Below are 121,896 nucleotides of genomic sequence, written 5' to 3'. Positions count from 1 at the left end.
GGTCGGAGGTTCGATCCTCACCTCAAGTGTGGCTTTTGTGTTTTTCTAAACATTTATATTTCTTACAAAAGTGGTATAGAGCATTATTTATCGGTATTTGATGCTATTTCGGTACAAAATAAAATTTCAGGGGTCTTAAACATTTTCTTCAAAGTTTACAAAAATAAACATTTTATAATATAATATATTAAGGTTAGCGGTAAAATCGTAATATATTATTTGCGGCTTGCGGGTTATATTTAACTTAAAATTTCAAGATTTATTGCGGTGATTTACTAGTGCGGAACTTTAAATTATAAATAATGTGTAATTGTTACGTGTAGTTTTCATGTTGTGGTTTGTGTTAGGGTTTGGGATTCTATTGATTATATTGATTTGGGTTACGTATTCAAATACTACCAACGGAAAGATGGCGGCAGCTAGGCGGATCCAGTTGTTGCAAATGAAACATCATACAGCGTGTCGTAGTATTGACGTATTGGATGCGTTGGCTCGGAATCCTGAATTGTCTCCAGAACAAGAAAGTGATTTCATAGTGCGGTTTCAAGACTTAGAAAAGGTTTATGAGACATTTACGGAAATGTTTTATGAACTTCAGCTCTCTGCTGCGGATATAGAGAGCTTTGATTTGGAAAGTCATCTTCAGGAGTATGACGCGTATAACAAAAAATACTATTTTATTAAACAACGGCATTTAGGGTTGACAAATTTAAACGCTTCAGCTAATGCGGATAATAGCTGTAGCAGCGGTAACAATAATGACAATCCTAAGAGCGCGCGGAATAGGGCAGTTCTCCCTAAAGTGAAACTTCCTACCTTTGCGGGACAGGTGGAAGAGTTTGTTCCTTTTATGGAATTATTCCAGTCGTTGGTGGGCAATGATGCCACCTTATCGGATACTGAGAAGATGTATTATTTAGCGGGGTCGCTTTTAGGCGAACCAAAGACTTTGACTCAGCATCTATCAGTCACAGGAGATAATTTTTCGGTCGCGATTGATTTATTGAATGCGCGGTATAACAACAAAAGGTTGTTAGCGGATCGTTTGTTGCACAACTTATTGAGTGCACCTCATGTAACCTCTAAGGGGGTAACTGGTTTAAAAATGTTTTTGAACACATTAATTGAAAACACAAAAGCGTTGGAAAAGATGGAATTTCCGGTGGATTCGTGGTGTTATTTGCTCTTCTACATCAATTTCCAAAAGTTAGACGGTAACTTGAAGAAACATTTTGAAGACAAGCACGCCGACAAAGAATTACCCACTTTCGCGGACCTCATAAAGTTTTTGGAAACTGAAATACGGATTTTGGAATCCAGTGTGGAACCACAGGCCAGTGCGTCGGCGGGAAGGCGTATTGGTGGTGGACAGAGCCAGGCGGTAAAGGCTCATGCGGCATTTCAAGGTGCAGGTTCGGCGTCGACGTGTCGGTTATGCGGAAAAAGCGGACACTTTATTGCGAAGTGTGAGAAATTCCTGGAGATGAAGCCTGCAGCTAGGAAGCGTCAGGTCGTTTCACTTAGATTGTGCTTCAAGTGTTTGAACGGTCACAACATTGATAAATGCACTTATAACAAGAATTGTTACAAGTGTAATTCGGCTAAACACCATTATTTATTGCATTTTGATATTCCGGCAAGTAGTTCAGATCGTGAACAACGTTTGACGTCAAACGTGGCTACAAATGGGAAGTCTCACAATTCTGCCTCGTCCTTTCCAAGTGTTCCTGTTGTCAGTGCACCCTTAACCAGCGGCAATCCAGAAGGTGCGGTTCCTGGAGTCTCTGGATTGATGGCATCACAGGCAAAGAAACCAAAGGTGTTACTTGCGACGGCAATAATAAGAGTTCTGGATAGCAGTGGACGCTACCAGGAGGCGCGGGCCTTACTGGACGGAGGGAGCGAGAGCACATTCATATCGGAGTCTTGTGTGCAGAGGTTAGGCTTAGAGCGGTTTAAGCCTGATGACTCAATCACAGGACTGGGCTGTACTCCTATAACCGGTTGTAGGGGAGCAGTTAATCTGACCATGACACCTAGGCTGACGGATCAGCCAGTGCTGGTGACCACGGCTAATGTCTTAAATAAAATCAGTTATAACCTGCCTGGATATTCGTTGCCGGCTCAGTTGGCGGATAATTATCGGGGACTGGATCTTGCGGATGAACAGTTCTTTGTGAGTCGAGAGATTGATATTTTATTAGGTGAGGATTTACTTTGCGACATTGTACTCAGCGGACGCATCAAAATCCATGATCACATTCCACGGGTGACAAAAACGGTGTTCGGACACGTTTTGTCAGGTCCTGTTAATATTGGAGTTTCCCTTCGAGTTCCTTGTGCGTCTCAGGCCTTTTTCTGTAGCACAAGCACAGATCGGATCTTAGAACGGTTCTGGGAGGTTGAAGACATCCCGTTTAAGGCGGAAAACCCTAAAGATCTTGAATGCGAGACCATTTTTAGAGATACCCATTCACGGACTGAAGAGGGTAGATACTCAGCACGGTTGCCTTTTATATCGGACGCCCTTGAACTCGGTAACACTGTACCCATAGCTATGAAGCGGTTTTTAGCTATGGAGAGGCGGCTTCTCGCAAAAGGCAACGAGGTTTTCAGGGAGAAGTACACGGAGTTTATGCGGGAGTACGCCGAAACAGGACACATGTCACTGTGTGAAGGGGAACCAAACGACTACGCCAGTGGTAGTTACATTATACCTCATCATGGAATTTTTAAAAAGGATTGTGATAAGATTCGCGTAGTTTTTGACGCTAGTTGCGCATCTACTAATGGTGTTGCGCTAAATGATTGTTTGCATGCGGGTCCAAAACTACAGCGGGATATCGCGGAAATTATATGTAGGTTTAGGCTACATCGTTACGTGTTTACAACGGACATCAGGATGATGTTTAGACAGATTTTGATTGCTGAGGAGGATCGGCGTTTCCAGCTCATTTTCTGGCGGGAGTCCCCAGACTTACCTTTGCGTGTGTATCGGCTAAATACCGTAACATACGGAATGAAGTCAAGCCCATACCTTGCGATTCGGACGCTAAGGCAGTTGGCAGATGACGAAGAGATGCAGTTTCCTGCTGCGGCACAACTTCTGCGGTCTTCGGTGTATATGGATGACATTTTAGGTGGAGCCGATTCCATAGAAGACGCAAGCAAGTTGAAGCAGGAACTGACGGATTTACTACGCTCTGGCGGTTTTGAGCTTAGTAAATGGACGTCAAGCAGTAAGGAAGTCTTACAGGACATAGCAGAGGAGCATTTAGAAAAACCTCGCAAAATATTTGACAATGCGGATGGGCCTAGTTTCTATAAAATCCTAGGCGTTCAATGGGATTCTAGCAGTGACTGTTTCTCATATCGTACGAAGCTGGATGACACTAGCGGATGTACTAAACGGTCAATCTTGTCAACTTTAGCTAGGGCATTTGATCCTTTGGGGTGGATCTGCCCAGTAATCTTTCAGGGCAAGGTCCTCATGCAGCAACTCTGGCTGAAAAATATGTCATGGGATGCGAAAGCTCCTGATGACGTAGTTGCGGAATGGCAAGGCATTTTAAAAGATATGCCTCTTATTTCAAATCTGCGGTTGGAACGCTTTGTCTTATTAGACGTCAAATCGTGTTCTCTGCATGGTTTCTCAGATGCATCAGAACTTGGGTATGGTGCAGCGGTTTATCTGAGAACTGTGGGGCACGACGGAAGGGTCAAGGTTAGTTTGATGATGGCAAAATCACGAGTCTCGCCGGTGAAATCAAAACTAACTATTCCGAAACTTGAATTAAGCGGTGCGGCGTTGCTAGTCAGACTATTGAAATACGTTGTTGCTGCAATCAGTGATGACCTGACGATAGACGGAATCTTCGGATGGTGTGACAGCACTATCGTTCTCTCGTGGTTGAAGACATCGCCACATTTGTTGCAGACTTTTGAGGGCAATCGAGTTTCTCAGATTATAAATTGCGGTTTAAACATAGCCTGGAGACACTTACCTTCAGAAATGAACCCTGCTGATGTCGCGAGTCGCGGTTGTCGCGCGTCAGTGCTATTGGAGCATCCTTTATGGTGGGGACCTCCTTGGTTGTCAGGTGATGCGGAGACCTGGCCCAGGAATATAATGGACAAGGCGGAAGATCCGTTACCTGGATTGCGGAAAGTGAAGGTAAATGTTCAGGCTCTGGTCGGGATTGTTGACAAGGATAATATTTTTACGCGGTTTAGTTGTTTAAATATGCTATTGACGGTCGTAGCATATTGTTTCCGGTTTGTCAACAATGCCAGGCCTTTGTCCGAGAAACTTAAGGGGGTATTATCAGTCCCAGAGCGACGGTTCGCTTTGCAGCGGTTAATCAAATTGGTTCAGCAGGAGGAGTTTGCGGACGATATCCACTGCTTAGACCAGAATAAACAATGTTCCAAGCGGCTACGTCGGCTTTTGCCGTTTATTGCGGATGACGGTTTATTGCGCGTTGGAGGTCGTTTGGAGCATTCAAGTTTGTCTTTTCCACGAAAGCATCCGGTGATTTTACCAAAATCACATGCTCTAACGGTTTTGATCGTGGATCATTTTCATGTGACCTATTGCCACGCGGGGGCAACGGTTTTGATGTCGGTATTACAGCGGCAATTTTGGATTCTTTCTGCGGGACAAGTGATTCGTACACGAATTTTCAAGTGTATGAAATGTTTTAAGACCAAAGCCAGACCAACAGCGCCGATTATGTCAGCGCTGCCATGGGATCGAGTTAATGCGACTGGTGTGTTTCACACAGTGCAAACTGATTTTGCTGGTCCATTCAGCATTAAGCAGTCTCGTTTGCGGAACGCAAAAATTCTGAAGGCGTATCTTTGCGTATTTATCTGTTCTGCATCCAAAGGGGTTCATTTGGAGTGTGTCACTGACCTTTCGACAGAAGGGTTTCTTGCGGCTTTGACACGGTTCACATCTCGACGCGGAATGCCGAGTGTGATACGTTCAGATTGCGGAACCAATTATACAGGTGCCAACAGATACTTGGATGATGTGCGGAAATATTTGGCTTCTGAGGAAGCACAACAAGGGCTTAGCGACGGCGCGGCCAAACAGTCTATAACGTGGCGGTTTAATTCGCCAGCGGCGCCACATTTCGGTGGTCTTTTTGAGGCGACCGTAAAGTCGGCTAAGACACTATTGCGGCGCGTCATAGGTGAACAGGTTTTAACGTTTGACGAATTGGTAACGGTATTTACCAGGGTGGAGGCAGTCCTTAATTGTCGTCCTCTATGTCCATTGACCCAAGATCCTAATGAATTGGAGGTTTTGACGCCTGCTCATTTACTTATTGGAAGACCTTTGCTTTCGGTTCCGGAGTACAATTTCGAGGACATTCCGAACTCACGGTTGAATCGGTTTAACTTAATACAAGCTATGTCTCAACGGTTGTGGAGAAAATGGAGTGAACAATACCTCCATTCTCTTCAAATGCGTAGAAAATGGACATCTCCAACTGATCCGCCTCAGCTGGGTGATCTTGTCCTGATAAAGGAGGAGAATTTACCTCCTCTAAAATGGAAGTTAGGAAGGATAGAAGAACTGCTACCCGGCAAAGACGGTGTTGTTAGGGTAGTACGTCTCAAAACTTCTACAGGTAGCCTCACGCGGCCTGTTGTTAAAATTTGTAGGCTTCCTTTGGACGACTAAGCGGAGTTAGCGGTACCAAATTGTTTTAATTTAGTGTTTTATTTTCTTTGTTTATTGTTGATAAAGGCTTTAGCCTTTCTCGGGCGGGGGAATGTTTAGTTTTTAATACCATAAGTAGTTTCGGAACGCATCCTAAATTGTTTACATTTATCATGTCTCGCTCTCACATCATTTTATCATATATATTTATCTCGTATGGGGAAATTACGGGCATGCGCAAAAGGCGTTATCTTTAGAACAAGATTTAAACAATATGACATGAAAGAAGAAAAAGAATATGTCAGAAGATGAAGAAAGAAAATTGACGTTCACGGCGGTGGTGAACTGCGGAAAGAAATCTTGTGAAATTACGTTACGGCGAGCGGAAAAGCCGTGGATTTCTAAACCAATAGATATAACAATAAGCGGCCAAAGGCCTACACGTCAAAGCGCGGGTGAGTGTAGGGCTTTATTTTATCTATTTTTTCTTTTAAGTTCTCTTCATTTTTGTTTTGCACCCCGAAACGGTGAAAGTCTTCCTAAGGTGCCGATTTCCGGACAGAACCAGCGCCCTTTTGTCCAAAGAACCCAAACTCACGCCAATCGGGTGGCGGGGAGGTTCTCTGGTACACTAGTACACTCAGGAATCTCCAATTTGTCGTACACTCCATTACGAAGGATACATCAAAAGTACAGGTACAAAGCATTCCAGCTAGATATTGCCACTAGACGTAGGGTTACCATGTATTTTGGGAATTGGTAACAATGTTTCGTTACCTAGAAATAGGTGGTCTCGTACCCAGAAGTTTGACAATATCACATAGCCGCCACCCGCTGTCTCATCGCATTTTTCACAATAGTTGAATCCTCAGAACTACTGACTGTTTCGGTTGGAGGTGCGTTGCCGGCCTTTAAGATGGGTGTACGCTCTTACTATACTTACTTAACTTCTTAGAACAAACGGTACCTATAACATGAACATGCGCCATTTAAGGGCGGTGGCCGTGTGTAAATGCCATAACTATAAAAACTTATTGTGTGGGCTGAACCACGGTGATTTAAATAGGTTGTACATGTACATTCAATACCTACGCGGTTTTGTATGCATACGCTAAAAAAATATATTATTATGCTTATGTTTGGTCTAGTTTGCAGTACCTGGTTGAAAGTTAGTTATATCATGGCATGGGTTTGAAACGTTTGATTCTTAGTCAAAGGTAAATATATTTACAATTATCCTACGTACTATGAATTCCTTGTCTTAGAGTCGCCATCAAAAATATCGCAACGGCTAAGGTCGTCACAGATATCCGAACATGCCTCTGTAGACCACTAGTCATATCGAATTTGGCACAATAAATGATTTCTGTAATATTTGATATAAGAAACCAATATTTTATAGATTTTGGGTGTTAAAAGTGTATGATGACTACGTATTTAAAAATTTGTGTGATTTTTTACTGGTAAAAGATGTGTTATAAAAATACCCGAATGAAAGGTGACTGACTGGTAAGAGTGATGAGGTACCGCTTTATACCAAGCTAAGTGGTCTAATTTCGTGGTCAGCTTGGAAGCGACGTACGATTTTGTAACTGTCGCTGTTGAGACTGCTGGACCCTGGGGTATTAAAGCGTTAAGGCTATTTAGGGAGTTGGGCAAACGTTTGCGGGATAAGGGTAGTAGTGATCCCCGCTCTGGGTCTTGGCTGGTCCAACAAGTTTCCATCGCTATACAGCGTGGGAATGTGGCCAGCGTAATGGGAACTTTCGGGCCAGGCTCGGTGCAGAGACGGGATGGAAATAGTTTGTAGTTATTTTAGTTTTTGTGTGTTGACGAAGCGGCAGATATTGTGGTTTGTTTTATTAATAATGTAGAATAAATATCGGACGACGCTTCGGCGGATTACATCTGTGTTTTGACGAAGCATGTGGCGGATCAGGTTTGTACTTATTTTGGTTATGAATAAATGATCTTTTTCATTTTTTGATGGAGTGACTAATTTTGGACCATCCAGTTAGCCAAGTAGTAGTACTTCTCTAGGCGAGATTTAAGACACCAGCGCGCTAACCAACCTTTGTCACTGAACACGGCCACACTCTCCTGCCAGCTTTGCGGTCGCGACTGCCGCTCTCGCATTGGGCTCACTAGCCATTTACGGAAGTGCCACAATCTAATGGAAGCTGCTTAACCCATCATATTATTGATGTTAGAGGCCATTGATGATGAGTATTTCTGATTGAGTCTTCTGAGAGCAGATACCGAATATATGTACTTACTTGGTAATATTCGTTGTAGGAGATAGGTAAATTTATGTTTCCTCATTGTATTTAATAAAATAAACCTGTTTAAAATGGTCAATACGAGTAATACCTGCCTATCTCCTTCTAGATTACTGAGGACTATGCAAAAAAGTTTCTAACGACGATGTCATGTTCATGTGCGAATAGTTTTAAATAAATAAATAAATAGATTTGTAAGATCACATGGCAAACCAAGAACAAGTGCAAGTTATGGAATGAGCTACCTCGATGAGGTGTGTTCCTTGCGCTATAACATGGGGTTCTTCAAGAAGCAGGTTATAGGTTTCGCAACATTCGGCAACGCATAGGTGGATTTCCTCATATTGATTATCACCATGGATGGCGAAGACTGCTTTCCATCAGGTGGCTCGTTTGCTGCCTATAATCATTAAAAACAGTGCGTGGGCGCGTCAAATTATTAGAAAAACAAACATAAACTCATTTTGCACTCGATCTAAATATAAAACACACACATTCCAACCAACCATTCCACCATTCAAAACCATTCTGGGCATTCTGTTCTGTCACTGACTGAGTGAATGAATGAATGGAATGAGTGAGTCGTGTTGAGACAGAATGTTACGCGCTGAGTGAGCGGCATTTCACGCAAAGTAACAATGACTGAGTGTTACGCGCTGTCAGTTGGAAGTCGCATTATAATATTCACTTAAAAAAGATCAATATGTCACGAAAACCCAGACGTCTGGTAACCCTAACCGGAGACAGCAGGCTGAGAATGTTGAAGCACATGTGACAAAAGGACATGTAATACAAGGGGATACCGGGAACATCTTACGTTTTATATAGACGTTTGAGGAGCTTCTCAATATATTGAAAGACCTAATTTAATACAGCTGGAAGTAGATGCGAGAATTATCGTTGTTATTAGGATGTAACAGAATGTGTTTTAGTGAATATTTTATTTTAAAGTAGTAGTAGTAGTAGTAGTAGTAGTATCTCTTCCAGCTAACCTTAGAATAACTGTAAAGTAATGTATGTACCTAGGTGTAGTCATAAAGTAAAAGAGTGCTTTTTAATAAGGTAGCTGTAACACATCAAATGACAAGTTAAGGCTGGCGTCTACTTATGGAAGCAGTTTCATAGTAAACTAGCTTTTGCCCGCGGCTTCGCTCGCGTTAGAAAGAGACAAAAAATAGCCTATGTCACTCTCCATCCCTTCAACTATCTCCACTTAAAAAATCACGATCATTCGTCGCTCCGTTTTGCCGTGAAAGACAGACAAACAAACAGACACACACACTTTCCTATTTATAATATTAGTATGGATGTAGAAGGCGAATTATTGAGATACTTATTTTTAAATTAAAGGAAAATGGAAGAATTCACACTCCCGGCAGGACTCAAACTTGCGACCTCTGGCCTTTCCGGGGCCCCTTTTCCCTTTAATTTAAAATATGTAATATCGCTCGCAGATGTTTCTACATGATAAAAAATAAATTTATTGAGATACTATTCGATTGAAAATAGAATTCGCCTTTTTTAACAAGATATTTGTAAAACAGCTTAGCGCATTTAAGTACCAATTGTTAGAATATCAACATTATCTATAGAAATCGTACAAATGAGACACTAACATTGAGAACTCATTCACCTGCCCAAACACCTGGGGTACGACCTAACCAACCATGTAAATCCACCCTATTTGTCACCAAGAATGATAAACTACTACTTTACAAACCAAAGTTTTAAATCCCTCCATTTTACCTTATTGTGAACTTTATGCCAATGGAATAAATAGCCTATTTTGTGAATTGTTAAGTTGGATTTTCACAAACCTACCAACTTTTGTAACACATCGTAAATGTGATTTTAAACTCTTTATCAATGGAATAAGGTACTGTGTGTGTAAAGTTGTGGGTTCGGAAATAAGGCCCATGTTCAGTTTATTAAGTGCTAAAGTGACACGATTTCCGATTGAATCATAGATTAAATATAAAAAGATCATACCATCCCATACATTAAAATGCGACCGCCTAAAAACGCGCATACACTAAACCACACATAGATGACGCCACAAAAAAAATGTCTTGTAGCTTTCGATTATACTTGTAGATGGCGTTAAGTGTTACTTTTGGGTGTCCTGCCGTTTCGCCAAAAAACGTTTCGTCAAATTTCATTTCCCAATAATCACATCGCAATAGTTTCATTTCCCAAAGTATTGTTTGGCAAAGGTATGTTTCGCAATTAATTTGTTTGGTCAAATTATCATTTGGCACAATTTTACTTAGTCAAATTTTATTTAGACAAAACTTTATTTCGCAAACGTTTTTAATGGCAAAACTTATATCCCAAAAACATGTTTGGTCAAAATGTCACATCGCAAATTTCGAAAATATTTAGGCATTTGCATTTTCATTTCTACGGGATTAATTTAATTTACCGAAGATTTTTTTGCCTTTAACTTAAAATTGTCAAATGATAATTTCAGTTTTATTCCCAAGGCTTCAGTTGGACTAGAAAAGTTTGCTCAACTTTATTTTTGTCAAATTAATTAACTGGACAAAATTATTTTGTTAACTATTTTTTTGTCAAAAAATGTTTCTATAAATTACACCATGCAAAACCACGTTTGACAATAAATATTACAAGGCATAAATGTAATGTAATAATTTTATTAGTATTGTAACAGAAAACTCGTGTGCGACAGGTTCAGTTTAGGTGCGACGACGAGCGAAGCGAGGAGGAGCGTGTTAGGTTGACAGTGAGCAAACCGAAAATGGCTTTTTAAAGTAATTAAAAATTAATAGAACATAATGGTTTTGAAAACATAAGGTTTCTTTTTAATAAAATGTATCCGCCGTATCCGGCCATGTAAATGAAAATGTCATCCTTGACATTTGCAGCAGGAGGAAAAAAAGTACGACATACACATTATTTCACACAAATTTTGGACACAAAGTATAAAATCAACAAACAAATTTCTAGTGCGCCATTTAATTACAATATATTGGGAAATGGAAATTTTGCCTAACAATACCTTTGACTAAATAATATTTGGTAAAATGAAATTTGACCAAGTAAATATTTTGGGAAACAAATACTTGCCAAAAAAAGTTTTGCTAAATGTCAATTTGCGATAAGTTGTTTTGCCAAACGTTTATTTGGGAAATGATAATTTGGGAATAATAGTTTGGGATGTGAAACTTTGGGAAACGTTTTTTGGCGAATCGTCAGTAAACCGTTACTTTTGATATAGATTTATGGCTCGAAAGTGACACTTAACGCCAATCTACAAGTAATCGATGGTAACAAGGCATTTTTTTGTGACGCCATTTATGTGTGGTGTAGTGTATGCGCGTTCTTAGGCGGTCGCATTTTATTGTATGGGATAATACGATCTTCTTATATTTAATCTATGATTGAATTATTGCTAGTGGGTAGTTTACAGATGTCCGTTTTATTGTGAAAATGTTTGAAGTGGCTGTTTGACAAATGAAGCCACCGTAAAATACAAGGTGGGCTACACGCAGCTATTATTTTGAAGCGTAGTACTTCATTTGACTTAACACGGCTGACTGTTGCAGATATCCCGACAATTCGATGTTTTAACCTGAATCATCAGATATTTTTTTTCTTGTTTTAGTTTTAAGTTTAGTTATAATTATTATGGGTGCCCTGAAAATCAGTGCCGTGTCTCTTAGATACAGTCTACGCTGAGCGGCATCCTATTTTGGTATAACAGTAGGTACCTAATGATTCACTTGCATATCTATGTCTTTCATTCTTTCTTACTAGATGTAGGTATTGAAAATTAGCATACATATTTTCAGTTCTCCTAATTATTAATTTGTTCTTGGAGTATATTTTCTCCTACCTATGAGCATGGATTATTTATAATTATAGGATTTACATACTTTATACTAAGAATCGTACCTGGATTTTTTAGCGCCACCTATTAAATATTATCGTAACTACACTGATGATGCCTACAATTTTTTTTTAAATGTGTATTTGACGTGATATCATGATTTTAAAACAAAAAAAAATTTTATTGTTCTTGTAAAACATAAAAACACGCAAAAATATTTGGGGAAAATATGATTTTGACTACTTCCAGGCTGCGAACAGCGCCATCTAGTTTTAAACCTAAAAGGCCCATACGTTTAAGGGGTACGCTTTTTTGTATGGGCTTTGTCAGTCCAGTATTAATCGTTCTTGCTAAGAGTTATAAAAACTTCAGTTTTAATACTTTTGAATACATTAACAGCGTTTGATAGATAACATTATGTTATTGCTTACCCATCATCCCATCAAGCAGAACTCAAACGACAGAATAATAATTATGAACTTAGACACTCCGTGAAATATTACCCTACAGATCCCTTTCACATCACAGTTTCAAAAAGACTTAACAGTCTACGATCTGTTTTGCTTATACCACTTTATAGAATCAAAAACATTCCTTACTAACACAGATTTAAAACGGCTTAAGTATCGATGAATGTTTTGGTTTATAGGATTTTTTAAAGATGAATGTTGTTTATAACGCAAAGTGTGATGGATGTGCTCTTATCGGGACACTGCAGCCGATCTGTTCAAGAAAGGTTTGTACGCGACGGTAGTATTGAACTGGTTGAATTTGGTCTGCGATGGTCCGAAGTACTACCAGTTGTGTATCATTCAAAGCTCGATTTTTTTCTACAGACCACTCTCAAAAACGCAATCATAAAAATATTTAACAAAACTTTATTCAATCAGTCTTATCTTATCTTAAATCTGCGGGGGCCCTTCCGGATACACTTCGACCCATCGGGATCTTTTGTGCAACTACCCCCTTCGATCCTAAGATCCTTCAGCTATTCAGGAGCTTTTCGACCATCTCTACGTATCGGATGATGAGGCTCATTGGTAGCTCTCTGAAGTCCTTTGGTGCTAGGTAGCCTCCGCATAAATTGGTTACATTCAAAGAACTGCTTACTGTTTATGAACTTCAAAAGCACCTTGAAATATGGAGCTGCATATTCAGGGGATCACGGGACCCTTCCTCGATCGGAGCAGTTTTATTTGCGAACTAGGCTAATCTCCGTCGGCAGCCTCTGGAATTGATTACTTGGTTCGGGGTGCATTTTGTGACAGGTTGCTGACATTTTTTAGGGGAGCGCGTTAAAAATAGCTATCATATTTAGGGGGTAAAGTTGCAAGAGATTTTTGATACATTAAAGTACAGGCACCGATCTGTACCTTGTCGCTTTTAATCGTTTGACAATTTCGTATGACATTTCAAACAAGACGTTAAGCGCTGGTAGCCTAGCGATAAGTACGTGCGACTTTCGGTCCGAAGGTCGCGGGTTCGAACCCCGGCTCGCACCAATGAGTTTTTCGGAATGTATGTGCGAAATGTCATTTGATATTTGCCAGTCGCTTTTCGGTGAAGGAATCGTGAGGAAACCGGACTAATGCCAATAAGGTCTAGTTTACCCTTCGGGTTGGAAGGTCAGATGGCAGTCGCTTTCGTAAAAACTAGTGCCTACGCCAAATCTTGGGATTAGTTGTCAAAGCGGACCCCGGGCTCCCATGAGCCGTGGCAAATTCCGGGATAACACAAGGATGATGATGATGATTTCAAACAAGACGTTAATACGACAAGGTATTATAGAAATCGTCACTTATTTATGCCGGTGACTGTACATAGATCGATTAAAAAAAAAATGTTACTAAACCCTTATTCCACAGAAGTTTAGCATAGGTTACCATAGGTATCTATACACCCTGTTTTTATTGAATTCCGCTAACTTTAAGGGAAGGTTCTTTAGATCAAATACGATTAATTTTTCTAACAAACTAGCGTCTTAACTCTTACGGTTATCGAGTTATTAAAAAAATAAAGATAATTACTGAACACCTGTGTGACAGCCTTTACCAATTCCCAATGTTATTTGTTTTGACATGTGCCGTCAATCACTTGACACTAACTTGAATGTTATTCTGAAGGGTCACACTTATAAATTAATTTATTATGTATGAAAAAAGATGATTTTTTTTTGCGAATTTAACTAAAAGTCATATACAGAGTGTTCCCTGATAATGAACCTAGCTACGTGTCGAATTTAACGGAAAACAAAAAAAAACACGGTGTATAGATAGTGTTCAAGTCATTAGACTTTTATATTGACCGCTATCATCATCCTCCATGCGTTATCCCGGCATTTGCCGCGGCTCATGGGAGCCTAGGGTCCGCTTTGACAACTAGTAGTAGTAGTAGTAGTAATCACTTTATTGTGTACAACAGATTCACATACAGTTTACAGGAACAGAGGTACAAAGGCGAACTTATCCCTATAAGGGATCTCTTCCAGCTAACCTTAGATTAGATGAGAGGAACATTAAAGTAGGCAAGATAGACAAACTTACAGAAGTACAATAAAGGTCAGAAATAAACCAAAATAATGTCCACAAGTAAATAAACTACATAAATACTAAATAATATTATGAAATAAACTACATATACGAATACACAAATAAAATACGATATATAAATATATATATATACATAAATATGAATATCGCAAGAAATATGTACTTCTCAAATAGGAGTAGGTTCAGAAGGAATACACATAACCAGATCACGCTTGGTTGGAAAGCCAAAGCTTCTTCAAATTAGCAACTAATCCCAAGATTTGGCGTAGGCACTAGTTTTTACGAAAGCGACTGCCATCTGACCTTCCAACCCGAAGGGTAACTAGGCCTTATTGGAATTAGTCCGGTTTCCTCACGATGTTTTCCTTCACCGAAAAGCGACTGGCAAATATCAAATGACATTTCGTATATAAGTTCAGAAAAACTCATTGGTACGAGCCGGGTTCGAACCCGCGACCTCCGGATCGAAAGTCGCACGCTCTTACCGCTAGGCCACCAGCGCTTCATAATATTTGATTTCATGATTTATATTGGCCGCTATATCCCGGTCAATATAAGTTGTTGAAGTATTCAGAATCATCCTGAATTTGATTGTTTTATAATACGTAGCGGCAAAGGAGAAATCAGTTTCTGTAATACATCTTGCTCGTATCGGCATATTATTATAAATATTATAAAGCAATTACGGCACACGATAAGAAATACACCAGTGTCAAACTTGTGGCAAGGTTTATAAATTGTGACTTTCATAATGACGCCCAAATTGGACAAATATTACTTAACATTTCATGAGAACACGAGGCAAATCACGCGCCTTCGTAAAGGAAACGATATGTATTCTACCACAGATTATTAATAAGTGACTAACGTAACAGATCCTTCACTTGCCCGCAAAATGACAAATACCTACGCTTTATTTAACTAATACTAAAAACACTGAATATTGTCTTCGGTTACCGCGATAGTTACTCATGAAATAAAACTATGGACACTAAACACTAAAAACACTGATTTAAACTTTCACGATTATTACAGGATCGCCACGATTTATTACGTTTACGGAGGATTTTAGGATCTCATCCACATGGAATCCTGTCATTAATAAGTGTAAGCCGAAAATAATATCGACAGTCGTTAAATCAAATATCGTCAGTGTTGTATGTCGACAGAGTAACATCCCTAGTGCGCAAACAGTTCAAGTTGATAATCAAAACCAAGTGCGGGTAGTTCGAAAAACTCGCGCGGCTGTCAGAAGGTGTTGATGTCATTTCAAGCCAGTCTTCTCCGAGACCACGGGGACAACGCCGTCCTTGAAACGTTGGAGGTCAGTTTAATATGTAGTTATACGCGATTAAGTCCCGATTTTAAAAATAATACTAAAAAGTTACTACGTAAAGCTCAGACTACACAGGCGGACGCGTGGCGCCCCTCTGCCACTTGTTCATTCAAATGAACGGCTAGCGTGTAGGTACTTAACGCGAGACCGCAAGCGAGTGACGAAGGCTTGATTCTACTAACTTTAATAGGTTGACCTGATTAGTTTATTAACTTAAATATACCTGTTAACGTTGCTGTAGTGTAGCTAAAGTTTTTATGTGTTGCTTTAAATACAAAATAGATCATGAAGGCACGGAGTAACTTGCACCATAAAACGCGACTCGAGTCTGCTTTGTTGCTAGAATGACACATACACCGTGGAGATAATCAGGTGCCGCAGCGGAATGGTATTTCTTCGACGCGAAACGAAAAACGAAAACGAAACGCCACGAAAGATAGTCTGGCTCTGTCACGCCAATGCGCACGAGCGATGGTATCTACGAGCGTTTCGTTTCGTAAGCGTTTCGTGAGCGTTTGTGCCATTCGGCTACGTACCCTGGACGTATTTATTTTGCAATATTTTCTTTTATAATTTATAAGTCACAAGTCGTCTGAGAATTGTAACCAGTGCCATAACAGGTCATGGAGTATTTAACAGGTGCTACGGACAGTCCCCTGAGCCGAGGGTGCATGGAGACGGAGGGAACAGCTACACACGTGGTGCTGGAGTGCAGCGGGATGGCTCCATACAGGGCAAAATATCTCGGATCTCCGAGAGACCTCCCCTAGGTCCTACTCAACATCAAGGGTCTGGTAGGATTTCTCGAGTTGAGATGGCAGGACTAGCCAACCCCTCCCCATATCACGCAAAATAGGCGCAAGACGTCGAGTTGCGGAAAATCACCCGTTCTACTAAACAATACAAGTCACAAGTACCAAACCGTCATGCAATCGATGTTATGTTTTCGATGGAGATACATTAGCTTTGTTTAATATCACTACATAGTATAAAACAAAGTCGCTTTCTCTGTCCCTATGTCCCTATGTATGCTTAAATCTTTAAAACTACGCAACGGATTTTGATGCGGTTTTTTTAAATAGATAGAGTGATTCTAGTCTAGAGGAAGGTTTACATATAGGTAAACGTGCGAAGCCGGGGCGGGTCGCTATAATTATATATATTATATGAGACTTAAAATACCTGTTGTTGTCCCGAATGTGCAAAGCACGAGCGATAATAATATTTTTTTAACAAGTACATTAATAATCTTACGGATACAGATTTGATCGCAAGTCTCAACACTCTCTCACTCAGTTTATTTATTTAACTAGTGTTGAGGCTTAAACTCACAATTTTGAAATGAAACTTTGAAGCATCGTTCAAGTGTTGTTGTTCTATAGGGGTTGAGTCTTTACCGGCTACACTCAAATTTGAAGTCATTTTCACTGAAGAAGTTGTTGTGCCATGGTACAAATTATGTCGCTAAAATTGATGGTTGTTCTTGCGCACGGTGTATAATGCTAAAAGTTTTATGCAGATGAGCACAAAGGAAGTAGAATGCTTAATGTTATGGTTTTAATTAAGAATCTCGTTGCGCTGTCTAAATATGTGCATTTTCTTTGTTTTTGCTACCTATATAAAAGAGATACACAATAATATAGGAAAATATACATCAGGTCTGTCTCTGTGTGTGTGTGTGTACGCGATAAACTCAAAAACTACTGAACGGACTTTCATGCGGTTTTCACCTATGAATAGAGTGATTCTTAAGGAAAGTTTAAATATAATTTATTTTTACATTTTGTTTAAATTGGTTGAAATATGACGATATTTGCTAACCCAGTCGGACAAAATATCGACATATAATATACATATAAAAACTTACAACCTGAACACAGTAGTTTTGCTTTTATTGTATTCGTAATGAATAGTACCTAATGTATTGTAATACCCCGAGACCCCCTTAATTAGTTCCTTTCTTAATAACACTACCTAAGTCCAAATTGTTACCCCTAATTAAAACAATACACTATTAAAAATACTGTGATCGTCTAGTAAGTTTAGGACCCCGTAGTTGTATGTAATAATCCAGATTCTTTTTACCTCTAGGAGCTTGTTATTAGGGATAAATTTAAATTGCTATTTTATAAAATAAGGCAGTAATATATTCACTTGAAATTTAATAAGCAGAGTGAATGACATTTGTGAAAGAATTTAGTGTGTTATCCTTAAGAATGTGTGGGATAGGTAAAATTGTGTAAGATATATAAATACAGGAAATGTATTAAAAATATACACAAGACATTATTTAAAATGGGGTTAATTGCTCCCGACCCACGAGTTCCTTATACATAGGAATAATAGGTGTATATAAGAAGCCTATTATAACGACCTCGCTCGAGCATATGGACAAATCAGGTTGCCGGTTCAATTTATGTTTGATCAAACATTGAACAATTGGGTTCCTTAGAACAAAAGTAAACTGATGAAGAGTGTCATTGCACTAGTCAAAAATGTACTACCATAGTAGCAGATATCAAATAATTAGACAAAGGACCCTTTAATCCCAGTGTAATTTTATATGTTTTGGGATGTTTCTGCAACATAATCCTCTTCCGTCAGGATGAGAGCTGCTCTAAACCTATTCCTGGTCTATCTAGGAAACAGAATATCTATTTTGATATCCATTAATGGGCCTATTCATTGACCTTCTTTTGATACTAAGACAAATTCTTTATTGCTATGCTCACAGTTAATTAACATTCCTTTTAATACCCCCTAATTTCCTTTTAGTTTCAGTGAAGATTAAGTTTCCATAAACATTAAAACAGGATGTTATCTTTGCTTACCCTTAATAAACAATATTCTTCTTTTGATTGATAAGTTTTAAACGAAGGGATCCTCTCATATTACCCATACGATTCTGGCTAAATATTTGTATATAAAATGAATATGTATTCAATATATAATAAAAATTATTATCTTATAGATAGTAATTCTATCTACTAACTTTCCTATTTAACACAACATAAATTTTACGCTAAACATTTATAATCAATCACAAATATTTAAATAAGAGTTATTAATAAAGTACCATAATCAATTTAACACACAATTAAATAATTAAATTTTATCACTTACTTGCACTCCTTCACTATACTTTACCAATATAAACTCAAACTCCTTCTCACTCTAATTATTTCTATTTAAATGCTTCAATCAGGATCACACTAACAGACTTCCTCTTACCAACGTCGTACAACTAACACTGATCCCCTCTCCCATTTTGCTCTGCCTTTTATATCCTATTCGCGCATGCGTTTCGTATCTTTCGTCCAAAGTTCCGCTTTCTCCTATTCCTCTCAATATATCAATATTCAATAGTTAGGGACGCCAATTTTAATATTTTCGTCAAGGCTGACCGCTTTCCTCGATAACAACGCTTACGGCAATAGTTTAAAGAATGTTTGATTTTGTAAGTTACGCTAACTTTAATTAATATTTTTATCACGATTTACTGCTTTCCTCGATAATAACGCTTTTGGCAACAGTTTTAGGAATGTTGATCTTTGTAAATTATGTTCGTTTGAATTCCGGGAATAATTATTATTTTTTCATACTATTAGACGTTTACTTCTAATATAAGTTATTAAAATTGTTTACTATAATTATACCTAAGTAAGGGTGTTTTAATAAATATCTCCTATGATTTGAACCGAGGACTGTGTGGTCCGTTACAGTATTGTATAATATTGGTGATTGTTCCACCCCAACTTTCACATTTCACAATATTGAACTACTTATATTTCACCCTGTAGGGAATAGGAAAACATTTAATCAAACATACACTGAAACGCAATGAAAAAGAGAAACCTTATTCTGAAAATATATCCAAACTGACCCGATTTTACGAGTTTCTAGTACACTTATTGTTCTATTTCTATACTGCAATCATACGCCCAATTTCACTCGTAATCCAAATGGGGGGGTATTTCATATGATTATCTGATGCAGTGAGTGAGCAAGACAGCACTATTCACACATATATCTGTCTCAAGCGTATCAGACTACACACACAATCGCTTACGTTTCGATGCTAGTTCTCCCTATTGCCACATCTCGGACACTGGCGATCAAATATATATGAAAGAGGCGTGGTCCTAGCACACATTCTAAGCTCGTGTAGGTGAACGCGTACTATGCTTGTATGAGTGAAATATGACAGATCGACTGTTCGCGTTTTTGACAGGCGATAACTGTGAGGTAACCGAGAGGGGGTGGGCGGCACTTTCAGCGGGGAGCGGGAGTGGCCATACTGTATGATAGTACTCTTTATTATACTGTGGTTTGGGGCTAAGTTGATCTATGTAAGGTGTCCCCAATATTTATTTTATAAATAGTAGTTCGGCTAAGCAGACATATTTATCCCTCTTAGTTACGCTCGAAGTTTGCGGCATTTCGCCGATCATGCTTTATGTAGCGGAGTGGAAAAGCTTTCCTTCCCCACCCCTCTTATCTCTCTTTCCCCACTATTCGATTTTAAACCATATCTTTCACATATGAAGGTTGTATGTTTGTATAAAAGTAGGGGTGAAGATGGGAGTTTTTGTAAGTTAGAATAGGCAATGGCTGAGCGATGCTCGCGTTAAGAGATACGTCACGTATGGCCTACTATCGCGGTGGTACTAATGTAACTCACACGTGGTGTGGTATCGGGTTTCAATTGTTTAATTGGCTTTAGGGTATTATGGGTTTGGATTGATAAGAGACTAGTTTGAAATAAAGACTTTCGATATAAAGTTATGTTATATAGTAGTAAACATACAAAGTATATTCGTAATTCCACTGCACGTGCCAGGGCAGGGGGAGGGGCATGACCCTCATGACACCCCCCCCCCCCAGAGCCTAGGTTGGCCCATACAAATGACATACATTGACCACGTGACCCAACCCCCCTGGGTACGAAGCTGGATCCGCCCTCGCTTTTATCCTATTTCAGATAGTCGCAGTAAAAGATGTTTCAGAAAGTCGCAGTCGCAGTCGCAGTAAATTAACTATTTTTCTCAAACATGCAATGAAATATTGTCTTTACGTTCCTTAAAATGGGCTGGGAAGTATCGCTTTTTGGGCGCAACAACTCGAGAGGACTGTAAAGGGATTTCATATTAGTTTTTAGGCCTAGGCCTGCAAAGTCACTTTTTTTTATAAAATATTGTCCTTTAGAGCATTTTTTTTTATTTCATTGTATGTTTGAGAAAAGCACTATACATGCCTCGGCGCGAAAACGGATTCCCGGCCTCGTATCCCTATCCGGCCTCGCTCGCACGCTCGCTCGGCCGTATATACCCACTTGGCCGGAATTCCTCATTTTCCCGGCCTCTGATGTAATGTACTATTACATGACAAATACTAACGTTTCCGAGAAATAGGCTCCTTCCTTCCTAGTCAAATCAGCTTCTTTTTAAGAACTGTCAAAACGAATTTGAACTTGCTAAATATGGAATTTATATGAAATCGAATTGAGTGACGTCACAGTCAACTCAGTTACTTTATAATTATATTTCTACCTGACTTATTAAATAGAAATTGGATTTTGAAAATTACCTTTGTCCATGTTTTTCTTATAATTATCTGATGCTTTATTTCGTACATGGTATAAAATATTTTATTTTAACTACAGTCAAGTTATATTACGATGGAAAACTATTATTCACTAGACTTGTGGTCTATTCACAACAGTGACAATTGTCGCCCGACAGTTACCTACACTTCGCCGTTCATTGCCTGTTCAACAAGGAAATATTGACGCTGAGTAACAATGTTACTTATCAACACAGAAATAGGCACAGAATTGTCAGTGTCAAGTGTCAATATATTATCACTGTGGCGAAATAGCTCACTGTATTTACATACATACATACAATCACGCCTATTTCCCATAAAGGGGTAGGCAGAGCACATGAAACTGCTAAAGTTACAGTGCCACTCTCGGCAAATAAGGGGTTGAAAGCACAAGGAAAGAAGGGGTCACTGTATTTAATTTGTCTAGAATGGTTCGGTCACTGAGAATGGGAAACGATCGGGCTGTCAAGATTGCGTTCTTGGGTCGACCGGCTGGCGGCCGTCCGGCGGGTCGACCCAGGTATCGCTGGGAGGACAGTGTGGTGGCGGATCTGCGTCGGCTTCAAGTCAGTGACTGGCAAGAGGCTGCGCAGGATTGGGACAGGTGGCGATCTCTCGTTTCGGAGGCCAAGATTCACTTTGGATGACTGAGCCAAAATAGTTAGTTTTATATTTTTTACAGGTCTCTGGTTGTATAATGCACTATAGTAGTTTTATATATAAAAAGGTAAGTGAATATTATTATTCTGAGTTTCAATACACAGCTATCAGTGTAGGTACATTCTCGTCGAGTAGGTAAGTATTATTCTTACAAACACCTGTGATGAACATAATAATGTCTTGAAGTATTTTGTGCTTTCCATTCTAGGCATTAAGATTTGTTGTTACAGTTGTTTTTATAGACAAAAAAGTACCTACAGTCAACAACACAGTTGTGAATACAGACAAAGTGCCAAAAATAAGTATACACACCTTTATGTACAGTCAATAAATTTCTGTATATATATTTTTGGCACGTTTTCTGAATTCACAGCTGTGTTGTTGACTGTACCTACGAAAATCATACGACTACGAGAAATTCTTTCTTGTTCGAGTAGTAAGTTCCGTTTTCTCTTTTGTGACAGATAGTGTTTCTGACTTTTTTTATTTGTGAGCGTGCACGGGAAAACGTCCTACTTTGTGGATTGCTATAAAGCCGCTTTGTCAGTTTATTCATATAAAGGTACAAGTAAATCTCGCCTTAATGGTAACCGACAAAGTGGGACGTTTTACTAAACATACCCATATTTGATATTTATTATAGCCTGCCCGAGCCAAGACAGAGATACGATATCATTATTATTATTCAGAGCCTGTGTCCCACTTCTGGGCAAAGGCCTCCCCCCTCTTTTTCCAATCTTCTCTGTCTAGTGCTATTTCTGGCCATCCAATCAAAAATGAGTCCAGGTTATCCCGCCATCGCCGGTGTGGTCTGCCGGATCCCCGGTTTGACTCGTGGGTGGATATCATTATAGACGTCAAAATATTATTATTAACCTTTTCGCTGACAGTGCTTCGCCTGTCGACATAGAGTCACTGAAAATAATTAGGTACTATCAGCTGCAGAAGTGCATGAAGATATTGTGAATGAGTTCATTGATAAATTCGTCATGCACTTTTGCAGCTGATAGTACCTATAATATCTTATACTTTTAAACGAGCAATTCTTGTATATTTATTTATTTATTTATTTATTTATATATATATTTATTTACACTGACGATCTCGGAAACCGCTCTAACGATTTCGCAGAAATTTGTTATGTGGGGGTTTTTGGGGGTGAAAAATCGGTCTAACTTATCCTTAGGTCCCGGAAAACGCGAATTTTCGAGTTTTCATGCGTTTTTCTTCGCGCGCCATCTCGTGTGCAGTAGTTGTACTGTTAAGACAGAATTCTTTCGGTCGATGTAAGTACTATTTATTGCAAACACTAGATGGCGACACAGGTCAAGGCTAAAACGAATAGAAAATACACTATTTGAGTTTTTGTGGCGAAATGCGCGCCATCTCGTGTGGAGTAGTTGTGTTGTTAAGGCTGAGAATTCTTTCGCTCGATGTAGGTAATATTCATTTTTGAACTAGATGGCGACACATGTCAAGGATACGACAGAACCGAGCGAAGCTCGGTTGCCCAGATATTTATGTTTAATATGTATTATCGCAGTGAATATTTCGCCTGTCGAACGTTAGCATTGCCGAGAGCTATACACATCAGGTAAGTTCCGCATCTGTAATCAATCGTGAAAATATAAGTGAGAGCACAGAACTTAATTTAGATAGAAGAAACAAATTCATATATTTGTATAGGGGCCGAGCGTGTCAAATTTTGTACTGAAGTTGATTCTTGCCTGTAATTTTAAATATGTCTCAGGCTCTTGATTGTTCATAATTTTTGTGTTGTTGCAATTGAATTTCACGTAACGAGGCATTTTTTATGTTTTGGTTGACTTCAACTTACAAAAATTGACGCCCGAAAGCTGCAAGCTGCGAGTAAAGACTGCGAGTGGATTTCACTGAGTTCATTTGACACGCTAAGTAGATACGTTTGCTTGATCTATGGTATATATGACATCTGTGAGTGAGAGAGTTTCATTTTGTACCATCCAAGAACTTATAGTACGGCCCAAACGACAGATGGTTATACTGCGATGTTCGAATGCATCCGCGTCTTGTATTGGGGACCGTGTGCACGTAGATAATTGATCGTTCTGTTCGATGTGCCTCAGTCTATAGACTGAACATAAGTAAGAATAAGAGATGCAAATACTTTGGGTTTTTACCTATTTCAAATAAAAATACAAAATAGTTTTACAAAAAGATATTTGAAATACAAAATAGGTATTTTCAAAATACCTTTATTCTAATAAAATACTTTTTTGACGTAAGGTAAAACTTTTATTTTTAAGATGTGTTTAAAACACAGAATCACCAGACCCAGAAACCTGGCTCCTTCCTGGCTCTATAAAATTAACACGATAAAAAGTGAAACCAAAATGGACTGTTTGATGTCTCCATGTCTTTTACCTAATGTTATAAAAATCGAATGAAAGAGTTACATCGCATGTATGAAATATAAAAAAAAAATCCTACTTTATTAATTAGGTATACGAATCGATATGGATTTCCCCCGATTTTTCGATGTTCACGGTCAGGGTGCTTTGGGATCTTGTAAAAATCACTTACTATTTATTGAACCTTAATTATTATAGGAACCACTATGTTGGCAGCACTGAAAATAAGTGTGTTTTTGTAAAACATCAAATTAAGCACTTCCGAACGTGTTGTCCCGGTCACCTACATAACTTAGGCAGACAAAGAAAAAATAGAATACGCGCTCGGTACAATCTATCTTACGTCAAAAAGTGACAAAAAGCATTTTGTATTTTGAAGTGGTAGAAAATACAAAATACTTGCACTAAAAAGTATTTCAAATAAAATACAAAATAGTTTTCGATAAAGGTATTTAAAATACCAAATGCAAAATAGGTATTTTGTATTTCTATTTGAAATGCTTTTATTTCAAATGGTTAACATCTCTGATAGAAATAATAATTTAACGTGAGAATTTCAGCACACATTTTGTTTTGTCACGTCGAGTTTAAAACAACTTTCCAGTATTTAGGTCAAACCTTTTAATTTTCCTACGCAACATACTAAAGTTCACAGTTTTCCGCTAAACAACCACCAGGAGGTCACCATGAAGGACTAAAGCCTTTCAGTTTAGATTGAAGGAAAGGGATAGCGCTAGAGCAGTTATTTATGCGCGACGATAGACGCTAGATGTGGCCGCCTTTAGATACTTTCTTCCACATTTATTCGTCATAAATATATTATAGGTACATTAGGTACTTACTAGAACTTCTTTTTGATATGTAGGTCTGTACGGTTGCTATGATATACCCAAAGTAATCTAAAGCTTTTCTTTCTGAAGATGACTCGACGCTATCACATATTACACGAAAATATTAGAACAATATTTTCGCCTCACCTCGACGAAAAAAGGCGGCTTGATAAAATATTTGTGAGCACTTCTGACGCTTGGATACCTTTATAATGGTGAATATAGGAGTGGGTAGACAATGACAAGTTGAAAGACATATTTGAAGTAAATATGTATTCACAGTACAGTCAAGTGCAAAAATACGTATCGAAATAATCGTCTCATAAATATGGTACTACGCTCTTATTACACCGGACTAAGATGCTATAGGACATATTTTTGAGTAAGATGTGTACACCCATATTTTTACACTTGACTGTACTAAGGCAAAGGCAACTTTCTCGCAATTTCATTGCTATTACTGCGCACTTTTTTATGCGATGGGAGGCAAACGAGCAAATAGGTCGTTTAATGGTAAGCAATATCTGCCGCCGCCGACATCCGAATCACTGGAAGGGTTGGAGGTGTATTGCCGGCCTTTAAGATGGGTGTAAGTTGGATTTGGCCATCTGTCACTGCAATGTCATATTTTCGTTTTCTTTCAACCCCTTATACGTAATTGCTAAGAATGGGACAGAAACTTGAGTTGTTTCATGTACTCTGTCTACCCTTTATGAGATAAAGACGTGACTGTATGTATGTTGATTTTGTGACTGTATGTAAGATGTGTGTTGATTTGACATGAATGTGAAAGTCAATGTAGCAAGTTTAGTCTACTATAAAAAAAAAACAAAAACATTTATTCAGGAAGTAGGCCACAGGGGCACTTTTACATGTAAACATTACATTATTGTAATGTTTACATGTAATCCATCCATGCATCATGCATCCGTATTACTTATGTAATACAGATTCAACAAAATTTAAAAGCTACTTGAAATTGAAAATTAAACACGGTGAAAAAAAAATACAAACTGGTACAAAAAATTAAAACAACTAAAATGATTTAAGAGTTGTAAAAGACTCTAGATGAAGATATGTTAATTGATAATGATAATACTTAATTGACTTAATCTATTTTCTTTTATTCAAGAGCCAGAAAGAAAATAAACAAACAAGGACCGAACAAAGTGCCTCAATGTATTCTTACTCAAAATTAAAATCACAAGTAGATATAGTATAGTATAGCCCCTATTAGCTGAAACAGGCCGGTCTTCACAAACAGCACCCGTTTACGAGTATGGCGCGTATCTCAGCCATCGCCTCTCTCAACCTTCACTCGGGAAAGTGGCGACCCGACCAACGACACTACCGTAAGCAAAGTAAATAATAATACCTAATTATAAGTCGTGGGGGCTCCCGTAGGAAGCCTGTTAACCGATGCCCATACACACTGTTGTTCTACCTGTAATGTTATTTATAAAGACAAGCAAACTTCACCCTTTAAGTTCTTTTTCCGACTTAATCTAGTCAGGCTCGTTCCTAAATTGCCTTCGACCTTGAAACAATTACAACTATAGTCAACATTTACTGGAATTCAGCAGACAGCCCATTTAAGACTGTTATTCTCGTGAATAAAACAAACGAGGGAAAAAAGTTTCCGGACTCTCAACTAAATAGGTACTGAATGTTGGTGCACACTGTATACCTTGCAGAATTAGTACATTACGATACAAGTGCGGAAAAAAGGAAGTCCGAAACGAGTGGCGATAAATGGCCGAAGGGAGTGTTTAAAATCGACACGAGTAAAGATACGGTTTATAAAATTGCTGCTCCTTTCGAGTAAGTAATTAATTTTGTCTTCCAACTTTTAGATATATTTTTGACACTTCCAAAAAGGAACACTTCAGGAAGGCAATTAAAAACGTGTCCCCTACGGTAACTTTAGACCCAGGGGTCCAAAGAAAAAGTTATGCAATATAAAGCGTGACGAGCAAAATGCACCGTGATTGTTGATAGAGGTTTCATGACTTTTATTAAAAAAAAGTTTCATAATACATACATACATACATAAATACATACATACATTTATACAATCATGCCTATGTCCCATGAAGGGGTAGGCAGAGCACATGAAACTACTCAAGTTTCAGTGCCACTCTTGGCAAATAAAGGGGTTGACATAAAACGAAACAGTGACGCAATAGTTTAATCATAGCTATGAAACAGTGTGTGTGGGCAAATACAGATTGATAAGTTGTGAAATTTTACGAACAACGGTATGACGAAATACATAATTATATGGCCCCACGTTGGGCGCCAGTATCACAATTAGGGTCTGAACTATTAACTAGGAGAGAGAAATTAGTAGTCCAAATTCGTGAAAAATAATAATAATTTCGGGAACGGAGACGAAGTTCGGAAACGGAAAATTTAATGATTACATTTTGAGCTAGTTTAGGTCGTAGGTTCTAGGTTACATAAATTCTCACAAAATCCTGTCTACACTGCGTTTAGGTACTCTCGCCCGATCATGGCGTTGTAACGGTATTGCATCAGAATTTATTTCCACCCTCACACGACTGACTGTCTTATTCGATTAATACTTCTAAGATATAAGGAAGATTTCATTGTAATTTAGCTTGCTCTGACTCAGGTTTGGCCAGCACAAAACTTAAAAATGTGTTGCTACATAACCCTTCTTGTGCTACTCTCTAAAACCACGCACTTAGCTCGCCTTTAAGTAATTCTGTACCTACAGGAGCTCTAGAATAGTACATTACGATACAAGTGCGTAAAAAAGGAAATTCGAAACGACGTTTTTCAGTACAGATGGCCATTCGAAGTTTCGACCTGGCATATAATGAACCACTTCTCACACTAGTGCGTAATAAAAACACCATCTGTACTGAAAATACATTCTTCTTCAGAGTTCCAAGTATTTAAGCATTGCCGACTTGAAGAAAACACTCTTTTTTTTACTACAAAATTAAATTATCGTCCTTGGGTAAACGATCCACGAGTTTTATCAACTATTATATATTCTGTGGTTTTATGTTGATAAAACTCGTGGATGGTTTGAAGTGAGCGAACGAGAAAATTCTTGAAACTCTTCATTTCCTAATCAATTTAAACGCACTACTACTAAACCTCTACTACGGCTTGTTATATTTACCGAAAGACTATTTCTGTATTGAAAATCTGACATGGTTTTCGTATGTCATCTTGTCATCATGAACTAGCTTATAGTGTATATACAGTGTATTGTAGTCTTAATTGCCATACGATAAATAAATAAATTCGTTAATAAAAAATAAAACAAAAATAAAAAGTAAAATAAAAAGCCTGTTTATTCCGAAACAAATCGTAAAAAATAAAAAAAAATTAGCTTTTGCCCGCGGCTTCGCTCGCGTTAAATTCGAAAATAGTGGAGTGCTCCATACAAACTTCCACCCCCCATTCGAGGGAAGTGGGAGTAATATTAGTAAAGTAAAAATACTTGAAAAATTATGGTATTAGGAAAGTACTTAAAAAACTAATTTGATTTGGACCCCTTTCGGGTAAAGGCTTGATTCATGAATAAGTAAATGAAACTTAGTGAAGGCAACAATCGCTTGCGCTATTAAGACAACACGCTTTGCGTTTCATTCGCTACGGAGACTACGCGAACTGATAAAATTTTGTCAACAATTAGGCCGGCAACAGACAGTCTTAAATTACATAATCTTAAAAAATCAGGTAAAGATTTTTATGTCTGATGACAATAACTAATAGTTATTGTTAGCTATATGTGTTAGCATTTTGTCATCAGACAGTACCCGTTTTCATAAATTTTGCTGCCTCATTCCTAGGGTCTCGTGTCAAAACAAGATGAAAACCGTTACAAATCCTAAAGCAGCATCGACCAAGTTCCATTACAGGATCGCGTGGATTTTTCCCGCGTCCGGAGTTCCGGAGCTCCGGAAATTGCCGTCAGCTCCGGAACAACATCCGGAACGTAATCGCCGACGACACTGACCTCATTCATGTTTTAATAATGCATTAGTTGATTGAATTGTTGACTTGCATAAAATAGATTATGTTTATGTAAAGTGTGTTGTTAGGTTTTGTGTAGTCGTGTAACTTTTGGGTAACACGTGTAACAGCTGGTGATCGATTCTAATTTTAACATTTTGATTGCTTGAAAGTGGTTTTGATATAATCATGATAATCGTGTTTAGTGCATAGGTATTATAAGTATAATGCGATCATATTTCAATCAATCAATCAATCAATCAATTATTTATTCGTGATAACTACAAAATACACAAGTAAGAAAACAGAAACAGCAAATAAAAGAAATTAAACATATAAGTTACCACGAAATGGTCCCGACTCAGCATAAAATGCTAACCCAAGGGTCAGCGCTGGTCTTCCGTCGGGACCATTTTGTTGGTCACGAACGCAGCTGTACGACGCGGACCCGTGACAGAGTGAACGCAGCGCAATGTTTATAACTAAACGCAGCGGCGAGCGCCATCTTGTCTGTCGCTAAGACGTCATGCGTCATGTTACTGTTATATTTCATTGTTTTAAGTACATTGTAATACTCATTCTACGACTCATTTGACGACCGGTCTGGCCTAGCCGATAGTGACTGCCTGCTAAGCCGCGGTCCCGGGTTCAAATCCCGGTAAGGGCATGCATTTATTAGTGTGATGAGCACAGATATTTGTTCCTGAGTCATGGATGTTTTCTGTGTATATGTGTATTTGTATATTATATATTATCGTTGTCTGAGTACCCACAATACAAGCCTTCTTGAGCTTACTGCGGGGCTCAATCAATCTGTGTAAAAAATGTCCAATATTTTTTTTTACTCTTACTTACATCGAAGATAGCGATTGTGCTACTATTAAGTTACAGGTCAGAGTAAGTACATGAAACTGCAGTTTGTTTCAGTATTGAAAATTGAGGGATTGAAAGAACATAATTGAAGTACCTGTTGCAGTGCCAGGTCGCCCACACTACAATGGAACTACGACACAAATGGGGGAAAGGGTGGTGAAATTATTAACCATCACCTCACTGCTACCTACGTGATAATATCGATACCTTTGGGTTCAATTGGCGTAAAGGACAAAATGCAGGTTTTCAGGAGAAGCAAAAAACAACTTTTTTTTTAGAAAAATGTTTATATCTTTTTTGTTTTTTGACCTATATTTGTGACGTATATAGAAAAATATGTAGATTTTTAGTATCCTTAACCTAGTGTAGCACCTGTAGTGATAAACTAAACGGTTTAGAAGTTAGATGGTTGTAAAGGACATGTCAAAATGCTATGAACGTCCTTTACACCCACGATTTTTTTGAACAATTAGAGTTGATAGGGTCGTAAATGACGGTCTTAGATGATTTTTATACAAATTCGGGGCGTAAATGTAACCGTAATGGTACAAATGGCATCTGTTTTTAGCTTAGTTTACAATTGAGAAACTTGAAAAATGTATCAAAACGTAGTTAATATGGCATAGAATAGCCACAATAGTGTTACAGTGTATATTTATCTAAATATTTAGCAAACACAAAGAACAAGACTATTTTATATCCAGTTTTGCAATAAAGAAACAACATTTGCTTAAAAACTATCTAATATTTTGGAAAGTTATTATTTTAGTACTCGCCGCTGTCTCAATAAGTTACGCATTCAGTATTTAATTCTAGCAGGGAAACGCTTTCGTAGTTTAAGTAAATATAAAAATACTAATGGTAATCACGTAAACTTTAATCAGCAACTGTGAACAGTAGACTATATTAATACGACATACGACAGTAATTTTAAGTCTAAAGTAGAAATAAGTTCTAAGAATAACTAAGAGTTAAGTACCTATTTATAAACGCGTATACAAACTGTGACCAACTAATAAATAATAGTAACTGTAGTCAAGACTACCTACCATGTTGATTCATATTTTTCATAATTTTAAAACAGAAGATTGTTATTTAGTCTTTAACCTGTTAAATAAGAATAATCTTAATTATGAGTTCAATCCTAGAAATATTATAGTCAATGCTTTAAGTACCTGGGTACATAGCTAAGTCACCAAACGCTAACGCTCATTCGCTAGCGAAACGCACCTGTTATTGTCGCACTAAATGTTAGTATAGTCTACTGTTAAAGTTTACTGCCGGCGTAGCTGAATGGCAATCGTCGACGCCAGACGCCGACAAAAATGCAGTCTGGTGCAATATGCAAGAGCGATAAAGATATATAGCTACAAAATAGATCGTGAGCGTTAGTGCATTTGAGTACGTACCCTGATTACCATAGTGTTTTTTTTTAATTACCTACATCTCGTCGCAGTATAATAATACTACGAAAGCGTTTCCCCGCTAGAATTAAAGGCTGAATGCGTAACCTACTGACTATACAGACAGCGGCGAATATTAAAAAAATAATTTTGAGTTTGTTGCCAAAGTATTAGATAGTTTATAAGCAAATAAATTAAAAATTAAATTAAAATTCATTTATTTCAAGTAACGAGGACTCATACAATACATAATAATTTCATTACACATTTACACTATTTAAATATAATTACAAAATAAATAACACTATATACTAATATTCGAGTGTTATTAGTTAATTTTAAATTAAGCGTTTTTGAATAAAGTTTCTTCTATTCTATTGTATTCTATTCTATTCTATATTCTAGAGACTAACGTACTACTTTTATTGATTGCTATGCTTAACATGCTATGCTATTTATTATGCGTAAATATTGTTTATTTATTACAAAACTGGATATAAAATAGTCTTGTTCTTTTTTGTTGCTAAGATAGCTTAGATAAATAATACACTGCATTAAACTAATGTAGCTATTCTATGCCATATATAACGTACTTACGTTTTGACACATTTTTCCAGTTTTTAATTGTAAACTTAGCACAACATTTGTACCATTTCGGTTACAATTACGCCCCGGTTTTGTATAAAAATCATCTAAGACCGTCATTTACGACCCTATCAAATCATGGGTGTAAAGGACGTTAATAGCATTTTGACGTGTCCTTTACAACCATCTATCTTCTAAATCGTTTAGTTTATCACTACGGTTGCTACACTAGGTTAAAGATACTCGTAATCTGCATATTTTTCTTATACACGTCACAAATATAGGTCAAAAAAACAAAAAAAGTGGTTTATCTTTCTCTTGGAAACCTGCATTATGTGTCCTTTACGACAATTGAACCCAAAGATATCGATTACAGTTGCGGATAAAATATTTTTAGTGCTGGTCGTAAAGGACGAAGAACAAAAAAACTTGTCCTTTACGCCCAACTTTACCACACTACTATAGAAAGTGATCCTTAAAAAGTAAGGGCTTAAAGGACAACAATATATATCAAGGTGACTTACGACTATATTTTTATTTGTAGATTTCCTTTACGACACAAATAATAATTTATAATTAATGACTTGATATTTACGCCCCTTCAGAAAAGCTATTTTTGCAAGTCCATAGTAGAAAATCTTGGTCGTAAAGGCAACTTTTTAAGAGATATCGAAATTTTAACTCTTGAAATCGAAGATCGATAGCTCTTGAAATCGAAGATCGATAGCTCTTGAAATTCTGAACAAAACTGTATATATAACTCATTTTCGCCAAAATGTCCTTTACGCCAATTGAACCCAGAGGTATCGATATCATTGTCTAATACTTATAAGTACATGCGATTTTTTTTTTATTCTCTTTATTCATTTTTATTCTTATTTTATTATTATTTGTTTGTCATACCATATCTCGGGACTATGGGGTCCCGGACTTTTGGGAGGCATGTGTGGGGCCGAAGCCAACAGCACAGAGGCCCTTTTAGACACTTTAATCTAAAGGCAAGGGATACACGTGGCGGATACCATCCCCAAGCGCACAATATGATACATCCGGAGATGGTCCCCGCCAGGTGTAAAGACTATTTCAGTGCAGCACTTTTGTGCTGCGATGGAAACTAAGGTCATAGGCTATTGATGTGCAAGTTGGATGGACTGGATAATGGTCTATGGGGGGAGACTATCGGACACCTGCCATGACAACTAGTCTCAGGATTGTAAAAGACAGGCGGTGACTCGCCAACTCATTGAGTGGGCCCTGCAAAACGGCCGCACGCACGGTGCGACAACAGAGCAACACTTGAAGAGTGGCTGAAAGGTTGTCGAGAGGTGAGACTGCGGTAGCCAGATCCCGGTGATCCGTTCAGCAGGCCGCCGGCGTTATGACATTTTACACTTCCAACCTGGAGCATAGGTCCCGCTCTTGCGAATCCACTCTGGCCGACCGGTTAAGGCAAGCGCAGAGGCGAGGGCTAGATGGAAGTGCCCTCTGGACTGGAATAGGGGTCCGCGGTGTCGCCACTCACCGTCAGCTCGCCACAAGCTGCCCCCGCGGGGTTATTATTATTATTATTTTCTTAAGCCGCTGTTATCTGGTCAAATCACGCATGTAGCTGACTTCCACGATACACGCTTAGCCTAGTGTGGGGGTCGTCGATTAATTGCATACTGTATTTTAAACAAATTCTCTTGGTTAATAAAATATTTTAAATTTTTAATTTTAATTTTAAAAAATATTTTACATAATATCGATTGATATTAAGCTATTAACCGAATAACAAACTACTGATAACATGGCTTTCCTTTTCCTTATTTAGCTAGTTCCTTTATCCCCCTGAATGCACCCTATTGCCCGTTGTCGGATCAAGATGCCTACCCCTACAATCGCTTACCCTTCGTAAGCGTATCGTAGCTAGCTATCCCTATCGCTCTTCTGTAGTGGCGCGACAGAGACAGACTGCGTATCTATCGCCACGTTGCGTCAACGATTGTCACTTCGGCTAAACTCGCTAGCGACTTTATGTGACATAATTATGGGGGTCGGAAGGTTCGGGAATGCGTAAATCACATCACTAGGACTGGGATAAGCCGGTATTATGTTTACGATGGGAATTTACATGGAAACTTTATGTTTTCAGCTGTCAAAGTAGCAAAAGATTTGTCTATAGACTAGAACGCGTAGCAAACTTGGCAAGAGTGTGTAGAGTGTAGTACACTTGACCAGCATTTTTTTTTTTATTTTCACTATTTTATTTTTTTACAAACACGTCTTTTCTTGGGAGCATATTTAACCATTCGCATATTTTCCCATTCTTTATATTCACCAATATCCTATTTTCCTGTTAGCTTTTCTTTTCTCGCATATTTTCCTATTCTGTTTATTCACCGCTAGCTTATTCTCCTGTTAGATTTTTTAAACACTTGCATATTTTCCCATTATCTAACGATTTCCGGAAAATGTAGTACACACTCCTTGGCCAGCTTACGTTCTGTAGCGAACGAAAGACGACTGTCACTGTCACACCAATGAGAATGAGTTATAGAGAGACAAAGCGTTTCGTTGCCGTAGCGAACGCGATTCGCACCTTTGCTAAGCCGACTTCAAATCGATGTTTTTTATTTCAAGCCTAAAATTAAATCGTATAAAGTGCGCTCGACTCTTTTGAAAGTTTAGGGCAAGTCTTTGGACTTGTCCTTTTATGTCTGACTGTCTGTCCTGAAAAATGCAAGCAAATTCTACTCATTTCCTAGCATCTTAGGAATATTTGTTCGAAGAATTGTGAATAAAAAAACAACAAGTCTGCAACTTGTCTTGCTAAAAAAATAAGTACAGTATTTTTGATTTCATTTTTAAATCAAAAAAATCGATAAGCAAGGGCGGGTTCACCGTCTCACACGTCTCATATCCATTTCAATCTTGCCGCTTCATTACTAAGCATGCTAGGAATATCCCAAAAATTGCCATTGTCCGTTACAAATGTATCACTTTGAAATGCAAATCTTGATATAGGTATCGTTCTAAAATGAATGCGAACACGCTTTTCGCGATACGTTCCGAATGATAAAATGCTACAATTGAATTTGTGAAAATCTAAATGAAAATGTAATTTACACGATATGGATACGAAATTGGAATGCGAATTTTACGAATTGGAATAATAATTGAGCAATTTTCGGTTCACACGTGAGAAATATAATGTTTTAAAGTAAATAAAGGTGGGTGTATACGGAATGAAATAGGAGATTAAAATATATTTTTTTTTTGTTTTTATTTACCCCAGATTTACACAGATTTACCAGATTTACAGAAAGAGACAAAAAGTAGCCTATGTCACTCTCCATATCTCTTCAACTGTATCTTTTTTTGGACTCTGTCGTATATCATATACTGGCAACATAGTCCTTGAACAGAAAAGTGCTACTGTGCTCCCTCCTAACAGGGAAGACAGGTATCCTTTCCGAATGGGTGATGTTAATAATTATTTGTAAATTGCTTAATGTTTCGTTGCGAAACGTTATTCGTCCTTGTTTGACCAAGTGAAACATTTGACAAATGATCAGTCTAGCAAACGTTTAGATGGATTATAATAATCTGCTTTTCAATAATTCTCCCAAATGAAAAGTTGGCATACAAAAAGTTGCTAAACGTTAGTTGTCAAAATGAAGCTTCGGCCAAACGTTGTTTGGCAAATTAAATTCGGCCAAACATATTTCGGCGAAAAGGCAGCACACCTCGGCTGAGAAACTGCGTGTTGCACAAAGAGCTACGGAGCGGTTACAATACAATACAATACAATACTCTTTATTGCACACCTTGATAAAATACAACAATACAAAACAAGGAAGAAACACGAACAAAGGTAAACAACAGGCGGTCTTATCGCTAAAGAGCGATTTCTTCCAGACAACCTTAAGGTAGCGGAAATTGATAAATTTATATAATGTCAGTAGGTGTCAGCAAATTCGAAGAAATAAACTTATCGCACAATATAGGCAAAAAAAAATTAAATATTATACATAAACATACATATATAAAAATAAATAACTAAATGCATAAATATATAAATAAAATATATATAAATAAATACACATATAACAGTACCAGGTTATTTAGAAGGAGTAGTCTCTTGAAAGAGTTAGAGCGGTTAATGCTCGGAATCACGCTCATGCAGCAAAAAAGGAACGAGTGGATCAGGCAGGTCACAAAACTTAAAGACATGGTGGAGCAAATTGGACACAGAAAGTGGAGATGGGCTGGGAACATTACCAGGCCCCGTAGCCGAATGGCATTTCTCCGGCGCCAAACGAAAGCGATACGCCGCTGGCTCTGTCGCGCCAATACGCAAGCGCGATAGAGATAGATATCTACTAGCGCTTCGTTTCGTGAGCGTTTCGTGAGCGATTGTGCCATTCGGCTAGCCGCCCTGGCCCCGTAGCCGAATGGCATTTCTCCGACGCCAAACGAAAGCGATACGCCGCTGGCTCTGTCGCGCCAATACGCAAGCGCGATAGAGATAGACATCTACTAGCGCTTCGTTTCGTGAGCGTTTCGTGAGCGATTGTGCCATTCGGCTAGCCACCCTGGATGGACCATAGTCGCTGGGCGAGACGAACTATGGTGTGGAAGCCCGCTAACACCCGCGGTCGTGGCAAGCCACCCCTTAGATGGAGAGATGACAATCTGCCAACTAGCTGGCGATAACTGGATGCGGATGGCAATGAACCGACAAGCGTGGAGGAATGGAGAAGAGGCCTATGTCCGAAGACGGGCGCTTTAAAGGCTAGATTGATAGATAGAATTCGTGTATAAGTACTCACCCTAAAGTGACTTTGCGCAGAATACTAAAATAGTCCAATGTCAAAGTGATTAAAGTAGCGTTATTTGCACGACCCGCTTGTAAAGCTTTAATTTTGTTATAATTTAATAACAGATATGTAGTTTCGCTTTCTACACAGTTCACCTATTAAACAATATTTTCTCATAGGTGTGATTCATGTTAGATTTTTTTTTTAATTTATGCTTGTCGTTTTTTTTCTAGTGATAGAAAAATCATGATAGACGAAATAAACACTAAGTTTTCTACAGAATAAAATGGTTGTGGAATGAAGCGCATGTTAACAATGATTTTAGGGAACTAAATATAATGACATCGAGTTTAAAAATCTTTATAAGGACTGTATCGTTAAGTATAAGGACAAAACAAACCTCGTCTAAACGTTGACATGTGCATAATTTTGTATTATTATGTTCTGAGAGTATGATCTGAAGGTATTGGTAAGCACTATTTAATATAAGAAGGTCTGATATTTTTTTTTATTTTAGGGACTTTATGGTACTTTCATTAAGGTCTAGCAAATACATTTGGGACAACCCCTATCTGCGTTAATTTGAGAATATTTCAATGACTCTTTGTACGATTTCAACAAACAAAGGTTAATATGCTGCTAAAATATATTCTTTAAGAGTCCTCTTCGTGGTTTTTCAATTGGGTACTTGCAGAATGAATGCGGTGAATTTATATAATTAAAAAAAACGCATTTTTAGGCCATAGGCCAAAGTCTAATTGATATTCGTGGTGTTTGAACAGTGCCTAAACCAGATCGATATAAACAGTGTATGATAGTCAAATTCGACATCAAAGTCGGAGTTAGAGTAAGCACCATGCCACATTCTCGAAATGACCGCCATACACAGATCCTGAACTTTATATTTTTAAAATAACAGTGGCTAGACTATGTCCAGATATTCTGCTTTGTGGATCATGTGTCGTTGAGGTTCGCACCGTACAATTTTTTTTTCACAATCGTATCGTCTATTACGCACTTTGTGAATTTTCTAGTAGCATTTATCCGGAATCGTAATTGGTACTCGGGAGGCTTAAGTCAATACTGTCTAAACCATATGCTTTACGTCGAGTTTCTAGGACAAAATGTGTACCTTATTATGTGCCTTATTAAGCCCATGTCTTGTTATAAGAAAAAAAAATAGCAAATAAATACGGCTACTCAAAGTTGTCTTCATACTTAACGATACAGTCTTTATTCAAATTGTATTAAGGGCTAAAATAACTGCACCATGCTTTAAAACACTTTGACCCATAAAAATCAAAATTATACGTTACTTTGACATTTAAATGAACAATTACACGCATACCATCTTTAATTAATTTAGGGACTTCCTACATATTATTTAATTTTATTCCTAAAATCAAATAGGCACTCAATAAAATGGAATAAAGCCGCACCAACACTGAACTTTTTGCTCCCCTGATAGATTTACTGGCGGATTAAGACCATTAGTGCTGATTGCCGGCTTAAAGCTGTCTGCGCTCTGTGAGCCGATGCAGTACAACTACGAGTATATAGATATTGTAGATATATTATATTTTATTAGCAAAGCGTTTATATGTGCCATTTTCAATTAAATCTTATAATCGGCTGTCTATTTTTAACCCCCGCCGCAAAAACGACGGGGTGTTATCCGTGTTATAAGTTTGACGTGTCTGTCTGTTTGTCTGTCTGTCTGTCTGTGTGTGTGTCTGTCTGTGGCATCGTAGCTCCCGAACGGATGAACCGATTTAGATTTAGTTTTGTTTTGTCTGAAAGCTGAGTTAGTCGGGAGTGTTCTTAGCCATGTTTCATGAAAATCGGTCTACTATGTCGCGGTCGGGGGTTTTTTCAAAATTTCAATATGGTCAGGTTATTTTAAATACTATTACGCCGTGGCTTGCGTGGGCGACGGTCGCGCGATGGTCGCGCGACGGCGATGCGACGCATACGAAATCAAACCTTATCGATATGAAAGTATGAGACGCGACGGCGACGCGACGGTCGCGCGACCGTCGCCCACGCAAGACACGGCGTTAGCCTACTTTGAACTTGATAGGTTCAGTAGTTTTTGAGAAAAATACGAAAAACTACGGAACCCTACACTGAGCGTGGCCCGACACGCTCTTGGCCGGTTTTTTTTTAAAGTCTATTTTATATTATTAATTACTGTCCAATTAACCGATAAGAAAACCGGCCAAGAGCGTGTCGGGCCACTCTCAGTGTAGGGTTCCGTAGTTTTCTGTATTTTTCTCAAAAACTACTGAACCTATCAAGTTCAAAACAATTTTTGTAGAAAGTATTTATAAAGTTCTACTTTTGTGATTTTTTTATATTTTTTAAACATATGGTTCAAAAGTTAGAGGGGGGGGGGACGCACTTTTTTTTCCTTTAGGAGCGATTATTTCCGAAAATATTAATATTATCAAAGAACGATCCTAGTAAACCCGTATTCATTTTTAAATACCTATCCAACAATATATCACACGTTGGGGTCGGAATGAAAAAAAATATCAGCCCCCACTTTACATGTAGGGTACCCTAATAAAACATTTTTTCCATTTGTTATTTTTGCACTTTGTTGGCGTGATTGATATACATATTGGTACCCAGCCTTCTAGTGCTAACGGTTACTGAGATTATCCGCGGACGGACGGACGGACGGACGGACGGACGGACGGACGGACGGACGGACGGACGGACGGACGGACGGACGGACGGACGGACGGACAGACAGACAGACATGGCGAAACTATAAGGGTTCCTAGTTTACTACGGAACCCTAAAAATATTTCCATATTTTAGTACGACTTAAAAACCGCAAAACAGCATGTTTAAAGTATGCTTTCACTTAATCAGGCAAAAACAACATTAGCCATGTTAATCTATAATTGTCTGTACATTACGTCAATCGAATTGAACACAATATTTTCTGACATTTAAGAATGAGGCATAAAGTTCATTATGCCAGTGATTGACTCGACATAAAGTTAAGTTAAATTCTATGACGTCACTACATGGCTGACAGTGTTTTCGGTGGCCAAAGTTAAAAAAAATATTACACACATTTTTAATCGAAAATACGTAGTCATCAATACACTTTTAATACCCAAAATCTATAGACATTGGTTTCTTATGTCAAAGACAACAGAAAACAATTATTTATTGTGCTAAATTCGATATGAGTCTATTAGCCTATTGTTGGCGATCGTCTATAAGGCGGTAATAATAGCTTCAGTATGAAATCGATGTCGCGTCGCATCGCATCCATATAGCTCATCGACGTCACCCACTAAGACACTTCCATAGTGATCGAAGGTTTGATTTCGTCGCGTCGCGTCGCATCGCGTGCCCGTCCACGCAAGCTACGGCGTAACGCTGTGTCTTGCGTGGGCGACGGTCGCGCGACCGCACGCAAGACACGGCGTTACGTCGCGTGACCGTCGCCGTCGCGTCTCATACTTCCATATCGATAAGGTTTTATTTCGTATGCGTCGCATCGCCGTCGTGAGACCATAGCGCGACCGTCGTCCACGCAAGCCACGGCGTAAGCGTTTGTGCATTTGGCTACGTACCCGAGCCAAATCTCTCTGTGACATAAATTCATAGTTTACTGCACTTTAGCAAGTCCTAGTAACCCCGACAGCACCGATTATTCTGCACGTTACCTCGCAGCCACTTGGCATTCATGAATCATGATGCATACGCTCAAATCTGGCTACGGCTGTAATGTCTACGGATATTTACTATGGTTATACTAGTTACTTAGATGTATTTAGACGCAAGTCCAGGATGGATTGTATCCCATTATCTCCTTTGCCGTGAAAAAAAAAAACCTATAAATTGAAGCTAAGTTTAATTGTGGTGTGGGCCCGGCTGGCAACCTGTTACCGCAATATCACAATTTAGTCTTCTTTCTTAACACTGACTTGAGGCCTACTGGATGTGTGCGAATTTATCCATGCCTTCCCTCAATTCTCAACCGCCTTAGGGTGGCGTTATAGTAAACATTTATCCGTATGAATACAGGCACTGGAGTCTTAATTTATTTATTTAGGTATTTCGCATATTGGCGCAATTGGGAGCGAGATGGCTCCGGCAAGGCCAGAGGCCGCAGGGTCGAGTCCTGCCGGAGGTGTGAATCTTTCTATTCAGCGGGATAAATCTCGACTGGGTTGTAACTAATCCATTTTTTTTTTCATTATAACACTATGATGTTGAGTTCTACATGTATCCACTGTACATGCCTACATACCTACCATATAAAACCGGTGGACACTCTATTTTATAATGCAAACATTGTAAAACATGGAAAAAATTGACAAGTTACATTTGTCCCCCAGTCGAGATTTGCCCCGCTGTACCTTATAACATTTTATTCCCCATTGATTGGAGTAACCCATCTGCAATGCATCACCAGTAGAGCGTTGCACCGGGATCAAACCTTAACCCTTCCCCTCTTAACCCAATTCAAAAGTCAAGCCTTAAGAGGATAGTAGACCGCTTCTCCATACGAACTCAGTGCCCATTTTCCTTCCTGCAGGCTTACTATGAATCTGAAATTGATATATTTGCTAGAGTATGTATGTATGTAACTTTATTTATATATTTAAACTTTAGTATACACTAAACTATACCCACAAATGAATGGTTTTCGTTCAAATTACGCTCACTAGTGCGAAAAGTGGTTCATTTCCTGACACTTCGGAGGGCCATCTGTACTGAAAAACGTCGTACGATACACCTACGAAATGAAAATTCGTAACTCGTGTCACACTTGTATCGTAAATGTACTATTATGACACTTCAATAACTAAAATACTAAATTGCACGAGCATGTGCGATAAAATAAACCTACAGAGGAAAATGGTATTCACGTTTGTGTGGCGCAATGCTCTCCCCTTTGATCTTAAGCCGCGCGCGCCGAGCCGTGATATCACCCCGTACATATTGTTGCGACGTGACAGAGAGAGCATCCTGTGAATTTTGAGGGTGCTATTTTGGAAATGGTTGGGGATCTTTTTCTCTCCGGGGATGGAATTGTGAAGGGTAAAAGGGTTTCCGATAAAAATAAATTAAGATAAAATAAAAAATACAAGGAGGATTATTGTAAAAAAAAATGTATTTATTTCGTATTTTAATATATTATTAATTCATACTTTAATGCATTTAACGCATAATGTAAAATTGATTCGTATTTGAAAAACATTTAACGCATTTTCTAATGTATTCAGTGAATACGATGTATTATATAACCATTTAATTGAACTACCTATTGTTATTATTTTTATTGATATTTGACACAATGAAATGTAATGTAACCACTGACATGTAATTTACTTTTACCAATAAAAAATATGAATTATGAATAATTATGATTATTCTAATGGAACAATCGGACTAAAATAGTACATTACGATACAAGTGCGAAAAAGAGAAAGTTCAAACTGTCATACAGTTTGGCGAAAATACTACAATTAGAAATAATACTGTGTAACCTTTTTTGAGTAAATATATAAAAAAAAAATGAGTGGCGATAAATTAACACGACCGAAGATTCAATTGTTTTAAGTCGTCACGGTCACACGTTACGAATTTCCTTTCCGCGCGTGTATCGTACGACGTTTTCCAGTGCAAATGGCCCTCCGTCGCGCACAAGAGCGCAAAAAAAGTCTAAAAATAAGTAAATTCTCAGACTGCAGTATCCATGCAATAATTATAAATGGTAAAATATGGGGGTACTTCCCTAAAATGGGGGGGGGGGGGGGGGGGATTTAACGTGGGGGGAGCCGCTGGTACAAGATAGTTACTTTGATAGTTTAAAAATATCATCTTACCATCTAGTCTAGTGTATAGTTTTAATACTAGTGTCTACTTGCACAAAGTTGGTGCCAACGAGCACCCGAGCTAACGACACTTTGCTAGTTCTATCAAATAACCAGCTCACTCTAACTTAGTTCATTAACAATACTACTATAACAACAGGGAACTTCAAATTGGTATACTGTAGTATGTTGCAGCTAGTTTGTCAAATTAGCCATTTCATTAGACACCTAGCTGTAGAATTAAATGGCTGAACGATATCCTACAAAATCAGAAGGTTGAACATGGTGTGTGTAGAGTGTGTATATATGTCGCAGCAACTTGATTATATTTGTTAGCATAAATCGTGCCAATTCGTGAAATGATAGAACTTAATTAAAGGAGAGCTAGGCAAGGTATTGGCTTATGGTTTGATCAGAAAGCTGATGATGGTCATGTAGTTGGGCCATTTTTTTCAAAATCTTTTTTGTAACATAGGTATTTTTCACGCAGTTCATATTACTTAAAATCGCGAGGACTTTCGATCCTGATAGGAGAAAAAAAAATGTCCCAAGATCTCCATACATTTTTCAAACTTTCTTTGCCGCCATACAAAATGTGTGGAAAAATGGTAACGGAATGGGATAAAACCTTGGGACACTTTTTTTCTCCTATTAAGATTGAAAGAGCTCGTGATTCAGGAAACCACATAAAAAAATTCAAATCAAAAAATGGGGTGGACAACTTCGAAAAAAAATGGCACCGTTATTTAAATTTCTAAATTGGAAATTGATGAATTACATATTATTATGCTCGAACACGAAATTGTTTCTGTACCTACTTTCAGTTTCCCTGAACCAGCAGCAGGGCTAGACTGAGATCCTGCCGCGACTTAGATCATACGTCTTTTTCTAATTGTATTAATACCATAAGGATGAATAGTCGCAGCGACATAATCCCGTGCCAATCATGTGCTAGCCGTGTCAAGTTGAAGTCGGTTTTTATACATTCTCTTAACACCATTCTTTCATAGACGTATAGTCTGTCCGACGGTTTAAGAGCTAAAAGGCATAAAACTTGTTACAATGGCATACAATGGTTAACAATAGATGACTAATTAGCTTATCTTTATGGCTTTTGGCTCTTACACCGCCGGACGAACTATACGTAGATCACTGTCCGTTTTCTATTACTTCTTCGCATATTTTTAGCAATGATAACCCAAAAATAATATAGTTATTTGTTATACAAGGGGGCAAAGTTGTATTTTAACGCCGAGTGTGGAATTGAAAAACGAGCAAGTGAAAGGATTCTATAGTCGAACCACGAGCGAAGCGAGTGGTTCGAGAATAGAATCCTGAACTTGCGAGTTTTTTAACACACGAGAAGTAAAATATACATTTGCACCCGAGTGTAACACAAAACTTTTCCCCTCACTATAGCGAAGAAACTACAACGCAAAAAATGCGTTTATCACTACTTCCAGTAGTTCCACAGGTGGTAAATCATCTTTATTACTAGATTCACCTATATTTATCAATTTTAAAGCAGTTAATTTGACTTTATTCAAGGTCAAATTACTTTACCCACTAGTGGATAAAGTGCGTTTTTACCCGCTGGTATTAAAGGACAAAACACGTGTTTCCGAGCTAGTGAGGGGAAAAATAATAAATACCTTCATCCCAAAACAAGACTTTATTTACTTACCTTCAATAACCGAGGAACCAGTTCACCAGTTTTTTAGGTCAATACTAAAATTCCGTGAGAGTTTATCAATATGTGCTTGCTTTGATGTTTGATACTCTGTCTCATTTTTTCGAGCAAACAGTAATCAATGGAGTAGATCTGAAAATCCTCCCTCTACCACAGAATAAATAATAGTACTTACGTAAAACACAGATGGATGGACTGTGTGAAGAAATTAGTATGGAAATGACGGCTGACGGGATACCCCCATTTGCCAGAACTTCATTTGCCATAATTTTATTTGCCACCATATTCAACAATCATAATATTGTTTCTCATAACATCTTATGCCATAATCATTGTTTACTATATTAATCAAGTGCCAGAAACTTTGTTTCCCATAAAGTCAGTTTCCATAATGTCATTTGTCAGAATCATCGAAATCAGTAATTACCACATTCCTTACCATCATTTGTCATCCAAATTAGCGACCAGAAAAGTCAATTTCCATAATATGATTTGGCAGAATCATCAAATATGAATCATAAATTCGTAATTATCACAGAGACGACACTACTAGAAGCACTAGAGAATGAAACTGCTATCAGAAAGTAGGTTAGGTTAGGTTAGAACTGTGACCCCCTGGAAAATAAAACTGCTATCAGAAAGTAGGTTAGGTTAGAACTGTGACCCCCTGGAAAATAAAACTGCTATCAGAAAGTAGGTTAGGTTAGGTTAGAGCTGTGACCCCCTGGAAAATGAAACTGCTTGAAAAGTAGGTTAGGTTAGGTTAGAACTGTGACCCCCTGGAAAATGAAACTGCTATCAGAAAGTAGGTTAGGTTAGGTTAGAACTGTGACCCCCTGGAAAATAAAACTGCTATCAGAAAGTAGGTTAGGTTAGGTTAGAACTGTGACCCCTGGAAAATGAAACTGCTTGAAAAGTAGGTTAGGTTAGGTTAGAACTGTGACCCCCTGGAAAATGAAACTGCTATCAGAAAGTAGGTTAGGTTAGGTTAGAACTGTGACCCCCTGGAAAATGAAACTGCTATCAGAAATTAGGTTAGGTAATAATATGGGCAACAATTAATATGGCAATAATTGCTTATGGCGTTTGAATATTATATTAAACCATAATTATTATTGCACTTAATAATATGGCTAACAAATAGTATGGCATTGTATGATTATGGAAGGTAATGTTCGGATAAACAACCAATATGTCATACAATTTTTATGGTAAACAAATCATTCGGGCAAATGAAATTCAGGCAAATTAGATTCGGGCATATGAATATTATGTTAAATGACTGTCGGGCAAACAATAGACAACCGACGGCTGACACCTGGGACACTGGCGATCAAATATATGAAAGAGGCGCGTTCCTAGCACAGTCTAAGCTCGTGTAGGTGAACGCGTAGGTATCATGCTTGTATGAGTGAAATATGACAGGTTGACTGTTCGCATTTTTACAGGCGGTAACTGTGAGGTAACCGAGAGGGAGTGGGTTGCACTTTCAGCGGGGAGCGGGAGTGGCCATACTGTACCTATACTGTGCTGATAGGGAGGAATGGAGGAAGGCGATCTGCTGCACCGACCACAAGTAATGAGTGATGATGATGAAGACTTACATACAAAAAGAACACTTCCTACAAAATCGAAGTCTGACTACTGTCTCGTCCGCTCCAGCTTAAAATATAATATAATATATTATTATGCAATTGCTGGTTTTAGCAATTAACCGTTTTTAGGCGCTGTTCACTTCTTCCATACAAAAAATGTCATACTCGCTATCGAGTAACGTATTTTAAAAGTTCAGGGTACCAGGGACGGCTCACTCCGCGATCCTATCACCACGCTACAAGTACATGCCGGGGGCCGTGAGTTCGCGGCCCATTCAGTGGTGACTGTCGTGTATTCATATGTCTCAAATAGCGCATAGCGCGCATAGAGCATGACTGCTAGAATATGAGCCGGCTATGTGTCATGGCGAAAGCAAAAATAATTAATTAAAACATTTAAAACAGTTATCATATTTAAAGTGTTTCATTTCAAGATTAATACATATTATTGGCGACGAAGAAAAAACAAAATCATGGCCTTGATAGGCAATATTGAAAATTATCGCCATGGTGGCGATTTTGTGGCGTATATAGAAAGGATGGAGCAGTTCTTCATTGTGAACAATATCAAGGACGAAGATAAAAAAGTGGCATTATTAATCACATTAATAGGACCAGAATGTTATGGCGTACTAAAAAACTTATTGTCTCCGGCGATTCCGAAAGACAAAACATACAAACAATTGACAGATACTCTCAAAGAGCACTATGTGGAAAAGAGGAGCATTGTAGCTTGGAGATATGACTTTTACCTCTCCCGGCAGAAAGACGACCAGTCTATCAGCGATTTTGTCGTGGAGATTAAAAGGTTAGCGGCGAAATGTGATTTCAAAACGTTTTTGGATGATGCATTAAGAGACAAATTAGTATGTGGATTGAAAAATGAAAATATAATCAGTAAACTGCTAGCAGAGGACAATTTGACTCTAGAAAGGGCAGTTAAGTTGGCTACTGCGTTTGAGAGTGCTGCGAAAGATACTAAGAATATTCAGCCAGGCGCGGAAAACATACAATTAATAAACCAAAGGAAGAAAGTATTCAATAATCACAAGGCGCCAACCGTCCCCACTCGAGCGGGATACAGTTCATATAACAACACCCAAAAGCTAGAATGCAGATGCTGTGGGGGTGCGCATACAACAGATAGGTGTTACAAAAAAGAATGTGTTTGCTTTGTATGCAAGAAACAAGGGCACTTAGCTCACAAGTGTCGTTATAGAAATATAAGAAATGTCGATCAAGGACCTGGGGAAAACAAGCAGGAGCCGGAGCAAGATGTGGTACTGGGCAGCATCGCAAATGTATCAGAAGAGGACTGCGCAGAACTCCCTTTGTGACTAGGTAACAGGAAATTGAAGATGCAGATTGATACGGGAGCTTGCAAGTCTGTGATTCATCTCCAAGACTATAAAACATATTTCTCTGGGTACAAATTAAGAAAATGTTTAGTTAAGTTAAAGGCTGTGTCAGGAAATCCCTTGTCCATACTTGGAGCTGTTAAAATAGAACCCAGAAATATAAAAAGTGATCTGTATCTCATAGTCATTGACTGTAATACTTATTTTCAACCTTTAGTGGGTAGGAATTGGTTGAAAATATTATTCCCAAATTGGCAAAAGAAATTTAAGTACAAGGTAGGTTGTATACAAGAGGGGAAGTCTCAAGGAAAAAAAAGTGAGTTGGTTGAAAGTGTTAAAAACAAATATAAATGTGTGTTTGATAAAGATAGATCCTCTCAAATTGTCAACATGCAGGCTACTTTGAAGCTTAAAGAGGGGGCAACTCCTATTTTCCATAAGGCTTACTCTATTCCTTATGCTAAGAAGAAGGAAGTAGAAAGCGAGATACTAAATTTGGAAAAAGCAGGTATTATTAAGAGAGTAACTCATAGTAACTGGGCTAGCCCTATCGTTGTAGTTCAAAAGAATGATAAAAAAAATAGAGTGTGTGTGGACTATAAAGTTACTTTAAATAAGATGTTAGACATAGATCACTACCCTTTGCCTCTTCCAGAAGATATATTTGCAGAGCTAGCTGGAGCCAAGGTATTTTGTGTCCTGGACCTGAGTGGTGCTTACCAACAATTATTATTAGATGAAAAATCTCAAGAATATATGACTATTAATACGCATTTAGGACTGTTTAGGCCCACTCGCTTGCAATTTGGAGTATCATCAGGTCCGTCCATTTTTCAATGTGTTATGGACAAAATGTTACAGGGAGTAAATAATGTTAAAACTTATATTGATGATTTGATCATAACAGGTACTAACTTAGAAGATTGTCTGTGAAGAATTTAGAAAAGGTGCTGGAAAAACTAAAACAATATAATGTCAAGGTAAATTTGGATAAATGCCAATTTTTTTGTAGCGAAATAAAGTTTTTAGGGCATTTAGTGTGTAAAGAGGGAATAAAACCATTGCCTGAAAAAGTAGAGGCTATTACAAAGGCACCAGAGCCTACATCCATTACACAATTACAGGCATATTTAGGGTTATTAAATTACTATGGGAAATTTTTGCCTCGACTTTCAGATAAACTGGCACCACTACATGCATTATTAAGAAAAAATGTACCCTTTAAATGGACAAAAGAATGTCATGAGTCTTTTGTAACAAGTAAAAAGTTAATCACAGATAGTAATTTACTAGTGCATTATGACTGTAATAAAGAGCTATTTGTCACAACAGATGCAAGTCAATACGGCTTGGGAGCAGTTTTAAGTCATGAAATAAATAGTGAACCTATATGTTTTGCATCGGCTACCTTAAATGAGGCTCAAAGAAATTATTCCCAAGTTGAAAAAGAGGCTTTGGGAATAATCTTTGCAGTTCAAAAATTTCATAAATTTTTGTATGGTAGAAAATTTGTGCTCGTGACAGACCATCAGCCCTTAAAATTTATATTTGATCCTTTAAAAAAAATTCCAATTACAGCTAATGCTAGGTTGCAAAGATGGGCTTTAATATTATCAGGGTATCAGTATGAAATAAATTATAGAAAGGGTACACTATTAGGAAACGCTGATGCTCTATCACGATTACCATTGCCAGAAAAAGCAAATGTAGCAGACTGCATAAATTACTTTAATTTTAAAGATGATGTTCCATTGAACTTTCAGGAAATAGCAAAGTATACACAAAAGGATGTAGCATTAAGTAAGGTGTATGAATATGTGTTATCTGGATGGCCCAACTCAATGACTGATGAGTTCATGAAGCCATATTTTAATAAAAGGGCAGAATTAGGCACTGAACAGAAATGTGTACTATGGGGAAATAGAGTTATTATTCCTACGAAGTTAAGTGATAAAGTATTAGGACTATTTCACGAATCTCACCAGGGAATTGTTCAATCAAAAATGTTAATGCGAAGTTATTGCTGGTGGCCTAATATGAATGAAGATGTTGAAAAAATTGTTGCTAATTGTGAGGTATGTCAATCATCAAGAAATTTTACAAATGTAAGTACACCAGTCAGTTGGAAGAAATGTGAAAATGTCTTTGAAAGAGTGCATGTAGATTTTTTTATGAAAGATTCTGTAACTTATTTGTTAGTAGTGGATTCTACTTCCAAGTGGCTGGATGTGCACATAATGAATAATGGTACTTCAGCCTCACAGGTGATAGAAAAACTGTGTAAAACATTTGCTATAATTGGTATTCCTGTATACCTTGTCAGTGACAATGGGCCACCCTTTTCCTCGGACCAATTTATTACATTTCTAAAAAATAATGGGTGTGTGCCATTAAAGAGCCCCCCATACCATCCTGAATCGAATGGAATGGCAGAAAGGACTGTTCAGACAGCCAAACAAGCATTAAATAAGTTATTAGTTGAACAGGAATCTAGACCTTCAAGAGAACTTTTGTTACAAAATTTTTTATTTACATATAGAAATAGTCCAAATTCTACTGGCATGTCTCCAAATGAAATTGTTTTCAAACATAAACCAAGAACACGTTTTGAATTAATAAAACCTTCAAATGCCTTGTCTAAAAAAGTTTTAAAAGATAATAAACTGGATAACGTTTTAGTATTTAAGGAAGGACAAAAAGTGTGGTCAAAAAATTTAAAAGAGGGAAAAGGATGGACCAAAGCCACTATTGTTAAAATTTTAAGCCCAGTTAGGTATGTAATTGATTGTAATGGCATACAAAAATATTTCCATGTGTCTGATTTAAGACCATGTGTAGAACTGCCTCAGATTCCAGCTGAAAATAGGTCCAGTGCATCAGCAGAGGTCACACATCCTGTTATAATAACACCTCCAATTCCAACAGAAATAGAAAGAAATGACAGAGATGAGGATAGTCTGGTTCAGGAAACGGGGGAAAATGAAGGGATTAGTTTAGAAGATATGAGACCTTTAGCTGAATCATCAGATAGAGTGGAAGTAACTGCACAACCACAATTGTATGAAAGCATCCCTGAAACGCAATCATCGCAAGAGACTGGCTTGGATCTGAGACGGTCTACGAGAATCAGGAGAGCTCCTGAAAAATTAGATTTGTAAGATAGAGTAAGTGCATTCATTTTAAAAAGGGGACGAATGTCGTGTATTCATATGTCTCAAATAGCGCATAGCGCGCATAGAGCATGACTGCTAGAATATGAGCCGGCTATGTGTCATGGCGAAAGCAAAAATAATTAATTAAAACATTTAAAACAGTTATCATATTTAAAGTGTATCATTTCAGTGGTGGCGCAAAGATTAATACATATTAGTGATGGTAGATGCTCTGTATTCGTTCAGAAATAAGAAAGTGTTACTTTGTATGTTTTCCCTGCTCCGATTTCCATGTTTCAACGGTTTTGTGTAAATAAGAAGTTGACTCTCAAGAGTTGTGTTGACCTACCTTTATTAATATTTTGTGTTTCGTGACGAGCGCGGTAGTAAATCGTTCAAAAATATTACAATATACAATAGTTATTTGTTATACAAGGGGGCAAAGTTGTATTTTAACGCCGAGTGTGGAATTGAAAAACGAGCAAGTGAAAGGATTCTATAGTTGAACCACGAGTGAAGCGAGTGGTTCGAGAATAGAATCCTGAACTTGCGAGTTTTTTAACACACGAGAAGTAAAATACATTTGCACCCGAGTGTAACACAAAACTTTTCCCCTCACTATAGCGAGGAAACTACAACGTAAAAAATGCGTTTATCACTGCTTTCAGTCGTTCCACAGGTGGTAAATCATCTTTATTACTAGATTCACCTACTTTTATCAATTTTAAAGCAGTTAATTTGACTTTATTCAAGGTCAAATTATTTTACCCACTAGTGGATAAAATGCGCTTTTACCCGCTAGTATTAAAGGACAAAACACGTGTTTCCGAGCTAGTGAGGGGAAAAATAAATAAAGGTACTAATACAAAGAAATGACTGAGTACTGAAAAATGACTAACAACTGTGACTGAGGAAAAATTACAACGTGCAAAAACTACCCACATACAAGAAATATTAATGAACCATAAATAATATAGATTTTTAAGGCTGGCTCACACACTGTTAATAAAGCTAGTTATACAATATTTGTTTTACAAGGGGGCAAAGTAGTTGTTTAACCGCACGTGCCAAAATTGATACCCGAGCAAGCGAAAGATTCCGATATTGAACCGCGAGCGTAGCGAGTGGTTCAAAAAGTGGAATCTTGAGCGTTGCGAGGGTCAAGTTAAAATTTGTATGAAATTACTTTGCACTCTTGTGGATAAAATGCAATTTTGCTATCTGTTTTCGAATAACAAGGTAAGCCTTTACCCGTTAGTGTGGTGAAAAATAAATTACATCTACTATGTTAAAAAAACAATGAATACGCTGTAAAGTGTTCGAACCGTCCGGATGAAATCTAAATTCATTATACTCGATATAATCCGTTTCCATAGTTTTATTTGAAATCTTGTAAAGCTAGGTATTTATCCCAGACTTAATTTATTTATTACTTGCATTTAGTAGCAGATTTGAAGAGACTTACCGAGTCTTAAAAAAACTCTGCAAGTTCCTTGCAGCCTCATTCAAGCCTTTTATGAACCAAATAGTAGTTTTTCTTTTGTTTTAGTATTTTTTCAGTACAGATGGTGTTTTTTTACGCACTAGTGCGAAAAGTGGTTCATTATATGATAGGTCGAAAGTTCGGTAGGTCATCTGTACTGAAAAACGTCGTACGATACATGTGCGAAAAGGAAATTCGTAACTCGTGTCGATTTAAAACACTCACTTCGGTCGTGTTTTAATTTATCGCCACTCGTTTCGAACTCCCTTTTTTTCGCACTTGTATCGTAATGTACTATTTCAAACAAAATTAAATTCGTCCTAAATAAATTAATTTTGCAACAGTGCTCAAATATGATAAATATTTTGGTTTTATAAGTTCCGGCTACAAATAAAATATCGATTATTAAAGTATCGACAATTTTCCTTATGTTTTGTATTTTTTTGTGTTGCTGTTGATGCCCCAAATCAATAAAATCAAATAAAAATTTTGAAAAAAAAAACCCGACATAGTGGACCGATATTCATGAAACATGGCTAAGAACGACTAATTCAGCTTTCAAACAAAAAAAAACTAAAAATAAATCAGTTCATCTGTTCGGGAGCTACGATACCACAGACACAGACAGACAAACCAACAGATAGACTCGTCAAAATTATAACACCCCGTCGTTTTTGCGTCGGGGGTTAATAAAATAACATTCATAGACGAACTGACACAATATTAAAAGCATGAAGAATGTTTTACTAAAATTCATACGCAGAAGTTGTTATGTAAAACAGTGTGCTCGTTACGTTCTGAAGTTTGGCTTCATTCGCTAGCTTCCAGACTTATAAGGTCGTGTACACACTAACTTAGTTGGCTTTAGTTTCAACTTAGCGAAGTTATAAGCATTTCATGGTTGCAGTTTTGAATGATGAATTTATATAGCACTTTTCATCGTATGTGAAGGAAAGGTTATTCGTAATTTTGTTTTACTAATTAACCGCCGCCTCAAATCTCTTAAAAGAAGGTGGTTCTCTATTCGTCTGTATGTTTTTTTTTTTTAGTGTTTGTTCCTCGATATCTCCGTCGTTACTGGACCGATTTTGAAAATTTTTTTTTTGATTGAATGTATATGCATACAGATTGGTCCCATTTTTCTCAGAACTAAGTTCTGATGATAGAATCCTGGAGAAATCGAGGGAACTCCTCAAATCTGAAAGGTATCATACATATGGTGATTTTTGTGTTTTTAAAGGAACAGTATGCATTTAGGTACGGAACAGTGACATTTGGTGCAGTGGAACTGCTGATGATGGTCAGAACCGAACTCCTTAAATCTGAACGGCACGCTTATAGTGACTTTGTACAAGCTTAATACAACCACAACATCAAAGTAAAAATAAAAGTGAAGAAATAACAAAGTTTCCCGTAAGTATTTTTAAAACAAAAATAAAGGGCCTTTAGTAAAACTTTTTTGCTCGAAGAAAACTTAAAAGGTTTGAACCAACTTTTTTCTAAGTTATAAAAAATGTATCTGAAGCCCAAAAAGCTTAGCTTGAGTTCAAAATACTTAGTAAAAATAAAGAAAATATTTTCCTTCTATACAGATCAAATAACAGGCAGAGGAAAAACCAACATCTGTTGAGTTAAAAATACATTCAACGAGTTACGATATGAGCATTTCATTTGCTCTCTCTCGCTGCAAGTAACTTCGGAACTCACAGCATGAAATGAGATTTTACAAGTTACCTCCACCGGTGTGAGTTTCCTAGGCACGTAGAAGCAAATGCAAACACGATTACGATAATATCGTTATCGTAGCTATCTATCTCTATCGCTCTTCCGTATTGGCGCGACAGAGCCAGACTGCGTTCCGATCGGCGTCTAGCGTCAATGGTTCTCATTTCGGCTAAGCCGGCTGATACTCGTATCCTGTAAGTGTAAGTACTTAGTCGAAGGTGTAAAGTGACCATTTATTTAAACGATCGGATAAGTTCGGCTGTTTTCGGCTTTAAGAGGATACGGTAGCGAAAATGCTAAAATGGAAAGGAGCCCCCCTTTCAACTTGGGAATTTTAGTTAAATATGCAAGTGTTATTAACTAGATTTATCGAAAAAAAAAATTGTCCATTAAGAACAACTCAGTCAAAAGATATTTCAAAAAAATCTTTGAAATCGAGGTACCGCTCGCGACTCTTTCCTCCTTCAAAACTTAATCAATCGGAACGAAATTTGAGAATCTGAATAACAATGAAATAATCTATGTCGGACCGTTTAGCTTTTTCGGTTAATTGTTACCAATCTTGAGTATCACACCTTTTTTTGCGCCACAGTGAAAAAGGCCGTTTTTAGAAAATTTTGATTGGCTCTAGAGTCTTTAAAAAGCAGAATATCAAAAAAATCAAAACGGTCCGACACAGATAAAATAATAATAATCTGTGTTGAAAAAATCATTGCTCTATCTTCAAAAACTAGGGAGGAAATAGTCGAGAGCGTTTGTATGGAGAATTGACCCCTACCGTATCGTCTTAAAGGTTCTCTGAATAGAGCTGTACTTACTTTTGGCTGAAGCTATGTTTTTAATACTTTTGTTAACTAACTGTGAAATACGTAGGTACCGGGTGGGGACTCTGACGCGAACAAACAAAAATATACTGACCTTCTTAAGTACTTTTATAAATAACTTTGCTATTCAACGCGATAACGCGGCGAGTGTAATGGGCACCTTTATTGCACCAGATGCGCGTGGAGGCCTTTTTTTTAATACAAATAAAGTTACTTGTAAGTTTTTAACTCGTATTAAAAGTTTTAGCATACAATAAAAAACCCGCAATATACTGCGAATTTTGTTCTGTGTATAGCATGACAAGAAAAATATTTTAGTTGTATGAGAAATGGGAAATCTGAAGATCTTATTTTTTTAAAGTTATTAAACAAACTGATATCGATTGTGGGGTAGGTATAACAATTGTTTAAACAATTTGCTCGTATTACAGGCCCATCCGATATAACCATAATTTTTACTCTGTAATATTTTAAAATTGCGACCGCCACATAAAATTCGAGGAGCCATAGCTCATCTATTCGAGTAAGTAGCATGATCAGTCTCCGAAGTCGGCGATAAGAGAACCCCGCTCAATGGCCGCCATTCTGCGGCTTAAGGCTCTCACACACTATATTTACTTGCCTGGCGCGATAACCCATAAACTAACCACAAAATTAAAATTTTGAAAAAACCCCCGACCGCGACATAGTAGACCGATTTTCATGAAACATGGCTAAGAACGCTCCCGATTAACTCAGCTTTCAGACAAAAGAAACTAAATATAAATCGGTTCATCCGCTCGGAAGGTACGATACCACAGCCAGACAAACAAACAGACAGACAGACAAACAGACACACACACACAGAGACAGACACGTCAAACTTATAACACCCCCGTCGTTTTTGCGTCGGGGATAAGTTTTGGCCTCCAATAGCACGCCATTTGCTCGGTCTTAATTATTTATTTATTTATTTTATTTATTTATTATTCAAATACGTTACACAACATAATAGTAAAACCAAGGCACTGTGAAACTAAAAAATAAAAATAATAGGTATAGCACATAAATAGTAAAAAACAGATTTTCACCTAAATATTCTATTTAGGTGACGACGTAACAGCGTGGCTCCGTTGCGTTCTAATGCGACTTCCAACTGACACTAAAATGCCGCTCACTCAGCGCGTAACATTCTGTCAGTGTCAACGCGACTCACTCATTCCATTCATTCACTTATTCACTCAGTCAGTGACAACACAGAATGCCCAGAATGGTTTTGAATGGTGGAAATATTGGTTGAAATGTGAGTGTTTTATATTTAGATAGACGTAACTAAACGCGAAAACGTGATGGTCACTTGACGAAATGGTTGGAATATGGGACTTCTGGTTTGAGCGCCATTTTAGCGGTCTCGCCTCGTGAATAATTCATTTGTTTATGTTGTTAGTTTATTAAATTATATTTGGGGCCATGTAGGTAAGACATTAGCGCTCAGAAACATAATACGTTAAAATATCTAGTGTATGTCACCCTTTAGCCGGTTATTTTAGCCCGTGGCTTCATTTTACACATTCTTGATAACGGACGTTGCATGGACAGTTTTAAAGGGCTTTAAAATTTTAGAACGTAACTTTGGAAGAAATTTTTGTTTTAGTATTAAGATTATAACTTTTTATCAACGCGTTTTGTTATAACGCGTTGAAACAACTTATCTCTAAAAATAACAGGAGAGTTGACATTTTTAGCTAATCTAAAAGTGGAATATAATACAGTGGAAACTGGATAAGTGGAACCTGGGTAAGTGGAAAACCTCTTTAAGTGGACCCAAGTTCTCGGTCCCAGTCGCTCAGGACCGAATTACCTCTATAAGTGGAATTTTGGGACCTCTATAAGCGGAATCCATTTTTTCGTAAATTTCTTATTTTTACCTCTGCTGGTATTTTAACTGGAAGCAGTCGTCTCCGAAACCTCTATGAGTGGAAAAGCTTGGCGTTATAAATTTTGTTTTTTTAATAAAATCCCACAAGGAGGGTAGTTTATTTCGTTAACATTATGGTTTGTGTTTAACCTATATATTTTGTATGAGATTACACATCGTTCAGTTTAGTTTTAGCTGCGGTGCGGTACCGTGCTGTTAGATAAGCAATGCCTAAGCACACAATCAAGTATTTATCTCTTCGGGATAAATTAAAAAAAATCGGATTTTTTCATTAAAGTACAATCGGTATTATATTGATTTATTTAACCATACTGGTTTCTCTTGCATAAATAAATATTAGGAGTGATTTTGTATATAAGTTACTTCATAACAAAGGAAAGATATTGTTTTTGTATAACAGTATTGTGGGTTATTTACAGTATTGCTTTTTGAAGTCAGGATCACAAACCTATTTTTTGTTAATTTATATCTACATGCATATTAAATAAAAGATACATATTTATTTGACCTCTATAAGCGACATTACTAGCACCGACAACCTCTATAAGCGAGAGCCTCTGTAAGTGAGAAAACGTTTTATTTGAACCTGGTTAAGTGAAAAACTGGATAAATGGAAAACCTGTATAAGCGAAACTAAACAGCCGGTCCCTTGCGATTCCACTTATGCAGTTTTCACTGTATGTACTACTTAGTCTTGAATGACACACTACATATAATTTATCCACTTTCTCCACTAGGTACATACAATCTTAATACGCGCGGTTGTTTTATGCAATAGGCGCGGTGTTGAATGTAAGTAATTATGCTTTCACAGAATTTATACAAAAATACAAAACGCCTTAATATGTATTTTTTTCTACATTCGGTTGATCGCGTGATAAAGTGTGTTCACGTTTCTTTAGAATGACAATAAGTACAGTAATAGTCGTTAAAAAATTTTGACACTGCACCGTTATTTTTCAGTGGAACATCACATTATAAAATAAAACAAATATATTATTTCAATCAAAGTAACCTCAATATAGGGTGCAATAAAAATTAATAACCAACCAAAACAAACCTTCTCGGAAACAATTATAGAAAGAGATGAAACATTTTACGACAATCCACAAACTAGGCACGACGCACAAAATCATAACATAAAAATAATTAACATCAGTGGTACAATAAAATGTTGTGGTGACAGGTTAAGAATTTCACCACCCCCTTTCTTCCCGTGGGTGTCGTAGAAGTCGACTGTGGGATATGGGTTAAATTGTGGTGTGGGCGAGGGGCTGGCAACCTGTCATTGCAATGTCACAGTTTGGATTTCTTTCAACCACCTTTTGCCAAGAGGCACTGAAGCTTGGTGGTTCATGTGCTCTGCCTACCTCTTTATGGGATGCAGGCGTGATTGTATGTGTGTATGTACAATAAAATAAAGACCAAAACAAACCCAATCTCTTGAAAACAATCATAAAGAGATGAGTCATCACACGACAATCCACAAACTATACTAATCGAATGCGAGCCAAAAATGTCCGTATTATCCGAAATTGTCCGCATTATCCGTGGCAAGGCAACGGTGAAATTGAAACCAATAAAATGCTGCTTGTAGTAAAACGCTTTCCGTGTACCCGGGCAAGAGTGACGGGAGCGTTATTTCTATACTTGGCGAGTCTTATCGTACCTACTAACCTTTGTAGGTTGAGCTGTCTCAATGAGGAGACTCACTGACATTTTATCTCGCCAGGCGGCGCCTGTGCAAGTGTCTAGGCCTGTCACTATCATTCATATGTGAGAGAGAGAAAAAAGACAAATTCTTCATCTGTGCAATGGACTAATAAGGTGGCGCCATCTGTCATAACCTTTGAGTGCGCCTCCTAATTAAGAAATGATGTATACCTTTTACATTGGTTTCATACATATTCTAGAATTTTCTATAGATTGCTTGGCATCAGGTCGGCCAAAGAAGAATGAGTCAAAAACATTCATAATTCAAGGATCATCGAAATCATAAAATAAGTACAAAAACAAACACAACACAAATTAACTTTTTAGATAGCGTTTCTCTATACACTAAGTTGGAAGTCAGGAGAAAGTTAGCACTGGCCACATATATGTTCAAGGTATTCATGGGTAAAATACATAACCCTTCTCTGCTGAGCTCACTGGGAGTGGCGGTGCCTCGAGGGCCTCGACGGCGTGCGCCGCGCTTATTCGAGCGCCCGACTGCGCGCACCAACTTACTAGCCAACGCTCCTACTGTCAGGGCAATATCAATACTTAATGAAGTGTCCACCAAAATAGATTTATTTACATGTACACTGACTGAATTCACAGAAGTTACAAGCCGGCAATTGTGTGGCTTGCCTAATAAATAAAACTTAGTTAATTAAGTTCTTATTATAGATGTGTTTTTATATGTACATATTACGTGTTGGGCTGTAGTCTGTAAGTTTTATGTACAATGTTATTGTAATAAAAAAAAAAAATAACGGGTTTACAATTTTACCGTATTTGTAACAGTTTAGTTAGCAGCTCAGGTAGAGCTTGTAGATGTAGCTTGAAGATAATCCAAAAACGTTCCGCGCTCAATTAAGTAACTCAAAAACTGACTAAGTACCTACATTAATTTGTAAATATCATAACTAAAATACCTACATTACAACTAGTTTTCATGTCAAAATGTGAGTTCGAATTGGAGTCCAGGGGGCCGATTTTTGAGTCTCACGGCGTTCGAATTCAGAAAATTGTCACTGAAAATAATAGGCAATTCACCGTTTTCAACCGGTATTTTAGTGACAGTGAGACTCAAAAATCGGCCCCCAGGCCCTGTTGTAGCCGAATGGCATTTCTGCGACGCGAAACGCCACCGAAACGCAGAAATTTAGTCTAGCTCTGTCGCGCCAATACGCAAGAGCGATAGAGATAGATAGCTACGAAAGAGATAATTATTATCGTGAGCGTTTGTGCATTCGGCTACGCACACAGGTCACTTACACTGGTTCACATGAGGCAAGTAAAATATCGCGTGGAAACTAGCCATGGGTGCCTCGGGCGCTTGACGAGGGTTGTCATAGTCATAAGTCTTCCTTACGCACCGCACTAGTGCGTTCGAGCGAGCTGCTACTACCATTTATTGGCAGCTCCGCGATAACTCAGTTGGAAACATAGACTGAGTAGACACCGCATTATGAAACGTTTACAAAAATCGCGTGACCTATAATTTTACAGGTAAAATACCACTATTTGAATTACGCAACTGAGTACCGTCTTACACCATTAAGGTGAAATACCCCATAATGGACGGTGATGCCATTATGGACAAAAAAACACAAATCCTTAAAAATATGTATCTAAAATTAATTTCTAAAAACTGACGGCTATGTACCATAAACTAGAGTTGTAGAGCTGTTTCATTTTGAAGTTTCAATTAATTCGGCTATTTCTGAAGGATTTGGCGACTAGTTAAAATTCATCAGTTTACTGAAAAAAATATCAAGACGAATTCTTAGTAATGTTGCTAAGAGAGTTGAGTTCATGAATAAAATAATAAAAAAATAATACTCGGTGTAAACTTGAATGCGTTTTACTTACTGCATTAAACATGAGATAAGGTATAAAACATACTAAGTTTGTTGCTCCAAAGATATAAAGAAATGGCGTTATTTTGCGAGTGTCCATTACTGGAACCGAAAAACTGCCTACCTCCTATGATGGACAAGGAACAATTTACAAAACCAAAATTTACAAGAAACAATTCTATGTTAAAATAACTCAAACTAATTGTATTTATGGTATATAAAATTGACTCATTGAGTATCAGTTGGCTTTAAAAGTAAAATTTTAAACTTATTTCACTGTCCATAATGGGGGATCCATTACTGGAGAACTGCCGTCCATAATTGGAGAAAAAACACCTAGTTTTAATTTGTTAAGTATGAAGAAACTAATAGGACTATCCATTCTGCAATACGCTTGAAATGTAAAACAAGGATAGGACATTCAAGATTTAACACGCTTAGCGGTAGAATTTTTACACTTATGAGTGAAATATCAAAAACAGCCGAATTTTTTTCTTAAACTGTCCATGATTGGGTCCGTTACAATACCTCGTTTTTTCCTCAAATTATTTGTTTACATATTCCAAAATTACATGATTGCTGGATGTAAACGTTGAGATGACATCTCCATCACTGAAATGGCTGGCAGTCCTCACCTGTGCGTTTCTCCAGAAACTTCCTGCCTCGCGCAGCTAAACTGTGGAATGAACTGTCGTCTCCGGTATTTCCGGACCGATACGACCTTAAAGTCGTCTAACCATTCTAGTATTTCGGATGCCCATGGGCAGTGCTGAAATCGTTGTGTTCACATACTAAATTGCACACGCACGTAACATATTAACACGCTCACATTGGACGTACAGCGGGCGTGCATGTCAAACAATGAAGCTCACACAAGTCCTGAGTCGACGCTGCACAGTTTGTACGCAAGCTCGCCCGCAATGCAGCACTCCCCGCTCCGAGCGTCCACTCAGGCCTTGCAGGCTTACTCTGTTACTTATAAATATACGGTCACACCTCGGACAATGAGGCGCGTTCCTAAGCACACAGTCTAAGCTTGTGTAGTCACGCGTACCATGCTTGTATGAGTAAGATATGACAAGTCGACTGATCGCGTTTTTGACAGGTGGTAAGAGGAGGTAACCGAGAGCGGGTGGGCGTCGCTTTCAGGAGAGCAGAAGTGGCCATACTGTACGATAGTATGTACTATTATTATACAGTTCTACTGGTGACTGAGATGGCTCGAATGCTCCGTCTACTAGTTTAAGTGGTCTATGGTTGGGAAAGACGCTTGGCGGTAGGCGGATATTTGGGATGGAAGATTTTGTTTACGATTGTGTGGCGTGTCCATCACTTGTCGTTCTGTGCGTGAAATAGTTTCTACTGAAATAGAACTAGGGGAACTAAATAAATATTAAATACTAGCTTTTACCCGCGGCTTCGCCCGCGTAATAAAAGTATTCTTATTGAAACGTTTACAAAAAATAAGATTTTCATTTGGATCCGTAGGTTTCTTTGTAGGTACATCTGTCCTCGATTATTTCGATTAAGGTAAAGCGGGGCAATTCTCGACTGGGGGCCATTGTTACTGATCTATTTGCTGTACGGTCAGCCAAGAAAGTGGTTTACCACTTTTCGACTCTATTGATCGAAAAGTGGTAAACCACTTTTTTGGCTGACTGTACCTTATACATATTACTATTGTTTTAAAAGAAATTCTTGCAATGACTGTAGAATTGTTACACAGCGACCACAGCGTAGGTAGTAGGTACGAATATGTATGTATTTTACCTATATAAATATTTGAAGTATAAGAATGTAATAGTTATTACGGATGCAGGATACTCGCCGATGCCTACTTACTAATCCCTTCCCACTGAGCCACCTGCATTTTACACTGCCTAGATATCGATTGCCGACCGATTATTCCGACCCCAATCCCTATTCTTATCCCCGTCCCTATCTCTATCCTTGTCCCCGTCCCCGTCCCCGTCCCCGTCCCCGTCCCCGTCCCCGTCCCCGTCCCCGTCCCCGTCCCCGTCCCCGTCCCCGTCCCCGTCCCCGTCCCCGTCCCCGTCCCCGTCCCCGTCCCCGTCCCCGTCCCCGTCCCCGTCCCCGTCCCCGTCCCCGTCCCCGTCCCCGTCCCCGTCCCCGTCCCCGTCCCCGTCCCCGTCCCCGTCCCCGTCCCCGTCCCCGTCCCCGTCCCCGTCCCCGTCCCCGTCCCCGTCCCCGTCCCCGCCCCCGCCCCCGCCCCCGCCCCCGCCCCCGCCCCCGTCCCCGTCCCCGTCCCCGTCCCCGTCCCCGTCCCCGTCCCCGTCCCCGTCCCCGTCCCCGTCCCCGTCCCCCTTGCTTTGATGGGATAAATTCATAAATAAAATTCCTAACTATCTTCCATCTCTACTTCGATGGGAGCTCCGTTAGTGCATGCTCCCGAGCATACACCACAGACACTGGAGCAGGCAATTCCTGCTTTTCGGCAGCCGCATCGCACCCCACACTCAGTCTTGCATCGGCAAAATATAGTTTTGAGAATGGTGTCAGGTGCCACTGGGTCGTTGGTTGTCACTAGCTTTAATATGCCATCGCCTCTTCTAGTTCATCCCCATTCAGTAGGTGGTAAATAAATTGTACGTTAAATACAAAAATATTTGTACGCCTTTTTTTTCGGATTCAATAAGTAAAATTTTCCTAAAATAGAGGTAAGTTTAGCACGTGCATTCAATATTCAAGCAGGCGTACAAATATTTTGTATTTAACGTACAATTTATTTACCACCTACTGAATGGGGATGAACTAGAAGAGGCGATGGCATATTAAAGCCAGTGACAACCAACGACCCAGTGGCACCTGACTCCATTCTCAAAACTATATTTTGCCGATGCAAGACTGGGTGTGGGGTGCGATGCGGCTGCCGAAAAGCAGGAATCGCCTGCTCCAGTGTCTTTGGTGTATGCTCGGGAGCATGCACTAACGGAGCTCCCATCGAAGTAGAGACGGAAGATAGGAATTTTATTTATGAATTTATCTCATCAAAGCAATACCGGGCGGTCGTGATGCTTTGCTCGTCAAGTCAGCTACAATGTGATCGGATCGCTGCGCGAGACAAACTGAGCGAGCGCTGCTGTAATGTCGTTCAACACCCCTGCTGGGGTGTGAGTAGCCCCTTCCGCGCTGGGCGCTGTGAGGGCTGTATCTAGTCGCGCCCCATCCTTGTGGGGCGGTCTTACGTCGACGTTTTGAGGACGACTGGGATGAGAGAGCGCCGGCCGCGCGGTGGCTTATAAAGGGCTGCGCGCGCGCGCGGGATAAGTGCGTTTTCACATTATCCGATCCGATATCGGAAGTAGGACCGATATCCCGTACATTTAAGGCACCGTCTTGGATTTTTGCCTTTGAAATCCTTCCGACATCCGATATCGGATCGGATAATGTGAAAACGCACTAAGGCGGGCTGCTAGTACCGGGCTTATTGAGGAGCGCTTATAGCTCATACTTTTACTACGCGCGTTGGTTTCTTTTTACGTTTCATTATAACACGTTTATGTGAAATAGTTTTTGAGTTAGAAGGGGGTCAAATGTGGCTCCAAACGGTTCGTGTAATATTACACACGGTGCTGCTTGCCACTTTTGTTACTTGAACCTGGCTTGACACGCTACCGCGTCTCTATAAGAATAAACGTATTGTTCATAAACAAATGAGTTTATTCCTTTATTGTCCATCTTTTCCCTTCCATATCTCATGAATGATTGGTCCCAGATAAAAAGTGTATAAGACTTTTTTGTAGAGAATTTTATGAAGATTACTTATGTTTCAGAACATTTTTTGCTATGTGCCACAGTTTAAGAGTTATTCGCGAAAAACTAAAAAAAGGGACCTTTACACCCCCCTCCACCCGTTAGCTCCTCCCCTACCCATCAGTACTTTGAGTATGTGGATTAGAACACCATTCCCTACAACTATGCCAAAATTCGCCTATACACGAATTATTTCCCGCGAGATAGGCTTCATTGAGTGTGCTACAAAGCCCAAAAGCATTTTTGACACACGAATGACTTTAATTAAGTGAGAGAGAAGAGTTCCATTTCCATGACAGCAGACTAATGTTGCTGCTGAAGCTCTCTCCACTAAATTGAACTCTATAACGTTCATTCTAACACCATTATATTAAAAAAATTTGTAACCTAGAACCCGCCTAGTGGGCACTCGTGAATTTTCCTCATATGCCAGAAAGCCCGCTGGGCGGGTTCTCGGCATATTAAGCGGGCGGTTATAAATTACGACCGGTTTCTAACGTCGTGCGCCGTTTTTTGTCTGGTATTCATTTTAACACATGAATTCATTACAAATGAGGAAAAGCTCAAGAACTTTAGACAAATAATATAATGCTTTAGTCTACAAAACTCTTACTGATCTGTAGTATCCTCTATATGGTAAGGGTTCCATGACAGCTAACTAATGTTGTTGCCGTCCGTTCCTCTTGTATCTACCCTTAACTTTTGCACTATATCATTCAGGTGCCTGCAAGTTGTCGACTGAGATAGAACACTTATGTTTTTATAAACAAAATATTTACCTGATAGCTTAATACTACATTACGATACAAGTGCGTAAAAAAGGAAGTTCGAAACGAGTGGCGATAAATTAAAACACGACCGAAGGGAGTGTTTTAAATCGACACGAGTTACGAATTTCCTTTTCGCACGTGTATCGTACGACGTTTTTCAGTACAGATGAGCCTCCAAAGTTTCGACCTGGCATATAATTCTACTTGATGTCTCGCACTAGGTACATTTATTTATTTATGTATATGTGTATTTTATTGATATATATGTATTATTCTAATATATATGTAGGTTTACTTATTGTATTTGTGTATGTTTATTTTATAATAGTAGGTATCGACTTGTATATAATCGTTACAATCTCATACTGGCTTTATAATCTTGTGCACCAAACTATTTCTGTTTTGCCCAATGGTTGACTGGTAGAGAATGCCTTAAGGCGTTAAGTCCGCCATTTGTACTTTTTATTGATAATTTGTGCAATAAAGTTTAAATAAATAAATAAATAAATAAATAATGAACCACTTCTCGCACTAGTGCGTAAAAAAAAACACCATCTGTACTGAAAAATATTTTTAGAAAAACGTCGTACGATACACGTGCGAAAAGGAAATTCGTAACTCGTGTCGATTTAAAACACTCCCTTCGGTCGTGTTTTAATTTATCGCCACTCGTTTCGAACTTCCTTTTTTACGCACTTGTATCGTAATGTACTATTATGCAACAGGCGTTTCAAGGAGGTCAAAAAAGACGAGTGGCGTGGGTAACAATTTGAGGCGAAGCCGAAAATTGTTATTAAGACGCCACGAGTATTTTTTGACTCAAATAAACACCGTTGCATACCTACAATACTTTTTCTACGACCATGCACTTACTTTTTATAGTTTTCTAGAATAACTTTCGTGAAATTCGCACTATTTCCTGTATTTTGACTTGTCGGCCTCCCCTCTGTTCCTGCACTCACCCTGTCGCTCGCACTCCCCCGCGCCACCGCCGCCGCCAGCCCCCGGCGCCCCGCGCACCCAAGCTATATCCCTTAAAGGCTTCCTAACAATGCTTTAAGAGCTATATCATATGCGTGGGTGCGCGGGGCGCCGGGCGGGGACGGGCATCTTTTATGTAGGGTTTTAACGATCTATGCACGACACTTTAAATGACGAATAACAACACGGGAGTAGAAAAAATACTATTTTCACTAAAATACTAATTCACACTGTTTCCTGTATTTTGATGCAAAGATTTGCACTGTCAGTTCAGCTGCCCAAAGCCTTCCCGCGCACACGCACAGTATCGTTATAACAATGCGTTGCCATGGTTACAGAGCCAAACAATGCGGTTTCAGTTTTTTCGATACTGCGCGCATGCGCGGGATGACGGTGTCGGGAATAAACTTTTATGGAGGGTTTTAAATATCTATGCACGACTCTGTAAATGACGAATAACAGTTTGGGAGTAGAAAATACTATTAAACTCAACGATACTGAATAGCTGACAGGCTGATATTGTTTAGCAAACTGGGAGGTTACCATGACGTGCTAAAGCCGTTCAGTTTAGGTTGAGAGAGAGGGACGGAGCTATGTAACTGCTATAGCTGTGTCCCTTTCTCTCAACCTAAACTGAACGTCTTTAGTACGTCATGGTAACCCCCCTGGTAGTCTATGCCGCCTGCGGTTCTTATGGAGTTAGAAACGTATCATCCCGATCGTTACCTATATCGAAAGGTGAAGATTCTAATTGTATTTTGAAGTGTTTCAAAATGTTAAATTTACAATTTTTTTTATACTACGTCGGTGGCAAACAAGCATACGGTCCGTCTGATGGAAAGCGGTCACCGTAACCTATGGACACACATGCGCGTTGCCACCCCATTAGAAACTTGTACACTCCCTTTTGCTGTGTTAAGTATAAGTACACAGCAAAAAGGAGTGTACAAGTTCCAAGGAGGGCTCGGGTTGCCGACGACTCAAAGGACAATAGACGGAACAAATTAGTTCCATAAGTCCTCCCGTCGTCAGCACACCGCACCCTCGTTGAGCTCTGGCAGCCTTACTCACCGGCAGGAACACAACACTATGAGTAGGGTCTAGTGCTATTTGGCTGCGGTCTTCTGTAAGGCGGAGGTACTTCCCCAGTTGGGCTCTGCTCTAGATTCGAGCCACAAATGCCACAAAAACAACACGATAATATTCATTAAAGGATAGGTTTCCTCGGCCACGGAGCAAGTTTAAATTTAAAGTGGCAAGTTAATAATGAACGGGAGCGAGTGGTCCCGTGGGGATGCGTCTAGAACCCGTGTCAGGTATTTTGTACAATAAATATACTCGGTCACGTCTTGAAAATAAAGTTTCTGTTGCTGAAGAGGCACATCATCTACATCTGGCAGCTTAAAATGACTTTGTCTCTTCTCACTTTGCGGAGCCAAGGGTAGAATCTTGTGACTGATTTGACTTGATTCTTCATCGAAGATTAGAAGTGGGTTAAAATAGTACATTACTACAGAGGCCGGGACAAAGGAGGTTCCCGGTTCCATTTCCCGCCGAGGTATGTATAGTGCTTTTCTCAAACATGGTATGAAATAAATAAAGTCTACTGAAAATAGTAACTTTGGATGGCTGTATCTCCTAAACGGTGCGTCGTAGCGCAAAAATAATCGAATTTTCGTTCCCCTTTGATGCCCCGTATACGCTTATAAAAAAACAAAAAGTTAAAAAAAAATTCAAAAAAAAACGAAAAAAATTTTTTTTGTATGAAAACGCACCCAAAATCAAATATTGTCTAGGGCCCGTACCAGTTGCAGTCGGCACGTCTATAAAGCCCCTTATAGTTTTTTTTTTTAATTGGCTAAATACCTGGATGTTATGTCACAATTATCTGTGTTTGGAAATTAAAAAACTTTGCCGGCCTTGGCCTGCAAGGTTTGTATGAAATTCCATTTATCTATCAATCGTCCTAGCCGCACCTGCAACGTCATACTTCGCTGCCAATTATAAGGCACATAACATCAATATTTCATACCATGTTTGAGAAAAGGTAATTTATCAATGCAGGTAAGTAGGGTAAACTCGCCTCATTCGGTGACACGCCTAATTCGGTGAAACAACCAAAAATCGTCTTTCGGAATAGTGGTTCAAAACTTGTATCACCGAATTAGGCGCGTCACCGAATGAGGCACGTTTACCGTAAGTTATTAGTGAAACTCCTTGACTTGCTTGGAAAACTGAAACCTTAGAAACCCTTGACGGTGGAGCTGTTAAAGGTTTTTGGACTAAATAGGGATAATTTTATTATACAGTCTTATGTCAGCTATTCTGACCGACAGAGTAAACACTACCTACCTACTGCAAAATCGATGAAATTTATTTTTAGTTAGGTACAACATCCGTTGGCATTTTATACGTAATTAGAACCATAAAATCTTCTAGAAGAAAGGTTTTGTTGCCAGGTTGTTATTGTCAATATTGTCATTATGAAATGATATTGAGATACAAATCATATCTATACCTATTAAGTACCATTGCATCCGCGTAGCGAAATTGCGTGGGTTTATTCCACCAGCAAAATTCCCCAACAGTCCACATATATTAAATATGAATTAAAGACATGACAACCCGATATAAAACGGCTTTTAAAGCAAACTAGTAGTTCATGTGCTCTGCCTACCCCTTTATGGGATACAGGCGTGATTGTATGTATGTATGTATGTATGTAGTAGTTTACACCTTATTATATCACGACACGTCTATATGACCACCCACTACAAAACGGATGATTCTTGCGAGAATCAAAAGGCCATTAAGTCCCATAGATATTGCTAAGGACTTGTGTCGTTTTGAATTTTGGTAGTGTATGGTTTGCTATCTGATAATAAAGTAGGTGCCAACGCCTTTCCTTTGTAACAAGGATCATAAATTGATCATAGAGATACAGCAATAAGGAGAAAGCTTGGGATAAGAGATGTCTGATTATATTTTAGATGGGTTTCCTGTTCTAGAAAATAGATTAATATAATCAGGTATATTAGTTAGTAGAACCAAGCGGACACCTTACACAGATTATATTGGGGACACCTTACACAGATCAACTTAGTCCCCAACTAAGCAAAGCTTGTACTATGGGTGCTAAGCGACGATAAACATAAATAGATAAATACATACTTATATACATAGAAAACATCCATGACTCATCAGGAACATATATCTGTGCTCATCACACAAATAAATGCCCTTACCGGGATTCGAACCCAGGACCGCGGCGTAGCAGGCGGGGTCACTACCGACTGAGCCGGTCTGGTCATCATATGACCCCCCGACTTTCAATCTGGGGATCGTGGATTCAAATCCTGGCTCGCACCAATGATTTTTAGGGTTCCGTAGTCAACTAGGAACCCTTATAGTTTCGCCATGTCTGTCTGTCCGTCCGTCCGTCCGCGGATAATCTCAGTAACCGTTAGCACTAGAAAGCTGAAATTTGGTACCAATATGTATATCAATCACGCCAACAAAGTGCAAAAATAAAAAAATGGAAAAAAATGTTTTATTAGGGTACCCCCCCTACATGTAAAGTGGGGGCTGATATTTTTTTTCATTCCAACCCCAACGTGTGATATATTGTTGCATAGGTATTTAAAAATGAATAAGGGTTTACTAAGATCGTTTTTTGATAATATTAATATTTTCGGAAATAATCGCTCCTAAAGGAAAAAAAGTGCGTCCCCCCCCCCTCTAACTTTTGAACCATATGGTTAAAAAATATAAAAAAAATCACAAAAGTAGAACTCTATAAAGACTTTCTAGGAAAATTGTTTTGAACTTGATAGCTTCAGTAGTTTTTGATAAAAATACGGAAAACTACGGAACCCTACACTGAGCGTTGCCCGACACGCTCTTGGCCGGTTTTTTCAAACTTACGTACGAAATATCAATTAATATTTGCCATTTACCGCATTTCGGTGAAGGAAAACATCGCGAGAAAATCTGCATACATCCGCGAAGGAATTGAAAGGTGTGTGTGATGAAGTCCCCAATCCGCATTGTTCTAGCGTGGGGACTAATAGTGGGCCCTCTCATCTCGTACGAGGGTTATGCCAAAAGAAATTAGATACTCAAAATGTACATACTTTATTCTTTATTACAGCTATCTATTTTTTCGAAGTATTCACCGTGAACACGTATACACGTTTTCATCCGTCTAAACCACTTAGAAAATACCGATGACCACTCTTCTTTAGACACCTCAGAAATTTCGTAATTATACGCAGCCAACGCATCTTCTTTGTTCTCAAATCGCCTTCCTTTTAATTTTTCTTTAATTTTAGGAAAAAGATAAAAATCACAGGGGGCTAGGTCAGGGGAATATGGGGGTGGGGCAGAATAGTCACGTTTTTTGAGCTGAAATAGTCAAGTGTTCTAGCGGAAGTGTGCGGGGCAGCGTTGTCGTGGTGCCAGAGCAGGTGCCGGGTTCCTGACTTCGGCCGCTTGTCACACCAAGCTGACAGTACTCTTGGGGCACAAACTGTCACATACCATTCTGAATTAACTGTCTTTTGATCTTCTAGCACTATTGTAGCAATATGTCCCGTCTTGCAGAAAAATGAGGCAACCATTTGTTTTTGTGTGCTTCGGGTTCGGCGACATTTTGTTGGCGTCGGCTCATCTTCAAAACACCATACTGTGGACTGTCGCTTTGTTTCGGGATCGTAGTTATATAGCCATGTTTCGTCACCTGTAAGTATATCATATACGTTTTTGTTCTCGCCTGCGTCGAATTTATCTATCATAAATTTGCACCAATCCACGCGACGGTCTTTCTGTAAATCGGTGAGCTTGTGCGGCACCGATCTTGAACAACGCTTATGAAGAGACATTTTACTATGAATTATAGTTTGCAATGCTGCTGATCCAATGCCCAGTTCACGCTCGAGCTCTACATATGTAATTCGTCGGTTCGCACGAATATTTTTTTCCACAGTCTTTACATTTTCTTCAGTGACTGCGGTTGGCGGCCGTCCGGTCTTCGCCTCATCTTCAAAGCTCTCCCGTCCTCTTTTAAATTCAGCAAACCAATTGAAAACAGTTGCACGTGAACACGCAGACTCTCCAAAAGTCGAGACTAAAAGTTCAAAACACTCTTGAGGTGTTAAACCTTTTTTAAAGTCATAATATATCATAACACGAAAATCACGTCGAGTAAGCTCCATTGTTGCAGAAAATTCCCGCCAAAATTATTTAGAAAAAAAATAATTAAAAAAGGAATCCTAAGAATTTCCAAGTGTTCCATTTTTAAATTTATAAGCAGATAACCTACCTTTACATTGGTGTATAACTGGCCAGTATCAATCAAATGACCATGGAGTATCTAACTTCTTTTGGCATGACCCTCGTATGTATGCCTTTTCCATCACGGAACAATGGTGTTCCGGACCTTTGGGAGGCGTACGCGGGGCCGCAGCCAACGCGTAAAGGCCCTTTTGACACTTTAATGAAATGTAAGGGGTACACCGAGCGGGTGTTGCCCTTGCCCGTATCATGGGATGGGACACACACAGAGGAAGGTCTAATTGACAGTTAATGGAATAATTATTTTTAGAATCGGGACTTAATCGCGTGTGACTACATATTAAACTGACCTCCAACGTTTCAGGGACGGTGTTTTCCCCGTGGTCTCGGAAAAGGCTGGCTTGAAATAACATCAACATACAACAACAACTACCCGCACCCGCGCATGTGTGATAATATTGAAAGTTTAAATCAGAGTTAATGGAATCTAACATGAATTGGGCTATTGGATGAAAGCGATGGACTAAATACGGCTCAATTATTATTATTATTGATTTGATTTGCCGTATTTATTTTTATTCCATAGACTATTTCAAAAAAGTCATTATTTGAGTTCTTTGAGGAAATGGAATTAAATACTTTCCACTTTACCTACTACTCGTGTCGTGTCTATCATTGACTACACTTCATACCGTGACGATGCTTATCCGCAATAATATATTTATCTTGATATTACAATCTCATGCAAAATTATTACCAAAATATTCAAAAAGTGGTAGCTAAACTCGATCCTAAGGTTTAATTTATACAAGTCTACAACTCCAAGTTTCTAACAAAAGAACATGCGAAGTTCTACAAACTTGTAGGTACATTTTATATGTCTCGAGCTTGATATTGTTTGAGATGTGCTTATGAAATATAAAACTAATTACAAACTGGTTATATTGAATTTCACGTTTACAACTTGGGAGTTCTCGACAATTTTGTTCTGTAGTTAATGTTATGCCTACTTACTTATACAGGTTGAAATATAACCTAACCACGAAATTAAAATTTTGAAAAAAACCCCGACATAGTGGACCGATTTTCATGAAACATGGCTAAGAACACTCCCGACTAACTCAGTTTTCAAACAAAAAAAAAACTAAATCTAAATCGGTTCATCCGTTCGGGAGCTACGATGCCACAGACAGACACACACACAGATAGACAGACAGACAGACAGACAGACAAACAGGCAGACAGACACGTCAAACTTAAAACACCCCGTCGTTTGCATCGGCGGTTAAAAAAGGACCGTTCAAACTTTGCGTAGTGACTTTTGAGGTCATAATGAACAACTTTTATTATGGGACCAATGAAATCGCCAAAAAAAGTTTAGCTGTTCCATAGAAATGAGCGGCAATATAGTATTTTAAGCAACAGGCGCTTAAAGGAGATCAAAAAAGACGAGTGGCGTGGGTAACAATTTGAGGCGAAGACGCCACGAGTATTTTTAGACCATGCACTTAGTTTTTAATAGTTTTCTTGAATGACTTTCGTGAAATTCACACTGTTTTCTGTATTTTGACGCAAAGGTTAGCACTGTCAGCTCAGCTGCCCAAAGCCTTCCCGCGCACGCGCGCAGTATCGTTAACAATGCGTTGCCATGGTCACAGAGCCAAACAATGCGTTTTCAGTTTTTTCGATACTGCGCCAATGCGCGGAAAGCCGGCGGACGCTGGCTTTGGGGAATAGACTTTTATGAAGGGTTTTAAAGATCGCACGACCCTGTAAATGACGAATAACAGTTCGGGAGGAGAAAAAGTACTTATTACAACAGTAGTCGGAATGTATGAAACACCCACATTTTTTTTGTGAGCATTGGCCCCATAACAAATATTGTTCATTATGACCTCAAAAGTCACTATGCAAAATTTGAAAGGTCCTTTTCATTATTTCACCGTGTATGTACCAAAATTATCTTCTTACACGAATCGACGCAATTTAAACATGCGGGCAAGCACGGTCACGTGATAAAGGATCAGTCCTTCCTTTTCGCTTCCCTTTCATTATTTGTAAGTGCGATAGGGGCACACCGACAAGAGCACAGCTATTAAGTTAGAAGAAGAAGATGCAGATGCATAAAAAGGTACTTATTAATATTATTGCGATTTAAATTAATTGCAATAACGAATTAAAAAAAACACTCCCACAGATTTCCTAGAATCCCTCGTCTAGAGACTTCGGTGGCTTGCTATCATGGGCTATATTTTACTTACTTACTTTGTTACCCACAGTGAGTCTTGACTTCCAACACAAGAGCGCGTCACTTTACGCGGTCCGGAGCGATCCTCACCCTTCCTTATGAGATGGCCAAACCAGCGGAGACGATGTGCCTTGGTTTCACCTATTATATTCCATATTTTAATATAATTTATATTCATATCGATAGACTTTCCTCATACATGAATAATTGAATGCTAATATAATTACAATAACCTAGAATACATAAGTAACATACCGGCCAAATTGAAAAGATAAATAGGTAGGTACCGACAACGGGCGTCCTCGCTTATAATTCACTAGCTTTTGCTCGCGACTTCGCACGCGTTAGAAAGAGACAAAAAGTAGCCTATGTCACTCTCCATCCCTTCAACTATCTCCACTTAAAAAAAAAAACAATTTATCTAAATCTAAATCGTAAATCAACAATTTATTGAGCAAAACTACAGTTACTGCAGGGGCCGGAAAATACGGGGCTTGCAAGCAAAGTAGTTGTAAATAGTCTTTTATAATTTATTATAACAATAATAACCAATTTCTTAGATAAAACAATTCATCTAAATCATATGAGGCGTAATAAATCAACAATTTAGCGAGCAATTTCCATAATTCACACAATATCAAGTTACGGGGATAAAGAAAAATCCAATTTCCGTGCTTGCATTACGGAGGGACGGCCGGCGTCTAAACTGGGGACTTTGATGACCATCGTTTGTAAGAGATGTCTTATAAAACACTTCGTAGTTTTGAGTCAGCTTGGTCAAACCTCTTTTGAATACCTACTTACTTATGTGTCTTATGACTTTTAATTTACTGTAAACTCGAACAAAAAAAATTAAAAGTGAAATAACTAATGTGTGATTTAAGGTTCACGGTCCTAAGTCATTGCAAGTTACTCATAGAAGAACTTTTTCAAGGAATACGTCGTACTTGTTTATTGTTATACAGTTTTAGATGAATTCATTACAAGTTTGATGGAAAAAATCTGATACCTACTGATAGAATGCGTTTAATTGTATCAGTTTCGTTACGAAATCCAAAAGGCCACAAAATTTCTGCAATTGCCCCTTTTACCTTCTTGTATATGAACGTATAGGCATGTTATGGATATATTATATCGATTTAGTTCCGGTCATTTTAACATAATCAAGTTTCCGTACGATGGCTCAGAGTTATATTGCATAGAAATTGATCCAATAGTAGTTTGAAGTAGAGTTTGAAGTGCGGAAAAAAGGAACTTCGAAACGAGTGGCAACAAATTAAAACACGCCACGAGTTACAAACTTCCTCTTTTTCCCACTTGTATCGTAATATACTATTTTTGGAATAATTTGAATTATTGATAATGTTGTATTACTTATGTTATTGAATGGTTTATAACAAACCGAATAATTTACACTGAAAAAACGTCGGTTGTCCCGTTCTGCTTTCAAAACTTGTCCGAGCAAAATAATTAAGGATAAACTTGAAATATAGTTATGTTTGTATACACCGTGTCCCAGGAAATGAACACATAATATTTCTGTTCCCCTAGTGTGGACGGTTCTCGAGAAAGGTGTTTCGGATATGAGCGATTATTCAGGGCGCGATAACAGTAGGTAATAAATTATGATTGATGAACACCCCTAGGAACTGCGTGCTCTACAGGAATCACTTGTTTTTATACAATGTGTAAACATGGACAAAACAAAAATAATAATAAGTTTACGACACACTTTTAGGCTTAGTTTGCCACTTCATTGATGAGAATACTGTAAGAAATTTCATAAGCGGGTTACTCACGTATTAAGTCGATATAATACGTAACCCGCTTAAAATATTTTTAAATATGTATGAGTCTCACGGGAGTTTTATAGTTAAAATTTCATAAGTAAGTATACGGAATGAAACCTTTTACAGCGTTTAATGTTGAGTGGCGAGCAGTTAGTCCCCGATTTGAATTTAGAATCTATACTAATATTATAAATGGGAAAGTGTGTGTGTCTGTTTGTTTGTCCGTCTTGCACGGCAAAACGGAGAGACGAATTGACGTGATTTTTTAAGTGAATATAGTTGAAGGGATGGAAAGTGACAAAGGCTACATTTACTCTCTTTCTAACGCGAGCGAAGGCGCGGGCAAAAGCTAGTAATGTATAAACGTCAAGGAGAACAATTCTAATAGAAGCAGAGATTGAGAGTAGTTGATTATAATTTAGCCCCCATGAAAATAAAATAGTTTAATAATCCCATTTGGAGTGTTTTAATGGATGCCCTTCACCGATAGGCCGTCTCCCTTACATGGTGTGTTCATTCCGTATATGAAACCTCTTACGGTACCTAGGTATCATCATCGGTAATATGCACAATTATAATTTAAATATTCCTGAAAGTTTACGTCAATCCTTTATAATAAAACAAAAATCTAAGTGTCAAAAAATAAATCAGCGATCTCATTATATTGAGAGAAATAAGATTAACCCAATATTGACTGTTTACGTCGTAATTATGCTAAACATGCCCAACTCAATCGGAAGTATGTAGTTAAAAAACGAGGGATCTATCGGATGATAGATGAAAATGTTTAATTTAGTTTTCTGGAATTTTGTTACACGCTGTATATTTATTTCAACAATAAATGTAAAATTATAGGAAAGCAAGCTGCTTCCTGATAATATTGATTAATGGTTCACGGAAGATTTGAATCTGTAAAGAAATGAGTTTTTCTGTTTACTTATCCACGATATTTAAAAAAAAAATATTATAGGACATTCTTACACAGATTGACTGAGGCCCACGGTAAGCTCAAGAAGGCTTGTGTTGTGAATATATAATATATAAATACTTATATACATAGAAAACATCCATGACTCAGGAACAAATATCTGTGCTCATCACACAAATAAATGCCCTTACCGGGATTCGAACCCGGGACCGCGGCGCAGCAGGCAGGGTCACTACTGACTGCGCCAGACCGGTCGTCGATTTATAACGTCTTCGACCTGATTTACTTATTTATGTATTATTGGACAAAAAAATAAAGCCCACACCCTCTAACCAAGAGAGCAATAGTTGTTTTGCTCCGTATAGCAGTTACTTTTCTAACCCCCGACGCAAAAACTGCCTGTCTGTCTGTCTGTTTGTCTGTCTGTGTGTTTGTTTCTGTCTGTGGCATCGTAGCTCCCGAACGGATGAACCGATTTAGATTTAGTTTTTTGTGTCTGAAAGCTGAGTTAGTCGGGAGTGTTCTTAGCCATTTTTCATGAAAATCGGTCTACTATGTTGCGGTCGGGGGTTTTTTCAAAATTTTAATTTTGTGGTTAGGTTTTCTATCGATCTTCAATTCTGTATTGACGTCATAGAACCAGATGCCGTAGCCGAATGGCATTTTTTTTTATTATAAGGAACAGGAAAACCAATTGACCACAATCTCACCTGATGGAAAGTGCCGATGCAGTCTAGGATGAAGCATGTTTACCCAAAAAATGTCTATTCACTCTTGATTTAAAAAGATCCAAATTATAGTGGGTTGGAAATAGACATGCAGGAAGTGAGTTCCACTCCTTAGCCGTTCGCATGATAAAGATAGATGCAAATCGTTTAGTGCGAATCATCGGCAAAGAAAATCATTTCTGCGACGCGAAAGGAAAAAGAAACGCCGCGAAAGGTAGTCTGGCTCTCTCGCGCCAATACGCACGAGCGATAGAGATAGATATCTACGAGCGTTTCGTTTCGTGAGCGTTTGTGCCATTCGATCGGCTACTTACCCAGACTGCGTTTTGCTTGCCACGCAGCGGCAGTGATTAGACTGAATCCACTTTTTTACCGCTAACCACTATTAAAAACCGGCCAAGTGCGAGTTGGACTCGCCCACCGAGGGTTCCGTACAAACTTTCAATGGTTAAAATAATCATACTACTTATACTCATATTCATTTATTCATATAATTTGTAACGCCATTTTACACGTCAAGATTTGATTTAAAAAAATAATATTTATACAGCAATAATACTTAGAGAATAAATAGACAGAAGATTGAAATTACAAAAAGTTAGGCAATATTCACATAAAAAATGCACAAAAATATTTTTCTAATTAGGTAATAAAAAAATTGTCATTAGTGTAGAACGGGTGCTCGACCAGCCAATTTTTTAAGCGATAGGTACTTAAAGTTCGACACACTAGGCGCTTCAACCACATATTGCGGCAATTTATTATAGACGGCAGGGTCCATCACATGTGTTAATTTGACCGTAAATTGGATTTCGCCAATTTACGGTCGATACCTACTAACTTTCCGGCATTTCGAATGTTGTACTTGGAACACATGTTATTAGTTTTGTCACAGAATATATTATGTATAATAGTACAAGTACGGAAGGCTCCTTTGATGTTCACAAAATGACGCCATTCTAAATTATTACCTACATTAACAAACGGACCGCACGCGAGCAGCCAACATTGAATTTTTCCCCTCACTAGCTCGGAAACACGTGTTTTGTCCTTCAATACCAGCGGGTAAAAACGCATTTTACCCACTAGTGAGTGGGTAAAGTAATTTGACCTTGAATAAATTCAAATGAACTGCTTTAAAATTGATAAAAGTAGGTGAATCTAGTAATAAAGATCATTTACCACCTGTGGAACTACTGGAAGCAGTGATAAACGCATTTCTTGCGTTGTAGTTTCCTCGCTACAGTGAGGGGAAAAGTTTTGTGTTACACTCGGGTGCAAATGTATTTTACTTCTCGTGTGTTAAAAAACTCGCAAGTTCAGGATTCTATAAATAACTCGCAAGTTGATGATTCTTCAAATAACTATTATACAAATAACTATTATTGCGCCGCGCGAAGGTCGTCGCCAATGAATGGGCCGCGAACTCGCGGCCGCTGACATGTACTTGTAGCGCGGCGATAGAATCGCGGAGTGAGCCGCCCCTGGTTTTGTATGCTGCCAAGTTCTCTCTTACATAAATGGCTACCTGCATGATAACTATTGCAGGCAGTGTAATGAGTGTAAAGCTAGGAACACACTACGCGGACGTCCGTCGTAAATCGACCGCGACCGCGACCGAACAGTGTGCACGGAACAAAACATCCAGCGAGCCAGATTTCGAACGGACGTCCATGCGCTCAAGGCCACGTCCACGTCCGTCGACCGATAGTTTGCACGGTTAAGTGTATATTCATTGTCCAGATCCCCGTCCGCGGTCGATTTACGACGGACGTCCGCGTAGTGTGTTCCTAGCTTAAGGATTCTTATTTTTAAAGAGTTCTTTGGCCGGAGTGTCTACTGTCTACAGGTACCTGAGCAACGATCCTGACAGCTCGTTTCTGAAAGCGAAAGACCCTCTCCCATTCAGGACAACATCCCCAGACCAGACCTCCACAACGTACTGTATTAATGAATGGACAGTGGCGAAATAGCATGTCCGGGCTACTTCTGGAGCCACAGACTTTGCAACTCGACCTAAGGCAAAGCACGCACTGCCCCGACTACCACACGGTTTATCTACTTGCTGGTCCCAGTTTAAGCCCTGATCAATCTTTAAACCTAGGAAAGTAGTCGTGGATGCCTGTTCAAGTATTTTCCCATTAATTATGAACTATCAACGGCGTGGTCATGCGACCCGAAAGATTAAAATGCACAAAGTGTAATTAAAATGTTGGCGCAACTGGAGGACCTACGGAAGTAATTAGGACAATAGATCCTTCCTCCTTCCTTCCTCCTCCTTCCTTCGGTCCTTTAAGTCGTCGGCACCCAGGCCCCTTCTAAGTACAGGCACAGAATATATAATAGTACAAGTACAGAAGGCTCACTCCTTTGAAGTTCACAAAACGCCGCCATTCTAAATTATTACCTACATTAACAAACGGACCGCACGCGTGCAGACGACATTGAATTCTATTGCGCCGCGCGAAGGTCGTCGCCACTGAATGGGCCGCGAACTCGCGGCCGCCGGCATGTACTTGTAGCGCGGTGAAAGGATCGCGGAGTGAGCCGCCCCTGGTACAGGTTTGTACAAGTTTCTAATGAGTCGACTCGGCAACGCACATGTGCCACTCCTTGAGTGGCAGGCGTCCATATGTAACAGTGACCGCTTTCCATCAGGCGGACCGTATGCATGTTTGCCACCTACGTGGTACAAAAAAAAATCTCGACGAATTCACCTTAAACATTAAAAACTAAATCAAAATCGATTGATTCGTTCGGGAGCTATGATGCCAGACAGACATGTCAAACGTCAAACCTATTATTATTATAACACTCCGTCGTTTTTGCGTTGGTGGTTAAAAACAAGAAACCTCCTTCAAAACTATAATAAAACACAACTTTCTATGAAAATCGGTAAAGTGCGAGTCGGATTTCGACATTTCCATACAAAAAGGTCATGAGCGCCTGACGACATGTGATAGCAACGTACACTAGATTTGTACTTTAAAGATTTTGCGTATATTTTGGAAACTATAAGAGATAGAGCAAATAGACTTCAGATTTTGGTTGTCGGTGGCACAATTTTTTTGTTTTCGTATATATACACCATTTTTTGGACCTATTAGGGCAATATTATGGTCAGTGCAGTTCTAAACAGTCTTAAGCGCCTCTTTGTTAGTAGGAACTTAAGTCATTTTGGCAAATGATTAAAATTTTTAACAATTTCTAAACAGAAATGAATTTCTTTCTACCTGTCCATGGCGCTCAGAAAATTTCAAAACATTTAGTAAGTACTTGCAGCGGCAGTAAGTGAAAATCTCAATTTGAGTTTTTTTCTCTTAAGTCCGACTTACGCTTGTCTGTAGATTTCTAATAGGTTTTCCTGTAATCTACAGGTAGAGGGCTATCTCGTGTATTTTTTTGAAAATTTTACGCTAAGTAGTTTCGGAGATAAGGGGGGGGGGGGAATGGTAATTTTTCTTAAATAACTTCTAAATTACCAAAATAAAAACTATAAAAAATATATATTTGAAATGCTTATAAAATGCTCTTTCATTTGATATGTATCACAATATAGTTCTAATAACTTTGATTTTTAATTTTCAATTTTACCCCCCAAAAGTGCCCCTTATGATTAAATTTCGTTTAATTTCATTTGATTATATTACATGTCCGTCTTTGGGCCACAGGTTTAGATACGTGTGCCAAATTTCAAGTAAATCGGTCCAGTAGTTTCGGAGAAATCGGCTGTGACAGAGGGACAGACAGACACGCGAGTGATCCTATAAGGGTTCCGTTTTTCCTCTTTGAGGTACGGAACCCTAAAAATTAAAAATTATTGAATTCGACTTGTAAATAAATAGTTATTTGTTTTACAAGGGGGCAAAGTAGTTGTTTAACCGCACGTGCCGGTATTGATACCGGAGCAAGCGAAAGATTCCAATATTGAACCGCGAGCGTAGCGAGTGGTTCAAAAAGTGGAATCTTGAGCGTTGCGAGGGTTTCAAGGCACGAAGGCCAACACGAACGAAATACTAACTATAAAACATCAAATTAAATCAAATCCATCAATTTATTCAATATTTATGATTCAAAATCATCATTTATCTAGGTAAATTCTACCAGTCAGCTTAAGACATCAAGTTAAAATATGTATGAAATTACTTTGCACTCTTGTGGACAAAGTGCAATTTTGCTATCTGTTTTCGAATAGCAAAGTAAGCCTTTAACAGTTGTTGGTGTGGTGAACAATCCATTATCCTATTTAGAACCAAATATTGTAGGTAGATATTCGACGTACTTACTCATGTTTAAGTTTATTAAAATTTTTAAATTCGTGTCACGCATTGTTAAGATCAGTTCAACGCCAATTGCCCAAGGTTATTCCTACTGATTTATAATAATTTTACAAATAGAATCCAGACAGAATTTAAATCCCTAAATCCGCTTACAAAATTCCAATTCTTATATGATCGTGGAAAGATTTTTTGATCCTGTTGTGAGTGGCGTGGTGATCCTTATTATGACGTTGTCTTTGAACTAAAAAGGGTCATGTTTTTCAAACAAGAAAAATATAAACTGGAATAAATATGCTGCGTTGCTGTTTATAATAGTGGATACCCCCCTCCAACTGAGGGGGGACTGAAATCTTCTCGAGGCTGAGGCGTAGGATTAGAGCCAGCGTAGCTTTATTTGACGTTCATATGCGCATTGTAATTTATATTATGCCTACTTGGAAAATAAGTATTTCATTTCATTTCATTTCATCCCATTGAATCCATTTCACCATCATCATCATCTTATCTGTTTGTCTACAATATTTTTTTATTATACAGGGTGAAATAAAAAATACCGTTCAAACTTTGCATAGTAACTTTGAGGTCATAATGAACAAATATTACTATGGAACCATATCACCGAACCAATACTGAAATCACGAAAATAAATTTGGCCGTTCCATAGAAGGCCCATTTTTTTTTTCAAAGTTGTCCACCCCACTTTTTTTGTAACATGGGTATTTTTTACGCGATTAATCAGAATCGCGAGCTCTTTCGATCCTGATAGGAGAAAAAAAATGTCCCAAGATTTCCATACATTTTTTTGAACCTTCCATTCCGTTACCGCCATACCAAATGTATGAAAAAGTGGTAACGGAATGGGAAAAAAACCTTAGAACACTTTTTTTCTCCTAAAATTAGAATTGAAAGAGCTCCCGATTCTGAGTGGAAACCACATAAAAAGTTCCAAATCCAAAAAAAAAGTGGGGTGGACAACTTTGAAAAAATGGCCCAGAATAGAGCGGCATTATGACAATGGAAATGTATGAAACAGCCTTCTTTTTGCGATTTCAGCATTGGTCCCACAATAAAAGTTGTTTTTTATGACCTCAAAAATCACTATGCAAAGTTTGAACGATCCTTTTATATCACCGTGTATAGGTACCTATTCCATGCAATATCAGAGCATCATGAGGTAAATGGAGGACGCTGGTTCGATTCCAGCTCGGGAGACTTGGAGGCCTTGGTCACTTTTTCTTTGTTTATGACATTAACTTCATGTTTATTTCATTAATATCAGAGGAGTTGAAAATGTGTTGCCTGTCAGTAGGTACACTCTTCTCTTGAAGCTCGAGGGACCTGAAAAAAAAATTACATTTCATTCAACAGTTTACTTGTCCGGGGTGGGAAAGAAAGTCATACATAATAACCTAACCACAAATTAAAAGTTTGAAAAAACCCCCGACCGCGACATATAGCAGACCGATTTTCATGAAACATGTCTAAGAACTTCCGACTAACTTAGCTTTCAGACAAAAACAAAACTAAATCTAAATCGGTTCATCCGTTCGGGACTAACGATGCCACAGACAGACACACACACACAGACAGGCAGACAGACAGACACGTCAAACTTATAACATCTCGTAGTTTTTGCGTCGGGGGTTTAAAACTGGCAACCATTAAAGAGGTGATTCGGTGAAGATGGAAATGTTATCGCCTAGCCCGGTGGCGGGAAGAAACTTAGTACATTTTATCAAGAATCCTTGTTATTTCATTCAGTGACCTCTGGCCGTATAAATAGACCAACATTACCCGTACACAGTTCCTTACTCAGTTGTGCAAGACCTGCCTAATTATAATATGTCTGGAACGTACCCTCGTCAGCTTGAACCGACATTAATAATGCTTTGGAAGGCTAATAAAGCCAGAAACCTAATGTTGCAAATATACCTAGCTTAAGAATAACATTATTACTCATACACACAAACTAACTTAACCTCCATTAAAAAACTATTTCAATCTGTAGCTTAATACGCGAGAAAATGGTTGAAAATTGATTGTGTTTTCAATGGTTGATATGATTTTTGTTCATGTAGGTGTAAAAACGGCCTTGGCCTAGGTATAATGTTTGCAGGAAATTATACGTCAAGCTTTGGACTTGTATTAGATCGAAAAATGCGGTGGAAATGGTGCGGAACATTTTATTACGTAATTTTGTTTAGGTTAACCTACTGATGTGCCGACGGAAAGTTTACAAATTTCTGAAATTTTCACATAGGAAAACATCGGAAACTTTCCATACTTTGTATGGACAATTGTATGGATGGAAACTTTCCATTTCATAAATTTAAGTTACCTTTATATTCCGTGAAATTTTCACGACATTTAAGATTTTTTTGGAAAGTTTCCGCAACTTGCACATCATTTTAATGCAACCGGCCCTTAATTAATCAAGCTCATAATTTTAAAATCCCAAAAGTTTGTATGTAAAACCGAGCTTGAAACTTTAACAGTCGCATTAAATTCATGTAACCCGCCAAAGAGCATCGTTCCTGTAAATGTCGTTTCCTAATTTACGCGATGTCACGACATTGTCGTTTCAGACCTGACAACACAAGATACGTGTAATCAGTTATGTAGCCACAGCGCATGTATTATGTGCAGTATTTTAAATATACCCTCACCTGTGTGGTGACGGGTTAAGAATTTCACCACCCCCTTTCTTCCCGTGGGTGTCGTAGAAGGCGACTATGGGATATGGGTTAAATTGTGGCGTAGGCGAGAGGCTGGCAACCTGTCACTGCAATGCCACAGTTTCGTTTTCTTTCAACCCATTATTTGCCAAGAGTGGCACTGAGGCTTTAGTGGTTTCATGTGTTCTGCCTACCCCTTTATGGGATACAGGCGTGATTGTATGTATGTATGTATGTATGTGTGTTTCATTATATCGCGTATAATGAATATAATCCGTTTTCTTAGTTCTATTTCATTTTGTATATGATATGTTTTCTAGGTACATATGTATAATGGAACTAAGATCGGTTTTCTTTAATTTTAAGTAGTTTTTTTTATATTTAAAATGTGTTATTGTGTTTTTAGGGTTTCGTAGTCAACTAGGAACCCTTATAGTTTCGCCATGCCTGTCTGTCTGTCCGTCCGTCCGCGGATAATCTCAGTGACCGTTAGCACTAGAGAGCTGAAATTTGGTACCAATATGTATATCAGTCACGCCGACAAAGTGCAAAAATAAAAAGTGGAAAAAATGTTTTATTAGGGTGACTACGTGACGATACGACACGCATTGATAAGTGCCTATCATATGTTTGAAATACATCAGATCGTGCCAAAATACTTCCAACAATGTCCATACATAGGGATTAGGGATAAAACTTAACGTACTGTCAGATTTCATGACTGTGAACCAATTCTCGTAATTATCAAACGTGCCCCTCCGAGGTGTTTACAAAGGGCTGCACGCGGAAGCGCACATGACTTGGCGCGCATTGACGCGTGTCTAACAGAGCCTCCATACTCGTGAGTATTATATAATAGGTTACTCGAATGCGTACAGAAATGTACATAATTTTTGGTCCTTGTAAGGTAGTAACTCTAAAAGCCTCTCGGCGCCTAAAAGAAGAGGAAAACCTCTCTAAACATAGTATGTCAGATCGATCTGGCGAAGAAGAACTAGGAGACTCGACCACAAAATAATAATGTGACAAGGCTAAAACAAGAGAGAGAGAGAAAGTAAGAGAGACAGGGAGAGAGGGGGGGAGGGGTAAGGTAGTCTTAAGGTCGAATCAGTAGGTACGCAATCACACCACATACGACGTTTATTCCATTGTGTACACAGATTGTGTTGTTGTATGAGGTATGAGGTACGAAAACCAAGCTAATGCGTACCCTGGTCTTCTCTATATTCCTGTATGGTTCAGAAACCTGGACTCTGAAGGCGAGTACTAGGAACAGAATCGATGCATTTGAGATGTGGTGTTGGCGTAAGATGTTGGCTATCCCATGGACGGCGCGCCGCACCAATGTGTCGATCCTGGCGGAACTGAAAATTCACTGCCGCTTGTCTGTCATTATGCCTCCAGCGAATCCTGTACTACTTTGGACACGTGGCCAGACGGGAGCCGGAAAACCTTGAGAAACGCATTATGGTTGGCATGGTGGATGGAGGACGGGGAAGTGGGCCAAGTGGCCATCCACCGACCCGCTGGGTGGACAGCGTTAAGAAGGCCTGCCAGGGTGTTAACACAGGCGCCTATTATGAGGACTGCAGAAGACCGTGCGGAGTGGAGGGCTTTGGTGCGAAAAATAACGACCTCATGTGGTCGCGACCCTCAGCCATGAGGAACCGAGGAAGAAGAAGAGATGAGGTAGAAAGTCTCTGGAGAAAAGCACTGTTGTAGATTTTGATGATGAAAATTTTGTCGCGTAGGCGATGGCGGAAAAAAGCGACAGCGTAAAAGAAAAAAAACATTCTTTTAACACATTCTGATTAGTCGCATTACTTAAACCAATTTAAACTGATTTCTTACTTAGAAAAATATAGTTAAGTATTTAAAACTATAAACAGTAAGAGAAAAACGAAAGCTCCAACTATTACAGATTAAATGTAAGTCTAGTGCAGTGCTCAAATAAATCTCAGCGATCTCGATATCGACTCTCGAGTCAATCACAAAAGATGGTCCTCTCGATATTGTTCACGGGAAGCGTTCCGTTTGCTTGTCGAACCATGGCCTTGGTAACTATTGGTTTAAAAGACTTAAAATTTTATTAATATCAGACGGAGCAGTTTTGCTAAGGCAAGTAACAGAAATTTACAAAAGACCAATTCGCTAAGAACTTCTATTGGAACCGTGCGTGACAACTGGCCTTGATTGTCACAAAATGCACGTCATCCTATGGGCATCCAACATAAATACTTGCGATCAACATACAGTAATTTGCCACGTTAAAATTTTACATGGAAAAGTTCAGCACAAATCGTGCACTTAGCTAACAGGCGTGTCAATGAAAAAATTTCTCATAGTAACCATCTTAACTTCAGGAACACGTTGATTATAGTTGTCTAATAGTTACATACTCCAAGCTCTCAAAAAAAAGTTATTAAGCAGAAAATCACATAAAACTCGCCCAACCAATCAGAATAGAAGCGCTTGTTAGCTTCCAATACATTTTACTTATATTTTTTGTTATTATTTTGTCCTTAAGCCCCAATTAAGCCGTGAAGGATTTCTTAAGTCTCCTTCGGCATTGTTCAGTAATTGCGTTTACGCTAATAGTTATTTGTTATACAAGGGGGCAAAGTTGTTTTTTAACACACGAGAAGTAAAATACATTTGCACCCGAGTGTAACAAAAAACTTTTCCCCTTACTATAGCGAGGAAACTACAACGCAAAAAATGCGTTTATCACTGCTTCCAGTAGTTCCACAGGTGGTAAATCATCTTTATTACCTGATTCACCTACTGTTATCAATTTTAAAGCAGTTAATTTGATTTTATTCAAGGTCAAATTACTTTACCCACTAGTGGATAAAATGCGTTTTTACCCGCTGGTATTAAAGGACAAAACGCGTGTCCGAGCTAGTGAGGGGAAAATAATCTTGTGGGACTCCCGGTAATTTGTACATGTATGGAATTTTTGGCATTTGGCTTATTTAGCTTCAAATATTGGGGTTGGGGTTTTAAAATAGGTATGTTTTATTAATGTTGCACTATTTTCTGTTATAAAATTTGTGTTAATGTAGTCTTACAGTAAATAGAAAAATTACCGACGTCACTATAGCTACTGTACAGTCAACCAATTGGAACCCTAGGCCACTCTACAACCATGTCAAAATGACAAGCAGTAAGAGATTTCTTATAGTCTGATTTATAACGTCACTATGACATAGTTCTACAGTGGCCTAGGGTCCAATTGGTTGGCTGATGTAGTTACATGTAATTTAAGATGATTGTGTTAATGCCTCATTAAAACTATACTTTGCATGTTGTTTATGAAAATTTGCAGAAACAGGGTACATTATTATATCTCGGGTTAAAAATAAGGTACAATTGTTCTTCTGTTGTTCAAAGACAGAATATCTAATACAGCGGTTCTCAAACTTATTTTCCCATGGAACCCTTTTAGAAAGTGAAACATCTGACGGAACCCTTAAATTAAATATATTTTTTATTGCAATCTTTATTTTAATTTAATAAGCGATCATGATAGTAAAATCTAATCACTAGATTCTAATGTGAGGTATTACATGAAACTGTTTTTTTATTTTTTAACAATTGGTGAATATTTGGTTTTATGGAAGAGAGTTGTAGTTGCATATCAGGTACCCAAAATTCACACGGAGCCCCCAGAGAGGCTTTGCGGAGCCCTAGGGGTCCGCGGAGCACACTTTGAGAATGGCTGATCTAATAAAACAAGAATATCTAACATATTATTTTAGGAGATTTATTTTATTTATTTAAACTTTATTGCACAAATAAAACTATGGAAACGGATTAAATCGCGTATAATGAATTTACAATTCATCCCCACGTTTCGAACACTTTACAGCATTCGTGGTCAACGGGTGACTGAGGAAAAAGTACAATATGCAAAAGCTACCCACATACAAGAAACAAAGAAACATTACTTATATTATTGCACAACAAAAAAACATGTACAAATGGCGGACTTTCACGACGACCATTGAGGAGACCGAAACTAAGGAGGTCTATCACTTATTTGAATTTAAAAACAAGTTTTATAACTTAACCATATATTATAGAACGATCGTTCTTGTCACCTTTTATTATTTGTGTTCAAAGTTAAAATACAGGTTGAGTACAATAGTCCGGCTGAAATACAACAATTATTGTGTCAACCCCTGACATTAACGTCCTGCAAAGTTCTTTAATTTGTCCGTCACGACATCAGAAGCCTTTACCATAAGTTTGACGTTTAATTAAAATATTTTTACTAGGCAGTTAGCGTTAAAGTCACAGAAAAAGGTATCTTGAAATAGTATTTTATTAATTAATTTAACTTAATTATATCACCATTAAATAGAATAGTTTTTCTATGATCATCTTCATCATCAATGGACGAACAATAATATATCATAATTCAATTTAAAATTAATGTGTCGTTCACCGTTGTATCAACATCGAATTTCCTGGCAACCAATTGTTTTTAACAACTCTCTGATTGGTCGATAACGCAAAAATGGGTTTCAAATGCAGAAAAATTTGCCAGGTACCAAAATTTTGTGTAGAACTTCTATGAAGTTTTTTTTTTGAAATTATTACAGTTAAGTGAACTGTAATGAAATATTATAGTTGACAAGTGTCAAAGACTATCCAACACTGAAAATTCAGCATTTATAGTTTAGTCTGTGGTGTCCTATTAATTGATAGATAAAAGTTGATGAGTAGAAAAACTCTGTTTAACTGGTATTATCCAGCCAGTGGGCTACTTCAACATAGTGACATTGACACTTGACTGACAATTCTGTGCCCATTTCTGGTTTGATAAGTAGCATTGGGTCTTCCGGTTCGAACGCCATCTTAGCGGTATCGTGTCGTGAATAATTTCTCCTTCTTTTGCTCATTAATGTTGTTTAAAGTGTAATATCGATAGCTTATTATGCAGTAAACTAATGTTATAGTGAGAAGCTGATGAAGAATTAATCTCGAAACGCGTTTAGCCACTATTTTTTCGTCAACGGCTGATAGTCCACGTGCCCTTGTAAAATCTAGCTATCAATTACAAGTGCCAACTACCGAACACTGTCGTGCTTACCGTACCAAAACCAATGACAATTAGATTATAATATCACCTTGACACTGGCAGAATTGTCCCACCAATGGACTGAGGCCATTTAATTTAAAAAACTTAACTTAAATAACATTGTTACTCAGCGTAAATATTTCCTTGTTAAACACTGCGGCGAAGTTTCACTGTCAGCGACAATCGTCACTGTTATGGAATAGGCCACTGACCCAGGTAAAGTTGTGACGAGAGAATTTCTTTTTTTTGGCATTTTTTTCTTTTGATTTTTTTTGGGAATTTTAGGTCAATTGTACTCATAATCACGAGTACTTTCAATCTCACTGGGAGACAAAAAGTGTCCCAGAATTTTCATACATTTTTGTTACTTTCCTCTTTTGTTACCCCATACAACATGTATGGAAAATGGTAACAAAATAAGAAAAAAATCGTATGGGACAATTTTTTTACCTACTAGGATTGAAAAAGCTAGTGATTCTGAGTAGAAATAGCATAATTATTTTTTTCAAAAATATCACATTTCATAAAAGTGGCAAAAAAAAAGAAATGCTTGTCAATCACTTCAAGGAAAGGTAGTGCATTTGCGCTTCGCTTGGCTGGTCTTGGAGATGTATTTTTTTTTTTCTAGCGATTAACTGTTCACTTTTTCAATAATGAATTTCATTATTCGTGATCTTCAATGCTATCGAGTAACGAGAAAACGTCGATGATTAATTGAGATACGGTTGTACTCACGTTATTATATCGCTATTGCTGCGACATGTTTCGGGCCAATCGGAGGCCCCTCTTCAGGCGTATAGGAGTTCACGCGACGGCTAGACTCCGCAAACTGAACGCGCCGCTCGCCGCTCCGCCCGCTGCGCGCGCGCTGATAGGACGGGGGAGGGGGGCGCAGAGCAGTCTGCTGCTGTAGTTGTTGTGTAGAGTTCTGGCAGCGCGATTGTGTCGACCGATGGAGGTAAGCACACTGCACTCACTGTGTCCACACGATTGTCAAAACACATTTTCTGCTTCACATTAGGTATAACCGGTTTCCATGCTGGTGGCAATATCCAGCCTCCGTCCCGATTGAAATTAGGGCGGCGTCCGAACATGTCGCAGCAATAGCGATATAATAACGTGAGTACAACCGTATCTCAATTAATTATTTGAATATGTCTCACGGAAGTTTAACGTGTATAAAACGTCGATGATTCATGGTAGGAGCCAAGTTCATTAAACATTCTTGTAAGTAGCTTCTAAGTATACCACAAAGCAAAATTATTAAATTATGAAGCGGATATCTTTTGAAAGTTCTGCCCTTTTCTGTTAACTGTAAGTATGTTGTCTTTGACTAGTGAAATTATATAAATAATTTACAGAATTATGTTTTTGATGATTTATCATTCTTTTTCACCGATTTTTAACCCCCGACGCAAAAACGACGGGGTGTTATAAGTTTGACATGTCTGTCTGTCTGTCTGTTTGTCTGTCTGTGTGTGTGTCTGTCTGTGGCATAGTAGCTCCCGAAAGGATGAACCGATTTAGATTTAGTTTTTTTTTGTATGAAAGCGTTAGTCGGGAGTGTTCTTAGCCATGTTTCATGAAAATCGGTTTACTATGTCGCGGTCGGGGGCTTTTTCTAAATTTTAATTTTGTGGTTAGGTTATTTAAAATGTAAATTGTAATGTAAATACAGCAAAATGTAGCTTTCAAAAAATATCGTAATGTATGACTCCGGCCGGAAAGCGTCAAATTTCAGGCCGCTGCGCTAAACGAAGTTACTGCTTCCCGACTCCGTCGACTTTGCCTCGGGCGACAATTACATTTAATATGAGACAGTTCTTACTTTACTGTCTCTAGGAATTCAACCAATCTACTAATTGGGCCATTTTTTTCAAAGTTGTCACACCATAGGTTGCTCTACTGTTACAAATGCCTACCACATTGGCAAAACAATGAATAAATAAATAAACTTATTCCTAAATCCTTTCATCCACGCTCAGAATTTTATGGGGTGAAAAGGATTTCTGATTGCATTAATAAATAATCCGAGGGCAACCACCGGCTGACCGCCATTTACATTCTTATGAATAAAATCAAACCCTTTCCCTACTCGATGCAAATAGCTATGAGTTGGCAATACGGCGCGCAAAAATGTGAATATTTTAAAGAGTTACCGACGTATTGGTGTGACAGAAAGAGACAAACGAACTTTATCAGCTTGATAACTTTATTGAACGTTTATGAATAAGGTGTTTACACACCCGTGTGTGTTGCCCGTGTGGTGACGGGTTAAGAATTTCACCACCCCCTTTCTTCCCGTGGGTGTCGTAGAAGTCGACTGTGGGATACGGGTTAAATAGGCGAGAGGCTGGCAACCTGTCACTGCAATGTCACAATTTTCGTATTCTTTCAACCCCTTTTTGCCAAGAGTGGCACTGAAATTTGAGTAGTTCATGTGCTCTGCCTACCCCTTTATGGGATACAGGCGTGATTGTATATGTATGTGTGTGTGTTTACACACCGTGTTTCACTACTAAAAACCTGAAAACCGTTTGTTCAGAATCGAGAGTAGAATCGATTGATATTATAGCTCAATCAAAAAAAGTAAACATCAGATTAAAAGATGAATACTCTAGATAAGTTTAAAAAAATAAAAATCAGTTGGGGTGTCTGAGGTTTTGAGTGATACCGGAAACACGTTGTATGTTTAAGGGTTTTTATCTACACACTGAAAGGTAATAATTATATCTGTGATGAGTTTGAAAACTCGCCTTTAAATGGTTTTGTTAAAAAACTGTATCAATTTCGACATTTGCAGCAACAATATCGTAAGGTCGATAGCAATGCAGTTTTGTGTGATAATGCGGCGACTATTCTGACTATATTAAAAACTCTTATATTAAATAACTACTTCGCTTTTGCCCGCGGCTTCACTCGCGTTAAATTCTAAAGTTACGGAATGCTTCATACAAACTTCCACCCCCCATTTAAGGGAAGAGGGGGGTAATAAAGAGACAAAAAGTATCCTATGTTACTCTCCATCCCTTCAACTATCTCCACTTACAAAAATCAAGTCAATTCGTCGCTCCGTTTTGCCGTGAAAGACGGACGAACAAACAGACACACACACTTTCCCATTTATAATATTAGTATGGATGCCTACGGTATTAACCTAGTAGGTTGGTACCTCCCAAGACCGTGACAGCATAAACTAAGTGATTCGACCCCTTGACTTTTGGGCTCGTAATTGCACAGCACAGCTGTCAAGTAAAAACCGAAATTGACTTGAAAATCAGCTTTTAACCAATGCTAGAGCAAATTCCTCCGTATTGGAGCAAATATTTGAAGCAAAGCTACGTGTTGGGGAAAATTGTGTCCAACACTAATGCACCCCGCGAAAGCTTTTACCAAAAGTAGCCATTTTAATGCAATTTGATCCAACACGGTTGCGGGTGAAATATTTTTAGGCCAGAATTCCGGTAGTTGCGGGGTTGGGTTACTGTTGTTATTTAAAATAGTTGCTTGCAAAAAAAATACCATAATGTAGATTTTAAAATAACAGTTGTCACTCCCGTAAACATTTTCAATGGCTTTAATCAAACAGCTATAATAAAAGATAAGAAACGAGCATAAAATTATGTTGAAGTCGCTTTAATTAGAAATATTAATTAATAACTAAATCTTAAAATTGTTTTACAATAAGAAAATTATTCTATAAAATTTACTATCTCGATTTTTGACTTTTGCAGCAGCATTGTGGTCAACATTAGACCAGGTAATTTCGCATAGCAATCTGAATACGTCGTCAACGTTTGTTTAAGCAAAATGATCAAGCATAATACAGCCAGAAGGAGCGGACTGTATGAATATACTAAATAAGTATGACGAGAGGCTAAACAAGTACTAAATAAGTATGGAGATAACATCAGAAGCTCTACGTTGGCTAACCGGGTTCTGAGAGTTCAGCTTGCTGGCAGAGGCCTCTGCGTCGGTAGTTCTTCTGCTGATTTGGGCACTGTATTTTTGGTTTACGCTGTTATTAAATTAGCTTAAACAGAGTCTAAGATGACATGACACTAGTTTTATTTTGAAGTTTGACATTTATAATTTTTATTAGCAGTTACCATCAGGTGTGATCGTGAAAAAAAAACAGTTCCAGCCGCGCTAGAATCAATGAGGTAGTATAGCTTTGCCAATGAAAAAGGTTACATTATAAACAATTTACGTACGATAAAAACATACATTTAGTCTAACTTATTTTTGAGCTTAGACTGTCCCACTGCTGGGTTTGCGGCGTAAGTACGTTTTTAACATAATTATATTAAAGCCCAGGTGTTTTCTCAAAAGCAAAACACAAAACACCTCTAGTCCTTAGCCAAGACACTTTCGTCGGGCTTTTCAAAAACTAGCCAATTAAAAATAAGTTTGACGCGTAAATAAAATTTGTGCTTCACAAGTCTCAAGGGAAGTTTCAGCTTGCCACAGTATAAACTTGACATTGAGTGCAGTAGGTCAAACATATTGACTTGAAACTAAAGAATGATCGCGCCAATCATGGCTACTGCTAGACCTGCTGACAGGCATCGTTCGGCAAACTGGTAATCTATAGATAGGCTCCTTAATTGGGTGTAATAGGGTAAAAGGTTTTCCCACTCGGTCAGTGGCTCTGAATGGACCTATTTATCCGTTAGAAATCAAAAGTCCGCTTGGGATTGAAATGTAGACCATAAATACCTGCATTCACATCCTTAACTGATTTCTGAATTGAGAGGAATGTCCAATTGATCTTCTTACCTTCGGATCTTTACCCAGCTTTTGTTCATTTAGTAGTAAGTACCTAATTTGGAGTTAGGTATTTAAGCTAGATACTAAATGCTTGACAAAAAGACATACTCGTGACTTTGGGGCCGTGTATGAATGTAAAGTAAACTATGTGTTGAAAAACGCTCTCATTTACAGATTTGTTTTTATGTAGTTAAAATGGAGTTGACCTCTAAATCTTACTTTAGTATCAGGTATACTTTAGTCCCCCGAACTGTGATCATGTCTGCGATTGCTGTAGTAGAGGATGCCGCTCTGGTATATGTCTCTTTAGCCACCGAAGACGTTGCTATCAACCTCCCCACAACACATGATTTACTAGACGCTGCAACAATCATCTGCAATAGATGACGTGGCCAACGATGATGATGGTGATGAATTAAAACAAGAAAGTCACAGCTCTCTACTCTCTTTACTGTTTCACCTTACCCTGCGATTCTTCAAAACACTTTTATTTTCTTCGTAAAAACGCGAACGGCGGTATTCTCGCAATATTTCGCAATGGTGTTTCCTGAGTGTCTCCGTGGAGTTTTAAGTTTGGTAATTAAAAGTTGCGCTCGTTACGGTGCTTAAGAGGATAGGGGAAGATCCAGAAGATTCACCATACAAACGTCTCTGGTCGTTTCCTCTTTGGATAATGACGCTATGAAAAACATTAAATTATATAAACGCTGGTGGCCTAGCCTAGTGGAAAGAACGTGCGACTTTCAATCCGGAGGTCGTGGGTTCGAATCCCGGCTCTAACATACGAAAGACTGTTGAATTAATCGTCCTTGCTCGTACCAATAAGTTTTACGGAAATTATGTGCGAAATGTCTTTTGATATTTGCCAGACGCTTTTCGGTGACAGAAGACTGTGCAGAAGACATCATCATCATCATCATCATTTGTGAGGAAACCAGACTAATACCAATGGCCTCTCTCTATGGGCGGTCCGCGTGACACTGAAACAGGCCTATGAGGCCAAGTGCGGAAATCGGAGCCTATAACCATATAAGGCCTAGTCACTCTTCGGGTTAGAAGGTTTTCTTGGGATTAGTTGTCAAAGCGGAGCCCGGGCCCCCATGAGAAGTGACAAATGCAGGGATAACGCAAGGAAGATGAGTGTGAATTTATACAAAAAGGAAACGACTAGAGTAGAAATTTTAACCAAATGTAACCCATTCTTCACATGCATTGTAATAAAGGACAGGAGAATCACAAGAAGGTTGAAATTCCACCTTCACCCCCATGGGTATCGTAGAAGTTGACCACGGTATATGGGTTACTACATCACAATAACCAAAAAGAAAAAAAATATCTAACATATTGAATAATAAAATGGCATAGTAGGCGAGACGACTAAAAAAAACTAATTAGTCCGTCAGTTAGATTATCAAATAATTTTCGACACGTATTTTTTCTTTTTTCTCGTGAACGATAAATGACGACGGTACAGTGCGGTGAAGTTTCGCGTGACCTCACGCCTAGGTACAATTTTTACTTAGAAGAAAAATATGTGTTCAGTATTTTTGGATGATCTAACGGACGGACTAAACAGAATGAATTTTTTTTATGTAGTCGTCATCTCTATTGTATTGAAATATTGTCCGTAATGCCAATACCCAAGGAGGAAATGGTGAACTAAGTTTGTATACACGATCTTCCTCTATCTCCTTAACCGCACTCGTTTGTGAAGCAGCGTTGCCATATGGGTACGCATCGGTACGCACGGCGTACTATTTTATCGTCGTGTGTACCCGCGTACTCATCAGCCGTTTTGCGTACTATTTTATAGTTTATCAACTGTTACCTACTACTCCTCTTGAAAAGAACAAATCATTTTAACTATTCCGATTAATATTATTTAGGAACGCACCCATACTTCTATAGACTGTACTGTGCATCCAAGTGCGGCAATACACAAATATGACACAAATCAAGTGAAGTTGACGTTAATGACGTTAAAGTATCATCAAATCTAGTCGATTAGTCAAGGCAATATCGAACATGTTCCTTACACCTTACGGTTTGATTTAGTTTGTCTATACGGTGATTATATTATGATTGTATGTGCCATAGGCGGCATAAAGTCGTTTTCTTTTCTTTGGCGGCTTACCGGGCTGCTTGTTTTCTTGAATAATTTGAAAGTGAGTTTTAGTTTCATCGATCAAGAAAGGATCAATTGTAAGTATTAATATAGGTAATTAGGTCGATGTTATCTGCGGAGAAACAAAGAAAATTTTCACCGCGTAACCTAGGTAATATGGATTCATATAGTTTTCACCCCAAGGAAAAGTGGATTTATTGCATTTTTATTACTTAAAAGCCATCTACATAGAAATATATGAACTAATAACGCCGAACAAAAGTCGATCATAAATGTGTTTTATAAGTATTATCTAATAAATTACTGACCTGTCTCTAATATAATATGTGTTTGTTCTAGTAAAACGTACGTGCCCCTCTTCATATTAGCCCAGCACAGGCCAACATACGGGACGCAGCTATACAACAGAGCGAGATATCAGTATTGCGAACTCCCTCTAACTGCTGCGTCCTCCTCTAAAAAAAGCTGCGTCCCGTTTGTTGGCCCATTTTGCGCGAATATGTAGAGGAGCCTGAAGCTAGGAACATACTACGCGGACGTCCGTCGTAAATCGACCGCGACCGCGACCGATCAGTGTGCACGGAACAAAACATCCAGCGAGCCAGATTTCGATCGGACGTCCATGCATGCGCTCAAGGCCACGTCCACGTCCGTCGACCGATAGTTTGCACGGTTATATGTAATTTCATTGTCCAGATTCCCGTCCGCGGTCGATTTACGACGGACGTCCGTGTAGTATGTTCCTAGCTTTAGCTAAACGTCCGCGTAGTATGTTCCTAGCTTTACCGTTTTTCCGGTTGCCGACAAGGCGCTAATGCCATAAAGATTCGTCTATAAACTAACCTTATCGATTAAGTGGTACCTTTTACTAAAAACAAACACAAATGGCTGTATTACTTTCTTTGCAATCTCTGTATGAAAAGATATTGTTTTTTTTTATCATGAGTTATGTATTTCTTGGTAGACTATACATTTTGATTTTTGTCATTTTCGTGTACCCAAACTTGAACTGGCGTACTATTTTTAAGAAGTGTGCGTAACGGAACGTCAAACCCATCTGGCAACACTGTTGTGAAGTGTGTGGGATTAAATTGTGTGGATTAAAGGGCGCTCAGTGCTGGTGCAATTTTCAAGGAAGACTAATGTGACTTTTCGTCACTTGGTTTTAATCCTTCCTTTAAAGTTATATGGGTGAGTTTACGATACTTAGAATATTCAGTTATTTTCCATGTTTTACTGTAATGTATGGAAATAATCTAAATAAACATAAATAAAACTAGAGATTCTAAGACAGGACAAAATAATATATTTTCTCTCAGAAAGACATTGACAACATCCACTTACAACCATAAACAATAACATAGAGGATATATATCAGCTCCTCCACCCTTAGTTGAAGAACTTAACCCCCATATTTAACGCACACAAGTAAATCTATCGGTTACGTAGTAAATAATAAAATGAAATTAAATAATCATAACTACACTTTATAATTAACCGCCTTGCGAGGTCTCAGGACTCTATCCCCTAAGCCTTGGAACTCGGTTGTTGTCTCGGTTGTTGCTGGTGGCACTGCTGGTGCTTCCACCGACATAGGCGGTTCAGGCTCCGCGGCCTGTGCGGCCTGCGCCGGCGCCGGCTGTGCTTGCGGCGACTCCCTCTCCTCCAGCTGCTGCGGCAGCTCTACCTGCGCTTCACCATCCGTCGCGTCTTGCCATTCGTATGTTGTAAATGATCTAAATAAACATGAATAAAACTAGAGATTCTAAGACAGGACAAAAGAATATATTTTCTCTCAGAAAGACATTCACAACATCCACTCACAACCATAAACAATAACATAGAGGAGACATATCATTTACACTATTAACTTGGATTCATCATGTATCCACTATGACCAGTGGACTCCATGCGTATATGAATAATGCAAAAAAATTAAAACGGAAAAATAGAGTACCCGCTATACCTTATTTAAAATAACGTAAACAAACTATTTTATTTGTACATTTCCGGTAGTTACAATACTTGTCGGATAACCTACTAAATACAAAAATATAGGTACCTTTGTATAAAAGTGACTTTTACAGTGTTTTATAGTGAACTTTCCAAGGCGCACATAAGTATGAACAAAATATGAGAAGCGAGAAGTAACCAATAGCAGTAAAGAGGAAAAGATCGTCAGGCATGTAATGTGTGAATGTCACGCCCTCGCCAGACAAAGAATGAAGAACTTTGGAGCAGGTTACTTGGTGCCAAAAGACTTCAGAGAGCTACCTATGAGCCTCATCATCCGATACGTGGAGATGGTTGAGAAGCTCCTGAATAGCTGAAGGATCTTAGGATCGTAGTAATTGCACAAAAGATCACGATGGGTCGAAGTTTATCCGAAAGGGCCCCCGCAGATTTTAGATAAGATAACTAATAGCAGTGATCTCAGTACAGCGGGGGGAAAAAAGACCTAAATATATAACGGATGACTTTTTTCGCATCTGTGTAAAGTCACCTTTAGGCCCGCTTCTAAATATGGGCTTCCTCATAATAATTATTATTTCTTACAGTCCTTTTTTAGGGTTCCGTAGTCAACTAGGAACCCTTATAGTTTCGCCATGTCTGTCTGTCCGTCCGTCCGTCCGCGGATAATCTCAGTAACCGTTAGCACTAGAAAGCTGAAATTTGGTACCAATATGTATATCAATCACGCCGACAAAGTGCAAAAATAAAAAATGGAAAAAAATGTTTTATTAGAATACCCCCCCTACATGTAAAGTGGGGGCTGATATTTTTTTTCATTCCAACCCCAACGTGTGATATATTGTTGGATAGGTATTTAAAAATTAATAAGGGTTTACTAAGATCGTTTTTTGATAATATTTATATTTTCGGAAATAATCGCTCCTAAAGGAAAAAAAAGTGCGCCCCCCCCCCTCTAACTTTTGAACCATATGTTTAAAAATATGAAAAAAATCACAAAAGTAGAACTTTATAAAGACTTTTTAGGAAAATTGTTTTGAACTTGATAGGTTCAGTAGTTTTTGAGAAAAATACGGAAAATTACGGAACCCTACACTGAGCGTGGCCCGACACGCTCTTGGCCGGTTTTTATTAAAACATTTAGTAACTTTTGAAACCTAAATCAAGTTATCAAACTATCATTAAAACAACAATAATATCTACCCCGTATTTAAATAATAGTCTAAATAAGTAATCTAAAGAAACTTTTCCGAAAATTACCCCTCTGAAAATTCGGAGCAAACTTTTTCAAGATAATAATATAATACAGAACATAATTGGTATGTCAAGGGTCCCGTCGACAGCTAAAACAATAAAAAAGTAAGTTTTCAACTTTCCGTCAAGTCACATAAGCTAAAATAGCACTTTGCCGTAATGGGCGAGGCCATTAATTTTTCTCGGAACACCTTAATGCTTTTGTCGTGGAAAAAAAAGGTTTTGAATAGGTGCGTCAGTAGGGGTGGGAAAGTCTGAAAAAGATCTAAATTCAGAAGAAATTCATCCCCCTTGCGGTATCCCGGCATTTGCCACGGCTCAAGAGAACCTGGGGTCCGCTTTGACAACTAGCTCCAAAATTTGGCATAGGCACTAAGTTTTACGAAAGCGACTGCCATCTGACCTTCCAACCCGAAGGGTAATTAGGCTTTATTGGAATTAGTCCGGTTTCCTCACGATGTTTTCCTTCACCGAAAAGCGACTGGCAGATTCAGAAGAAATTAGAAGTACAAATAATCCACAGTAGCCAGAAAATGCCGAACAAACATTATCGTAACACACTTCTGATACCACAAAAATAAAAATGTGTTCCTGTTTCGAGCGTCGTCTATCACAATATATTACCAATATATACTCGGATACCACTAAAGAAACGAAATACTAAAGAAAAGACCTCAAAAAAATTGTTGCCCTCAACTTGACAGAATTTCCTTTGGATTGCAAATTTCCTGGGGGCTTATTATTTATTCCTACCAACCCGGGTGTTACCCGCGGGTTAAGAATTTCACCACCCTTTTGCTCTCCTGGGTGTTGTACTATAGTCGACAGTAGGATATGTAAATTTAGGTTACATTGTGGTGTATGCGATAGGCGACCTGTCACTACAAAATTCTCAGTTTCGTTTTCTTTCAAACATCTTAATTTCCAAGAGTGGCAATGAAACTTGAGGACTGGGTACGTAGCCGAATGGCACAAACGCTCACGAAACGAAACGCTCGTATTTAGATATCGCTCTTGCGTATTGGCGGGACAGAGAATTCGCGGCGTTTAGTTTTCGTTTCGCGTCGCAGAAATGCCGTTCGGCTACGGCACCTGAACAGTTTTATATGCTCTGGTTACCCCGTTTGGGAATACAGTTGTTAATTTGTGTCAACGGCACATCACTACTTCACGGCCATGAAAAAAATCGCAAATTCCCTAAATCTGGGCTAACAAAGATGGATGAGTAGGGGTTTCGCAAAGGCACGTCATAAACATTTCAATACAACGTTTCAATTAGGCTAACAATGCGATCCGCGTTACACTGTAGATGGAGCACCTTTCCTTACATAACAATCGCTTTTAGGATATGAGACGATTTTGGTTGAGAAGCATAATATACTTACTACTACTTACATGGCTGGCGCGAGAACCCAAAATGAGTTTTGGCCTCCAACACAAGAGCACGCCACTTAGCTCGGTCTTGAGCGGTATCGCGCCAGCTTTCGCTGGCGCCGAGCTCACGGAGGTCTACCTCCACTCTATCCGCCCAACGATATTTTGGGTGACCAGCAGGACCGCGTCCATTCCCAAATAGTTAGGATCTTCTGACTGCCCGATCTTCACTCATCCTTTCAAGGTGACCTAGCCAACGGAGACGATGACCTTAATATAATAATAATAGAAGCATAATATAATGAGGTGATTATAAAAAAGTTGCCACAGTTTTATAACAGTCTGACCTTCTAACCCGGTTTTGACAACCGGTCAGGCCTAGCGCGTAGTGACCGTGCCTGCTCCGCCGCGGTCCCGGGTTCGAATCCCGGTAAGGGCATTTATGTGTGTAATGACCACAGATATTTATTCCTGAGTCATGGATGTTTTCTATGTATAAAAGTATTTGTCTATTATATACAGCGTGGGGCCTGTAACAAAGGCGAAAAAACTCTAGGCTATTCTCCTTATACTGATCAACATTTGTTCGGCGACTTTTAAAAATAACTTGTATTTTGATTTTTATCACCCTTGAAAGTTTTTTCTAAGAGGTAATGTATTGCGAATTCTGTTAAGTCTAAAGTGTGACAGACAACGTCAATGACAACAATAATGGCGTACATTGAAGCTAATATTTATTTTGTATGAAAAATTAAAAATTTAAAGACATCATAATTTTTATTATTTTGACATGGTTGTAACCCTAGGCCACTCTAGGGTTCAAATTGGTTGACTTTACATGTCATACTAAATTCTCCAAAAAATAACGAGGAATAAGAAGTATTTTCATTTCATTGTTCAAATAAAGAATCTATTGGACAGATTCCGTACCTAACAAATACAAGCTGTATCTCTCATTTCACGTAAAATTATTCATCGATTCAGTACTTCGAAAGAAGCGTCGAGAAAAACTCAGTAATTGGCTCTCTGAATACAGACAAACGACGATTGTATTTACAATTATTTTGTAAGTTATTTTAGTGCCCATTGACACACTTGTGATTTGTAAATGTTGATTGTCAGTTTAACTGGTTTTTATGTTAGTTAATTAGCTGCTATTTTAATTTAACTTTGGGGCTTGATGCACTTATTATCTTCTACGAGTATATTGCATGAAGTGTACTACCTGATATGATAACTTATTTTAGAAACAGTCTTGACTGTTTCATTTTCATTTTGTCAAGCGCTGGGGCCGTTAATACGTAACTTAACGACGAGCGACGCGAATTGTCAACTGCCAGCATATATATCTCTGATCGGCTTGCCCCTTGGCGCTGCGTAGAGATGTGGCCTCGTTCTGCATTTTCTATCGTATATATAACGGGGAGTGCTCCGAGGAATTGTTCGGATCAATCCCTACCGCTTCTTTCCGCCATCGCCCTACGCGACAACATTTCCATCTCCATCATTTAGATGGCTGGTAGTCCTCAACTGTGCGTTTCTCCAGAATTTCCTGCCTCGCACAGCTAAATTGTGTGGAATAAATTATTGCCTTGTATTGTCTTCAAGAAAAGAGCGTACACCCCTTAAAGGCCGGCAACGCACCTCCAACACTTCTGGTGTTTCGGGTGTCCATGGGCTGCAGTGATCGCTTACCGCCAGGCGACCTGTCTGCTCGTTTGCCTCCTATCCCATAAAAATAACTTGCAAGGTGGTTATTCTTGCGACACCCTTTAAGATTCTCCACATAAAATGCAAGATAAGGCACCTTCAGATATTCGTACACTGAGAGAAATTTGCATTGTGAATTTAACAAGTTCGACTTGTTGCAGTTTATCCGTTTGAATCAGCCAAATGTATGTTTAAAACAATATGTGTCAGGTTGTTTTTATAAAATCGACTTGGTGATTCAAATATATTGCCGATTCAAATGACAAGTAGCTTGTTGTTTGAACCAAAGAGCACGTAGGCGCTATTTTAACCAAAAAACTTGTTGAACGAACATGAAAACTGGTTGTATTTTCTCTCAGTGTACGCGTTAGATAACATCTTAGTTACTCGTAACTTGCTCTTCTGTCGTAGCGGACCAAAGTGTACTCGTATCTTGTATTAGCACGACTGCTCGCCACTGAATCCGTTCCGCTGCAGTTACTTCTCAGCTTTATTATTATATGTATCCACCACAACCACTAATTTTCCTTTAGAAGAACCTTACTTACCATTCGACCGCCTCACATTGGCTCTACCTAGATGGACAAACCACCAAGCCGTTTTTGCGCTTTATCATACTCGTACCAATGATTCTCAGCCACTATTATTTTGTAAACTTCGGCGCATTTGCAGATTACACAACATACAAACACAATAACACAGCAATACACTTTCCAAGCAGGTAAACGGCCACACTCCGTTTAATTCCAAATTAAGCTGGTTAAAATTCGGGCCTAATGAAGTTAAAAACTTATTCAGCAACAACGTTCCCGAAAACGCTGCAATAAAACTGCAGGGGAGCGTGTAAAAGTTCGTTTACAATCGTTGGTGGCCTAATTAGGAAGTTGGGACGTCGCGCTGCCGTGAGAATAAAAGAGGATAGAAGGTTCACCTTGAATTTTGTGCTTGATTTTCTTATTTTTAGAGTTCAACATACATACATACAATCACGCCTGCATCCCATAAAGGGGTAGGCAGAACACATGAAACTACTAAAGCTTCAGTGCCACTCTTGGCAAATAAGGGGTTGAAAGAAAACGAAACTGTGACATTGCAGTGTCAGGTTGCCAGCCTCTCGCCTACGCCACAATTTAACCCATATCCCATAGTCGCCTTCTACGACACCCACGGGAAGAAAGGGGGTGATGAAGTTCTTAACCCGTCACCACACACTCCACACAGGCCCAAGTTGAGAGTTCAAGAAAGTAAAATATAGTTTCTGCGGTCCTAAGACAAAATAGGGGCATATAATTATAGCTGTACTGCTGTTGTTATCATGAGCTCTTACCACGACTTAGGCGAATATTATCAGCAGTAAGTAACAAAACTATACAGCATTTATGTAAGTGCTGAAAACAAATGAACAAATAGTAAATTCAAGGAAATATCGTGAGATTACAGGATTTGTTCGCCTTTCACTTTGCAACATTCAGGATTGCCATGATACAGTATCTGAGTGTTTCTAGCATAAAGTGTAATACGTAAGTGTAAATACGTATTACCTCGGGTTGGAGGCTCAGACACTGTCAGCTTTCGTATAAAATCAGTCTGTTTTACTGCTGGTAAAAGTTCTGGCCCCGTAGCCGAATGGCATTTCTCCGTCGCGAAGCGAAAGGTAGTCTGTCTAGCTTTGTCGCGCCAACGCAAGAGCGATAGAGATAGATTTAGATATCTACTAGCGTTTCGTTTCGTGAGCGTTTCGTGAGCATTTGTGCCATTCGGCTACGCACCCTGGTTGTCAAGCCCTTTTAGAGACTAACATCTGCCGGCTTAGCCGAAATGACGATTGTTGACGGTACGTCGCGGTCAAAATGCTGTCTGGTTCTGTCATGACACTATAGAAGAGCGATAAGGAAAGCTAGCTAATATGATACACTAACATAGCGCAAGCGATTGTGACGTTACGGTTATTTACTACCCAGGAATTCATATTCCCAAGTTATCACAGAAATATTACGTGAGATGGAGAAGTTCCGCCTCTCCCCACATTATTCTACCATCGTTACTATCTAGTTAGGGAGTTCGTTAGCGGAACCCGGTTACTGCTGATTGTCAGTGAAAGTGAGCACCTTACTGCACTAGGGCTGTTTTACACTCGTTTAGGTGAACCTACTAGGTAGCATAGAAATAGGATCAGAGCAATATTGAAAAAGAAAAATAAAACAAAACGTAGCGGAAAATGGCATTAATGTATGGAGAAAGTGAACCTAACTTCATACTAACGAGAGATTTCCCATTCATAAGATGTGAATCTATGCGGATAAATATTATTGTGGTTACACCCTATATAACACCAAACTGTTAAATGTGGGAATATTCAAAAATTGGGACCCAAAATTAGTGAAAGTTGTTACTTAACAAAAATTAACTCGATGTCAGTTGTGTGACGCCAATTAAGCATGAAATTTCAATAAAAATATTGTTTTTGTGTTAATTATTTAAACTATAAGCAAAAATTTACATTTAGAACATGAAAAAAGTAGGTTTTTATACAAATTTTATTCTTAATTTTATTGTCGTCACAAAACTAACATCGAGTTAAGTTTTGTTAACAACTGTCACTAATTTTGGACCCCAATTTCTGTAAATGCCCTATTAGATCTTAATAAAAAAATACTTTTTCCGTACCGTTACGCCACTGAATAACTTATTACAAAACGTCTAAAAATTATGTTAGCGCCTATGCTCTCTGAAGGTACATAAATTAATGCGCAGATAAGTTAAAATTAATAAACAGTTTGTTGGTAACAGATTTCGATGGACCATAAGACATATCCGTATCCACAGACCATATAAAAAACCACACAGAATCAGAAATGTTTCCTCAAATATCCCAATAGACGGTAAAATTAAATAGAAAAATGTTCTCAAAATACACCGAGCTATAAACATCGTCAAATATAAAGAAAAGTAATATAAAGCTTCGCTCCAATTTTCCTCACACACAATAACTTTTTTAAATTAATTGCACGGGAAATTCATATCACAAGAAGGTTTATTACCCGATATTTCACGAGAAATGAAAGTTCGTGATAACAGCGATGAATTACAGCATTTACTCAGGCTTTATTGTTCCTTGTAATTCTTCACTGTGGACTCATTAGAGGCATTTTTTTGAAATTTAATTACGGTGACCGATGGACGGGGAGACCGAGGTTAGTTGTGACAGGGGAGAGTTGTGACATCGTCGATTTTTGGGAACTTATTAACTATCAGCAAGCTCGCAACAGCGCTAGTTTTTAACCCCCGACGCAAAAACGACAGGGTGTTATAAGTGACGTGTCTGTCTGTCTGTCCGTCTCTCTGTCTGTCTGTCTGTCCGTCTCTCTGTCTGTCTGTCTGTTTGTTTGTCTATCTGTCTGTGTGTGTGTGTGTCTGTCTGTGGCATCGTAGCCCCCGAACGGATGAACCGATTTAGATTTAGTTTTTTTTGTCTGAAAGCTGAGTTAGTCCGGAGTGTTCTTTTCTTAGCCATGTTTTATGAAATTCGGCCCACTATGACGCGGTCGGGGGTTTTTCAAAATTTTAATCTACTTTAGGTTTTAAGCTAGCAAACGAGCTCTATTGCGAACCAGCTAATAGTTAAAAAGTTCCAAATTATCGCTTTGTCACAATTCACCTCAGTCATAACTCACCTCGCTCTCCCCCACAGTGTAAATTTTGAGGGTTTCGTACCTTCACACATTACTTTATAACTTCTTATTGCAATTTTTTTTAAAGCGGATGGCCTAGCGGAAAGAGCGTGCTACTTTCAATCCGGAGGTCGTGGGTTCGAACCCCGGCTTGTATACATGAGTTTTTCGGAAATTATGTGCGAAATGTCATTTTATATTTGCCAGTCGCTTTTCGGTAAAGGAAAACATCGCAAGGAAACCGGGCTAACCCCAATAAGGCCTAGTTAACCTTCGGGTTGGAAGGTCAGATGGAAGTCGCTTTCGTAAAACGTGTCTACGCCAAATCTTGGGATTAGTTATCAAAGCGGACCCCAGGCTCAGACGAGCCGTGCCGAATGCCGCAAACGCACGGAAGATAATAATAATAAATAATAAATAAATAAATATTTTAGGACATTGTTACACAAATTGACTAAGTCCCACGGTAAGCTCAAGAAGGCTTGTGTTGTGGGTACTCAGACAACGATATATATAATATATAAATACTAACATCCATGACTCAGGAACAAATATCTGTGCTCATCACACAAATAAATGCCCTTACCGGGATTCGAACCCGGGACCGCGGCGCAGCAGGTAGGGTCACTACCGACTGCGCCAGACCGGTCGTCAAATTCGGTGGATTATGTGTCCATAGTTTTTTTATTGTATTTTTTATATTATCAAAGTTTTCCCAACAAAGTAATAAATACTATAAGGCCTTCTCCGATAATAAGTAAGGTCTGTAGAAAATTTCATCGAGCAAAGCCGGAAGTCGGCACGTGACCGGAAATGAATTCCCCGGCCGCCATCGATACTTTCCTTCGTCAAAGAAATTTAATAGCCGGCTATCATCGTAATGCCTAGCCTCCAACTTTTTACATTAACCTCGTTAGATAATTCTTTTGATAATGTCCTGTCCTAAATTATAGGTGTAGATAAGTTACTCAAAATATTTCTTTGGCAAAAAAATTCGTTCTTGGTAGAATCTCATCTACTTAAATATTATTTCTCATTTTTTTATTTGATATGATGTGTGTGTTCTTTTTTTCTTTACTGTGTGTGTTCTTATCTTTGTACAATAAAGTGTATTACTACTACTACTACTATTAAAATAGGAGGCAAATGAGCAGACAGGTCTTCAGGATTGGGATTTGATATACAGCATTTCAAAATAAATGTATTATGATAGGAAAATTTTATTTATTATTACGACATCCGAAACACTGCGGGTCATAACTTGATGAGATTAGCCCAGGGCCGGGAGAAGTGGCGTGCTAGAAGAGTGCCTATGCTTGTAATAAGTGGGAGATAAAGGGCTTATATGATGCGATGTCCCACTGCTGGGCAAAGCCCTCCCCCCGATAGGAAGATAATACTAGCCAAAAGTTTCTTCTTACTTCAATTTCAAGGACTACTTCTTTTTATCCCTAATCCACCTTCTTACCACTACCTACGTCTTTTGAGCACATTAGGGTTAATGGGGTCAAACAAGTACTTCACTTTAACTCGCAAACCTAAAGTTCTGGTCCAAAATCATAATTTAGGTAGGTAGATAGCTCTCCTTATCGTAGTATCCTTATAGTATGTACGCAGTGCATATAGACTTACTGCGTTTTAACTTTGAGGAGCAATGTGAGATACGAGATTTTTTCAAAGAGTGACGAAATATCACTTCGACTACGCCGCGCCGGCAGATAGGGTAAACTCGCCTCATTCGGTGACACTCCTAATTCGGTGATACAAGCTTTGAAGCACTATTCCGAAAGACGATTTTTGGTTGTTTCACCGAATTAGGCGTGTTCGAATGAGGCGAGCTTACCCTCAAAAGAGTTTCCTAAAACTGTTTATTAGTGTTAACCGCCCTCTTAATTTACGAAACAACAAACTTTTTGATATTAATATTGTTTGTTTAGTGATTAATGTTTTGATTTGCGAGGGATTTTCAATTAATTCTCACTCAGATTATACATAGGTGGTTGAACAACTCTTATGCCTATTAGCTATTAAAAGGAAAGGAGACGACGGCTTATTGATACAAAGGGTTGCCCCAATACATCAACTGACTGACATACATTTAAATTCAAATAGGATACTTACATACATATAATCACGACTGTATCCCATAAAGGGGTAGAAGAAGAAGAAGTGAACTACTCAAGTTTCAGTGCCACTCTTGGCAAAAAGGGGTTAAAAAAAATCCAAATTGTGACATTGCAGTGACAGGTCAAATACGATACGACCATTAAATCAAGACATAAATTGATTGTAGGCATTAGACTTATATTGACCGGGATATAGACCGTGATTACCTTTTTGATTTTTGTCGAGCTCCCGATATTTCGACGCAGTTGCATGCATCATGATCACGGAAAACTCGGAATATCGAAATATCGGGAGCTCGACAAAAATCAAAAAGGTAATCACGGTCTATATCCCGGTCAATATAAGTCTAATGAAAATAACCGTGAATCATTCAAAACTCTTATTGATTGTAGGCAGTTCACCCATTTTCCTTCCTGAATCATATTTTAAGGCTGCGGCTGTTTTAAGACTATTGACAATTTTAATTTTTTTTTTGTTTTTTTTTTAGTATGAATAGGTAGACGTTTGACCACGATCACACCTGATGGTAAGTGATGATGCGGTCTACGGTGGAGCACGCTTACCTTTGAGATACCTATTTACTCTTGCTTTAAAGAGACCTGGATTGTACTCATGTGGAAACACAGACTCAGGCAGGGCATTCCACTCCTTGGCGGTTCGCAAAATAAATGTTGAAGCGAAACGCTTAGTGCGTATTTTTGGAATACTTACCGTGAAGCGATGCCGCATTGCCGATTGTCTGGTGGTCCTAAGATGAAATGGGGACGGAGGAACAAGGATAGTAGGCGCTTTGGGGTAATTTCGAAAGTCGTCTAATTTGAAAAGATTCCCCTTTCAAAATTACCCGAGCATTTCTGTGCTTCGAAATGACCCCAATCCACCCTATATTCTCTTATAAGAACTAGGAGCAAATCCAAATCTTTTTTTCAAATATTTTGTATGTATAGTAGGTATAAAAAGGGATGGGCATATTGGAAAATTGTGGTTCACAACTAGATGAAATTAGTTTAGAATCGGGAAGTGGCGTAATAGAGGAAAGACTTATGCTCAGTACCTAGTGACTGATTATAGTGATGATGATGTTGATAACGATGTAACTTTGCTTGATATATAATACTTAACTTATGTAGTAATATTAAATTATGTTCAGTATCTATACCTAATGTTAATGTGGACGAAAACTAAGACAGGGATTGTATGCGGTTTTGTAAGTAGTATAAAATATATATATTTTATATATATTAAATATTTATTGATTATTTATATATTTATTAATATTATACTGCGTGTTAGACTAAGGAATGAAAAATGTATTGTTATTATTTTGTAGTTTTTGTATTATGTGGATGTCTACCGTCTCAAACTCTCCCTCAAATGCTCAAAGGTTAACTGGAAGAGATCCCTTAAAGGGATAAGTTCGCCTTTGTACTGAAACTTTTTATTTTAAATATTATGTGCTGTATTATTTTCCTGTACAATAAAGTGTTTACTTACTTACTTAATAAAGTAAAAAAAAATAAGACAATATTTATGTAATAAGACGATTTCGCACGATCGCCTACTATCAGTAAAGTTCTGCTCAAAGGGGTCGAACCTCATAGTTCTGATTTTTACGAGGTGCGTAATAAAAGTATGAACACACTTGAGCGTGACAAAACTGCCGTCGGAAACATAAAAAAACATTTTGGCGGTTATTCTTGAATAGCGAAATACGTTCGAGTTCAGTTTTTATTAGAGATGGGAGGAATATTCGGCAATGATTCGGTATTCGGCGTATTCGGCTATTTTGGCGAATAATGTTTGGTATGCCTTTATTAAAATTTCTTTATTTACATGAACATAATCCATACTAATATTATAAATGGGAAAGTGTGTGTGTCTGTTTGTTTGTCCGTCTTTCCCGGCAAAACGGAGCGAATTGACATGATTTTTTAAGTGGAGAGAGTTGAAGGGATGGAGAAATTGGAGAATGACATAGGCTACTTTTTGTCTCTTTCTAACGCGAGCGAAGCCGCGGGCAAAAGCTAGTTATTTACATAATTATATAAGAAAGTAAGACTAAAAAGCTAGCTAATGTCTAAAATAGGCCATTGAGGCATTGTACCAAGGATACTGGCGACATTTCCTCGCTGTATCGCAATGCTGATAAGTTGTGCGAGGAAGTCGCCAGCTCTTCGGTCACCAATTACCTCAACCAGAGACGCTTCGCGATTTCTGTGAACTTGTTCGCGCTTGGACCCCATGAACCTAGAATTTATATTAAGTACTATTCGGAAAAAACTAAAGCACGATTAATGTATACCGCAAACTATCATGTTCAATTTCACATTAAAATAAACTACTACTAAATTTTACAGGAAGGATTTTATAACTATGAATGAAGGAATGCTTTTATTTCGTTTATAAAATAACACACAGTTACATTAAATTTGCCCCACCCCCTCCCCACGTTAGGCGTAGCCTAGGATGTCATTTGGTGGATAGTTGCAGCACAATATTTGAATCATTTTTTTTATTAACATTCCATTCCATCCTTCAACTAATCTTGCATATTACATATTTTTAAATTAAAGGAAAAATGAAAAAAATCACACCTCCGGCAGGACTAAACTTGCGACTTGAGCATTGCCGGGGCCATTGCGCTCCCAACTGCGCCAAGGAGGCCTGCTGGATTGGATTTCCTTTAATTTAAAAATATGTAATATCGCTCGCAGACGTTTCTGCATGATAAAAAAAAACCGGCCAAGTGCGAGTCGGACTCGCCCACCGAGGGTTCCGTACCTACAAAACTATTAGGTACTTTTACATTACTCACATAAGTCTAAAGACTGGGCTAGGCTAGAAGTATAGGTTCTCTAATGAGCATAATTGTGTTTAGCGCCACCTCTCGACGAATTCGCGAACTAATTAGCACAGCTTGCGTGAGGTCTTTTATAATGTTAACCAAATTCAACATTTTTTATTTTATTTTAAAGTAGGTGTTTTATGTAAAATTTCGTAGCTATAAATTTTAACACCTTTATTCATAAACGTACACTAAAGTTATCCAGCCGTTTGTCCCTTTCTATCACACCAATACGTCGGAAAGGGACAACCGAACTTTATCGGCTTGATAACTTAGTGTACGTTTATGAATAACGGGGTGAATATTACCGTACTGTAAAAATGTAATGTATACGGATTAATGAATTTAATATAGATAGGTAATTATTGATATGTGGCAAAACGAAGGAAATTGTTTACACCTTCGCAATAAGTATCTAATGATATTTTTTTAATTTACCATGTTACTTCACGTACCTACTTAGGTACCTACTTATTTTAAAAACTCTAAAAATGTCTATTGAGTTTCTGTCGCAGACCACCATGTGGCTTCTGCATATTCTGCGCTGTGATAGAGTTGCCATAGTAGGTATGTATATATTGTATAATAGGCAATAAGAGGCAAAAAACATATTGTGCTAAAATATTTAAAATACCTACAGTCAATTCCGAAACGTGTGAATTCATGTCAATACTTTCTTTTATCAGTATTACACGGAGTAGGTAAACGTTTCGTGGCAGCGGCAGCGCACACTGCAGAGAGCGCACGTGGACACCGGCGCGGCGCCACAGAATATATAATAGCACAAGTAAAGAAGGCCCACTGCTTTGATGTTTCCGAAATGCCGCCTTTTTAAATACCTACAACATTCTTACAAAGAAACGAGCCGCACGTGCGCGGCGTCCGGTGATAGGGTTACCAATGGATCCAAACGAATTAATACTCACATTAAATGTTTTATTATTATATTCAAGTCTTGAGTATTTTCTAGGTATATACGCTGTATTTATATATTTTTGTTCAAGGTTCCAACATCACAAGCCTTATTGAACTTTTCCGTGGGACTTAATCAGTAGTAGATCTGTATAAGAATATCTTTTGGTATTTATTTTATTCAATATGTCTATTTAATTAAGTATTATTAGCCATTCCACCCGCGGACATCGCTTAAAAAACCTCGCGACGTAAAGTAACAATAGAAAGTGCGAACGTGCATTCCGTGAGAATGTGCGCTACCCCTGAGTAGGCCGCGAACTCGCGGCCACAGCTCGCGGCCGCCAGGATATACTTGTAGCGCGGCGATAGGATAGCGGAGTGAGCCGCCCCTGGCGGCGCCAGCGGACGCGTCTGTGTGCGTGAGCTAGGTATGCATACAACTACAACTGCTGTAGGCACCGCCCCCCCCCCTCAGCGCGTCCTCTGCGGCGCGGCGATAATCACCTAGCCCTAAGGCCCTGGTTTCTCTGGCCCGTCACATGCGCCCGGCGGCGTTTGGGTGTGAGCCGCATGTGCCGCTGTGCCACACGCTGTCGGTCGCGGGTGCGTGGGTTTTCTGACCCTTGGTCACCCGTCGTCGGCGACGGAACTCAGAAGCTCTGGTAGACTGATTTTTGAACTGTTGTGTTGTGCTCTGATCAAAATGAATGCAAAAATACTTACATTGTAATTCTTAGAGGAAGAAGATTATACGCGACTTAATCCGTTTCCATATAAATATTGATATTACCCAAAAAAAGAGACAGTCAAACGATATTTTTGTACGAAACCGGCAAAAAGAAAGTGAAATTTTTAACTTGGTACTCAAACACTTGCATTGTAGTAAAGTAAAATTTACATCATATATTCGATTAAGTATATCGAAAACAGTTCACAGAAGTACAATTCATCCATTGAATTACTATGTACTAACATACTAGAAATTACACCCCAAACAAAGTCTGTGCTCCGGCCGGCAGCGCGCGGCGCATGCGTGGGGAGGTACCGTGTCATAGAGTAAGACTTGACCAATGACCACCTAGACGCGACACTCTTAGTGTAGACCTTTTTTTATACTTTTTGTAAAATACTAAGTAGTTTAATTTTAGCACTATCATACATTGTGCTATGTTTAAGTTCTACTAAGTGAAACAAAAATACATTATTGATTTTTTTCATATACTTTAATTGCCCTTGAAGAAAATCATAGGTTTATTATTGTATGAAAATATCGTGACTGGTGTTAGAACTATGTAGTATTCATAAGTATAACGTGAAATAAATTTAACATTTCTCTTTTATATATTACAAACAGAATATAATCACAATTACTATACTTCATTACCTACATGTCAAGTCTGTGCGATTATGATGCGATTAATCTATGATTTCGTTCAACAAAATGGCAGCGATAGCTTCGCGTTTGAGGAGCGCGTCCCTTCATTGAAATAATTACTTAAATAAAGATCGATTAACATAGCGTGTATACTAACCGATGAAATGTGACACGTCAGTTTTATTCGATTTTCTCGTATGGCTTAAACAGCATCTTGTTGCGCAGGAAGGCATTTTTACATTTTATTTGTGTGCAGGCAGAAACATAAGTCCAATGGACTTATGTTTGTAGCGCAAACGTTTTGCTCGCAGTGTCCTCTCTAGTATTACCTCAATGAGTTCATCATTATCTTTAGTGAAGTCAGTCATTTTCCATATCAAGACGCCACCCGCCGTCCGTTGCTATTGTACAAAACGAATACAGACCGTCGCGTGCGGCGTGTGACCTTCGCCCGTCGAACCACCCGCCGCCGGCGACGTTTCAAAGAAACCACCCTCAAACATTTCCGAACAAAACATTCGAACGTCGTCAGTCGCGGACCCGCGTAAAAAACCACAACACGTTCTATGAACATTGGTCAAGTGCGAGTCGGTTTTCGACTTTTCCATACAAAGAACTCATGAGCGCCTGAACGACTGTGATGGCAAAGTTAACTTTTCGCACTTTCAAGACTTACGTATATATCTCGGAAACGATAAGAGATAGAGCAAAATGGACTTCAGATTTGGGCTGTCGTTGGCACAAATTCTATGTTTTCGTCAACAGAGACCTTTTTTGGACCGATTTGAACAAAATTTTGCTCAGTCCACTTACAAACGGTCTTAAGCGCCTCCTTTTTAGTAGGAACTTAAGTCATTTTGGCAAATGAAAAAAAAAAAATTGAACAATTTCTAAAAAGAAAAAGACAGAAATGAATTTCTTTCTACCTGTCCATCATGCTTACAAAATTTTAAGACGTTTAGTAACTGCTTGCAGCGTCAGTGAGTGAAAATCTTAATTTGAGTTTTTTTTCTCGTAAGTCCGACTTACGCTTGACTGTAGATTTCTAATAGGTTTTCCTGTAATCTACAGGTAGAGGGCTATCTCGTGTATTTTTTGAAAATTTTACGCTAAGTAGTTTCGGAGATAAGGGGGGGGAATGGTCATTTTTTGTCTATTTTCTTAAATTACTTCTAAAGTACCAAAATTAAAAATTAAAAAAAAATATATTTCAAATGCTCATAAAATGCTCTTTCATTTGATATATAACACAATATAGTTTTAATAACTTTGATTTTTGATTTTCAAGTTGACCCCCCAAAAGTGACCCCTATGATTAAATTTCATTTAATTAAATTACATGTCCGTCTTTGGGCCACAGGTTTACATATGTGTACCAAATTTCAAGTAAATCGGTCCAGTAGTTTCGGAGAAATCGGCTGTAACAGAGGGACAGACAGACACACGAGTGATCCTATAAGGGTTCCGTTTTTCCTCTTTGAGGTACGGAACCCTAAAAAACAAAATTAATCTTGCATATTTTAATATACTCGTAACTATTTATCCAGTAACTGTCAAAATACCTAACATTTGAATCTAAGAAGAAAAATAAGCCTCGTTAGATTCTCGTTATCAATAATTATTGTTTTATAAATGATAAACTATTTTTTTTGTCAAAGTGTTGCAGATTTTTTTTATACTACATCGGTGGCAAACAGTTATACGGTCCGCCTGATGAAAAGCGGTCACCGTAACCTATGGACGTCTGAAACTCAAGAAGTGTCACATGCGCGTTGCCAACCCATTAGAAACTTGTACACTACTTGCTGTGTTAAGTACACAGCAAAAAGGAGTGTACAAGTTCCAAGGAGGGTTCGGGTTGCCGACGACTCAAAGACAATGACGGAACAAATTTAGTTCCGTAGGTCCTTCCGTCACCAGCACACCGCACCCTCTTTGAGCTCTGGCAGCCTTACTCACCGGCAGAAACACAGCACTATGAGTAGGGTCTAGTAGTGCTATTTGGCTGCGGTATTCTGTAAGGCGGAGGTACTTCCCCATTATATCCACTGTTTTTTTTTTTTATGGGATAGGAGGCAAACGAGCAGACAGGTCGCCTGATGGTAAGCGATCACCGCCGCCCATGGACACCCGAAACACCAGAGGTGTTGGAGGTGCGTTGCCGGCCTTTAAGATGGGTGTACGCTCTTTTCTTGAAGATTTGAAGGTCGTATCGGTCCGGAAATACCGCAGGCGACAATTCATTGTTATTCGGTATCCGGCAAAAATCCCTGTTCGTGGCATCTCTAGATTTTTTACACTGCCCCTCGTCGAAGTACGCTCGGGGCCACTTTTACACTTATAATAAATCGGAGATTGCGGACAAAGTGACGAGCGAAATAAAAACATTTTCAATTTGAGCAAAAATAATAAATTTGTACCTTTTTGTGTTGCGAGTAAAGCTAAGGTTAACATGTAATTTATGAGTTTCTTTTAGATTTCTCGCGGTAAACGGTGTTTGATTCTGTTTATAAATAGTACACTAAGAGAAATTTGCATTGTGAATTTAACAAGTTCGACTTGTTGCGGTTTATCCGTTTAAATCAGCCAAACGTATGTTTAAAACAATAAGTATGTGTCAGGTTGTTTTTATAAAATCGACTTGTTGATTCAAATATATTGCCGATTCAAATGACAAGTAGCTTGTAGTTTGAACCAAAGAAAAGAGCACGTAGGCGCTATTTTAACCAAAAAACTTGTTGAACGAACATGAAAACTGGTTGTATTTTCTCTCAGTGTACGTTACGATACAAGTGCGTAAAAAAGGAAGTTCGAAACGAGTGGCTATAAGTTAAAACACGACCGAAGGGAGTGTTTTAAATCCACACGAGTTACGAATTTCCTTTTCGCACGTGTATCGTACGACGTTTTTCAGTACAGAATCATTCAGAAACGTTTGCAAGCTGCAAGCCCAGTTGGCGAGAGTGGCAGTACCGGCAATCCAGTAGGTCGCAGGTTCGATTAGGTTTGATTTTCTCAATTTTTCCTTTACTTTTGAAAATATAAATAAATAAATATTGGGGGACACTTTACACAGATCAACTTAGCCCCAAACTAAGCAAATCTTGTACCTACTATGGGTGCTAGCCGACGACATACATACTTAAATATAATAATATATAAATACATACTTATATACATAGAAAACATCCATGACTCAGGAACAAATGTCTGTGCTCATCACACAAATAAATGCCCTTACCGGGATTCGAACCCAGGACCGCGGCTCAGCAGGCAGGGTCACTACCGACTGAGCCAGACCGGTCGTCCGTATGTACTCAAGTATATTGATCCTATGTTTACAATGTTACGCCGTCATCAAATCGCCGTCAATTCGGCAACAAAACATGGATCGTCAACATTTTCACCACGATCTCATGGTTAAAGAAAAATTGCTTCATCGCACTTATAGCCGCGGATCGTAAACATTTTTTTATTTCATCATGATATTATTATTGTTTTTATCTTCGCGCGCTTTACGAGAAAGCTTCCCTTGTAATTTAACGACTTTCTTGCGTGAAGACGGGTTCTTTGTTTTTTAACACGTATTTTGTTTGTGACGGGTTAAGAATTTCACCACCCCCTTTCTTCCCGTGGGTGTCGTAGAAGTCGACTGTGGGATAAGGGTTAAATTGTGGCGTAGGCGAGAGGCTGGCAACCTGTCACTATAATATCACAATTTGGATTTCTTTCTACCCCCTTTTGCCAAGAGTGGCACTGAAACTAAACTTGGCTATTGTTTATGAGAAGGAATTGATCACTTAATAACATAATTTATGCGGTTTAAACTAGGTAGGTACTTATCAATAATATTGTACCTAATCATATTTTTTGAAAATTATTATCATTATTTAGATTTTGAAAAGGTAACACGGTATAGAAGTCGACAGGTCGAATCGAGTGAGTGAAACTTCGGATGGCCATCTGCACTGAAAAACGGATACACGTGCAAAAAGGAAATTCATAACTCGTGTCGATTTAAAACACTCCCCTTCGGTCGTCTTTTAATTTATCGCCACTCGTTTCGAACTTCCTTTTTTTCGCACATGTATCGTAATGTACTATTTTAATTAAGATTTACATCGTTAAAATTACTTACTAAATTGTGGCAAACGAGCTTAATTTAAACAAATATCTGACACTCATTAAAATTACGTGTTTTACAACAATGGCTCCATGCTGCAGCACGGGAAGCATGGTCGCGCGATAGACGATAAAATAGCAGGCCGTCCCTATCGCACTATCTGTAAGTGCGATAGGGACGGCCTGATATTTTATAGAGGTGAATATTCGGAGAGGTTATAATTAAAACGGAAACAATAAACAAGACGAGTTGGAATTTTTACAAGCAAATTTACTGCGGTCGGGGGTGAAACCACAGCGATGTAAAATACAGTAGCTAATGGTCTCCCCGGGATGTCCCTCTCCCCGGGACATCCCGGCGTCTAATATCTTAAAAAAAAAAAGTAGCCGATGGTGAACAAATGGGAGAGGAGAAACGAAATAACCTAACCGCAAAATTAAATTTTTGAAAAAAACCCCGACCGCGACATAGTGGTTCGATTTTCATGAAACATGGCTAAGAACACTCCCGACTAGCTCAGATTTCAAACAAAGAAAAAGAAAATCTAAATCGGTTCATCTGTTCGGGAGCTACGATGCCACGGACAGACACACACACAGACAGAAAGACAGACAGACAAACAAACAGACATACAGACACGTTAAACTTATAACACCCCGTCGTTTTTGCGTCGAAGGTTAAAAAAGTTGGTGAACTGTGAGAAATCAATGCAAGTGCATGATGAGATGACGGTCGAAAGAGAGGTATGGAAGAGGAAGACCATGCTGCGCCGATGCCAAATGAAAGAAGCGAATGAGGAACAATAATGACAAAACTAAATCCAAATAGGTAAACTCGCCTCATTCGGTGACGCTCCTAATTCGGTGAAACAACCAAAAATCGTCTTTCAGAACAGTGCTTCAAAGCTTGTATCACCGAATTAGGCGTGTCATCGAATGAGGCGAGTTAACCCTATTTTGCCGGTTTGGCCACCTACTAAGAATGGGAAAGGATTAGGTTACTAAGATGCAGTAAGTATCACCGGATCGCCCAGTCATCCCCAAAAAGACGGCGTCAGACCGCCCCACAAGGATGGAGCGCGCCCCGACACAGCCCCCAGCGCGGAAGGAGCCACTCACACCCCAGCAGGGGTGTCGAAAGAAGATTCACCACCAAGTACCTGGGAAGACCAACTGGAGGCACCCCAGTAGATAAGCCCAGATACCGATATCGATACCAAAAATGTGTAGCCTCGCTCGTAGAGTACTTTCTTTATCCTTTTTTTTTATGGGATAGGAGGCAAACGAGCAGACAGGTCGCCTGATGGTAATCGATCACCGCCGCCCATGGACACCCGAAACACCAGAGGTGTTGGAGGTGCGTTGCTGGCCTTTAAGATGGGTGTACGCTCTTTTCTTGAAGATTTGAAGGTCGTATCGGTCCGGAAATACCGCAGGCGACAATTCATTCCACAGTTTAGCTGTGCGGGGCAGGAAGTTTCTGGAGAAACGCACAGTTGAGGACTGCCAGCCATCTAAATGATGACGATGGAAATGTTGTCGCGTAGGGCGATGGCGGAAAGAAGCGGTAGGGATTAATCCGAACAATTCCTCGGAGCACTCACACACACACACACTGCATGAAGAAGTGTAAGTTTCCTTACTGGGACATTATCAACTGTGCAGGTCACAATGAAAATAAAACGACTTCATTGTCCACAACCCTTCACAGGCGGCTGATAGCACGCTGTCGACGACATTATTTTACGACCGTGAAGTACAAAGTTGCTTTGATTGTATACGGTGTTCCGGAAAAAAGAAAACACAATTTTCTTTTTTTTTATTTAAAGATAAAGTTTTTGCTCGGCCCTCATAATTATTTGTGTGTCGTTGATTCAAATACAATAGACTGTCGTTAAAAAAAAAATTAAATTAAATTTTGTAATGTAGCTGCTGAACTAACATACATTTTAATAAAATAGTCGTGTGTCGTGTGATATGTTTTCGGGTTCTTTTGAACTATAGCTAGATGGTTTTTAATTTATTTTACTGTATCGTTCATAAAATGAAAAGAGTCGCGGAACACTTCAGTCTACGACTCTTCTCTTTCCACACAGATTACCTACCAAGGTTAACCAAGTCTCAACACTTCAGGTGCCGTAGCACAGAATATATAATAGTACAAGTACAGAAGGCCCACTGCTTTGATGTTCACGAAATGCCGCCTTTTTAAATAAAGGAGAGCGCCCGAAACAAGTGTACGAAGCAGACGTGTTACCAGAATTTATTAAAATATTTAAATAGTGTTCGATTCAATTGTGACTATAACTAGTGCAGAGTGCGGACCATTATCCTTCCAAGTGAGATTGTGACTTACGACATTCCGACATTGTGCCTTTGAAATGGCCAGTTCGCAGGAAGGTCCACCGCCTGGTCCAAATACGTATACTGATAGCGATCAAGCCATAGCGATTGGACTAAACACAACTGGAGGATCGCAACCTGACCTAAGGTCATTTGCACTTACGGAATTTGAATCACAACAAATTACAATGCGAAATAAAAAAGGCAACGTGAAGATGATTTTTCAGCTAAATTCGAAAATTTTGAGACGAAAATTACAACAATGCTTAATAATATGTCTGCAAGCCAGACAACACAGCTAAGCATCATATCGCAAGACGTATTACAAATAAAGAACCAAATAGGACAGATAAAGACTACCACTGATAAATTAGCAGAAGAGCAAGAAAAAATCAAACAAGATCTAATGAACATCACGAACTTTAACAACAATGCTGAACAAAAATTTAAAACCCTTGAAAGCGATGTTCAAACGCTTAAAGGAGCAATAAATAACCAATCTAATTGCACAGTCACCTGTGAAAATATGATTGCCGAAATGAATGAAAGATCAGAACGAGAGAAAAATGTTATAATATGTGGAATAAATGAAATATGCAGCAACAATGTCGAAGAAAGGCGCCGCCATGACACAACGCAAGTTAATGAGTTGATAAAATCAGCTGTTCCTGAGTACTCGGAGCCACTCAAAATTATTCGGCTAGGAAAATACAATAAAGAAAAAACTCGTCCAATGAAAGTTTGCTTTACCAATTCATTAACAGCAAGAACAGTATTACGAAATAGATCGGCCATAAATAATGAGCACCAAAATATAAGAATATACTATGACGAAACGCCACTTCAGAAGAAAACAATGCAAGATCTAAAAGACGAACTAAAACTCAGAACTGATAACGGTGAGACAAATTTAACTATAAAGTACGTAAAAGGTGCTCCTAAAATAATTGTAACCAACTCAAAAAACTTCCAAGTTGCGAATCAAATGAAAACCAACTAGCTGAGGAAAAAATAACATACCAAATATCTAAAAGCTACCACAATCTATCAACAGACAGAAAGGCTCTGACTTTTTTATACACAAACATACGTAGTATCGTTAAGCCTGGCAAACTTGACGAACTAAAGGCTATTTTAGAATCTACAACCAACAAAGTACATGTTGTAATAGTAACTGAAACCTGGATAAAAACTGAAGCTGAAGCCCTAAGAATACAGCTACCAAACTATACCCATTATTACAACTACAGAAGCAGCGGAAGAGGAGGAGGAGTCTCTATATTTGTCAACAATGACCTTAAACATACTTTTATTGAAGCAACCTGCAAGGATGATAATCACTTTTTATGGATACATTTAAACAAATTTTGCTTAGATATTGGTGCAGTTTACAAGCCCGAGAGAACAAATAATGAAGACTTTCTAGAAACATACTCACAACAACTGCTTGCGCGCAAGAGAGTGTTGGTCTTTGGCGACTTCAATTACGACTTATTAAAGCGAGCTCGACCGACTTCAGCTTACAAACGCATGCTACTAGAAAATGGCTTTCAAGTATTAAATAAAATCGATTCAACCCACTGTACCAGAGAGACAGCAAGTACGAAAACTATACTTGATCATATTTGTTCCAATATCCTAGATGTCTCCTGTCACTTAGCAGTCGTAGAATCTATGATTTCGGACCATAAGCAACTATACCTGGAAGTACATAAATTTAAACCAAAGAAGAATCAAAAGATCCAATACCAAGCAGTCGATTACAATCAACTACAGAAGGAATTAGAAGCAGCCAACCTGAGTGAATGCAACAGTGATTATGAGAAACTAGAACAAATTATCTTAGAAGGGATCCTAAAGAGTAAAATAACAAAATCGAAAACACTGAACCCACCGAGAAGTGATTGGATTTCCAAAGACATATTAAAAGCAATTGACAAAAGAAATCAACTAGGATACACTCACTTAAGATCACCTAACGACGAAACTGCGAAAACAGAATACCAGCTTAAGAAAAAGGAAGTCCAGGCTACCATTCAAGTCGCTAAAAGTAACTACTACCAAGACCTTTTTCAAAAATGTAAAAGTAAACCCCTTAAAATGTGGCAACTAATCAATGAACTCAGTAGTAACAATAAAAAATCTAGTAACCCTCCCCAGAAAATTGAAACTGATAATGGACATATTACAAGTACCACAGAGATATGTAATCACTTAAATCATTTCTTTGCTAACGTGGGTCCTACTCTTGCAAATAATATACCTCTGCAATACCATAACGTGCCGGATAATACCTCATCACCCAGTAGCTCATCATGTTTACTTGAATTTACTCCTACAACAACGTATGAAATAGAAAAACTTATTGACAACCTAAACTCAAATACTAGTACAGGGCTCGATGGTATTAGCTGCAAATCAATTAAATCAGTTAAGAGTATTATCGTGAATGATTTGACTGACTGTGTAAACGATTGCTTAAAAAGTGGGTCATTTCCTGACTCGCTCAAACTTGCCAAAGTGAGTCCAATATTCAAATCTGGAAAAAGAACCGACCCCAGTAACTACCGCCCGATTTCGGTCCTTCCGGTGTTTTCTAAAATCATAGAAAAGGTTATATATCTTCGCCTAGAAGAATACCTACAAACAATAAACTTCTTGTCTCCGAAGCAATACGGCTTCCGGCCTAAATCAAACACACTCTCAGCATGTGTAGATCTCGTTACAAACATAAAAAACAATATAGATCAAAAAAATATT

General features: G+C 38.6%; 1 protein-coding gene across 1 annotated transcript; it reads left to right on the top strand.

The window, feature by feature from the left end:
* The first annotated feature begins 1,150 nt into the window (after window positions 1-1,150).
* Window positions 1,151-50,472, top strand: LOC125230722. Its single transcript, XM_048135982.1, has 3 exons — window positions 1,151-4,505; window positions 5,013-5,198; window positions 50,240-50,472. The coding sequence occupies exons 1-3, from the start codon at window positions 1,151-1,153 to the stop codon at window positions 50,470-50,472; spliced, it is 3,774 nt and encodes a 1,257-aa protein (XP_047991939.1).
* The last annotated feature ends 71,424 nt before the right edge of the window (window positions 50,473-121,896 follow it).

Source organism: Leguminivora glycinivorella, chromosome 10 (genome assembly GCF_023078275.1).
Source record: "Leguminivora glycinivorella isolate SPB_JAAS2020 chromosome 10, LegGlyc_1.1, whole genome shotgun sequence".
NCBI classification, from domain to species: Eukaryota; Metazoa; Arthropoda; class Insecta; order Lepidoptera; family Tortricidae; genus Leguminivora; species Leguminivora glycinivorella.
The sequence above is the reverse complement of the archived record's forward strand: the minus strand, read 5'-3'. Positions and strand labels throughout refer to the sequence as shown.

Excerpts from the sequence above, each read along its gene's own strand:
- LOC125230722 (XM_048135982.1), top strand. The coding sequence starts at position 1,151 with ATGGAATTTCCGGTGGATTCGTGGTGTTATTTGCTCTTCTACATCAAT. Across the intron at positions 4,506-5,012 it reads AGGTCGTTTGGAGCATTCAA|GTGCCAACAGATACTTGGAT; the intron begins GTTTGTCTTTTC and ends CCAATTATACAG. Across the intron at positions 5,199-50,239 it reads ACTATTGCGGCGCGTCATAG|AAATAGAAAGAAATGACAGA; the intron begins GTGAACAGGTTT and ends CAATTCCAACAG.